Below are 144,179 nucleotides of genomic sequence, written 5' to 3' on the forward strand. Positions count from 1 at the left end.
CTACATGGGTAAATAGCAGAGGAGCAGTTAGCTTCTGCAGGAGTAGAGGTAAAGAATGACTTTTGAACAAATTCAAGCATGGCTGAGGGGAGATCAAATTTAGACATAATAAAGGTTTAGACTCGACATTTGCAGTATGCGTTGATTTCAAAGCAGACATTGTTTGAAGACATCCATTTAAATCCAGTTGCTACTTTTTAAATTAGCAATAATGTGCTGATTTAGGCAATGTCTATTTAGAAAAGAAGAAGAAAAGCAAAGAAAAAAAACAAACCCAGAAAGCAAAATCATTTATCGAGTTTTGGTCAGAGAAAACGTACAACAGAAAGAGAAAATAGCTGAAAAGAAGGAAGTTATTTTTAACCATAATGTCATTTTTGTATCCTTTTCCTGGAAAGTTAAATTATCCCTGCTGGGAAAACATCAGATCTCTCCTTTTCTTCTTTTAAACAAGTTTTATTGATATCTTTCTTCTTCTGCATCCATTGTTTTCTGTATCTGCTGTGTTTGGTGCCACCTGCACACTTGCGATAACCTTGTCCCTGTTGGCGCACACAGCCAATGTGGTCATAGAAATCTGGGCTTTACATGGACGACCACAGAGACCCTTAGTAGACCCTAGACGCCAGGTACACATGACACATTTCAGGTTGCAAAGGCTTAGCAGCCCAGCAACCTGTTGAGCAGCAGAAATGACAGCATGTCAAAATAATCAAACATACAAAAATCTTCTCTTAAAAAAAAAAAGAACATAACTACTTCAAAAAGGCAACCCCCTTTAACACAATATGTAACAGCATGCTCACAGCTAAGAGCTGCCTTTTGGGAATGCTCACCAATAATTTTCTTTTCTTATTTTTTTTATCCAATTTGTACTAATTGTGGTATTTATAAAGCAACACTGAGTGATCACAAGTATGCCTAATGGATTAGACAACCTATAATAATCCAGCCATCTTCTGAATGGCATGAAAAAGCCACAAGGAAACACTTAATGCCTGTCTTTAACAGGTGTTAGGTTTCTGAATGTAAATTCTCCCCTATGTCTTGTTTTTAGACTAAGCAGACATGCTTTTACTGACTTCTCTGATCCTTCCTGCTTAGCTATGTTACATAGCATACATGCATCAGATAGCCACATAGAAAACATGTCAGATGTTATCAGAACATACATAAATATTATCTTACAAGATTACATTAATTTGAACAGCATTACAGATTCATTGGAAATCTTTTTGATTGATTTGCTTAAGAGGAAAGTTTGGATTTTTCTTGAAAAGGGGTTTTGTCAAAATTAAATGAGGAGTTAACTCTGTTTGAATCTTCACTTTGACGGGGTAGACAACCATGTATGCACACACTCATACCTAAGATCTGGAGAATCATAAATAAACCTGCATGTTTGCACTGTAAGAGGAGGCCAGGGTACCCTGAGAGAACTCATACATGAACAGGTAAAGCATACAAACTCAACTTAGAAGGACTCCAGCCATGATTCAAACCCTGGACCTCCTTGATGTGAGACAACAGTCCTACCAATTGCACACCATGCACTGTTAACAGTAAAACTTTAGTTTTTTGACACCTAACACTGTATTCCCTATAAATATGTGCAGCGTGCGACTTAAATAACCATTTAATCCATCTGTGACATCAGTGTACATTCTTTGTCATAGACAAGCCATTAACCAGAAAACTAAATTTCTATTTCATCAAAGTGATTACGGTAAAAGAGTTTTACTGCAGGGAAGATACAGACTACTCATAATCTCTTATAAGAACCCCACCTTGCAGAAACTTTGTCCTGCCAACTGGTGGAGCTGCTCCTGGTCGACCGAGAAGCAACTTCAGAAAACGTGTTTGCCGAAATCCATAATTCTAGTAAGGTTTCCAGTTTTGTTTCCTAGCCAACATTTCTAGAGCTTTGCTATTATGGTAACATCTCTTAATGTATGTTTTTACTTTCCATGTGTGGTTTTATTTAACTTTGATTCTTACAATTTGTCCATTTAATAAACAGATTACAGGATGTAGGGTACTGTCAAGGGGAACGTGATGAAATGATGTCAATCAGAAAAGCAAACTTGGTTTTAAAGGCCTTGTATTGCAAGAGGCTTACAGACTAGTGTCTTATACAGCCTGTGGATCTATAACAGACTCAAAGTATTTTGGTATGTAAAACTATCTCAAGTATTCCAAATAATTCCCAGTTTCTTGTGATTTTTCCACATAATTCCAAATACATCACATATTTTTTATGTAGGTGCCTTCTGCCTTGAGCTAATGCACACCAGAAAAAAAACCCTCTCCACAACCTGTTTACCCTGCAGACTCTTAATCAGTGTCTCTGTATCAACTGCAGCACAAAAACACTTGAACACATTACCCTCCTGAAACTGTTCCGTACAACATGAAGCCTTTTAAGCTTGGATGAGGAGGTGTTGGAACAAACATTAGACTGAAATGAATTTGCAGTTTGCATCATAAATCCATGGCCTGAGGAACAGTCTATTTTCTATTGAAAAATGTATTAAAGAATATAATAAATACATTCCTGCTTGAAAAGGGCGTTGATTTAACAGTATACCATATACAAGGATGTACTCCAAGTTTCAGAAGATTTTGTGCTGTACGTCTCCACTATGAGCTTCTGAAATTGGTTCCACTTCAAATGTCATTAATAATGAATAAACTGTCTCTTTGAGGATACATGGATCAGACATATTTTAAAGTGCCTTTGACATGCTTTTCCCACAAATGCAGAAATTGAAAGAAAACATCCATATATTGAAGGAATTGGGCAGCAATTGACATGATATTATAATTAAAGATATGATAAAAGACCATTGTGACACAAAATAAGCATGTTTCAATGTTAAATTTTGCAAGTCCAAAGTTGCCCGGGAATGACGTCAAAGGGGAAGTCTCCAATTATTCTCTGTGTGAGTGTCAATAATAAACGGTTCAGGCAGAAGCCAAGTTGTGTTAAAAATAGCGTTAATATGGTGAAACGGTGCATTGGTGGTGGTGGCAGCAATATAATGGGAGCAGCCGTTAGTCTGCACTATTTTCCTGAAGCGAAGAGGATCAGAGGTGCCTGGATCAGAGCTGAAAAAGTGACGAGGGACAGATGGGCTGCTCCCACCAAGCACAGCCGGATGTTGTGCTCGTTCTGTTTCCTGGTGCTCTGGTATAATTCATGCATATTGATTACAGCCGTGCTCTGGCACCTGGCAAAAATGGTTGACTTAGGTAGAATTAGATGGCTGTCTGCACACTTGTGCTCTGCCATTTGATGAAAGCTGACTTTCTTCTCCAGATTCTGCTGCATCTCTCTGTGATAGTGACTGAAATATATCTAAAGGAATATCAGATTCTTCTCAGCTGTCTGTGTTGCTGGCCATTGTAGCAGCAGCCAGTTTACATATAAGGGTTCTCCTGTGACGTCATAAAAGAGCTCAACAAAATCGCAAAGGAGTAGTCTGGAAATGCCTTTTTAGTGAAATTTATTATCATATATCTCAACAACTGTTCATTTCAGTGGCATGAATTGACTTTTTAAAATATTTTATCAGTGTTTCCTTTCCATAAATGTCATTGAATTTATCATGAAAATTTGATGTCACAGGCACTTTAGGGTGATGGGCTTATTACATGGCCCTTCTTACAGGGCATTCAGAGCGAGACCTACATGCGATTAGGCTGTTTGTGGTGCTGTCAAGGCCGGCAAATGAAAACCTCAATGTGTCAACAGTTAAATTCCACACAGTTATGTTGTGTTCGGATGAGCAGTTCATCGGGGCAGTTTACGGACAGCTAGCAGCAAATCATTGTCATTAAGAGTCTCAGTGGTCACAGCATTTCATATGCAAAGTTGTTGGGAGGCAATTTGCTCATACAGCTGCACAGATGTAATAATCTACACTGTTATTTGAAAACTGATGCAACAGATGTAAGGCTGCACAAACATGGACTGTTTGTTGTTGTCACAAGGCGTCTTAAAATCAACGTTTTATACATTGCCTTCTAAAGGTATTCCTACCCCATGGATTTTTCTACACAAACTTCCATATATTTGATTGGGATTTTACGCGATAGACCAACACACACCGGTGCAGATTTTTGAAGTGGAAGGAAAATATTAGTATTTATTCAACAAATGAAAAATCTCCTTGTGCTCCAGGTTTGTTCTATTTAGCTCCTTCCATCTTATCATTAACTCAGAGCCATCATGTTTCACAATGGGGATGGTGTGTTGAGGGCAATGTACAGTATTAATTATTTCCTGACATAGCATCTTGCATGTAGGCCAAAAAGTTAAATTTTGGTCTCATATTACTAGAGCACTTTCCTCCACACATTTGTGGCAATGCAAATGGGACTTCTTGTGACTTTCTCTTATAGTAACTTTTTTTCTTGTCACTCTACAATTAATACCAGATTTTGCATGGGCCAGCTCCACTCAGCCCATTTTGCGAGTGTTCCCATTACCAGTTTTTTCCAGCCCTGTACCTGCTTTTTTGGGACCTACTCAGTAGCAGGTACGATCAGGGCTGAGTAGAGACTACATGTGAGCAGACTGGTGTTCACTGATTGGCCATGGGGCCAGGAGAAATGAGAAGGTCATGCTGTTCATTTTGAACCTTTGCCTTTTCGTACCTTTGCAGTTTTGGTCCTTCTGTAACTTACTTTTTGAGGAATGAAAAGGACCCAACTGTCAGGAAATGCTTCATACTGACCTTGTAACAATTTTTACTTGGAGATGGCTTACAGTTATTTTGGTTTGAATCTGTCATATTTCATGAGAGTCAACTGAAAAAAGAAGGAAACAGAACCAAAATAAATGGAAACAGAGTACAATACAAAATGTTCTGAAAATAACTTTCAACAGAATCTAAATATTCTGGAAGATCTGAACATTTTTATGATTATTTCTCTCCATATTTGACAAAACTAGCTACCTACAAAGAAAAATAAAATAAGTAACAGCTTAAGTAGATGGGCACAAAATGGAAAGAAAGAAGTATATATTGATGAAAGGACACACTGCACACTGACCTGGAGACATCATAAAGACTTCAACTGGCTTTGAATATCAAATTTATCATATTAATCTATTTAAAAAAAACATTTCCCTATTGATCTTTAGTTTCTCTTCCCTGTTATTGTTCGCCATACACAAGTTTTTGACTGACACTATTTTTGTTTTGTGTGCATTGAACAACTGACAGAATAATGTAATCAACTAACTAAAATTGAGGATCTAATGTGTACTCTTATAAAGAACAAATGTGTCTCGGTAAATAGAGCCCTGACAGTTTGAAAATAATATATTTTAAAAATTTCTCTTTATTTGGAAAATGTCCTTTGGAAGCCATCTTCCCAACCCCTGTATGTTTGGTGACTCCACTGTGTTACATTTGTGTTATTGTCTCCTCTCTGCACCAGTGAAGAGGTTCATTATAATGTATGTGCTATTCACTGCTTCAGATGGCAAATGACACCACATCCCAAAGAAGGACAGTGTCTGGTGGGCTTTTTCCACCTTTGACAACTGATGTCTCCCAGAGCAACTGTATATGTCTGCCAAAAACATCTCCATCATGTAGAGGGAAAAACAAAAGTCAAACTGCAGCAGTCCCCAGCGTGTTCTTTATTGGGTGGTACTACCACACTACATTCGATAACACTGTTGTGTTTGTGAGCTATTCAAATGGAATGTTTAATAGAAAAATGAAGCAACCACAAGGAGGATCTTGGTACTGATATTGGTACATAAAAAAACAATGGTTTATAGGTTTTAGAAAAAATAAATCAGGAACAGCGGAACAGTCAAAAGGATTCCCACTCTTGAGATCAACTTGAGACCTCCGTTAAATATCACCTGTAGACCATTTTACATTGCCATTAGAAAGTAACACAAAAAGCATATAACAAAATATATGGAGAGGCTAAGTAGTTGTAAACAAAATGTACACTTGAAAATGCCACAGTCACCAAAGAAGTGTCTATTTTTATACTATTCAAGAACATCCTAAAAATATTCAGAGCAGCATTTTGCTGGTCCATGTGGAAATAAAGAGAAGTTTCCCTTCCTTGATACTGCAAAAAAGGACAGAATCAGGTCTCTTCTGGTGCATGGTTCACTGAAGGGCTGACAGTTGTGCTTCTCTTGGTTTGGCTTTATCCTTCCACCCAGAAAACAAATACAAAAGAGAAGAAACCTAAACAAGTGCTGTCCAGTTGGTCTAAAAAGGAAATTATTTTCTTTTGACAATCAGTGAGTACACTCTACCCAGATCAAGATACTGCTATGTGGAGTGATGCTAATAAGATCTGAAGTAAACAATAAACTAACCCGTGTGCTATCCACTGACAGAAGTAAACTTGCTAAACATACCGAACATTGACATAATATGACCTGTTTATGTGTTGTAGGAATAGTTTAACTTCATTAAAACTCATGCTTTTGGCTATTCTAAAAACATTGAAGCTGAATCTCTCCAAAATTACCCTGTGACCTATCTTATATTAGCATTGCTAAGAAGTAGTAATACATCACACCAACAATGTGTGTTTATGCCTATTTAACCTCTAATACTGTATGTAAATATAAGGATGGAATGTGATGGGTCTTTTAAATATTGACTAGTCTACCAATATATTACTCTTTCATGTTTTCTTATTTAAGTTTTTATAATATGCTTTCAAAAGTACATGGTTCTTCCTTTTACACTGTTTATGCAATTATGATTTTAACCACTTGACTTTTGTATATTTTCCTTTCTTACTCTCACAAAATGTATGCTATTAATAAAGTAATCTGAACATCTCTGTCATTTGACTGTGTAATCTGTAGTTTTATTTAAATCAGAAAATGGATCACTATATGGTAACCTGCAATAAAGCAAGGTGAATTTATGCTAACACAGCCAAAGCTAATTTTCTAGCTACCAAGCTAATGCTGCGTTGGTCTTGCCTCTCGAGTTAGGAGCGTTCTAGTTGCAAGTCAGAAAACAAGGGATGTGCCAATTATTGCAGTGCTACTATAAGCAATACAAACTGATGAATACCTTTTTTCTCTTCATTTAATCCATTAAAACTGTAAAACCTTCATTGTATTTATATGCATGCAGCCATGATGGAATGTAAACCTGGGGCTGTTCAGCAAGCTCTGATTTTACCAGTTGGAATTTCAACTTCAGTGGGTGTTCTTGTTATATTTTTGGCACCTCAGAAAAACCCAACATCTGAGCAAAAAGAAAGTTTACCACAAGACAGAAAGTAGGCGATATGTTGCTAGGTAGTTAGAGAACTAGGTAAGCTGTTAACCTCTTAACTGGACGTTTGCAGTGTAAATAGGCTTGGTCCAGTAAAAAGGTGGCCCACATATGAAAAAATAAATTTTTTATCATGGCATTTCTGCTGTTTAATGTCCTGTCCATGAAATGCCACAGAAAGTGCAAGAGTGACAGAAATTTTCCTCCACTATATGGAGCATACAGTAATCCAGCACTGACCCTCCCCCACCCGTTGCTGTGAATTGCTGTTGAGCCAGCTGAAAGAAGAGGCTTCTACACTAATGTTAGTTCACTTCCACAAAGGAAAACAAACTTACCGTAAGTATTAATAGTTCAAGTTGCAAAAAAAACAAAAATAAAACACACAAATACACTTTGGTGAGGTAAAAGCACTCTAAAACCACATTTTGCCAGCTATAAGCTCATGGGTCTGTCACAAGCCTTCCACTAATTTTAAAATCCAATATGACTGCTACACAAATAAGTGATAGCTCTGGTAACAAAAGTTTTATTTGAACCTCTAATGGTTTGCGTCTTTTAAGCAGTCATACACAGTTAATGAGCTTAAACGCAGTAAATGCCAAGAAACACACCGTTTTCAACGGGTATTTACCAATGCAGGCTCAATAGGCTTTGTAAACCCTTTTTTTATACTTGGCCCATTATTGCTAATGTCTAGCAATGACATACTCCTGTTACACAGAAGATTTCGCTGTGGTGAATGGCTAAGTAAGAAAATGTAGTTCTTTTAATGTCTAACCAAATGTAAAAATTACTTAATCTCATGATATTGTATTCAAATGCTCTGTCTGCACTGATGAAGAATCACTTATGTTTTCTTACCAAATACTTGGAGCGATTCCAACTGACAGCAGCCCGACCTACTTTCTGATACATTCTGCAAATAATTAATAAAAATAATAAACTTAGTGAAACTCAGAGCATAAAACTTTCAAGACCAATAAAAATGGGGGAAACAAAATGATGGCAAAGGTAATATGCCCCATCCTGACACAGTAACAGAGTTTGAATTTTACACCTTTCATTCGAATGGACATGTTCTATACAAAACAAAGGAGCATCATAAGCAACATACAGTATGTGCTTCATTTTGTCACATTAAGACTTATGTAAAAAAAAAAATTCAACCACCATCATACAGGCCAAAACAAAATGCTTGCTGTCTACTCTTTTTCATGGCTTTTAGGACATAGTTATAGAGAAAGGGGATGAGAAATTACAATTGAATTGCTGACAAATAAAGAATAACTAGATTTTTATGGCCTCAATTTTTTTCCCATTTAGGATTTCTGAATCTAAATTCCCAACATAAATAAATGCATGTCAGAGGTTGAGATTCTGGAACTTTTTCCACACTATGGTATCTCCAAATTGGGAGAACAAGTTATAAAAAAAAACTGACTGGATTAATAACAAGAATCAACATTCAGAAAAGAGAATTCAGCAATACTTAAAAATCAGCGTCAAAAAAGTGATGTATCTACGGTGACATGGAAATATTTATCGAATAACAGATTTCTTTTTTCAGTTCATCAAACACACAAACTAATCATAACAAATAAAAATAATGTAGATACAAAAAGCAGCACAACAGAGAAAAAAGTTATCCAAGCCGACCTGACCCTTTGTGAAAAACGTAAATGCCTCCTAAACATAACAAGTGGTTGAGCTGATGGCGACAAATGCCATTAGGAGTTTGCGGTAATTACATTACTCTAGAGAAATGTTGACCCACTCTCCTTTGCAGAGTTGGTGTAATACACCCACTTAGGGGGTTTGTGAGCCTGAATTGCCTGCCTAAGGTCACACCATCGCATCCCAAAATCAAGACTTTGACTACACCACCCTAAAACCTTTCAGAGTGGACTTGGTGTTCTTTGTATCATTGTAATGCTGTATAATCCAAATGTGCTTAAGGTCACAAACCAATGGCCGAAAATGTTTCTGCTTGATTTTCTGCTAGAAACCAGAATTCATGGTTCCATCAATTACGCCAAGTCGTTCAGGTCCTGAAGCAGAAAACAACCCCCAGACCATCACACTACCAGCACCATTTTAGAGCATTACCACTTTTGTCTCGTCAGGCCATAGAATATTGAAGTTATGGGACCATCCAGATTGCTTTTTGGGCAAATGTGGCTTTTGTTGGTAAGTGGTTTTGGCCTTAAAACTCTCCCATGGATGCCATTTGTGCCTGGTCTATTTTCTACTGTTGGATCCTAATCACCTTAAACAACTTCTGGGTTGTTTTGTGACTTCCAGGTTGTCAGTGCACTCTTGGAGTCATTTTGGTTGGCCGGCCTGTCCTGGGAAGGTTCTCCACCACTGAATGTTTTCACCAGTTGTGGATAATGAGTCTCACTGTGGTCCGCTGGCATTCCAGAGCCTTACAAATGGCATTGTAACCTTTTGCAGCCTAATAGATATCATTGAATTTGTTTCTCATTTGATCTTGAATTTCTTTAGATCAGCATGTGAAGTGTTGCTTTTTGAGACCGGTAACCCTTCTTCATGCTGTCAAATAGGTTCTGGTATTAACCGAACTTAGGTGTGGCTGGTGAAACAGAACCATAAGAACGTGGTTAATCACATTTCATTCATGATTTAACAAGGTTGGGAGGTAATTATATTTTCACATAGCACTTTGTTGATTTGGATAGTTTTCTTCCCTTAATAAAAGAAATTATTAACAGCCTGCTTTTTGCATTTACTCAGCTTATCTTTGTATTGTGTATGATGATCTTTAAGAAGGAAAAACCCAGAAGAAACAGCACTGCCCATTATATCTAGTCTCACCCGTAAAATGGCTTACAGGAAATATGGACTAATATGTGGACATGGTTACCAAAGCTGATTTTAAAACAACAGTTTTTGCAGTCTGTCCACACTAATGAATCGCGTACAAAATCTAAATATACCGAAAAACTGATCCCCTCACAAAATTACTTCCATTAAGAGGTCATGGTATAACTGCACTCTACGTGTTTTGTTTTTATAAGAGACATTTTTAGCATTAACAATAAACACATTATCTTTAATCCAAATTGTTAAAGCAAGTGTTAGAGTTGTGCTTTCATAAACAGCACAGCTTCTGATTTCATGACCTAGAAGCAGAGTGGAGACAGACCTTCAGGAAAAACAAAGCTTTGCTGCAATCAGCTCAGGCTGACTTCAATTGTCAAATCTGTGGCATAAGAATAATAATAATGATTATGTAAAAAAATGTCATGAATAGCTGATAGAAAACGTTTATATTACTGTCAGACAAAGCATGACTTCCATATGCCATATCTCTGTCTCAAGGCCACTAATGTTTCTAAGTGATGCATTTTAAAAGCCAGTGTTTAACATCAAGAGTTGGAGAAACGTTTCAGTTCACTGAGACCCGATTCCCTCTTAATTTTGGTTTTTATATAAAAAAAAACAATGATCTTAAATATATGTCCAACCAATAGCAGACTGCTCTTCAACAATATGCCTGTTTGTACATTCAGTAACGTAGATTATTAAGGTATTTGCACGATTAATTCATAACAAATTCTCGATTGCTGGTAATGCAGCGAGTCATGTTTGATTGCAAGTATTAAGGCAGAGGTTCCATGCAACATTCATCAGCACATATAGACGACTGAAACTGGTCCATAGTTCTCTGAGCTGAATGTGAACACATCTATAAGTTCACATAAACTGTGTTCGTCTTTTTGCAAAAAACATTCCTCCACGTGCACAGGCTGATCTTGAGGGGTTGTGCATTACATGATGCATGCATTTCAGCGCACTGAGAAGAAGTCTTTACCATTGTAAATAACATAAAAAAGTAGATTTTATGTTTGTTAAGTGTCCCTCAAGCATTGCTGCTACCACCGACGTCTAGAAGTCATACTGAAGTGTGTTTGTCTTCACATGTAACAGAGGGCAGGTTTAAGCAGCCTGTTTCATCTCAAGTCCTTTGGAACTCCTGTATGTTTATATGTTCCCCCAAGCTGGTCATTTGGAGTTTCCTCAGGATGTGTGGTGGCTCTTAAAGAACTTTGGCACTGGTGGTGTGGGAGGCGGTGTGGGACACTGGTTTCTGTGGGTAATGGCTGTAGTAGTAAACTTGGAACAGGATGGCAACGTCCACAAAGACCTGCAGCAGTCCACAAATCCAGAACTGCACGGGAGCCTCTGTGAGCAGGAAGTAGCCCGTTTTGAAGGTGTCGCCGCTGGTCCACATCAGCACCATCTTGATGCTTGAAAGAAAGAAGGAGAGAAGATACTGTCAAATATGGCAGCTATTTCAGTAGAAATCCTTAATCTGACAGGCTTAAAAAATAACTTTTTAATCACTTTATTGTTTCCCTCTTTTGTCAAAAATGTTCTGTTCCGGAACAGTAGAGAACTGAATCGCTGACATGAAGAATGTTCAGAGCAACATGAAAAATCCCTGACTAAAATGAGCAAATTAAGCACAATTTTTCCATAGGGACAAGAATTAAAGTGCCTTTTAAGAAAAATAATAAACTTTACACTGGTTTGCTGAGTCTCTTCTGTTAGCCAAGTTAGCCTTAGCATACACAGCCACTGAGCGGCCACAGGCTCAGTGATTTTTCTCATACCGTCACTGGAAATATATACAACCATGTTTTTATAACCCGAGGAAAACTGCTGCCAAACTTTCCATGTTTTTTCTGGTGGTTTACAAAATTTAGGCAATAATTTGGGCCATAGCGGCACAGCGATGGTAGCAGCCACTGGCTATTATGGGTTCAATGATCAATAAATGTACCAAAAATGTTTGGCATTTGCCTTTTGGTTTGGCCCATGTGGTTTTAAACCCATCAACTCTGATCAAAACTCTAAGCTAAAGTAACCCCGCAGCATGATGCTGCCACCATTCCATTAAACTGAAATAAACTGTCCACCATGAGATTTTCTATCATAACCTTACACTAGGGCTGCACAATTCTGTGAATATTTTTCAGTCTGAAAACCTTACATGGGAATTCACAGGAATTCATTGGAATAAAACTGGAATTTAAAGTACTGAAGGCTTGCCTTTAACAGTAATTGCAAATCCAGCAGTGAAAAATACATATTTTAGCCTAGTGGTTTTAGACATGAACACTATGCTAATCATCAGCCACATGCACCTAGCGCACTGTTTGTTGCAAGGGTATTGAGGCCACGCCCCCTTACCTACATGCATTGTGTTCATCACAGATGGTTTCTGGACTACTGAGGCCACATTTTTGAGCCCCAACCACAAGACTACTGGAGTCAAACATTTGAGCCTGTGGAATACATAAAGTGAAGTAATGCTTGATGATATTATTGGGTAAAATATATATATTTTTTAATTATTTGATGCATGTTATTAATATTTGAGATGCACATATCACATGTATGCCTGCTTATGACAAAACAAAATGTTTATATTTACAGCTTGCATCAGTAACCTGATTTCCAGGTAATTTTCCATATTACCTATTGAAATGTTCTTGTTTGGAAAATTCCAAATAAAAGGAAATAATAAGAATAAAACTAATGGCACACTATTCAGATTTTAATTTGTAAAAAAAAAAAAGAGAAAACCACCCTTCCACTTCACAGTTATACCCTACTGGTCTTTCACATAGTTTATAGCTGAAAGGAGAGAAAATATAAAAGTTTATATGTATACATGGTGAATAATTTCAAATTATATGAAGTAGGTTACTCTGAATTTCTTCCTTTAACTTGAGAACAAAAATCTTTTGTAATGCGGTATTCATTTCTCCATTTTCCATTTTCTTTTTTAATGAAACCTTAGCTCATGATGGGTCAGTTTAATTTCCTGCTTTTCTGGGGTTGCATGATTTTTCCTCCAAGTTCAATTTAGTCACAGAGAATAAATCCTGATCTCAGTAGGAAAGGGGTCAGAGGAATGTTTTTAGTTGAGCCATGAAGGAAATAGCAAATGGAGCAGAGTAAAATGGGAAATTGAAATAATAATTCTGCTACTCAGGACTCTGGTTGGCTATTAGCTTCACATCCTGTTGTACGTTTTTGACCATAAAACTCATAAAGGAGCTTTCAGTATACACTGAGATCTTCATACAGTCATGTAAGTAACCAGGGTGCTCGTTTATAGGTAAAATACAACTTTTTAGTGTTTTAGAAGGACAGAAGCAGTGGTGTGAGTAGACGGGACAAAGTTCATTCAAGGATACTTTATTTTATTAGAGTTGAAAGCACTGTGAACTCAACTAATGAAGTGGAAAGTGAAGTATAACCAAAGAAGAAGAGCACAAAAACATCCCAATGTCAGTGTCCCCACTAATGACTGTATAAACAACCACACTCCACTGTGACAGCAAGTTTTGAAAACGTAAAATGGAAAATGTTACGTTTTCTGTGCTTAGGGTATATAATTATTCATTGTAGATCTCTACCCTATCACAAACCCAGAAAGACCAGTCTGTCTCCGTCAATCTATTGTTGGATCCCAGACATTTCAAAATATCACATAAGAATATAAAATACGCGATTTAAATGTAAGTGGTACACTTATTTGTACCCAAAATATCCGGCCTAGCCCTGTTGGTTCGGTATGCACGTGTACCAAACGAATCCAGCATTGTTTAATAGCTGAGCACTTGCAGACTGTTTATGTGCAGAACTGTGTGTGCAATGCAATGTTCTGTAGCACAACTTTTAAAAGTGACACCAAAATAAAACAGAGAGGACACCCAGCTATGTCAATACTCCACTATTTGGGAATATTAAGGTTTCTATGCAGCTTCAGCAGAGAAAGAAAGGTGGACCGTACCAAAACATTATGTCAGTATACGCATCTGTCAGACTGCAATAAGGTATGTAGCTCACCCTGCACCTAACTCAGTTAGGGACCTGAAACAACATCAAGTCAAATGTAAACACCTCTGGTACTGGAGAAAAATCAGTTGAAGTCCAAATCCAGCTGCCTGCAGCATTCAACCAGTCCAAAGCGCTGCACAGCACATCAGATGTAACAACACACCGGTACTGTCTGACCAGAGGGAATTTTCCTACAGCTGTGCTTCTATGGTGCATTCAAGTACACCTGGTACACACTGGATTGTCTAAAAATCAAAACAACTCCAAATTGATTTAAAACTTTATAACCATGAGACTATTTGCAGTCCTCTTAAAGAAATCCTAAACAATAACATTGTCTGTGTTTTTATTGTTATATAATCCATCCATCCATCCATCCATCCATCCATCCATCCATCCAAAGTCTTAGGCGGCCTTAAACTGGTTCTCTTACAGGACTGCCCTGTATTTAGCACCAAAATTGACCTGCCAACTCTGACCAGCTGAACAAAAGCACCCTCGCAGCTTGATGCTGCCGCTATCATTTTTTGCCGTAGGGATGGTGTGTTTAGGGTGATGTAGAGGGTTAGTTTTAATCTGTCTCCTGCAAATAGGATTTTGGTCATACATTCTTTCAATAATGGCTTTCTTCTGGACAATCATTTCTGGAGGTAGTAAAGGATTAAATCAGGCTCATAAGTTGATGTCCAGCATGTCAGAGTTTAGTGCAGACATTATGTAGCGTCAATACAGTAAACTTTGCATAACATTGATTTATTTGCTATTAAAACCCAGGAAATATCTTAGTTGTTCCCCTATGAGCCACAGAAACTGGGGAAATACTGTAACATTCAGTATTATGAAACAAAACACATTTATATCACAACATGTTTGACCATGATTCTAGGTCTTTTGGAATAAACCTGATGTTTACATAGTTTTCTGTGGTGAACTGTCACTGGATACTTAGGATTGGGATCATTTACTAATCACTTACTGTCCCTCCTCTGGTTATCTTTAAACAAAACAGCTTTGAAGAAACAACTATAAAGAGAAGCTTGGTATTTGAAGAAAGTATATTAGATATTTAATCTAATCTTCACCGTATTCTGTCTGCAGTGAAAAGAAGAACACATTTACTGCATCTTCTATAAAAGGAGAGCTCAATATATTGCAGAACCAACTCACCAAAAGTTCTGCTGAACTCCTTTGTTTTTCACTCTTTGTTCAAAGTAGTTTAAAAGACACCTCAGTTTGAGGCACGGATGCATGCTGACAAAGGGAGGACAGAGCCAGCATTGTCTGCAGTGCACTCATGCAAACAGGACTCCTCAGATGTGTTTCCTAAAGCAACCTGCCTGCGACAATATGAACACACGCTGAGACATTTCAAATCTCTTCACCCAGGCGCATCGCTTTGGTTGGTCAGCACTATTAGAACGATCTTTGCAGGGCACTTCTTTGTATCACCGGGCAGAGTGCTAGTCTGAATTTAATGGCTTAGTTTATCCCCAGTGATCCAGCTTTATATGCCCAGATTCCAAGACATCTGCCTCAGACCCCTTAGTCTCCAGAGAGCCTGGGTAGCCGCGGCAGAGAGAGCTGTAATTAAACCACAAGTTGACGTATACTCTTGGCTAAGACTTGTGTCCAGTCATTACAAAAGTAATTGAGGCCCGCTATAGGACTACCAGCTCAGCACCTCCCTGCGGCGGATTGTGCCGCTTATCTCCTCTTGTCTCCTCCCCTACCTGCTTGTAGCATCTCACACTTTCCTGATGTTACAAATTGCTGCAGGTGATTACTGCGGAGCAAGTGCACAGCATGATTGTTCAATCAATGTCTCCTACTGAGCCGAATCAGACAGAGCCCGACAGGTCCCGTCTCGGTACCAATACCAACTAAAGGTTTAAACAATTACCCGACACTCCAACCCCTGATCTTTTGTGGCTTTCCAACCAGTAAAAACATATCTAAGGAACAATTAGCAACATAAATTTAGATTATTTTGACCAAATCCAAAGAAAACATCAATAAATCCTGCAGGGCATTGAATTCAGGAAATATTAAACCACCTGACTGGACACATCTGAGTGTAAGGATTTTTATTATTATCACCTTCTACAATTTTAGTGCCAATGTTTGAAAACTGTTAATTTTTCGGTTCAAAAGGTTTGGCTGACATATTGAATTCCTTTCAATCTTTATAAGATGCAAGACATTTCTCTATAAAAATATGCAATAGAGAGGTGTGAGGAGCTAGAGACCTGCCCTTCTGGACCCGGGACAGATACGGAGGACATCCAAAGGCCCCAAAGGAGGGTGGGACTACTGCAACTCCTCCAAAAAAACACATGTATAGTCATCATCACTTTTTAAATCAAAAGGCTTCACGGGGAAGACATTTTGGACCATGGTTGTGTTTTTCTTATGTCTTATACTGGGATCTCTTTACAGTCTTCAGCTCGTTCAGAATGCTGCTGCTCGTATTTTAACCAATGCTTTTTTAATAATCTCCACACTGGCTGCCAATATGCAAAATAATTGATTTTAAAATCCTTCTCTTGGCTTTTAAATGACTTAATTGTCTTGTTCCTCCATACCTCTTTAACTTGCTTCAGCCTTTTGTTTCATTAAAGGCCCTTAGATCAGTCTGTTGTTGGTTGTACCAAAACCTAGGCCGTAGCTCAGAGGAGATCGGGCCTTTTCAGTCGTGGGTCCAAAATTATGAGAGAAGTTGTCATGAAATATTTGACAGGGTTTTTTGAGTGCTTTTAAGTCTTTCTTAAAAACACACTTATTTTCAGTGGCTTTTAACACAGTGTGAGTTGGTTTGTTGTTGTTCCTCTTTTTATTTTACTTCAGTCTTTTTAGTACATTTTATCTTGGTTTTATTGTTTTTTGTTATAAATTAATATCTTTACCGTTATTTATGTCCTGGTTTGGCCTGTTTTAGTACTGTACAGCACTTTGGTTAAACAAATAGTTTTTTAAATATGCTTTGTAAATAAAATAGATTTGGATTTTGTTCAAGAAAAACATAAAATCACAATTTTGTCTAAAAACACGACCACGGATAAAGAGTGAATAAATATTGCTGGCTCAAAGCTTCCTTTGTCAGCATGTACTTGTGCTTCAAACTAAAGCATGAGGTCCAATAATCAAGGAGCAGTTCGGAGATGAACAATGTCTTCTCCAGTAGTGGAAAACAAAGGGTGGTAACAGGATCTTTTACGAACTTTCTCTCACAATATGAAAACACCACACGTACTTTACGCTTGACATTCTGTGTCTATGTTTGAGGCTCTTATTTTGAGGTAAAAAAGGGAAGTAGTTCCTAAGATGCCTTGTTAAATTGACAAGCCCTCAGCACTTTTAAATCCTCTATGTGGCATTTCGCCTCTAACGACACTCATGTTAGCATCGGCCTTTTCACAGTTCTATTTCGTATAGGCTTCGCCCTTTAAGGCTATCGCTAGTGGGTTAATCCCTTCGCGCGCAGCGCAGCACTGAAAACTTTAGTCCACGCTGTATAAATTACGGTGAGACCGGACAAACGTCTCCCATTTTTCTTCAGCGAACAGCTTAACAGCACTATAACAAGAAGAACCATGGCTAACGTCGGCACTATCCGCCTTTGCCCGGCTTGCAAAACAGGCTACATCATGTCCTACGACCTGCATGCCATCTGCGAGGGCTGCCTCGGTCCGGATCATGCAAGCCTGGCCTTGACCCCGCAGTCCACCTGCCCTTCCTGCAGGCGTCTGCCTCAGGAGGAGAAGCAGCGGCGTCTAGCCATTTTCTCCCCGCTAGAAGGGGAATACCCCGTAGCAGACCAATGCTCCCTCGATGAGGCATTGGACAGCTTTGGTGTTGGGCGGGAATCGGACGATTCCTCCCCAGAGACAGCGACTGATGTCTCCACTCCCTTCCTCCGGACGGAGGACGCGGAGGCAGATACTAAATCAGTCCAGGCTCAGGGCCTCCCGATGTCGGCGACCACCTCCTTTCCGGCGATGGGCGCACTTGTTAGCGCTCTGCCGGACATCATCGCTAAAGTAGCTGAGGCTAAAGGTGTCCCTGTTCCCGCGCCTCTAGCCCAGCTGCCGACTGATGACCTGGCGGGAAAATTCGCCCCAGCTCATTCGACTCGCCGAGATCCGGTTTGGCCCCGTTTTCCGGCGGCAACGACTTACTTGTCGGGAGCGGCGGCCGAGCCACTACAGCTGAAGGCACCGGTCTCCACCTTCACACCCATCACGAGGGTGGAGGCACTGACGGATCAGGGGTTTTCCCCAGTTCCCGCTCTAGAGCCCAGTCTGTCGGCGGTTTTTGGGGTTAGTCGGCCCGGCGCGTCGGACGACGGCCTGTGTCCCCCTCCTCCAGCGATCAGATCACGGCCAGGCTGACTGATCGCTCTCACCAATGTGCCGCTCAGGTCGCTGCAGCAACCAACAACACCGGCTTCCTGGCCTACGCCACCTCTAAGAAGGCTCGGGAGATGGAGCTGCCTCCGGAGGATGTGGAGGAATTTTGCAACCTAGCAGACACCATACTCAACCTTTGTGGGGCGTCGGTTGTGTGCTCCTCCCACATCGCTGCCTGGCAGATTTTGCTGCAGCGACAGATGTGGCTTCGGCTCTCCTCCTCCATCCCTGAGGATTTTAAGAGGGAGTTACTGGAGAGACCGATCAGTCTGGACGGATTGTTCGGTCCTCATTCCAACCTCTCAAGAGGAACTTGAGCGGGTCAGGAGACATGGCTTCCGGTCGTCCCACACCACCGGCCGCTGGCGGGACCGCCGTGATCAGCGTCAGCAGCAGAGACGCTCCACGGCCGCTGCCGCAGCTCCCCAAGTTCCTCCGCCCACTGCTCCGTCTACTCGGCCGCAGCAGCAGCGCAGAGGTCGGCAGTTGGCGTGCGCCTGGTCCAACCCTCCGCAGGAGCCACGGCGGAGATTTAAAAAATGACTGGTGGGGTGTGTGTGTAAAACTACTGATTGTTTTGAAATAAAACACATACATTTCTCTAAGAGCAATTTTCCGTTTTATTCCAGCTCAGCCAGATTGTACGATCTCGCTGTGTTTCCCTCACACACATTCCCCACTCCTAATGAGATGGCCCCTTTTAAACGGCCATTTAAGGGGCTCCACGATCTCACAGTTTCTAAGCATGACTCCACGAGAGCATCCTATGCTGTTCCGGTAGAGCTCCGCTTGCTGCCTTCTCCCTCCTGTCCTCCCCAACTGTCAGTGGGTGAGATCACAGAGGATGCACAACAGCAGCTCCCCACGAAGCGGCGCATCAGTGATGCCCCCGCTCAACACCGAGCTGCGAGCCTGGGTGAATATTCCCCTGGTGAGGCTGGTTTACAGCCCTTTCGATCCGAGCCCCCCATGGGTTACCTCCGATCAGAATCCGAGTCGGGTAACGGCGGAAGGGGCTTTAGCCTGGCTCGTATTCATGAGCACCACGGCACCACAGATAAATGCGCACCCGCTCTCAGAGCACTACTCAGAGTGGCGACGCGTATGTTCCCTGGACAGGTGGATGGACAGACTGATCAGCAGAGGTTACACGCTGCAGTTCCTGTCTCCACCCCCACCGTTCAGAGGGATTTTGGAGACAGTCCTGTCCTCCCCGGAGCAGAGCTCCATGCTCATGTCAGAACTGCAGGAACTCCTGCTAAAAAAAGCCGTCATTTCCAGGGTTCCTCGCGGAGAGGAAAACACAGGGTTTTATTCTCGGTATTTTCTGGTTCCCAAGAAAACAGGAGGAATGAGACCGATTCTCGATCTGTCCCTGTTCAACAAAGCGATCATGGAGAGACGTTTCCACATGCTGACAGTCAGACAGGTGATGGAAAACGTTCACCAGAACGACTGGTTTACCTCCATAGATCTGAAGGATGCTTATTTTCACATCCCCATCATCCCGAAACACCGCAAATATCTGCGTTTCGCTTATCAGGGGATCTCATATCAATACAACCGCCTGCCGTTCGGTTACTCTCTCGCCCCATGCACGTTCTCCAAATGTGTGGAGACAGCGTTGGAGCCGCTGCGCTCGGCAGGGATGAGAATCCTTTTTTATCTGGACGACCTGCTTTTGCTGGCTCGGTCCAGAGAGGAGGCAGCGGTACAGACAAAGAAGCTGGCCGCACAATCTGACAGTCCTGGGGTTTTCAATAAACTGGGAAAAAAGTTCTGTTTTCCCTTCCCGGATGATCATTTATCTGGGGGTGGAGCTAAACTCAGCCACAATGAGAGCCCGGCTCTCTCAGCCGAGAACAGACGCGCTGTCAGCGCTTCTCCTCCGTGTCAAACCTCACAGCGTAGTGACAGCTCTGTCACTTATGCGGTTACTGGGAATGATGTCAGTGGCTCACGTGGTTGTTCCGCTGGGTCTGCTTCATATGAGACGTCTTCAGAGATGGTTCAGTGTCCTTCAGTGGGACCCGACCTGGCCCACTGGGGAAATCCCCACATCCTGTCAGAGGGAGTTCCCTTCAGCAGACCGGCGTCACACGTCTCAGTGTTCACAGACGCATCCCTGTCGGGATGGGGAGGAACGTGTCAGTCTCAGGCGGTGGGAGCACAGTGGCCAGACCACATGTCTCACCACATAAACGTGCTGGAGCTTCTCACAGTGTGGAAGGTGACACAGCATTTTGCTCCTCTGCTGCGGGATCAGCATGTTCTGATCCACACAGACAACAGAGTGGCAGCGGCCTACATAAATCGCCAGGGAGGTGTGCGCTCGGCTCAGCTGTTAAACATTTCCAGGCGGCTGCTGTGCTGGGCGCGCATGAACCTGCTCTCCATCAGAGCAGTGTACATCCCCGGCGTCCTGAACAGAGGAGCGGACATCATGTCCAGAGGTGGTCCTCGTCCCGGGGACTGGAGTCTCCACCCCGAGCTGATTGTTCAGATCTGGAGCAGATTTGGGAAAGCAGCAGTGGATCTTTTTGCCACACGGGAGAACGCACAATGTCAGCTGTGGTTCTCACTGAGCCCACGGGAGGATCCACCGTTAGGAGTGGACGCCTTTGCTCACAGCCTGCAGCAGCTGGTGTCAGGTCGCCCGTGGCAGCTGCCGTGGAGAGAGGATGCACTCCTCCAGGCGGGAGGGGCGATCAGGAGCGTCCCAGAGTTAGGTCAACGTCACTGGGTCTGGCCGCTGAACGGGAGCGCTTAGAAAGGCTGGGTCTCCCGCACGATGTGGTGCGCACGATTCAGGGTGCACGAGCCCCCTCTACCACAGCGTCATACGCATCAAAGTGGGCAGCTTTTCAGCGCTGGTGCGCAGAGGAAGGCGCGGAGCCTTTTTCATGTCCATTAGGCTGCGTGCTCTCATTCCTCCAGCAGCTGATGAACAGAAATTTAGCTTTCAGCACCATTAAAACTTATGCTGCAGCTATTTCCTCCTGTCATGAGGGGTTTGGTGACAGAACGGTCTTTAACCACCCGCTGATGAAGCGTTTTCTGCGGGGTGTACGTAGACACAGACCCGTGTCACGCCCCCTAGTCCCTCAGTGGGATTTAGCGCTCGTCCTGCACGCACTGGTTAAAGCCCCATTTGAGCCCTTAGATCAGGCTCCACTAAAATTTCTGTCTTTTAAAACAGCCCTGCTGTTAGCTCTGACATCTGCAAAGAGAGTGAGCGATTTATCTGCTCTCTCTGTCGCTCCTTCATGTCTCAGAATACAAGCCGACAGCAGCTCAGCTGTGCTGCGTCCTAACACTGCTTTTACACCTAAAAGCATCACGAGTTCGTTCAGATCGAGACTGATAACTCTGGATGGTTTTTATCTTCCTCCTCATAACTCTGAAGAGGAGGCCGCCTCTCATCTCCTCTGTCCCGTGCGCGCGCTTTCATGTTACGTGGCACGCACGGCTGCACTGCGCCGCTCCCAGCGTCTGTTCGTGCATTACAGAGAAAACTCTGCAGGACGTCCTCTATCTGTCCAGCGTCTCTCACATTGGCTGTGTGAGGCTATTTCACAGGCTTATATTTCCTCTGGATTGGATCCTCCAGAGAATCTCAGAGCTCATTCGATCAGGGGGATTTCATCCTCCACGGCTCTGCATGGAGGAATGACAGTGGAGGACATCTGCACAGCAGCCTCATGGTCATCTCCATGCTCATTTATTCGTTTCTACCTGCGAGATGTGTCAGGTTTCTCCATGACTCATTCTGTTTTCAGGGTTCTGACAGAATGACTGGTATTTCATTGCATTTATTATTGAGTCACCCTTCCTGCATGCAGACGCAGGGTGTCGTAATATTATTATCAGCCACTGTTCGTGACTTATGATGTTATTGTCACTGCGGCTGTATTTCATTAAGCCTCCGTGTGAACAGAGGTTATTCTCTGGTCATTGTGATGCGCAAGACGCTTGGAGTGCGTCATGACGCATTCAGAAGGCTGATTGTTTGGTGTCATTAGGCGAGCAGATGTTCAGTTATGGTCTGGATGGACCCAGTGAGGCATAGACTACATCCTGCTTCGCCTTTAACCCACTAGCGCCCTTAAAGGGCGAAGCCTATACGAAATAGAACGTTGGTTACGTACTGTAACCCCAGATTCTATGAGTATAGGCGCAGCCCTTTAAGCTCTGGGCATCACTGGTCCCTGAATTGCTGAAGAAAAAGCTATTTGGGAGCCATTTGTCCGGTCTCACCGTAATTTATACGGACCGGGGTGGGGCCCACACAGCAGGTGGGCATGGACTAAAGTTTTCAGTGCTGCGCGCGAAGGGATAAACCCACTAGCGATAGCCTTAAAGGGCTGCGCCTATACTCATAGAATCTGGGGTTACAGTACGTAACCAATGTTTTTTTTAAAGAACCTAAACTGGATTATTCTACAGGTGTTTAACAAAACCCTGTTTGTGATTTGTTAGTTAAAGAAAGTATGGAAGTTTAATTCTTCCAGAAAAAGTGTTAAAATCCTGTTAAAGATCTTCCATGTATGATACAATGATAAACTATTTTCTGATGCATAACTTTTCATTTGTAGTCCCGTCTTTTCTTTTGAACAAATAAGTTATTGTTCTCTGCATTGTGGTCAAATAAAAAATTTGACAGTTCGGTTGTTTTCGCGGTTTTTATTTTAAAGTCTGTAGATGGTAAATTATTTATTGTTCGTCCTGTCCTAATGCAAGTGGCGTCTTTTATGTCTGTGCACCACCTGTGTAAAATCTCCCAGTCCATTAAATCGAACGCAGCAATCTCCTTGGCAACCGTTCTGTTTTGGAGGTAAGCGCGCATGCGCTCTCGTGTAGTATATGTGAAATCTCTGGTCATAAGCGGTGTTTTCGAGCTGTACTGTGTTGTAATTCAGCAAAATAACATGAAACACAACTAGTTTCTCTCCCTTTGCTTTTAACTGAGGTATTTAGCAGCGAGCAGACAGACATTAAACGTAACGGTGCTTATTTTAAAGGCTGGCCGTTCACAAAAGCCTTGAGCTCCGAGGAGAGAGACGCAAAGCAAGAGCATTGAGGCTCCAGCATAGCAGAACAGTTCAGAAACAATTTGGAATGAGGGGAAAATAACTGTATTTATAAACAGATTAAGTCGTGTTGTAGACTGCCTATTGGTAGCGGATCTGATCTTCTTTGTGTGCTCGTGAGTTTTTGCAGCCGTAACTGGTTCTGGATGACGGCTTCATAGCAGACAACCGTTCTTCCCTCTTCCTGGTACTGCGTACCGGTGCAGAATCTTTTAGTGGTACGCAGTACTGGACCGTACCGGCTCACTTTCACCCCTGGTTATACCCCTACTTCGAGCATGTCATTTCCAGAAACCTGTTGGGTTTCTGGTTCAGTTTAAAATCAAGCTAAGGTCAGAGAAAAGCTCTGATCCCAGCAGCAGGTGATAATTTAAAAAAAAGGTAAGCCTTTGTGTGAGGAAATTCCCTGCTTTTCAATAAGCCTCTGAACATATCCGGTGGAGGGATAAGAAGTAATCTAGTGTCTCTCCTCACAGTTGGACTGACTGTAACCCCAACCGTCTGCCTGTGCCAATCTTGCCATTTTCTTCAGTCTCACTCATTTCTTTCCAACTCTTTTCCCACTGGCAATCTAGCCCACATTTTTTCCCTGGCATTTCATCATGAGCCTTCTCTCTGCAGCATGTCTCCCTTCCCTTCTATCCATTCAGCCTGCCTCTTCATTCCCGTCCACTTTTTCTTTCCTTCTGCCTACCTACCCGACCTCCCTCATGCTTCTGCCTCTCAGTAAGGAGCTTGTTAGCACCGTGGAAACAGCGCCTACAGCCCCCCTACCCTCCCACTGCTCCTTAGCGCCTGCTCTCTTAGTTTTGGTGGTGTGTACCTGCTGGTAACGATGAGAGAGGCAGAATTGCTGTTTGATTAATTTCTCTGCTGCTTCCTTAGGAGGTAACTTTGGAAAGGTTGGACAAACGGGGTGCGAACATGTCGGACTACTTATTTCTCACCTTCTGCTCTGGATAAGATCTTTCAGCAGAAGCTAATTTATTCACGGGAATAAATGGATATGTGGAGAATCTTTTGTTTTTCTTTTTAAATGAACAGAGAACTTAAGGAGTTATCTACAGTGTACAAATCTTTACACTTGGATGTTTTCACATTTTGTGGATTTTATTGGAATTTCAAAACAACAGACAAAACAATAGTAGTTTTGTCTATCATTTCTCCCTTAAAATTAGTGAGTAATTGGAAAGTAAAAGCAGAAATTCATAGTTTTTTAGCTTATTTAAAAATAAAAATCCAACAAGTGTGGCATGCATTTATCCAATCCCTCTGAGTCAGTACGTAGAAATAACAGTCTGGATGGAGAGAGTCTGTCACATCAATTTTCAAGTCCTGCCACAGAAGCCCAATTGGATTTAGGTCTGGACTTTGACTGGGCCATTCTGAAAAATGAATATGCTTTGATCTGGACCGGCCCACTGTGGCTCTGGCTGTATATTTAGGGTAGTTGTCCTGCTGGAAGGTGAACCTCCGCCACAGTCTCGGTTCATCTTCCCATCAACGTTGGACCAGCTTCCATGTTACTGCTGGAAAAACAACATCCTTACAGCATGATGTTGTCGCCACCAAGTTTCATCGTTGGGAGGATGTGTCCAGGGTGACATGGAGTGTTAGTTTTCAGATATCTTTTTTTTTTTTTATTCAGAGTTTTAAAACCTTTTATCCTCACAAATATCAAACGTCACTGGATTCTTTTTATTCCCCGACTACAATATTTATTTATTTAATATTATTTCTTGAAGTAGTGTGATGTAGTTATACTGTAAGTAATACTGGCCAATACACTGACCCGCTTAAATATTCTTCCAGAACTGCCCTGTATCTAGCACCACAGAATGCTGAAGAAAAGCATTCTCACAGCATGATGCTGCCCCCACTATGTTTCCTGGTCAGGATGGTGTGTTCACATACTGATGTCATTTAAACAGTGTTCTGCATTTGGGCCATATGCGTCTTATTAGCTTCATTTCAACAACAGCTTCTTTCTTTCCACCCTACCATACAGACCAGATTTATGGAGTGCTAATCAAATTGACTTGATTAACTGATCATAAGCCAGTGTCCAACTAAAGGTGCAGCTCAGTAAATAAGAATACTATGAAAGAGTTAATCGATTTTTGGAATTATGAAACCTACATTATATAGAGAGTGTGACTTTAGCAGCAGGAGTTTTGGCAGATAACTGATATGACGCATACATGTGGGTGTTGACTCAATGCCAAGATGGAAAGACATCAGCAATGACCTTACAGAAGCATCAGTGAGAAGGGTTGGGAGATCATTTTCAAGACCAGACGGCGTATTCTCAAATGGACAACATTTAAAACAGCTTCCAATCTTCCCAAGAGATGATGTTCTACAAGATAAGCAACGGTTGAAGCAAAAATCAGGGCAGGCAACCAATGAAGCAATTTTCTATGAAACAAATTTTAAAAATCCTCCACAACTTTGTGAGACACTGATAACTTCAGAAAGAAGCTATTCACAAGCTGCTGAATCATTCGTTATATTTGTTTTTCCACAAACAGATAATTGAGAAATATTTTTTGTTCATCTCATTTTAACAGAATTCCATTTTCTTATTTATTTTTATTTATTTATTATCAGCCCATTGTGTGCACCCCTACATTCATTTTAAAACTGGACTTCTTTACAATAGCGTACAAGGAGCTCTAAACCAACACCAACCTGACTTTAAAGCAAGACTGGCCATATTATCGTTTCTTTTTCTGAATATCTTGTTTGCTCACCAAATTATACTTAGAATATGAATCCAAAGTATACTTATGATTATATTCATATTATTCTTCTGGTGCATAAAATACTATTGTTAATAGAAAGTGTCCTTTTTCTTTACTAGGATTTTGAGTGAAGCCTAAAGTGACATGTTTGGCAGTTTCTGAAGCAGTCTGAGTTGGAAACAGGCTAAAGGAGAAGTAATTTAATGATGAATCCCATCTCATCCCATCATTTAATTTTTATCATTTCCTATGATAAAAAGGTACATTATGGACCCTTAAGCTAGTCCTGCTTAGCTTTAACAAAGGCAACAGTTACAGCACACAAGCTTTTTCTTGTGTATTTTAAACAGGAAAGGGACTATTGTCAGAAGAAAAAAATGAAATACTTGACCCTTACCTTTAATAATTTAGGTGTGCTATGACTTTTTTCTGTTATGAAATATTAAACAACACAACTGTGACCTGGGGTTTGTTACAAAGCAATGTTTTCTTTGTTTAGAGGAGCTGCATGCCACATCCCAAGCTGAGACATTCCCTCACAAATGACTTTGACTTTGTTGCTGCATCCCCATCTGGACTTTCACCCTGAAGGAACAGAAGCAACTTTCACTTTCATCTGTCACATGAAGAAGATGGCAGAGCTGTGACTGATCATAGCAGACGGAAAGATGATGGGTTGGACAGATGATCTGAAGATTCTCCTGCTGTATAAGATTCTCCGAAGCACAACTCCAGAGCTCTGAAGGCATCGCCACAGATCAGGTCAAGACGGTCGGGTGGTGGGGGGCTTATGGATGTGCTACGTCTATTGTAGCACATGGCTGTGTGTGGAGAAGGCAGCCTGCGGGCTAAATAAGGCTCTGGCACCATTATCTAGTAAACTGGGATGCAGCTCAAGACCACAGTCCTTATAAGGCTGCATTTGGCTCAGTGGATGTCCCTTGCTCTGTGTTGTGTTTGTGTGCATGTGTGAGTGCGTATGGGCTAGTGTTTTATTTATGGCGGGTTGGCCACTCTCATTGTGTCAGGACCAGGTAATTATAGCAGCAGCATAAAAACATGATCACATCCCAGCAAACAAGCATGCAGAGACCCATACAAACACCTTCCACCTGACCTAATGTCTCCCATAAAACATCAGCCTTGTCAAATATTTACTGCAACACTGGCTGAGATAGGCTCGTTTGGTTTCATTTCCACTTCTGAGTAGCTTCAGAGACTGATGGCAACTTTTAAATGCTGCTCATCCATCATGAAAAGACCCAGTATTAGGGCACTGCCTTAAGGGAGCTTATTAGGGACTAAAAATTAATTGCCAATTAAGATGTTGCTAATTGTGGTAAGCAAAGAAGCATTTTTGCAAAGAAACCCAGGGGCACCAATATTGCTTTTTACACCATCAATTAATGTACGATCATTAAATCAGTTTTCAAACTCGGTCGGAAAGGATTTCTTTTTTTCTGTTTTCTTTTAATTGAGTAACAAGGGTTAAGGGCACAGTCATAGGGGAAATAGTTAATACAATAAAATACTCCACAAAATGATAAACTGCAAAAAGCTTTGCAAATGTTTTCAATATTATCACTGTGCCAATCCCATGACTGCTTGGAAGAGGGTGTATGTTCAAACTAATTGGGAAAAAAACATTGGGTTAACCCAAATAAGTAGATAACATATCGAGAGTGACGTGCCTCATTTGTCACCACTAAAACACAAGGGAAGTCTTGCACTGAAATGCACAGAGATCACAGGTCTTGTTGTGGGTTCTCTTAGAAGGGGTAGGTTTGAAAACACAAAAGCGCCAAGAAGGATCTCTCTGGACAGAGGATTGTACAGAGCCGGAGGACGGCCAGATGCCACCAGTTTGGGTTGTTTGATGAGCATTACACACCTCTGATGTGTGTTGCTGACGTTTTCATTTCAGCTTCTGTTTATTATAATTGTATCAGAGATTGGGATTCAAACAAATACCTGGGACTTGCCTCAGCATCCTTGTCAAAATACTGGAGACTTTATTTAAAAAAACAAAATCCGCTTCATTACTTCACTCAGACTTGCACTCTAAAGACTCAGGACTTGACTAAAAGGCTCCAGCTCTAAAGACTCAAGACTTTCACTCCATTCTCAGCTCTAAAGACTAAAGAACCCGCCTCAGCTTGCGCTGTAAACCAGACTTGACTCTGACTCGTCTTAAAGAATATTGAGACTTGACTGAAAAATGTCTTAAACTTCAGATTTGACTCAGACACTTCTGAGACATTTTTGTACCGTTTTGTGTATAGAGTCAGCCATGTCTGAGGGACCGTTAAATTTGATCACGTGTGTTTGTTTCTGTAAAACTAAACCTATTTGTGCAAATCTCATGTGGGAAATTGTTTTGTGACCATTAAAGCTTCCTCTTGTGAGTAATTTGAGAAAAATGTTTTTAAAAATGGCCTTTGCTCTTTTCATACCGGTCCACTCGGTATACTTAAGGGGTTAAAAGACTTTGGACTTGTGCGCCAAAGACTAAATACTTGCTTGTGCTCTTAAGACTTAAGGCCTAATTTGGACTTTATGCTCTAAAGTCTCAAGACTCATCTTAGATTTAATTTCTGAAACTCCCATCTCAACTTAGACTTATGCTCTACTGACTTGACTTTAACATATCCATAAAAAGACTTGTAATCACCCTCAAATTGTCAATACTTATTTTGGACTTTAGGTCTGGGACTCAAGTCTCTTGAACAGTCTTTATCTCATAATTAGAAATAAAAGTAAGACAGAAAGATAAATGGCCTCCACTTGTATAGCGCTTTATCAAGACCCCAGAGACCCCAAAGCGCTTTACATTACAATCAGCCATTCATTAATTCATACACACATTCACACACTGACACTGGTAGACTATATTGTAACCACAGCTGGCCGGCGGCAGACTGACAGAAGTAAGGCTGCCATACAATCGTTGCCACCTAGCCCTCTGACCACCATCAGTAGGCAAGTCGGGTGAAGTGTCTTGGTCAAGGACAAGACGACTGTAAACAAATTACTTCAAATAATTTCGAAGTCATTGATGAAATCTCAAACTCCAGAGGAAAAATTCTGGTGTGCCCTAAGATTGTTCTTCAGTATCAAACCATATGAAACCAGAGAACTGAGATTTGACGTTAATAGTTAAAAACCTATTTTCACTTTTTTCTTTAAACATATACTCTGAAAAGTCAATTTATGAGTTAAAGGAAATGTTTTTGAACAAAGAATTGTTGCATTTTCTTGTGTTAAACTGAGTACGAAACAGTACATGATTTAAAATCGTAACCTACAGAAAATCAGTGTTTTAGACAGTCATTGAAGACACAAAACTTGATTTGTACATATAAGAGGAATAACTTCGATCTCTAGATTACATCAAACTTCTCCATCACCATCTGAAACTATGATAAATTATCACTACCGTGCATTCCACCAAATAGCTAACAAGGCATGACTATCTGGTACGATTCTACAAGTGATCTGCTGAAAGTGAGTTTGGGCCAAGAAAGGCCAGAAATGAATAACTTAGAAGTGTGAAAACTACTGTTGAGGTAAAATAATGCTATCACTGATATTCTTGCGGCCTCAACCTCACCCAGTCCGGATGTCGTGAGAAAGAACAGATGAAGAGCAGGAAATTAAGATTAACATAATTCGGAAGAAAATAAGTCCAATGATTTCCAATGCAAAATGAATACATACAGAATAACACAAAGAAAGAAAATTACGTAAGGCCTTACGGAGAGATCGCAGGTTTCAGCAAAGCATGGCTGTCTCTACCCAGATGTCTGACTCATCAAAGTTGCCAGAACATCTTTATACCATCTACTTCAAAGATTACCAACTGTGCCTCCCCCTTATGCAGTCTGGCGCTGTAAATCAGACAAGCTCCCTTGTGGTATCTATACAGGTCCTTCTCAAAATATTAGCATATTGTGATAAAGTTCATTATTTTCCATAATGTCATGATGAAAATTTAACATTCATATATTTTAGATTCATTGCACACTAACTGAAATATTTCAGGTCTTTTATTGTCTTAATACGGATGATTTTGGCATACAGCTCATGAAAACCCAAAATTCCTATCTCACAAAATTAGCATATTTCATCCGACCAATAAAATAAAAGTGTTTTTAATACAAAAAACGTCAACCTTCAAATAATCATGTACAGTTATGCACTCAATACTTGGTCGGGAATCCTTTTGCAGAAATGACTGCTTCAATGCGGCGTGGCATGGAGGCAATCAGCCTGTGGCACTGCTGAGGTCTTATGGAGGCCCAGGATGCTTCGATAGCGGCCTTTAGCTCATCCAGAGTGTTGGGTCTTGAGTCTCTCAACGTTCTCTTCACAATATCCCACAGATTCTCTATGGGGTTCAGGTCAGGAGAGTTGGCAGGCCAATTGAGCACAGTGATACCATGGTCAGTAAACCATTTACCAGTGGTTTTGGCACTGTGAGCAGGTGCCAGGTCGTGCTGAAAAATGAAATCTTCATCTCCATAAAGCTTTTCAGCAGATGGAAGCATGAAGTGCTCCAAAATCTCCTGATAGCTAGCTGCATTGACCCTGCCCTTGATAAAACACAGTGGACCAACACCAGCAGCTGACACGGCACCCCAGACCATCACTGACTGTGGGTACTTGACACTGGACTTCTGGCATTTTGGCATTTCCTTCTCCCCAGTCTTCCTCCAGACTCTGGCACCTTGATTTCCGAATGACATGCAGAATTTGCTTTCATCCGAAAAAAGTACTTTGGACCACTCAGCAACAGTCCAGTTCTGCTTCTCTGTAGCCCAGGTCAGGCGCTTCTGCCGCTGTTTCTGGTTCAAAAGTGGCTTGACCTGGGGAATGTGGCACCTGTAGCCCATTTCCTGCACACGCCTGTGCACGGTGGCTCTGGATGTTTCTACTCCAGACTCAGTCCACTGCTTCCGCAGGTCCCCCAAGGTCTGGAATCGGCCCTTCTCCACAATCTTCCTCAGGGTCCGGTCACCTCTTCTCGTTGTGCAGCGTTTTCTGCCACACCTTTTCCTTCCCACAGACTTCCCACTGAGGTGCCTTGATACAGCACTCTGGGAACAGCCTATTCATTCAGAAATTTCTTTCTGTGTCTTACCCTCTTGCTTGAGGGTGTCAATAGTGGCCTTCTGGACAGCAGTCAGGTCGGCAGTCTTACCCATGATTGGGGTTTTGAGTGATGAACCAGGCTGGGAGTTTTAAAGGCCTCAGGAATCTTTTGCAGGTGTTTAGAGTTAACTCGTTGATTCAGATGATTAGGTTCATAGCTCGTTTAGAGACCCTTTTAATTATATGCTAATTTTGTGAGATAGGAATTTTGGGTTTTCATGAACTGTATGCCAAAATCATCCGTATTAAGACAATAACAGACCTGAAATATTTCAGTTAGTGTGCAATGAATCTAAAATATATGAATGTTAAATTTTCATCATGACATTATGGAAAATAATGAACTTTATCACAATATGCTAATATTTTGAGAAGGACCTGTACCATGCCCAAAAGTCAACATTTATTGCTTTATTGTCCATACAACCAGCATTTACTGCTTGCTGTTGTTGAGAACTTCCTAACCTCTGTTTCACCCTTGTTCCATCCTGACTCCTCCTGTGATCTGTGATTCCTCTCCTTAAGGCTCACTCATGTTAAATCTCAGTTTAATGTTCCCACATGCAAACTAAACCCATATATGAAACTAAATGATTTTAATTCTCAACACTACTAAACAATGAGATTGCACAGGTAGAAATACTGTAGTCTACTTGAGTCATTTGTTGACTTATGGACAAACAGCACCATCCAAACAATGAAAAGAGATCGAGGAAATGACCCTGGGGGTTTACCAGAGACTTGGATGGGACAGAACAGTGCCGTCACCACATGCAAAATGTATGAGGGGCATTATTGCAAACGTCTAAGGACCCATTATGGTAACAGAGAAGTTGATATTGTCAAACAGCATTAGTGAGGAAAACATAGAACCTGTGGCTAAATTAATATCAGATAAATACAGAATGCCTTCAGCGTCGTCCATCAGGGACAAAGTACTACCCCTTACACCTCCCCCTGCTTCTGCATTCATATTTCATGATTAAAGATGCCTCTGCTGCCGCCTGTCAGACAAGGTGTTATGGTGAAGCACCGGAGTGTGTACACACAGATGACATCCAGTATAAGTCATTCTAACTCTTGTCCTCACTGGACCCTGCCACCATGGAGGTGGAAAAGCTTTCTAAAGAAACAAACACCGGAAAGTTGTTGAACACTTGAGATGTTTCTCCTCTGGCAGAGGGTGGGGATTAATGCTGGGCCAATTATTTGGCAGGAAGTAAGTGTAGTGATAACAAACACCTGTCACTCTTCTAAACAAGAGTCCATTTTCCCCGATAAAAGGCTTGATTTAATCTGATTATTTTATTGCTTTCTTAACATTTTTGCTTTGCTTCTGCAAAATTCACATCCACTTTTACTCAAAGATTCATCTAGCTTATTGTTTCTCTGAAACCCACCTCCTGCTTCAAACAAACCTACACTGAATGTAGCTACAACACAAAACAAACCTAATCTTTAACTCCCAACTAAAGGTATAACCTTTAAAAAATGTAATATGAGCACAAAACATCCTCGCTTTGTAGGTTTTTCACATTTTCTCTCACACACACGGACGCCGACTCCTCGAACAGAGCGGTGAGGTTACGTAACCTAGCAACAACCTATCAGACTCTACAGGTTGTGCACACGGGGAGGAGAGGACACAAACAATAAACAGAAGTGGAAATGACAGTGTCCTTTAGTACACCTTGTGTGGCTGCTGTAGCTGCAGCAGCTGATGACTGGAAGGAAAGAACAGCAGGAAACACAGAATAACAAGCAATCAACTTCATGCCTCAAACTGGGTGGGTTTTACAAGATTGTTTGTTGTTTTTGATGTTGTGCAAAAAAGGTTGAATATATTTCTCCATGCAGAACATAATCTCAATACATAAAAAAAAAATCAAGTGCAGATACATCCACAATATTGGATTAACCTACAAATATTGGACATATGAAACAAACTAATCACAGCTTGCCTTTTAATTGTTTCCTAAAGCAGATAAGAAATTTTAAAAGGTAGGTTTCTGATTGAAAAACTTTAGGTCTCTCTAAAACGCAAAGGTACTACCATATATGGATACTGACATTGCAAAGTTAGTAGTTGAGCACGACTGTGTGTTCAGTAAAAATCTGATTTTTACAGAAAGGTTTGGTCTTTTCTAACCTAATTACCTTCTTCTGCATGTTGTGTCCCCTGCCACATTCAGGGCACACTTAGAACAAAATGCTTCTCCTCTTGCCACTCTTCCATAAAGGTCAGGCCAGAGTGCACAACCTATAGTTTTCATGTGAACAGATTCTCCCACCTGAGCTTTGGATCTGTGTAGCTCCTCCAGATTAACCATGGGTCTTTGGACTTCTATTCGAATTAATGTTCTGGCAAGTCTGCTTTGGACTAAAGGTCGCTGGATGTCTGTGGTCTTACTTCCAATGTAATTCAAATGAAAGAATGTGGTTGATAAAAGATGAATTTTATTTTGACAGTGAAAATGTAGCCCCCAAAATTTAAAAATGGTCACCATCTGCACCATCCATCTATGCTGGCAGGCCAACTTTGTACCCTTCTTAAATTGTAGTCAGGAGGGCCACACAAAATCCCTCCAACGGCCACAAGTGGCCACAGTGCCGCACTTTGGACACCGCTGGTTTACGTGGATGCCCGTTTCTTGGCAGAATTGCTCATGACCGTGCTCTGAGATGTTTAAAGCTTTGAATAATGTTTTATAGCCTGTTAAGTGTAAGACTGCTTTGTGTTGGTCTATCACATAGGTTCCGACGGAAAACATTACGCTTTGTGTCCTTAGAGCGACAAAATGTGGAACATTTGAAAGAACACTTTACAAGCCACTCTATCTCTGCAGTTGTAGAAAAGCACTGAGTGTTTTACATCTCAGTGATATGCAAAAAGATTTGCCATCAGAGCTACACATGGCTGTTCTGTCTACAGATATCTGCAGGTTTGTTGACATGCCTTCTGACGCAGCGTGTATAAAAGCCACCTGGAGACGTCATCCACACTGGAGAAGCTGCAGAGTCAGAGAAACTATGGATGACCTGCTGCCAAGATGATCGAATTTCAGAGCGCCTTGCTGGCCGTTGTAGATTCTAGATAAAGAATAAAAATCAGGCCGAGGACAGAGAAGCTATGGACAGGCCCGGCGTGGGATCTGTCGTGGCCCATTAAGTGGACAGGCAGTCCTGTTGGAGCCCAGTTATCCGTCTGATTCTGAAAGCCACCCAGCAGAGAGGCGGGAAAGGGTGAGAAGCGCTGCTCCGAGGCAGGAAAATCGGTGAAAAAAAGCTTTTCATCAGTCCCGTAAGCTTGTAATAAAGTTCAAACATCATCTCTGTGATCAACCTAACTTAATTTTAATGAATTCACTATTTACATTAGATTGGGTTTAATTGTATTACCACAATCAGAGTTCTCTTTGAATCCACTGACGATCCAGTCGTTTTCACTGATCATTTTAAAGAGCTCCACATTCAAAGTTTCAAACCTCTCCAGGAGGTTTTACAGCAGACTGTAGAAACACACCCACATGCTCCCAAAAATAAGAAATAAATCAATGCTACATGAAAGCAGCTAATTACAGCCTGAGACTTGATGCATTAACAAGCCTAAATGAAGCATTAATCTAACAGAATACTGTTAACAGGTTGGATTTTAATGTGGAATTTCTGAAGGCTTATTTACACGTAAGCCTACCAAATAGTCTTCAGGTCTCCGGAGCTCAAATGCACGTGTCAGTGTTAATGATCATTCGAAAGACAGTATAATCATTACCATGGCACTGCTCAGTGGGAGTGACAGCACAAAACCCCAAAGAGCTGCCAGTGTTGAAAGCTGCACTCATACATAAAACATTTCCTCATCAGGAGAAAGAGTTTATCATTAATCATAGAAAGAGCTGATGTTGTTTAGTGTTGCATCTCAGTGACTTGCAAGTCTGAATATTGGAACAAAGGCAAAATGACATTCGGCCTCGTCCACACTGCAGGCAAATGTGGCCCAAATCTGATTTTTTTGGGGTCAAGTGATCTGGCCCATATCTGCCTTTTTAAGCCACATTCATAAGTGGTCCTGAATCCGACTCGTATCTGATCTTTTGGAAAGTGACTTTAATCACAACTTTGTGCTGACCAGCCGGAAACGGTAGCAGTTAGCAAAACAGACGGGGAAAGCACATTAATAAACAGAGATAAAACTTTATTCAAGCCTAATTGAAAGGCTGATAGGAACCGTCTGGATACGGGACGTAGTTTATATTGTAAAATTCGTATACAACCGTTCAAACAGAAGACTTTAAAATGCTATCGAGGTTACCGAGCATGTGATGATCTGCCTCTGCTGCAGTCCGATACACTGGATTGCATCAAGTCTTCTGCCTGTGGAGTTGAGAGGAGAGGCGCTGACATATATGATTAAAAGTTCCCCTCGACATGATAAAGTTCTGAATAAACTCGGTCTCTGTAAAGTTGGTAACACCCCTGCCCCAGCATTGCTGGCTGTGTCTCCGCATCCAAACAGTCTGTTGTGCTAAAATGGCAGTTTCCCACACAGCACCGGCTGACAATAAATGGCTTATGATGTGGACTTAAACCATAACACCTATTTCTCTGTTTACTGTTGTGCTGCGCTTGACGACCCACTTATTGAAGTTAATATTGTCAGTTTGGAGCCGCAACATTTAAGTAATAGGAACAACAACCAAAAAAAAAATAAATTGGATTTGAGCTTTAGGACCTCCAGTGGGAACGCAGTTTCAGCATGACGACCACACAGATGCCTCTTCAGCTGAACTCTGTAAAGAACTTCGGTTCATCGCAGAACCAACCTGACCTGATACGTAAAAGTAATCACCCCCTTGTTAAATAATTTATCCATGTTCAATTTTACAAGCCACACCTAAGTCCGATTATGTACATGAATAATATTAATTAAAAAAAACTTTAAACAGAACCTGTCTGGCAATTTGAAGTAGGCTGGAAGATCTCAATAAGCAACACACCTAACCCTGATCTACAGAAATTCCAGAACAGATTTGAAGCAAAGCAACTGAGATCAGTCTGGAAAGGGTTACAAAGCCATTTATTTGTAAAGCTTTGGAACCTAAGTGAAGACCTGGAACAGTGGATAAACTCCAAGAGGACATCGACATCTCATCTAAGAGATCACTGAAGAACCCAATACAACATCTAAAGCACTGCAGGCTTCACTTGCCTGGGTTTAAGTCAAAGTTCATTACTCAACAATAAGAAGGGACTGAACATTCATAGTTCCAAGGTGAAAACCACTGCCGACTTCTTCTTGATGGTCCTGGACCTTTGGGGAAAATATTCTGTGGTCTGAAGAGACAGAAGTGGAACATTTTGTAGCTGTGCATCTTGTTGAAACTAACAACATCTCGGAAAACTATCATACTGATAGTCAAACACGGTGGTGGTAGTGTGATGGTCTGAGGCTGCTTTGGGTCTTAAGGACCTGGACTGGTTGCCATAATTGATAGAACCATGAATTCTGCTCTGCACCAGGGTGTCCATCCAGCAGTTTGTGATCTTTGGCTCAAGTGCAGTGGGCTATGCAGTGGAACCACAAGTGCAAACTGGCTCAAAGACACAAAATTAAGGTTTTGGAGTGGCCCAGTCAAAGTCCATGCTTACTCACTTCACGACTGAAATTGTTTTTGGCTATTAGTGTCTGATAATAAAATGTGCTCGCTGATCTGAAATATTTAAGAGCGAGAGCCAAACACACAAAACATGTAAGGGAGCAAATACTTTTCCACAGCACTAGGCCCCCATCTTCATATTCTCTCACGGTTAAGATAACGCCATCACAAAGACACTTCAAAGTAAAAGCATTTTTTTTCCGGTCTTTCAAAATTTTAACATTCTCTGTCACTGCTGCGCTGCATTGCTCCCTCTTCATTTTAGAATTTCTAATGTTCCTTACAACATGTGTATCATTTAACATTTTAAATGCAAATTCACTACAAGGAGTGCTTTAAATCTTGCGAATGTCCTTTGGGCTACTCCCTTATGCAGGCGTTGTAACAACAAGTCAGTACAACTTACACACAGACTTGAACCCGAATGAAAACAAGGACATACCCGCTACACCACGAAGGGGATAAATTCTCCGGCACACAACAAGAAAAGGCTTTGCACCCGTTATTTGACAATACATAGTAAAGGGAACGGACAATATAAACATGCGGTTCTCCAAACTAAAAGCCCTTCCGGTTTATTTTATTCCAAAAAGTTACATTATCAGGTACTAGCCCCTTTCAACTATAAATATTTCAGCATAAATGCATATTTAGATTTCTGGCGAGGTAAATGTAATGCCTTATTTTACTAACATTTGGCAGCAGTTCATAACAATTAAACATACGTGTCAAAGCAACGCTACTGATAACCTAGACGGCATTTAAAAAAAATTGAGAAATGTTCTTCTTCCCGGATTAGAGATTTGTGACTAGGTGGTTAGTTTAATGACGTTTGGCTCATGAGAAACTTTCCTCCACCATTAGAATTCGTATCCTACAAGTTTAAAAAAAATAGATATATTTTCCAAAGAAGAGTAAAAGCTGTCCGCATGTTGCCTGACTGAAATCTAATCACCACCTTAGGGACGCTTTAAAAAGAACCGTGGATCAGCAGAACACCTCCAGCAAAAGGCAGAGAAAAAAAAAAAAAAAAAAAGCATCTCTTCGTCCATCTATACTTCCATCTCTCCAAAGATTAGTAAAACACAAGTTATTTACAACACCGAGGAGGATTCAGTCCACACAAAAACCTGCCAAACTCTGGAAAAAGCAAAGGTTTGAATCTCAGTGTTCACTTCTGGTGCTCTGAGTTCCCGTTGTGAGGTTTGGGATTTTGATGAAGTAAATCTTTCAAACGAGTAAGAACTCACCGTCCAACAATCTGACATGCCTCAACCTAAATGCCGAGACAAACATATTCACCATGAATCGTTGTGTTTCCCTTAACTGTGAATGAGCTCTTTTTTTCACCACAGACAGTCATCCCTCACTTCATACATTTTTCCTCCTTTCAGAACATGTTCTTTTTATACTGAAATACTGCCACAGATTCACAGATTCAGCTAATCATAAAAAACGATTACAGAAAAAGGGAAAAACCATTTACTTTGTAGTTTGTTAAATCTAAGAAAGTATTCTAGAAATGTAGCAAGCTATATGGCCTGCGGCTGCTCTCCATGCTTCTCCACATCCAGACACAAAGCTCTTATTTCTTATCCATAGCAACAAAACTGAGTTGTGCGTTGATTCCTTCTGAGTCCCTACCTCATGCCTTCTGTGGACTTGTTCTGATAGTTGCAGTACAGCTGCGGCGTTCCCAGCATTGCCTCGGTGAACACTGCCAGAAAGCCTAGGGTCTCCACGAACAGTGCAGAGTCCAGGAGGAGGTAGGTGATGTAGGCTGCCACCAGCGTGAAGGCCAGCACGCACTGAACGTAGTCCATGAAGCGACTCCATGACCAGAAGTAGGTCCAGTCCAAGTCTAAACAACAGGCACAGAGTCAGAAAATGGAAAGTGAGATCAAAATAATCTGGATTTCCTATAAAAGGTACATTTGGTGCTGATGGCAGTGTTTATGCAGGGTTAAGCAAGGTTAGGTATCAAAATCTTTTGACTAATGTTATCTGTGTTATGACCTTAGAAAAAATATTTAAAGTGATTACTGATGTTATTATTTGATCTGTGAACCGGAGTTATCATCTACATGTAAATTGGCAGTCTTAAAACTAAACAAGGGAGGAAGAGGAACAGTATTATTTAGCCCAGCAAAGAAAAAAATCAGTAGCAGAAGATGGTTTGACAGAGTGAGGTCTCATATGTCCTAATGTGGGCACTGTTCCAGCCATAAGTGAAGAGAGAACTGAGCCAAAAAGCAAAGCTTTTAATTTCCTGGTCTATCCGACCCTTGCCCATGGTTATGAGATGTGCATCATGACCAAAAGAACAAAATTCCAGATACAAGTGGCTGAAATAAGCTTCTTCTCCTTGGAGAGATGTCTAGGTCTCCACCCAGAACCTGTTGCAGAGGAAGAGTAAATGAATGGATGAATGGATTTCTGTTTCTTCATTCCTACTTTGTTTTTCTAGTGATTACAGTGAATATTGTTCTATAAGTAACGGATGTTACCATTACACCTGACTTCACTATTTTCTTGCTTAATGAAAGTCGTGTTTCTAGCCCTGATCTAGTAGTCGTATGTCGTACTCTTTATATGTCCTCATGTTCTAGCTCCCTACATTTCACCCTCTGCTCCACATTCCAATCAGTTACCTTTTTGCCTTTATTTGTCTCACCCATTAGAGATGTTCCATGACTTTAGCTGCCATTTGTTCACTGGTTTCTTTTGGCAATAACACTACAACTCTTTAATTGGCTGTTAACACAAATAGTGAATTACCAAATCACATGGCAGCAACTTATTGCATTAAGGCATTTAGATGTGGTGAAGAAGATCGCTGAATTCAAACTGAGCATCAGAGTGTGGAAGACAGGGGAGTTAGGTGGCTTTGAACATGGGATCGTTTTTGGCGCTTGATGCGCTTGTCTGAGTGTTTTAAAACTGCAGATCTACTCACATTTTAACACAACACTTTCTCAGGTTTACAAAGAAGCAACTACTTTCTTTGGATGAACATGGACGTTGCTTGCTTTCTTCTCAGCTAGTAAATAAGGAGTTTGTTGAAAACTGAGTTTGTTGTACAATGGCTGGACAGGAATTAAAATGATTGCCATCTCCAATCTGGCCACTAGATGTCACACTAGAAGAGACACTATTCCTTTAAAATTAATGCTATTGTGTGTGGAGGGATTTGTTCATTTCATATATACTTTTGCTCTGTGTTGCAAATATATTGACACATGTACCTTGGTTTAAGGAAGTAAAGACCAATGTAAAGTATTGCAGTTGGAGGAGTTAGCTACATTAGAAGGTTTGTGTTACTTGTCAGGCTGGTAGGTTAATAATGAGACACATACACTGTTGGTGTAAAAGCAAGCAATTTAATCAGATGAAAGCTCCTTCCTGTTTCCCATTTTCCTGTTAAGTTGTTACCCAATTTCACACGTGAGCTGAGAATCTTTACACCACTCCCACCATCCTCTTTTTATATTCATTCTCTTTACATGAAAGCAGACATGCTTCACGTCTGAGGATGGAAAAGGCTGTCATTATCTAACTGAGAGGCAATAAGAATAACCCTGAAAATTTAATTACGGCTGTAAGCAAAACAGCACTTCTGCACTGATGTATTTTAAAGGAATTTGTAGAAGCTACAAACATAATACAGAAGAAGGACTTAATAAAGTTAAAATGATGTTTACCTTATCCAGTAAAGGAAACATCTGCAGAAACCACTCTGTGCAGGCTAACTGTATATGTCTTCAGAGAAATCCATTCAATAACATAACACAACAGAACAGCTGCTGTTGTTTGGCGTAACTTATCCACCAAAATAAAACGCCTCAACGGAACAAACCTATAAATCAAAACTTAATAGAATCAAATAAGAAAACCCCCAAAAATGTTTATGACATTTAAGAACATGATTGAATAAAATATTTTTCCTTTAGAGAATTATTGGTGAGTGATTCTGACATTTGGGTGACATTTCTAAATGAATACGCAAGGCCGCCATGCATGTGTGGAAGCTAAAGCGGCTTTCCAAAACAGAGCCAATCCAATTGTTCCTTTATGAAAGACAAGTCAAACAAATCCCATAAATGTAACCAAATAAATCTCAAGAAGCCATCCAAACCAGATCAGAGCCTTCTGTCACGCTTCCACATGCTATTCACAGAGCAAAATCTTACGGGTAAATGAAAAATGCAACATAAGGCAAACACAGAAGAAAAAAGGTCAGTTTTTTAATAGGTACACTGGGGATAGTAACTGTTCTAAACATCCTAATAATCTTCTGTGAGCTGTGTAATATCCACTGCTAACCAATGTTTATCCTGCAGGTACAGATGCTTAATGTGGTCGTGCAGCCATGTTTGCAGCAGAGCCAGAGAATGGCAGTGTAAGCCAGCTTATCATCATGCTGGTGCAGCCTGATAACAGTCCAACACAGTGGGACGCCATCATGGAGTCGTGTTTAGAGCCAATCTGGATGGTAAAGGCTTTATGAAAATCACACTAAGAAACGAGAACATGAGATACACATCATCTACGACCACTGAGTCAAACCATATTGTGGCACACAATTGGCATGCATACCATTAGTTATAGTGGTCACCAAAATATTGAGATGTTTGTGTAGTTTTGCTGTGCTAGCTAGCTAATGATGGATGTGGTTCATCCCTGGGAATATCACTCTGGATCTGAAATATAGTATTTAAGAAATATAGCTTTCTGAAAAAAAAAGTGGTCTCGTGGCACAACTTGCCCCCAGTGTGGGGTAAGTTGGGCCTTTGGAGAGAATGCATTGGGGTAAATTGTGCCATTGATTATTGACGCAAAACATTTATCTTTTTAATCCCAGTAACTGTAAAATCATATAAAACATATAAGACAAATTCAGTACAAAATTACTCATTTAAGGTTTTTTTAAAGTTACATAAAAAGCCAATTTTCTACAAGCCTATTGCACCACAAGAGTCCAAATATACACATTTTCAGAACAAAATGAAATTCATATAGACCAAATTGACTTTACAACTCTTGTTGTTGTGTAGTAGGGGAATAATTGTTGGTCCGCTCTGGCTGTACCACAAAGTTTTTGTTATGTGGGTAGTTTCTTATGCACATCTTCTGTAGGGATAACTCCATAATTTTCTTTGAAAGTCAGGCATGGCTTTCCCTCCACAGACCTATAACTACTTCGCTTAAGAAACTTTGCAATGATGTCGGCACCATCCACCTTCTCAACCAGCCCAACATAGTTGTAGGATTTGGTTTTGCCTGGAAAGTTCACAATGACAAAGTCCCCAGAAGACCTTATTTTTTTTCCATCAATCTTTTTCTTTTCCATGTAAGGTTCTAATGTCATGCTGCATATCTTCATCCGCCTTGCCACCGGACGAATGGAATTCCCCTTCTCCACCTCTTTCACTGCTCCGTCCATGTCCTCCAGTGAAGAGGAAGCCCTGCCTGTCTTCCTCTTGTAACTCTGTGGCATGTTGGTCTAGTCTATAACTGTTCAGACACTACAATCAAAAAACCTTGATCATAGAAATTTAATTTTGAAAGGCAAAAAACAGTTTTTTGAACCTGTGTTTACCTCTCACGCAACGAGGCTCTGAAATGGCTAACTCTTCAAAAATGTGTGGTCACATGACCATTTCTTCTATGGTTACCCAGAAACAGGGGTGGCACAACTTCCCCACTGGCACAAAACACCCCACTCTCCCCTAATACTGGATGCATTTTGTCAGAAAGTCAAAACATTAACTTCCATTCGCTTTGCCAACTTACTAGTTAGTAAGGACAGGCAGATACAAAACTTGCCATGAAAATGGATTTAAATGTGTTTGAATGACAATGCTAGCAATTCAGCTAAGCAACAAAAGAGTGTCAAATCTGTTTTTGTGTCCCCACCATGACAGTTTGTGTTAAGCTAAATTTGTTCTTGTTGCAAGCGAGTAGCCTTTTTTCAACCAGCTGACTTGTGGTATTCAGCACTATGTGGGGGAGAGACATTCATGTGTGCTTCATGCAGCCAGATGAAACTTCTCACTCTGGCACATTGTATGGCATCTCTTTAAAAAGGACTTCAAATCATAGGAAGGGTTTGATGGAAATTTTTTGTAGTTCTGAAACTTTAACTTTGTAAAACCTTTATATACCTTGATACCTTGCCTGGTTATAACTGTGATATTTCGTGGCTAAACAAACTCTGTCTTGCTTTGCATAATTCAATTGCTGTCATTATGGCATGACAGATCTAACCTATTATGATGAACCCAAGATGTAAACGTGAACGTTTTAAACATGACACCCTTTATCTATTTCTGAGACTTTTATTTTGAAGTACAAAAGGAAGTAGTTCTTCAATTACTGTTTTCTATAGTCACCTAATTCGGAAATTATTTGGTTTTGAGGACGCCTCCGCCATTTTTAAATAGTTTATCTGGATTTAGTATTTGGGTATGCTGTAGATACAAACAATGTGGAGTAGCTTTGAGAATACTGCTAACAGCTAAATTAGCATCCCAAACACGAACTGGACATTTTTACACTGAACAGAACATCTTTAAAACACAGCTTGAGATTTATGAAACCTTAATTCTGTTAGTGAAAACACAAAAAGGGAGAATTTCAATCTCTTTTGCCACCAGGGCCACCTTAAAATTAGGCAAGAAGAAACACCACAATATATGGACTTGAACAGGGGTGTCCAAAGTCAGTGTTCAAGGTCCTGCAAGTTTTAGTCTCCTTGCTTCAGCACACCTGATTTCTAGTGATGGCTGATTAACAGGCTTTTGCTGAACTGCAGTCACCACAATCAGGTGTGTTAAGGCAGGGAAACATCTAAAACATGCAGGACGCCAGTCGTCGAGGACCGACTTTGGAGAATATTCTATACCGATTACAAATTCTCTAAAACAGGGTTTAGAATTTGTAAAACCACGATCCATCTCATTAAAGTCAACTCAGTATTGTGTTTCGTGTCATGAGTAGAGTGCATCATTGCACCCCTACCAGATATAACGAGGAGATGTTTCTAATTATGTGGGGATATATATTAACAAAAGGTTTTTAGGAGATCATTTGCTCTACTTTCTAATTATGATATTTGCTCCTCCTTATGTGAGAACTAATTGCAGACCACAGAAGTTTTATCTGCAGAGCTTTTCTTTCTACTCCCCCACATTTAACTAATGAAAGGACATGGAGCTTGGAAAGAGCTACTCTATTATTGTATCCCATGCTGTAACTTTATCTGACAGTTCTGAAAAGCACCACACTCAATAAGGAAAAACAACCCCCAAAAAAAACAAAGCAGCCATTGGAAATCCTTGGGAGATATAAGGCAACCTATCAGTGTTGGGAACTGCGCTCAAGCTAAACTAAAAACCTTTGATTAAAACAGTGGGGGATTAATTCACACTGACCACTAAGTAATGTTTTTCAAAGTGGTTCACCACGCAATAAACCCTCTCTTGCTGTGAACCGGACTGTCCAGAGCAACACTCTTTTTCTTCTTTGGTCCCCATGCTGCTTGGTAGCTATGGCAGCCGTGTGTGGGGAAGAGACTGGAGCATTACAGTGGGTCAGCTTCAGGGTTTTGAAATCCCACACAGCTGTGGGACGTGTAGCAAGTTTGGGTCCGAGTTTGAGATTTCAGTTTCTTGTTTCTGAAAAATTCTCAGACGGCTTTTGGTTGGCTGAAATAATGGCTTCCTATCACTCAAGAGAAAATGTAAGAGGAGACAGAAGATTATTTTGAAACTGTTAGAACAGCTTGAATGAGTACAACTCCTGTGTGTTATATTCCTAAGGTCTGTAGACTTAGGTCTCCATCTGTCCTTAATGACAGAATAACAGCACCTACAGGGTAAGATGACCTATTCTCAGCTGCTAAAGCTGGTGAAACTACAGCCGAAACCATGTGGAGCCCAAAAGAAAAATGAGCCCAGACTAACTACCTAAAAGAAAGTGAAATCTCTTGTAATGTGCTACTGTTATGTCATTAGGTTGATGCTTTTTGTGGTAAATCCTTGTAAATGTATCTTCTTAATTCAACAGAATTCTATTCATGCTTGTAAGGACACCAGCAGAAAAGTTTCAATGGTGGACCTAAAAATCCAGAAAAACAGTAATTCACTAAAGAGGTTTAAAAAAACCAAAATACCAAATCCAGAGTGTCAAACAAAATAATAGTCCACAAAATTAACTACATCTGCTTCTATGACTTCATCTCAGGTGTGTGTTAACACAATGGTGATTGGATAAGGTGCAGGTGGAGGAACCATATATCCTGTCTGGCCTGGAAAACCTTGAGATCCCCCTGAATGAGCAAGACGGTGTCAACAGACAGAGAGGGATGGCTGTGTTCCCTCCTGGATCCAAGACAATAGATGGATGAATAAAATAATATTTCTGTATTAAAATTTTGTTTATTTGCTTGTTGTTTGTTTAATGGTCTAATGTAAAATTGCAATGATCTGAGAAACTGAATTTTGGATTTTTATTCATTATAATTATCAAAATAATCAAGAGAAATACCTGACATATGTTTCTCTGTGTACAAGGAATTTCAATATTGGTTTGACCTTTTGAATTGACTTACTGAAATAAATGTTTATTAAGACACATCTTTAAGAAATCCCTCAAAAAAGGTAACTTCCATCCCCACTAGGCGTGCCAGTCCAATGCTCTCTCACCAAGGCTAAAGTTTAACCTGCAACATAAGAATCTGAAAAGAAGTACAAGGCATTAGAAATGTGGTTCAGAAAGATTGGAGTTGCAGCTAAGTGGGACAGCATTGGCAGACAATAGAGACTGAGGACAAACAGCCACTAAAGTTTCCACAGTGCAGCCTTGCCCCATGGTTTGCTTGCTGACATTAACTCATTTTTTTATACAGCTTGAGACCCTGAAAAAAATCCAATCACTTTTTACCCTAAGGTCCCAACTTTTCTCCACTCAAACAACTGGTAGGTTTGCCTGTGACAATTTTATAACCCCCCCACCCCAAGAGATATTTCATCTCATCTTTTTCTCCTAAATCCTTTTACCTGCAAGGGACTGATCACCGGCGTTGCTGATTCTGACACTGCTGAATTATCAGATCTTTTAATCTCCTTATAAAAGGATTGCAGCAGGCAGTTTTCCATATAAATCCAACCGAACCTAGCTGCTTCTGGACCCTTTCCCCTCGCCCAGTGCTGCAAAAGTACAACACATGTGGCGATTTGTTTGATTAAAACTGAGGCACCGCGGGCTCTGTCTGAACTCTGCAGGATGTGATCTCAGCCACCAAATTAAAGATTAGAAGGACGTCTGTGCAGAAATCACTCACAGTCTTTCTCATCTATTACAAAGCCTTATTTGACCATCTAAGGAGGTGAAATTGAAAATGAGCTATATTATGTTGCTCTCTCCAGGTACAAATATCCAGCTGTTAGATGGAGCTGCACAGTGTGACAGTGACATTGTTGTGAGAACAAACAAGTGAGGTTCGAAGACCAAAACTGGGCTACCATGATGGTGCCTGAACAAGACTGTGGGGAATCAGTGCAGGCTTGTTTAGAAGACGGATGAGTATAGACCTTACTTTTGAACTTTATGCCATCAATTCATGGTCTCTGAAGCTTGGTTTCTCTGCACGACATGAAAGAGAAGATCAATAGGCAGGCGCAAAGCTGCACTCTAAGTACACAATGTCCTGCAGCTCTAATGATGCTCTGCAGAGCGAACTAATCGATGGCCCTTCACAGGGGCTCCAACCAATGGCCAAGCATCACCACCTTTGAAATGAAGGCAGACTAAGCAAGCAGGACCACAGCTGGACCCTCAAGTCAGTGAATTACAATGTGGATGAAAAAAACAGCTGTGTTACACCTCCATCATTTCTGATTTATGAAAACAAAAATAAAATGTAAGGAGTAGAAAACAGCTCTGATGCTAAGCCACCTTGTTTTGAATCAGGTACCAATGAGTACCTTGACTTTTCTAAGTATTTAATCCATTTATTCATTGCTCTCTACCACCATCTAGTGTCCATTCTCAGAATTCTCAGCTTAGGAACTGCTTTACAAGCTCATCTTTTAAAATGCCTCATACTTCTAAAAAGGAAGAAATTACAAAAGATTATTAAATAATTACAAAAGACCAAGGGTTTGGAGGAGAGGTCAATGCAGGCAAAACCTCTGCTATGAACCTCAGGCTTCTGCTCACAATGGTCAATGCTCAATGATTTTCAACAGCAAAAAACTGCTGTGGATTTTTCACTTTAATGTGGATTTTTTTTTTCTAATCCACACAGGTTCAAAATGATACATACAGGCCTAAGCATATACACCCCATTACTGCTTGGTTGAATGTTCCTTATCAAATTACAGAGAAAGATCATTCTTTTTGTAGCCATCAAGAAGCTTCTGGCAGAACTTGGGCAGGATATGGGACCAACCTTTTTGGCAGAATTAAAAGAGCTCATATAAATCGGCAAGTTTCCCAGCTGAGACCACACATTTTCAAAAGGCTCTTGGAAAACCCAACTATTTGCAAGTTTTAACTGTCTAGCTGTTGACTTAAGGTGAAGTGAAACACATCGGATTTGGCCTCCTCCCAAATTTCACCCCTCAACATTTAGTGCAGTGGCTATAGGTTGGAACGCCCCACTTTGACTCCTCCAAAGATACTCCTTATCACAGCGGCCCATCGGCTTAATGTTTGCTTTGTCAGACCATAAATCTTCACTCACGAAGGCATTCGGCTGCGACTTCCTGTCAAGCTTTATGGTGCAGGGACTAATTTCTTTGTCTGCCAAGATCTGTGGTCAAAACCCCGGCCGGGATAATAGCAGGAAGTTGCTGAAAGCGAGTGGTTTCTCTGCAGCTATGTGTGTTGGTGGTGTTATTGCACAGGCCTGCTGTTGATCTCGATGGTCTTGCTGTTTTCTAGACAATTGTACCGTGTTCCACAAGATGTTGAAAGCTTGGGATTTTTATAGGTTTTCTTACTCACCGATTTGGTGACTTCTGAAGGCAGGTGGTGGCACTAGATTTTATTTGGGGGGGGGGGGGACAGATTTACAGATTTTTATTTTCCTTCCACATAAAAATATACCCTGAAAAAGTTCAAGAGGTATGAATACTTTTTAAGTCACTGTAGAGGTTATTGAAAATAGACATGTCTGTGCTTCCCAGGCAAGGACTTGCTGATAACAAAACTGTCCAGTAACAATATGCGCTGGTAGACGCATGAAAAAGGGACATACTTTCATTCAGAGCCTTTCATTTAGTGAATAAAGGACATATTCTAATTTCTTTCAGGACGTGGTAACTTTTCTGAATCCCATCCCAAAGATTCCTCACCCTGAAGCTACATGTAGTCCTAAACTGAAAGCCTGTTTGAAGACATTGCTTAAAGTTGCGCTGGGCTTATAAAATCAGATTTAGACAGATCATGCTTCACATTCACTGAATGGATCTTAATAAAAGAAACATGGAGAATGTCTTTATTTGCCCAGGAATTACAATAAATCATAGTAACAAGTCTGTCTATTGTGAATCAATGTGAAATTCTGGTTCTGTGCTGATTTCTCTCTACGTGTTAGATAAGGAACATCAACAGAACATGCAAAACCCACACAGCTTGTTCAAGTACAGCTCATCCTTCACTGCAACCAGGGCATGCACATTCACATGCAATAAGGCGGCAGCTATAGTGGACTTGAAGTGAACATGTTCCACGGTTCCAAGCCCGAAACAGATGGAACTCCATGCAGGTGAGAGAAGCTCATGCTTCACTGAAACATGGTGGCAGTTGTTAGTCGGGGGCAGGTGAGGGTTAGAAGGATGGTCATCAAGCATGAGAAACACGGATGGAGTGGAGAGAGAGAGAGAGAAGGTGGATGAACTACAACTAATGTTTCACGGTACATACCCAGAAAGAGCCTCTTAGGGATTCTGACCTCCTCGTCCTTACTGTCTGTCGCTACGGACAAAACGGAAAGAAAGGGACAAGAAGAAGAAACAGCTTGTTTTCTGCATCTCTTTCACCATCACTAACAGACGATTCCACAGAGTTTCTGGCAGATAACTACATTCTAGCACTTAGTGAAAGACCTGCTTACAAGTTGGGAGTCCGATTCGGTTACTTTGCCTCATTGATGACTAAAACTCCTGCTGCAAAGGAGCATAAAGCTACAGGAACTTTCCAAATAGCTGAATTAAACCTAAATATATTTGGGTATATTTAGGTAAAATACTTTATAACAAAAAAGTTATAAAGTATTTTGTTTCATTTTGTTTAATTAAGCTGTTTTATTTAGTGAATTTTAATGAATGCGACATCCTTTTATTTATTTTATCTTTGATTTTGTGAGGCCAAACCAATAAGACCAGCTTTTCCTGTTTTTATCCCCATATGACTTAATCACTTTTTAGAGACACAGATGGTGGCGGGGAAAATTAACCACAGAGCAGTTCGTAGAGCAGTTGGAGAATTTGCAAATACCTTTATTTGTGTTTCTTGTTACCTGTAATTAAGCCTTTCTGTTAGCCTTCAAAAGGGAAAAGAAAGACAAAAAGCAAGTAGCAATAGTTGTAGTAATGTTTTAAAGAAAATAAACGTACACATTTTAACCGGGGGGGGGAAGTACACCTTCTTTCAGTTTTAGGTATCGGGACATAATGAAATCATCTGGTCTTTTCCAGGTTCTAAAACTAATCACACGTAACCTTAAATGAATAAAGCCACAAAACACCCTCCATATTTTCATTATTTATAAAGCAAAGATGAGGTCCAAATGGAAAAGCAGTGTGTAAAAAGCCAAGTACACCCTTGCTGCTTTCTTTGGATTTCAGAGAGACAGAAGCCTAACAATGCCTGCAACATTCTGGCTTTAGCGAGGCTGTGTTGAATTGGTCTCCAAGGGTGCAATAGGAGAACCCTGTGTGTCTGTAGACAACTACAACTCTGCAGGTTTTTCTATTTATATAAATAATTCAGTCTAGATCCAAATAATGTTCACTTCTATGCAGATGATGCAATTATTCATACAGTGGCGTCAGCCTTACAAGTAGCAATAGATTCTCGTCAATCTGAATTGAAACATTTTCCGATGGTTTAACATTTGTTTAACCTTTCTGATCAAGTAAAATAAAGTAAAGCACAAGCTGTAGCTAATTAAAGCACAGTAGTAATTTATCATTAGCAGGTGTGACCACCACTGTGAAAGCTAGAGTTTTGGAAGCTTGATGGTCTGGAGCAGGAGGAAAGACCTCAGCAATGACCGTAGAGAAGCAACCGCTGCTGCCAATCAAGGGTAACAAGGCCATTTCCAAAGTCCCTCATTTTCCAGTGGAAAACATTTAAGACAGCCGTCAATCTTCCCAGATGTGGACATCCCACTGGTCAAACTGAGAAATGCCCAGAATAACTACAAAACATTTGCAAAGCTGCATCTGAATGAACAAAAAGAGATTTGGGACACTGTCCTTTGGACTGATGAGACCAAAGTAGAGATCACAGCCTACTAGCATCAACACCTCAAACCAGCTGGAGGTGCAAGAATGGTGGTTTGGACTGTCTTAGAAGACAGAGGACCTGTGCATGTTACATTAGTTGAGCAAAAACGACTATTATTCTACAGTCAGTTGTGCGCTCATTTATCAGATGGTTAAATCGGGGCTGAATTCGAGCCAACAGCAGGACAATGACCACAAACACAGCAGCAAATCTATGGCAGAATGAAATCAATGTGTTCTATTGGCCCAGTCAAAGTGCAGGGCTCAACTTGATTAAAATGTTTTGATGTACTTGATATTTTCAATATACTCAAATAAAAGAATGGCCCAAAATCCCTCCACGGTGAAGATAGATAGCTACTGCCATAGTATGCCGACTCATTGGACCCATGTTGGCGTATTGGAACCTTCACATTCCGACTTGGAGAAATTAACTCACACTGAAGCTGGAAGAATGAACAGAGACCTGGACGTTTCTCAGTGACCCCGTTCTCAAAAACCAATATGGCTGCCACATGCATAAAATACACAGTTAGCTGTGGTAATAAACAGTTTATTTGAACTTCTGTTAGCTTGTAGTGTTGGATTCGAAAAGTGGCCTTTTTGCTCACTTATCACACTATGAGCAAGACTGTTGAAAAGGCCCACATCATGAAATTACGCTGAGCTAAAATACTCTTTTTATCCTGAAAACAACAATCCTGCAATTATGAATCTTATCCAAAAGCAATATTTAGACACCTGTAAAGGCTCCATCAAAGTTTATAACTGATCTGAATTAAGTATTAATAACGCATCACTTTACAGAGGATTATTGAATTGTAGACGTATGTCCGAGATGTTGTAAAAGTATGCTTGCAACGAACATCACGCCTTTTCAACAGTGTTGGTCGGAGTGTGAAACATCTGCAAAAAATGTCTGATTTCTAACACTGCACTGACAACCCAATGAATCAGTCCCTCACACAGAACCCAGAACTATACCATGCACGACAACTACCACATCACTGGTTTCCGTCTTGCAGGTGGAGCATTAAGTTACCCAGAGCGCATCTGACGTAAACAGCCTTAAGATCATCTACTAACTAGCCTAGCTTAGCAGGATGTCCAGTCTGTCTCAGCGGACTTGAACTTTTTTGGGAGTCAGAATCCTTTAAATGAAATATAATAAAAAGTGACTGTTTAAACAAAAAAGTGTAGACGTGGCTCATTAGTTAAAAAACTGAAAAGCAAAAACATCATGATATACCCCTGACTTTTTTTTTTTTTTCTTTTTCTGTTACCTGATTGTTTCAGTGGATGTGTTTTTACCTAGAGTTCTGAAAAAGTCACTTGCAATGAGCCAAGAACATTCCTGTTCCCCAACTGTGACACGTTATCTAAAGGAATGGTCTAAATTGGCTAATTTAATTAACCGTTTCCTCATGACTTCAGAGTTTCCATGATGATCACACAAGTGTGGGGAGGGGGTCTGTATCTGGCCCAGCCACTCCCATACATTTACTTTAAAAGAATGTCACATGAGGGATAGGATGTTAATCAAGAGCACGCCTACCTTCAAACACCGGCCTTATCAGGCAACTCAAGGCGGATTAATGAGTAACTAGGAGATTTTAAGGCTTTTATCTTTATTTACCAGGATGAAGACACGTTAACTGTAGTTCTTCTGTCACCAAATCCAGGTTTCAGGACACACCACTATTCTGGGGCATCTTGTCATCGTTTGATTGCTTGTTATAATATAATAGAAGTGATGGGCCCAACTCTACAGCACCTGGCAAAAGTATTTTGCCAGGTGTACCTTACAACCACGAACTCCACAAAAGGGTACTCTGGCCTTAATGGGAAAGCGGGAAGAAAGCCATGCAAAGTCTCATCTGCAGTTTGCCACAAGCCATGTATGGAACACACCAAACACATGGAAGAATGTGATCAGGTCAGATTAGACCTTTTTTCCCCTACTTCCTATTTGCGATAAGTGCCTTTCACACACTTTTAAGGCAACATAGAGCGTAAGGTCCAGATTGATTAATATTAAATCATTAATATTATGGTTGTTTAAGAACTTTAACACACCTTTAGCATGTTTAGGCTTGGCATCGAGGTCTATTATAAAACGTACATTTGCATTCTGAATGCTCATTTTGGACACCTTTGATGAGCCTTGTCATCAGGTCAGTGAACAATGATCGGCCTCTCTCTCTCTCTCTCTCTCTCTCTCTCACTCACTCACTCACTCAAGCGTCTCTGACCTAAGAAAGAGCGTCTCTTGGTGCTGAGCTCGGTGGCCATCCGGACGTTGGTGCACAGGTTCAGCATGACGAGCATGGTGCCGATCATGATGATGCTCTGCCACAGCAGCGGCATCTCGTAATAGCGGCCAAATCTGAATGAAAAATGGAGAAAGAAATTGTAGCATACAGTGACTCCATTTTTTTTTCTCACATTTTGCCACATTACATCCACAGATTTTAGTGTGTTGTTTTCAGGATATAATGTGATCAACTGGATGTAGACCTAGACTTTGACTGGGTCATTCTAATACACAAGTAGGCTTTAATCTAAACCGTTCCTTTGTAGGCCTGGCGGTATGTTTAGGGTCTTTGTCCTGGTCTTAATCCTTTTGCAGCCTCTTACAGGCTTTGTTCCAAGATTCTCCAGTATTTAGCTCAGTCAATATTCCCATCAACTCTGACCAGATTCCCTGTAAGGTGCAGTGTTAGTGTTTTCAAACACACACACACACAGATTAGTATGTTAGCCAGAAAACTCCATTTTGGTTTCAGTTGAGCACATTCAGCACATTATAGAAGAAACTTCTGACAGTTTCCATTTAACACTGACTTGCCTCTCTAACATGAAAGAGATCTGTGAAATAATTAAGTGACTTCTGAAGGCAATTGGTCACATTGGATTTTAATCAGCACTGTCAGAACAAAGTTGGGCTAAATATAAATGCACACCACACTTTACAGATTTAAATGAGTAAAACATTTAAAAAGTCGATTTGTCACATAAAAATACTCAGAGGTTTTTGGTTGTGACGCTACAGAAGGTTCATCAGGGTCCTATTGAGTTTAACATCCTCCTCCTGATCGGAGTGTGGCTACCACAGATCTGATGCAGGAACATTGGAGGACTCAGGCGTACCTGAACAGTATCCTCAGGATGTTGGCCACCAGCAGGACCAAGCACACGTATGTGGAGAAGCCTTCCGCCTTCTGAGTTTGGCGGATGTCTCTGTACTGCGGGATGTAGGGCACCACCCCGCCGAACATGATGGCACCAGCAGCGACCCACGACACCAGCGTGCCGAACACGGACACAACATGCTCGAACACCTCATCTTCCATGTTCAGCGGTTGTTTTGAAGCGAAGCCAGCTGGTTGGAGGAGCTCCTAGGGGCTGATTGTTGATGATGGTGCTTTTGGGTGCGCGGGGGGAGGGGAGTAACATCCGTGTTTTGATTGGTCTTCACCCAGGATGTACAAACAATGGAGTCTTAATGCCACGACATCGAAACGATAAACCGGAAGGTTGTTTTACAGAACATGGACAAAAATCCGGCCGCGGTCTGTTCGCCGGATGAGACAAATAGCTGATGATTTGATGTCTTGTTGATGCTAGCGAGATATCCGTCTGAGCTGCAGCATTTAAACCATCGAGACAAATCTCAGTGAAATAATCCTAAAATCTGACTGTGATCATGAGAGGAAAAAAACGGTACTAACATAACATGCATTGACTCGCTGTACAGCCCAACAGCTCAGTCGGTTTTTGTCTTCTTTCTCCACTTCCTTAAACGTCACACGTCACAAGCTCGAACAAAGAGGTACAACTCAAACAAGATGGTTCCCCCACCAAACCGAGGGACGCGCGTTTCTGCCACTGTGATCAAACAAGCCAATTTGTATTCATAGTGATGACTTAGCTATCCTATAATTATGCATTACTTATCTGATAAATATAAATCACCTATCTTATAATTACAAGATTCTCATCATCAAACTCACAATATTAACTTGGTTATTTCCTAATTTTAACATTATAACAAGACGCATGTTTGTTTTTATACACTTTTTTTAAATATAATTTTTTCTAACATATTTAGACAAATGCATGTACAATATCTATTCTATCAATACTTTAGATTTTCAAGTAATTTAAAAAAAACAGTAAAAACTGAACAAAAAAACCTTTTGAAATGTTTTGCAAAATGTAGTAAAAATAATACAATTTCTGGTGAGGAATAAATTAAGACACCGCCACATTTGTTGCCACTTAATAACTGGAAATCCACAACATACTGTCCTGATTTGTTGCCCAGCAACTTCTGGCTGTGTTCCCCTTAAAATATTGCAGACAGTGTCTGTTTCCCTTCAATCAGGTCATTTTCCACAGGTTCTGAAAACTGCACTGTTCAAATGTCTTCTGTCAGTCAGTCAGTCAGTCATTTTCTACCGCTTATTCCATAGTGGGTCACAGGGGAGCTGGTGCCTATCTCCAGCAGTCTATGGGCAAGAGGCAGGGTACACCCTGGACAGATCACCAGTCTATCACAGGGCAACACACAAACAACCATGCACACACACTCATACACCTAAGGTCAATTTAGAGTGACCAATTAACCTAACAGGCATGTCTTTGGACTGTGGGAGGAAGCCGGAGTACCCAGTGAGAACCCACGCATGCACAGGGAGAACATGCAAACTCCATGCAGAAAGACCCCAGGCCAGGAATCAAACTCAGGACCTTCCTGCTGCAAGGCAACAGTGCTACCAACTGCACCACCGTGCAGCCCTAAATGTCTTCTGAAGAAACCAAATCCATGATGCTTTCTAGTCAGGGTTTAGACTAGGCCACAGCACTCAAACTGCAGTGGTAAAGGTTTTGAACGGTGATGAGTCGATAACTGGTGTCTTGGTATTAGTCAATCTCAAGGCTGCGTTTGACACAGTTGATCATAACCTTCTGTTTGATAGGCACAAAAAAGGGGTAGGACTGTTTGGTACAGTGCTAAACTTTTTCAGGGTCAGACAGAAATTAATTGTGGGGTTAAGGGTCCATTCTTGGGTTACTTTTACTTAACATCTATATGATCCCCCAGTTCAGATTATAGAGTATTACAACATCTCCTACAGAATGTATGCTGACGATACACAACTTTACATCTCAGTGTCAATGCATGACCCTAGTCCATCCAAACGAGTGGATAGGTCAGAATTTTCTCCAGCTTAATGCAGATAATGCACACATCCTTGTTTTTAAATAGTGAAATAAAATCATCAGGCAGCTGCAGCTCCATCAAATCGCTGCGTCCAGAGTCCTGATTAACACCACAGAATTGGAGGATCTCACACCAGTCAATCACTGCACTTTGATAAAGAACAGATTTTAAAGATGTTCTGTTTGTGGTCTATAAAACCCTTCATGGTCTTGGGCCAGATTACTTTCCTGTGTTGCTTGTCAAGTGGGAATCATGTAGACCTCTAATGTCAACATGCCCAGGTCCAGTTATTCTAGCAAGTTCACCCTAAAAGCAGGCTCTATGATGCTAAAAGGAGTCTCTAAAACCTCTATAATGGCATCCCAAGACCTATCAGCCTGTATAATGAAAAATAGATTGCACCAGTTTAACTTTCATGAGGGTGTGCAAGGGGGAAACCTTTGCTCTCAAAGAAAAACATGAAGGCCAGACTAAAGTTTACCAGAATAAATGTAGACAAAGACCGGGACTTCTGGAGTAATTTTCTTTGCACAGATGAGTCAAAAATGTATTTATTTGGACACCAGAACAGAAATGATTTCTGGAATAAACCAAATACAGGATTCCAGGGGAAAGTATCTCCTACCAACCACGAAGCACAGAACTGGAAGTGTCATGGTGTGGGGATTCTTTGCTGCAGCAAGACCTGGCAAGCTCACCATCTTAGAAACAATCATAAATTCTACCATGTATCCAAGGACACTTGAGGAAAATGTGAGCCCATCTATAAAATGATTAAATATTAAACAGAATTGGACCCTGTAACATGAAAATGACTCAAAACACACCAGCAATTGTAATTATCTTTTTGGATAAATTAAAAAAGACATCTGCTAAGTGGCCAGAGTATGACATGGAAATGCATGTGTAGCTCTGTTCATTCATTTTAAGGGAACATTGAAATTAGTGCTGTTACTTGAACTAACCTTTTATAGTAAGGATAGCCAAATATTCAGGTAGGTCACAGATGGCTGGTTTCATCCCGGGTCACAGCCCTGTAGCAGGAACAGCAAATATTTTATTGAAGAGCGGGGAACACAAAGGTAATTTTCTCGAATTTAAATATTTTATCTTTCTGGGTTATTTTAGTTAACTTTTAATTCCTATCTCATGCCACACATGTCCTTTTGATTCAGACTCAGTGCTGCAGCTCACTTCAGCTCATCTTTCTATTTTAGTTTCTCATTATAAATTCATCCCCTTGAGCTGAAAGACACAAAATCCGGATTATAAAGCTTTATGGGGTGTAATGAAAGGACAGATATATAAACACCTAAGTGTCAGAGAGGAGCGGTTTTTCCAGCTCTACTGAAATAAAAAAGAAATAAAACGCCACCATGACCTGACCTATCTGACTGGATGGATCTGTTCACAAAGAGTTAACAACATGCTCTGCCATGCAGCGCTGCACACACATCACCGGGGATGTCAAAGTCAAACCAGGAAAAGTCAAAACACACGAAACAGGAAATGGGAGAATCTTTAACTTCAAAATAACAACGCAAAGATTATGTGTTTCACTTTTAAACTGCAGAGTTTTAACGTCAAACTAAGCAGGATATCATTTTCGGGTTACATTTTTAAAAAACTCACTACCAGTCAGTACCAATTTTTCTAAGTATCACCAACTTTGCTGACGTTTTACAATAGTAGTAAAACATGGATTTGGCTTTTTCAGCCGTTCAACCTTTCACGTTCTTTACTCCAAATTCTGACCCTATCATCTGAATGTGACAGCTAAATTTGGCAGTCATCAGACAAGGGAATACTTTTTCAGTTTGTTACTGGCCAAATATGGTGAGCCTAAATTGTTGCCCCTATCTGTTTCGGTCGCTCATCGGCTTCAAGCTTCATTGTGTTGTACAGATGACAGCACACATACCTGAGTTGTAACTAGGGCTGCAACCAACGATTATTTTGCTAATCCATTAATGTGTCGACCATGTTTTTTTGATTAATCGATAAATAATTGAATAGCAAAAGGTGCTTAATAGGAGATTTTTTTTTTTTTACAGAATTTGAACCAGGTTAAGCTAAAACACTTGAGGAGTTCTAGATAAAGCATATTTTCCAACAAAGACATTTTTTCATCTTTAATACAAAATATATGTATTTTTTGTACAATTGTGGCCTAATTATGGCTCTGAGTGGGTTGTTCTTTCAGCAAATGGCATGTCTTAGAATCTGTAACGATTATTCGATTACTAAATTAGTTGACGAAATTTCAATAATATATTAATCCGATTAATCCAATGAATTGTTTCAGCCCTAGTTGTAACGAGAGGTTATTGAGCTACTGTTGCCTTCTAACTGAACTATTAAATGAAACTTAATTTGAGTTTCCAGAAGAAAACAAATGCTTTGAATAAGGGAGCAACCTTTATTTTGAATTGGCGAAAGCCAACAGAGGAAGTGCGGGTTTTCATTGCTTCAGCTGTTGTGCCGCAAAGTTAAGGCAGTCACTGCCAACGTTAACAGTGGAGGGACTCATTTCTAGCGTCGCGCTAAACACCAACTTTAACTAAATGATCATTTATTAACTCGTTTGGGACATATTTCAGTTGAATCGAAACTCAAGTGTTTTGCTTGGAGAAAAAAAATGTCCAAATCAGACTGTAAAGCCGCACAAGAAATGACAGAGGCGGTAAGCTTGTTCACCGGGAGCCATAAATCTTGTAAAAAGCGCCCCAACTTAGCAGCCAAACATTTGTTTAACTGTATTTCAAGAACAGGTTTTGTTTCTTCTGTTTCTTCAGATGGAAACTACGATGCAGAGACTTCAGGAGAGGTTCCTGGCCATATCTGAACAGCTGGAATCAAGAAATATCCTTTTCCCCTTTACATTTCCATTAAGATTTTTTTCTAGATTTAACTCGCACCTGAAATCGGTCACTAATTAAGGAAAGCTGATGACCACTAGAGGGCGGTCACGCTTACAAATTATCCAATCTTTTCGACAGCGCGAGCAGGAAATGTTATTTAAAGCATCTATTGTCGCTAAAATTAGCACCTAAAGGAAGGCAATGTGTTTATTCTAACAACGCTTCTCGGTAGTAAATCTTCTAAGGTAGAACCCTGTTTATTTCCTCGTAAATGCGGCAGCATTTAAGAATCTATCTAAGAAATGATCATGCATACATTTTTGTGTTGCATGCATGATGAACTTGCCTAATCTTCTCTGCCAAGCAGATTTTGGTGGAGTCAGTGTGATAGTGAGGAGAAACAGTCGCTGGCGGCAGTCTCAAAGCAGCAAGATATTTAGATGAGATTTTGCATATCTCCCCACAGAGTGGGCTTTATCAGAGCGTACCTCCACAATTTGGCAGTAGAGATGGTGGATTGACCTGCCTGCAACCCCACTGAACATGTGTGGGATCAGCTTGGCCATACTGTTCGTGGCAGAATGACCAACACAACATGCATTTTCTGATTTGTAACCAATGTTGTTTGAAGAATTGGATGCCATCCCACAGCAGTGTTTGACCAGTATGAAGAGATAGAGTGGGGAGAGTACGTATTTGATATACTGCCAATTTTGCAGGTTTTGGCACTTGCAAAGCATGTAGAAGTCTTTCATTTTTAACTTCAACTTCAACTGTGACAGAATCTAAAAACAAAAATCCAGAAAATGACATTGTATGATGTTTAAGTAATTAATTTGCATTTTATTGCATGACATAAGTGTTTGATATATCAGAATAACAAAACTTAATATTTGGTACAGAAATCTTTATTTGCAATTAAAGTTATTAGACGTTTCCTGTAGTTCTTGACAAGGTTTGCAGACACTGCAGCACGGATTTTGGACCACTCCTTTATACAGATCTTCTCCAGATCCTTTAGGTTTCGGAGCTGTTGCTGGGCAATACATATTTTCAGCTCCTCCAAAGATTTCCGATTGGGTTCAAGTCTGAAGACTGGCCAGGAAACTCCAGGACCTTGAGATGCTTTTTACAGAGGCACACCTTAGTTGCCCTGGCTGTGTGCTTCGGGTCGTTGTCATGCTGGAAGCTACGACCCATCTTCAATGCCCTTACTGAGGGAAGGAGGTTGTTGGCTAAGATCTCCCGATACATGGCCCCATCCATCCTACACTCGATATGGTGCAGTCATCCTGTCCCCTTTGCAGAAAAGCATCCTCAAAGAATGATGTTTCCACCTCCATGCTTCATGGTAGGGATTGTGTTCTTGGGGTTGTACTTATCCATCTTCTTCCTCCAAACACAACAAGTGGAGTTTAGACCAAAAAGCTCTATTTTTGTCTCATCAGACCACATGACCTTCTCCCATTCCTCCTCTGGATTGTCCAGTTGGTCATTGGCAAACTTCAGATGGGCCTCGACATGTGCTGGCATGAGCAGGGGGATCTTGTGTGCGCTGCAGGATTTTAATCCATGGCGGTGTAGTGTGTTACTAATGGTCTTCTTTGAGACTGTGGTCCCAACTCTCTTCAGGTCATTGACTAGGTCCTGCTGTGTAGTTCTGGGCTGATCCCTCACCTTCCTCATGTTCATTGATGCCCCACGAGGTGATATCTTGCATGGAGCCCCAGACTGAGGGAGAAATCGTCATGGTCACTCTAGAATTGCGTCGCTCAAGGTGGCAACAAGTTGGAGTAGCTCTGTTACTTTTCATTCTGATTAATTCAAATTCCTCTTGTGGTGGATACAATAGATTGTTTTGGATGATTATTGTCTCCTGTATCGGATGCTGTGCAGCTGGAAGGATTTTTGCTGACCCAGCCAGAGTATTGGGAATGCAGTATTACGTGTTTCACTGAGACATGGCTGCAGGATCATATCCCTGACTCCAGCATCTCTTTGCCAGGCTTTCTGACCATACAAGCAGACAAAGATAAAGAGGAGCGGCAAACGTAAAGGAGGTGGACTAGCAGTACTTGTGAACAACAGATGGTGTCATCCAGGACCTGTTACTGTGAAGTGTCGTCTCTGCAGTCCAGATATTGAACTGTTAGCAGTAAGTTTTTATCCATATTATTTACCCAGAGAGTTCACCAGTGTTATTTTGGCAACGGTTTACGTTCCACCTTTAGCTGTTGCCGACACTGCATGTGATGCCATAAGCTCACTTGTTGCTAAGCTACAGACACAAAACCCTAATGCGTTTGTGGCAATATCTGGTGATATTAACAATGCTTCACTCTCTGCTACACTTTCAACATTTCAACAGTTTGTCTGCTGCTCTACCAGAGAAAACAAAACGTTGGATTTGTTTTATGCAAATATCAAGGACTCATACATCTCCAAAGCAAGACCTCCTCTATGCAAATCAGATCACAATCTTGATTTTCTCTGCTAGAAATATAAGCCCCTTGTTCAGAAGTAACCTGTAATAAAGAGGACTGTGAGAAAACCAAATCAGAAGATGATGATGCTCCCTTTGTCTCCCCTTTCCAGCTGTGCATCTCAAGAAGTTAGGTGAAGAGACTATTGGAGACTGAACTGCAACAAGGTTGCAGGTCCAGATTGTGTCAGCCCTAGAGTCCTAAAGGCCTGTGCAGAACAGCTCTGTGCTGTTCCAGTGTTTTGGAAGACCTCCTGTCTTGTTCTGGTACCAAAGAAAACTCACCCATCAGTCCTCAATGACTATAGACCTGTTGCCCTGATATCCCACATCATGGAGGTCCTAGAGAGACTCCTGTTGGCACCACCTGAGTAAGCAAACAATAAACTATAAGGACCCCCTTAAGTTTGCTTAATGCTGTGGAGTTGGAGTTGAAGATGCCATCATACACCTGCTTCAACAAACCCACTGTCATCTGGACAAAGCCAGCAGCACTGTGAGGATCATGTTGTTTGATTTCTCCAGTGCATTTAACACAATTTAACCTGATTTGCTTTGTCAGAAACTCCAGAAGACTCAGGTGGAGACCTCAACAATCTCCTGGATCAAAGACTACCTGACAAACACAATCACATGGTGTAGAAACAATCACCTCATCTTGAACCTGAATAAAACAAAGGAGATGATTATAGATTTTAAGAAAAACAGGAACAAGTCAAAATCTATTTCCATCATGGGAGAAGAAGTGGCGTTGGTGGAGTGGTATAAATACCTCGGTGTTCACCTGGACAACAGACTGGAGTGGAGATGCAACTGTAAGAGGCAGAGCAGACTGTACTTCTTGAGGAAGCTTAGGTCTTTCAGTGTTTGCAGCAAGATTCAGCAGATCTTCTTTAAGTCTGTTGTGGAAAGTGTGATCTCTTCTGCCATCATCTGCTGGGGAAGCAGCATCAGAGCCAGGGACTTAAAAAAGCTCAACAAGCTGATAAAGAAGGCTGGCTCTGTTCTGGGGACTCCTCTGGAACCTCTGGAGATCATTGTGGAAAGAAGTGTTGTTCATAAAATGAAGAACATTATGGAGAACCCTGAGCATCCTCTTAATGAGACTGTTGTACAACAACAGTGTCTTCAGTCAGAAGCTTCGTCAGATCTGCTGTAAGACAGACTACAGGAGATCCTTCCTGCCCACAACCATAAAGCATCTACAATGGCTATTTGAAGAAACCTTTATAATTTGAGCTGCATCAACATTTCATTTCCCTTTGGGATTAATACAATAATTTTGAATTGAACTGAATCTTGAAGTTCTTCCATTTAAAAAAAATTTTTGCTCCAACACTTGTTGCCTTCTCAATAAGCTGCTTGGCTATTTTCCTGTAGCCCATCCCAGCCTTGTGCAGGTCTACTATTTTATCCATGAAGTCCTTCCACAGCTCTCTTGTCTTGGCCATTGTGAATATGTTGGAGTTTATTTGATCAGTGTGTGGACAGGTGTCTTTGATACAGATAACGAGTTAATACAGATAATGAGTGGAGAACAGGAGGGCTTCTTAAAGAAGAACTAACAGGTCTGTGAGAGCCGGGATTCTTACTAGTTGTTTGGTGATCAAATACTGATGTCATGCAATAAAATGCTAATTAATTACTTAAAGATCACACAATGTAATGTTCTGGATTTTTGTTTCAATTCCATCTTCTCTATCCACTTGCATTCTGACAACTGATCACAGAACCTTCAGGTGATTTAGATCTCAGGAGTTTATGGATGCTTGATTGTTGGAAGATGTTGCTGCTGGAGGACATTTTGATCCCACTCTTTATTCATATCAGTGTTCTTGGGCAATTTGTAAGAATTCCCGCTACCTACATGAGATGCAACCCCATACGTGGTTTTTATCAGGATGCCTCCTTGTTGTCCTACAGGGCTTATTCACACCCACCTGCCGCCAGTGTTGCACGAGCTCTGCACTGGTGCACCTTTAGGAAAACACTTTACTGGTGCTTGCTAAATATTCCTGGCCACATCCTGAAGTCCGGTTTCTGAATTCATACTTTTACGTTGACATTTTTGGTAATCTGGAAACTCCCTTTGCAATAACGTCATTATTATTAATATTAGTCAGAAGAATGTTCATAGTACTTTGCCAAGAAACAAGATGTACACAGGTCAGCTGCAGACTTACATTAAATTGCACGAAAACTTTCCTTCTATTGACATTACTAATGTCAGTGTTCTTGGTGGATTGAACTTAGGTGCAACATTCATACTTCTTGTTTTGTTTGTGGTTGCTCCTACAAACAGATGAAGCTTAACATGTGTCTTTAACAAGGGTGTATGGAGCATGCACCCAAAGTAAAACGGATTATCCTGTGATTGTGGATCAATTTTCATCTGTTTCCTAACATGCGAGGAACTGAGACAAATCTGGCTGCAGAATCCAAACTTAAAGCGATCACCATAAATCCTGTATGCTTTCGTCTCCCACTTTTTTAGCCAAAGGCCAGCAGAGGAAAATCTTTACCCAAAGTTTGGTTGGGCTATGACCAACCACAAGAGAAAAACTAACAGCACGTCTGGGAGCAGATCAAGTACAATTAAAGGTTTCAGAACTCAGAACAACCTTCTATGATGGGTGTAAAATTTATTAGTCTATGTTATCCCAGTTCTTCCATCCCTGACTGCGTTCTCTTGAGAATTCAGTTGTAATATCAACTTTTTAAGGTAATAAAGGTCTTTGTGATGAAATATCAATTTGATCAATACTGAAAAGAATCAATGTGACCTGTTAGCAAAAAAATGAGGCTGCAAAGTTTGTGAAACACATCCATTTTACTACTTCCTGTTTATTGGTATTACGCAGATTTCTTTGACTTGTACACTGGATCAGATGGGGACTCGCATTGATGACCTGGAGAAGAATGTAGTTCAGCTCATGACGCAAGCTGATATGGAAGATCAGTCCAGTTCAAAGTGACTGTTGACAGGCTGTCTTTATCTGTCTTTGGGGCATCACGGTGTTGTGGGAACAGCTTTTTCAAGTAATTGGGTTTAGGTCTGGATTGACTGGCCTATTGTAATAAATGGACATGCTTTAATCTAAACCCTTCAGTTGTAGCACTAGCTGTATGTTTAAGGATGTTCTGCTGGACGTTGAACCTCTGCTCTCAGGTTTTCTTCCAGGTTGCTCTGGATATAACTTCAGCCATCTTCCAATCAATATCAGCTTCCCTATCCTGCCAAAGAAAAGCATCCCTGCAAAATGATGATGCCATGATCATGTGTCACAATGGGGGTGTTTGTTTTTCACTATACAGTGTTTTGGTTGAAAGTTCAAGTTTGGTCTCATCTGACCAGAGCATCTTCAGCGATATATTGTTCCACTGTTTAAGCTTCACCTACATATACAGATGCAGTTAGGAGGTGCATCAGCTTCAATCCCTGTTATACAACCTCTGGTAAATATGTCACACTGGTGCTCTGTAACAGTCCTGCTTTGAATGGACTTTCATTAAAAAGGGTTTTTGTTTTCACTGCTTCCAAATGGTTTTAACATTTTTATTTTGATATATTTCAGGATATGTTAAATGTTCTCTACAATATATATTCTGTATTCTGTTCTTTGTAATAAAGTTTGGCACTTTTTTAGGACTCTAAAAAGTTGATTGAATCTTCTAAAATGTGGATATTTCATTAAATCTCCACTGCAATTCTGTATCTAGTGTTTTAGGTTTTCTGTTGCCAGTGTTTCCACTCACACAACCCATTGCAAAGTTTTCCCCAGTTGGTGAATGTAATTGCCACAAAAATATAAATCCTGCACTGCCTACTTCAATCTCTTTCTGACATTCTGTCATGCCTCATTTTCCGGGTTCCTATGTACTCTGGAAATGCCTGGAATTAGATCTGTGTTTTTCAGGTCTGCATAAGTATGGGAAATGAAAAGAGTATGAAAAAATTGTCTTTCTTTCTTTCGCGCTGGGGGTTGGTGGTGGAGCGTGTGCTGAGTGGACTGAGAGATTGAGGACTTCTAACTTTGCTTTTTATCTTTAATGTGTCTTTTTGGGTATTTGTCTTAGATTGGATTGTGTTGGTGAAGTTGATTTAAGAGTTACTGATTATTTTTCAGTAAGTAGGAACCGGCGTTTTGCTGTGAATGGAGTTTACAAAGCTTACGAGGCAACATGGTTTTAAGATCATACCTAGTTGTCCTAGCACTACAGTGGAGGAGTGCAATTTGGCGGTGGGAGAAGTTGTTGGTTGTAGCAGCATTAAATCTGCTGCCAGGATAAACAGGGCAGTGATTGTTTGTTGATAGTGTGGAGAAGGCAAACAAAGTGATTGAAAAGAGTATTGTTGTAAATGATGTGTTTTTGTCAGTTTCTCCGTTGAGTACACCTGCTAAAAAAGTGACAATTGCAAATATTCCTCCGTTCATCAGTGATGAACTGCTGATGAGAGAACTGTCACGGCACGGGAAAATTATTTCCCCGATCAGAAAGCTGCCTTCAGGTTGCAAGTCACCGCTGTTAAAGCATGTTGTTTCACATAAAAGAAAGGTCCTTCTGATTCTGAATAAAAAGAATGAAGACCTTAATTTAGTGTTCAATGTGCGGGTGGAGGACTTAGATTATGCCATTTATGTGACTTCGGGCACTTTGGTGTGTTTTGGTTGCGGAGAAGTTCATTTAGTTCGAGTATGTCCCAGAAAAAACTTCCTAAGGGGAGATGAGGGAGGCAAACAGATGCCGAAACAAACTGAAGACAAAGATGCAGGGAGACCAGAGACAAATGAAACAGAAGAGACAACGTCTGAGAATCCCGCTCAGACAGAACAAGTAAACGAAAATAGTTTTGAGGGAGAGGACGAAGAGCAAGGTGTGCAGATTCAAAGTCAAACGGTGTTAGTTACGCAGGGAAATCAAGAGGATAACAGTGTGGAAGAGCAGAGTCAGTGTTTACTAAAGTCTCAACAAAGGAAAACGAACACAGACGATGTAGAGGATATGGAAAACAGTCAAATACTGGATGATGATATTGAGTTTTCTGGAAAAAGGAAAAAAAGTGTGTGTTATTAGCTCTCAAACCGAAAATGAAGTCAGAGATGACACAGGAATGGAAAATTCAGGAATGTGTCTGGAATTAGAAAGTAATATGGATGAAGAGGAGGAATGGCAAGATGAATGTTGGACTGAAGATATTTGGCCAGTTCATCCTGTAAATCTTTTACAGAGGAAACGTTATGATGTACAAATTGTTAAACCTTTTTTGAAGGTTACAAAGAATATGAAAAATGTTAAAGTATACAATTTTTTTCCTGAGAAGAAACTTTTTCTTCTGTATGTGAGATCTTAGTTGAATAATAAAAGAAAAGGGGACTATACTGACCAAGAAGTTTACCGGTTAAAAAAACTGATCGGAAAACTTAAACAAGAACTTAATAATGATGAGGAGTCTGAGTTTTGTTAGTTTTTTGTCTTTATTAGTGTAAATCCTTACACCTTTGGGAATGAGCCACTTCAGAGTTTCCACCTTAAATCTGAATGGAGCCAGAGATGTGAGGAAGAGAATCAGTGTGTTTGAATTAATGAATCTAAAACATCTGTATGTGTTGATGATTCAAGAAACACACAGTGATTATTTACAGTGCCTTGCGAAAGTATTCGGCCCCCTTGTACTTTTCAACCTTTTGCCACATTTCAGGCCTCAAACATAAAGATATAAAATTATAATTTTATGTGAAGAATCAACAACAAGTGGGACACAATCTTGAAGCGGAATGAAATTTATTGGATGTGTCAAACTTTTGTAACAAATAAAAAACAGAAAAGTGGGGCGTGCAATATTATTCGGTCCCTTTACTTTCAGTGCAGCAAACTCACTCCAGAGGTTCAGTGAGGATCTCTGAATGATCCAATGTTGTCCCAAATGACTGATGATGATAAATAGAATCCAGTCTCCGTATAAATGCACCTGCTCTGTGATAGTCCCAGGGTTCTGTTCAAAGCGCAGAGAGCATCATGAAGACCAAGGAACACACCAGGCAGGTCTGAGATACTGTTGTGGAGATGTTTAAAGCTGGATTTGGATGCAAAAAGATTTCCCAAGATTTAAACATCCCAAGGAGCACTGTGCAAGCAATCATATTGAAATGGAAGGAGTATCAGACCACTGCAAATCTACCAAGACCCGGCCGTCCCTCTAAACTTTCATCTCGAACAAGGAGAAGACTGATCAGAGATGCAGCCAAGAGGCCCATGATCACTCTGGATGAATTGCAGAGATCTACAGCTGAGGTGGGAGAGTCTGTCCATAGGACAACAATCAGTCGTACACTGCACAAATCTGGCCTTTATGGAAGAGTGGCAAGAAGAAAGCCATTTCTCAAAGATATCCATAAAAAGTCTCGTTTAAAGTTTGGCACAAGCCACCTGGGAGACACACCAAACATATGGAAGAAGGTGCTCTGGTCAGATGAAACCAAAATCGAACACACCGTCCCCACTGTCAAACATGGAGGTGGCAGCATCATGGTTTGGGCCTGCTTTTCGGCAGCAGGGACAGGGAAGATGGTCAGAATTGATGGGAAGATGGATGGAGCCAAAAACAGGACCATTCTGGAAGAAAACCTGTTGGAGTCTGCAAGAGACCTGAGACTGGGACAGAGATTTATCTTCCAACAAGACAATGATCCAAAACATGAAGCCAAATCTACAATGGAATGGTTCACAAATAAACATATCCAGGTGTTGGAATGGCCAAGTCAAAGTCCAGACCTGAATCCAATCGAGAATCTCTGGAAAGAGCTGAAGACTGCTGTTCATGAACGCTCTCCATCCAACCTCACTGAGCTCCAGCTGTTTTGCAAGGAAGAATGGGCAAGAATTTCAGTCTCTCGATGTGCAAAACTGATAGAGACATACCGCAAGTGACTTGCAGCTGTAATTGCAGCAAAGGGTGGCGCTACTAAGTATTAACGCAAGGGGGCCGAATAATATTGCACGCCCCACTTTTCAGTTTTTGATTTGTTAAAAAAGTTTGACACATACAATAAATGTAATTTCACTTTACGATTGTGTCCCATTTGTTAATTCTTCACAAAAAATTAGAATTTTATATCTTTATGTTTGAAGCCTGAAATGTGGCAAGAGGTTGAAAAGTTCAAGGGGGCCGAATACTTTCGCAAGGCACTGTAAAATATACTGGAGGAGAGAATGGGAGGGTGAAGTTATTTTGAGTTATTTAAATCAGACCAGCGGTGGAGTAGCACTTTTCTAAAAACTTTTTACCAGAGTCATGTGAAGTTGAGGAGGTGGTAAAAGGTAGACTAATGGTGCTGAAAGCAAAGTATGAGTGTTTTAATATTGCATTTGTTAATGTATATGCTCCAAATACAGGACGGGTTAGGGTTCTTTTCTTACATAAACTTGAAGATGTTTTATGTAAATGTGATGCTGGAAGTTTTCTTTTTTTGGGTGGAGATTTTAACTGTACAGAAAATGATAAATTAGGTAGGAATCATTTTGAACCTCATCCAGCTTGAAAAACTTGCTTAAAGCATTTAATAGATGCATTTTCATTAGCAGATGTATGGATAGAATTACATAATCAAGAAAGACAATATACATGGGCCTGGAGTATGGATAATTCTTTTTCTGCAGCTAGGTTAGATAGAATATACAGTTTTAGATATAATATTGGTATTTTCCAAGAGTGTAATATTCATCCTGTTAGTTTTTCTGATCATGCTTTGGTTTCTTGTAATGTTTTTATTGCCAATCTTAAACATAAGTCTGCTTATTGGCATTTTAACACGACTTTATTATTAGATGTTAATTTTAAGAAGGCATTTAGTTTTTTCTGGAGAATTCACAGATCTAGAAAAGAGGAGTTTATATCTATAAGGCATGGTGGGATCGTGGTAAAACTGAAATTAAAGAATTCTGTCAATAGTACACTGTCAGTGTTTCATCTGATTTAACCAAATCTATAAGAGATCTGGAGACTGAAATAGTGGAGCTGCAGGTTTCTGCACAATCCACAGGAGATCGAGGTTGTTTAGAAAACCTCAAGTCCAAAAAAGTTGCTTTGGCTGATTTGCTGGGCTCAAGGACACAGGGAGCATTGGTTTGGTGTAGATTCCAGAAGGTTGCTTTGATGGACACCGCTACAAAGTTTTTCTTCTCATTGGAAAAAAAAAAGAAAGAACACAGCAAGTTCTTGCATGGTTTAAAATCGGCTGCCGAGGTTCTTTTGACTGCAGATGGGGACATCAGGCGGAGAGCAGCAGAATTGTATGCTGATCTGTATAGCTCTGAATATGCTGAGGATGAAGAACGTTTTGATCATCTCTGCAGTGGTCTCCCGAGAGTTTTTGTGGAGTTCACCAAGGAGTTGGGAGAGCCTTTAGCTCTGGATGAGGTTCATGTTGCACTGCAAAGTATGGAAGGAGGGAAAGCACCTGGCATTGATGGACTTCCAAGTGAATTTTACAGGGCTTTCTGGTCGGACCTCTGCATCGACATCATGGAGGTTTTTGAGGAGAGCTTTGCTGAAGGACTTCTTCCTCAGAGTTGCTGGACAGCAGTTCTCACATTGCTAATGAAGAAAGGTGATCTTCAGGACATTAAAAAGTGACGTCCAGTCTCTTTGTTGTGTACAGACTACAAACTGTTGTCAAAAGCGCTGGCAAACAGATTGCAAAAGGTGATTGATCAGATTGTCCATCGAACACAAACTTACTGTGTGCCTGGCAGATCTATGCTTGATAATATATCCCTTATTAGAGATATTTTGGAGGTCACTGGCTCATTTGGCTGTAATGCTGGTTTCATTTCTTTGGACCAGAAAAAGGCTTTTGACAGGGTTGAGCACCGTTACCTCCAAACGTTTTGGTGTCTTGGCCCTGAATTTATTGCCAAGATTATGGTTCTGTATGAAAATATTGAGTGTACTGAAAGTTAATGGCTGCTTGTGTAAACCTTTCAAGGTTACAAGAGGTGTTTGACAAGGTTGTTCTTTGTCTGGAATGTTGTATGCTCTTTCAATTGAACCAATGTTAAAGAATATTAGATCACATATTGATGGTTTGACTTTACCAGGGTTTGATAAGTCATTTATTTTATCTGCATATGCTGATGATATCATTGTTATTGTTAAAAGTCAAGAAGAAGTGACTAAGTTGGGGAAAATTGTTGATTTATTTTGTAACATTTTAACTGCACGTGTCAACTGGACTAAGAGTGAGGCTCTAGCCATGGGAGGTTGGCTTACAGGGCTTCCTAAAATCCCTGGTGGTTTAAAATGGAAAAGAGGAGGTTTGAAATATCTCGGGGTGTACTTGGGGGATGAGGACACAGAAAAAAAGAACTGGGAAGGAATGTTTGAGAAAGTGGAAGGAAGGTTTGGAAAGTGGAAATGGTTGTTGCCGCAAATGTCTTAGAGAGGAAGAGTGCTTATTATAAATAATCTAGTTGCTTCTTTATTGTGGCATAAATTAGCATGTTTGGAGCCCCCTTCTGACCTACTCCAAAGGATTCAATCCTGTATGATAAATTTTTTTTTGGCATAATAAACTTTGGGTATCCCAGGCTGTGCTCTTCTTGCCTAAAGAGGAAGGTGGACAGGGATTGGTTCATCTGGAGAGCAGAACTGCAGCTTTTAGATTCACGTTTTTTCAGAAATATCTGCTTGGAAAGGGAGGAGGATGTTTTCTGGAAACCATTAGCAAGTATTGTCTTGAGAAGAGTGGGAGGTCTTGGCTTGGATGTTTCTTTGTTTTTATTAAATTGTAAACTGATATGTCCTTATGAAATGCTAATGTTTTATAAAGGTCTGTTTAGAGCTTGGACTGTTTTTAATTGAAAAAGACTGGAACCAACGACATCTTTGTTTTGGCTTCTAGAAGAACCTTTAATTTTTGGAGCACGGTTGGATATACAGGATGGAGCTGGAGTTGGGTTGATAAGAAGATTGCTTGAAAAAAAAGTTCTAAAATTGAGACAAATTGTGGAGGTGGCTGGACCAAGATTTCAAAACACAGAGGCAACAGCTTCTTTGATTGGGTTAAAATCAGTTGATATCATACGGATTGTCTTAGACTTCTGGGTTGCAAATTTAACATTGGATGAAAAGCAGATGTTAATGGATTACTTTAATGGAAAATACATTCCTGATGCGACAGATCAATTTCCAGAAATAGGATTAAATATTGATTTTACAGAAGTGATGGGTCCTTTATTGAACACTCATAAAGATTTCGATTTTTATATGTTAACTGGAAAACTATTGTAAAAAATGTCTGTTCAGGGGTTGAATAAAAGACAGTTGAGTGGGAGGACTGATAGTGTTTGGAGAGAGAGATTAAGAGTTGAAGAAAATCAGAAGCCTGTATGGAGGGTCTTTTATAAACCACCTCTGAGTAAAATGGTAGGTGATCTACAGTGGAGGATTTTACATGGGGCAGTGAGTGTTAATAGTTTTGTGTCTAAAATTAAAAAGATGCAATGGAACTATGTCCTTTTTGTCAAGAAATGGAAACTATTTTTCATATGTTTCTTGAATGTGAGCGACTTGCTCCTTTGTTTATTTTGTTGAAAGATGTTTTTAAAAAAATGTGGAGTTAATTGGTCTGAAGTGGCTTTTATGTTTGGTGCAGGCTATACAAAAAAAGAAGCTATCAAGTGGAAACTGTTACATTTTTTGATGGGACAAGCACAATTTTCTATTTATATTAGTAGAAGAAATAAGATGAACAATGTTCCAGAGGAAAAAGTTGACACAATGTTGACTTTGATGGTTAAATATAGTTAAAGCCGAGTTTTAATTTTTTTCAATGATGAATAATTTGACTGAGTTTTTCTCTCAGTGGTGTTATAACAATATTGTGTGTTGTTGTTGATGGACAGTTAATGTTTACCTTTGTGTTTATGTGATTGGAAAAACTTTAATGTCATACTGATTATTCTTTGAAAAATAAATGTGCTATTAAATCTAAAAATCTTTCTTTCTTTCTTTTTCCTTTATAATGCCTTTTTTAATTCATTGGGTCCTTTGTCCTTCCTTGTTTCCTTACTCCCTTCTTTGATTCCTCCCTTGCTCCATATTTGAAGCCTGAACACTTGTAAAATATACCATCAATATCATCAAACCACCTTTTCTGCAATCACAGCTACATGTCTTGTGGACATCCAGAAATAAAGCTTTTTACAAATTTACTCTGCAAAACAGCCCAAGCTGATTAGATGGATAGAATGAGTGTAAAGCAATTTTCTACTGTTGGCACAGGTTCCCAATTGGATTTAGGTCTTGACTGGGTCATTTGGTAATATCTATTCTACACTGTTACCTTCAAGCTCTGGCTGCATGTTTGGACTCTAGGTTTTTATCTATGAAGGCCCTAAAGGCCTCTTCCATGAATGTCCCTGCGGTCTCGTGTTGATCTACAGGGTTATTTCTCCACTACTCTGTGTTTTGGATCTTGTTCAGTTTTAATTTGCACTGTTTGCTGTGTTCTCTTTGTGGCCTGTGACAAACAGCAAACAGGACTTCTTATGGCTTACCTTCAACAATGACTTTCTTATTTCCACTTTATAGGACAGATTTGTTCCTTAATAAGGGTCCTCTCAACAGATTCTCTCACATGAGCTGTGGATCTTAGCTGCTCCACCATAGTTACCACCGGCCATTTGGCTGTTTTTATTTTATTTATTATTGCTCTTCTTGCACAGCTTGTCAGTTTAGGTGGACAGCTATGTTTTAAGTCAAAGAATGAAAAGAAGATCATTATGTTTCTACCATAAATGTCATGTCCTATCTGTAGTTTTCCTTCCATCACCTAAACAACTGTGTTTGTGAACTTGTATATTTTAGGTGGAGTTGCTCTGAAAGCTAATTTTAGTCATCTGTATTAATAATGAATGCATCAGCTGCAATACGAACATGTTTTTCTTCATAAAAACACAACACTGGGTTTCACTAAAATGGAAAAAATGCAATAAAACAGAAAACTATTAAGTTAAAAATTGACCAGTAGAAAATGTATAAATATATTCCTGTTGGAGTAAAATGAAATCACTAGTCTAGACAGTGGGAAATATTTAGAAGGGCCCTAAAGCATTTAAAAATAAAATATCCAGAACATGATGAAGTGTGGTCTGTAAGCAACAGCAAGCCTTAACCAAGAGGTTAAAGTCAGCAAAAAGTTTTCAAGAAACTACACTGCTCAAAAAAAATAAAGGGAACACTCAAATTACACATCCAAGATCTGAATGAATGAAATATTCTCATTGAATACTTTGTTCTGTACAAAGTTGAATGTGCTGACAACAAAATCAGACAAAAATCATCAATGGAAATAAAAATGTATTAACCAATGGAGGCCTGGATTTGGAGTCACACACAAAATTAAAGTGGAAAAACACACTAGAGGCTGATCCAACTTTGATGTAATGTCCTTAAAACAAGTGAAAATGAGGCTCAGTATTGTGTGTGACCTCCACGTGTCTGTATGACTTCCCTACAACACCTGGGCATGCTCCTGATGAGATGGTGGATGGTCTCCTGAGGGATCTCCTCCCAGACCTGGACTAAAGCATCCACCAACTCCTGAACAGTCTGTGGTGCAACGTGACGTTGGTGGATGGAGCGAGACATGATGTCCCAGATGTGCTCAATCGGATTCAGGTCTGGGGAACGGGCGGGCCAGTCCACAGCTTCAATGTCTTCATCTTGCAGGAACTGCTGACACACTCCAGCCACATGAGGTCTAGCATTGTCCTGCATTAGGAGGAACCCAGAGCCAACCGCACCAGCATATGGTCTCACAAGGGGTCTGAAGATCTCATCTCGGTACCTAATGGCAGTCAGGCTACCTCTGGCGAGCACATGGAAAGAGATGCCACCCCACACCATTACTGACCCACTGCCAAACTGGTCATGCTGAAGGATGTTGCAGGCAGCAGATCGCTCTCCACGGTGTCTCCAGACTCTGTCGCGTCTGTCACATGTGCTCAGTGTGAACCTGCTTTCATCTGTGAAGAGCACAGGGCACCAGTGGCGAATTTGCCAATCCTGGTGTTTTCTGTCAAATGCCAAGCGTTCTGCATGGTGTTGGGCTGTGAGCACAACCCCCATTTGTGGACGTCGGGCCCTCATACCATCCTTATGGAGTCGGTTTCTAACAGTTTATGCAGACACATGAACATTTGTGCCCTGCTGGAGGTCATTTTACAGGGCTCTGGCAGTGCTCCTCATGTTCCTTCTTGCACAAAGGCGGAGGTAGCGGTCCTGCTGCTGGGTTGTTGCCCTCCTCCACGTCTCCTGGTGTTCTGGCCTGTCTCCTGATAGCGCCTCCAGGCTCTGGACACTACGCTGACAGACACAGCAAACCTTCTTGCCACAGCTCGCATTGAAAGCATAGGTACTGAGAAGTGGTCTGTGGTCCCCACCTGCAGAACCACTCCTTTATTGAGGGTCTTGCTAATCTCCAAAGATTTCCCCCTGTTGTCTATTCCATTTGAACAACAGCATGTGAAATTGATTGTCAATCAGTGTTGTTTCCTAAGTGGACAGTTTGATTTCACAGAAGTTTGATTTACTTGGAGTTATATTGTGTTGTTTAAGTGTTCTCTTAATTTTTTTGAGCAGTGTAATAAAGTTATCAGTGCTTATTAGGTTAGCATAAAATCTCCCTCTCGTGGTCGTATCTTGTTATAACAAGCTTGTCACTGACCATGGTGCTGAAATTTACTTTCCTCAGCTTGTACAGAGGGATCTACAAATGTTAAATAACAAGATATAATTTTCATTTGGAAAACTGTACTTATAAACCTATTTAGTTATAATTATTTGGCTAAAGGGAAAAAACATCTTGAGAATCTTAAACTATTTTTATCTGTTCAATACAGCTTGTAACGTCACAGACAAAACGTTAATGTATTTGGATTTTTTTTGTTATAGATCAGCATAAAGTAGTGCTTACTAATAAACAACAATCCCAGCTGCATATCTGTTGGGTTTTGTCTGCTAGCTTTTCACATCTACAGACAGATTTATTTTACACATTGTTCTGTGTAAAACAGCTCAACCTCAGTGACGTATGATGTAGAGCATCGGTGAATCGCAATTTTAAAGTCTTGACACAATAATTGGATTTAAGTCTGGGCTTAGACTGGATTTAGACTGTTTTAATTACAACAATTTTTAGGATTTTTTCTTGTTGGAAGATAAACCTTCATCCCAGTTTCAAGTCTTTTGCAGTCTCTTATAGGTTCATGTTCAGGAGTGCCCTGCAGGGAGCTCTGTCCTTCTTTTCCCCATCCATGAAGCGGCCACATCTTTGTGGTGGCATGTTCAGGGTGAGATATGTCACGACCACCCTCTCCTTGCCCAGACTGTTAGTTTAGGTAGATGGCCTTTGCAATACTTTGTGTTGGTATTTGTTCTAAAACTGAAATAAAATACAATGAAGTTTGTTTTATGAATACTTCTGTAAGTGACTGTAAAGCCTACCAGTGATCAAACAGTTCAATGTGATGTGGGGAAAAAATAAAATAAATAAATAAAATTGTTCATTGGTGCACTTGCATTGTTTGTCCTCTAGATGGCACAATTGATCGTTTTTTTTCCCTCCTCTTCACCTCTACACTATGACTGGCCTTCTATCACCTGTAAAGAATATTTGAAAGATTCAGAGTAACACAGTGAAAACATAGCAGAGTTAGATCATTTTTGTGGCTGCTGTGTGCGAGCTGAACTCTGTGTGCATGAGTGCACCTTAAATACCACCTGGCCCCACTGTGATGCTCGGCAAAGCCAAAAGAGCATGAACGCTGCTGACTGTGTTGCTATGGTGACCAGGAATGGAGTACCAGTGTACTTGTTTGCATGTATGTGCATTTTCCCACCTGTGTCTGCGCCAGGTTGGAAGAAAGCGGGGACACGGGTGGGAGAGGGGTGATGCTGAGCAGTGAGAGGCACTATTCCAGCATTACGTGATGCTACTTTAGGAGTCAGTGCAGTGACTGTTAATGGATTATTTTAATGGGAAAGAAAAAAGAAATAACAGACCAATGAGAGAGTTCACACACTCTCCTCCTTCCCCTCCCTGTGGAGTGGTGAGTGGGTGTCTGGAGAGCTGTGGCCGGTGGCGAGGTGAGACAGAGAGGTTCAGCTCTGGAGCCCACGTTGGGATGGAAGCTGGATCTTTTAGTGGCTGTCTGCATGCTTAGGACTCTGCACTGGATCGGGGGTGGCAGTGAGGATACTTCAAACTGTGTGTGTGCGCACAATTGTGTGCCCCATTTGCCCCTCCTCTCTATCATGCTGCTTTGACACACTTCACTTTCAAGGTGAAACACAAGCACAATGTCAACACTGTGAAGTGGCTTCCTCTATTCTGTAACTCAGTGGTAGAGACCTATACATGTGTTGGATCAGCCTTTAGAAAGGAGTCATCATTTGAGCTGAATATTTATTTCTGTAACAATACGTCATGAGGTGTGGTGTAGCACTGGTAAACTCTGAGTTCCAAATCCAAAGGGAGAGCAGCATAAGTTTACAGTGAGTCAGGATAATGGTTAGCTAGTTTACATTTTTGGCATTTCAATGTTATTTTTATAGCACATTTAATACAGATACCTCTGTCCAAAGTGCTGTACACAACAAACAAAGTAAATGTATCCAAAAATAATAATAATGAAAAATAATTTGAATACAAAGAAATAGTAAAAAATAATAAAAAGATAATGAAAGAATCTGCTCAGCTTGAGTTAATGGCCAGTGTAAACAGGTGGGTTTTTAACAACGACTTCAAAATGCAAAGAGACTAGGCTGTTCTAATATTCATGGGAAGACTGTTCCAGAGTCTCGCCACAGCCACAGCAAATGCTCGCTCCCCTCTAGTTTTCAGCCCAGCATAACCAAATTTACCTGATTTACTGATCTTATTGATCGAACTGGAACGTGGACCGACAGAAGCTTGGAAAGATAGAGGGGAGCTAACCCATTCAAACATTTAAAAACCATCAACAAAATCTTAAAAGAAGTCATATTAGAATATTAAAACATTTCATATTGGTGTGAGAGAATGATACTTCCCATTCCTAATTTCAAAACCAGTAATTCTGGAATGTAAAAAATACAAACATTAAGAACTAATAGTAAATATTGAAAGCCAACAAAAAAAGGCAGTTCAGACTATAAAATTTTAACATCACATAAAAACAACCTGAGTAAAAACAAAATGCATTTTTTCAAAATAACAATCCTTATTTATTAAGGGGAAACTAATTTCCAAACCAACAAGTATTTAATTCCTTTTTAAATAATTAATTGAATAGCCCTAACTAACTTTAGTTTTTGGAAAGACTAATTTAATTTCAGTAGCTACACACAGGTGTGATTCCTGGCCAACGTGTACAATAAAAAAATCATTTAAAAAGAACCTGTCTGACAACATGGAGTACGATAAAATATCTTTAAAAGCAACATACAATTCCTAATAAATATGAAATGCAGCTTGCAAATAGGATTTTGTTTCATAAAGGAAAATCTGTCCTAAACATGTGAAAAAGTATTTGCTCCCTAAACACAATAAACATAGTGTCACCAAGTGGGGGGTTGGTTTGTATAGGTTACATCTGACATTCTAAAATCTTTTATGATCTGAAACATTCATGGCTAATTTTTGACAACCAACAACATGGGTCAGGGGGTAATACTTCCTAACAATTAAACCTTCAACTCCAAGTATGAGCCTATGATTACACTGTCATGTGGAATCTTTATGGTACTGTCCCTAAATCCAGACAAAATGATCCAAAATTGAGTCAGTCTTATTGGCATGACGTTACTTCGGCTCTGTCAGAGATTTTGTCTACATCTTTCCTTTCCTCGCCTTTCCTCTGGACTTCTATAAGGAGGTGGGTGAGAGAACGATAGCTCAGCGGACGTCAGTGTTAGACAACACGTCTTATTGTCTGAATGCGACTGTGTGTTGTGGGGGGGGGCTCACCAAAAGTAGCATTCTGCTCAAACATCACAGAAGACTCCCATATCTCAGTGTGTCCTCACCTCATTGCTTTTATCACTTTAGTGCTCCTTGTATGTTGTTTCCATCTTTCGTTTTGCTCACATGTATCAGCAGTGATGTATGTGCACACGAGCCTGAATGGAGCAGAAATCCTCTGTCTCCTTCATCTCTGCCAACAGCACTTCTTACGGCAGGACCTGAACTACACAGACGAGCCGAAGAGAGCAAAAAACCCAGAGAGGTCCTGTGAGAGCTGGTGGGTAAAAATAGATGTGAGGCCTTTCTTATACAGCACAACAAGAAGAGGCAGGCGAGGGCACACACACACACAAACACACACGTGCATACAGGAGACACCTGTGTGCTGCCTACGGCTTGAAGCTCTTTGATTCCTGGTGTGCTTTAATCTGCGCTCTGCTCCGGCCCACCTTTGAAGTGAAAATCCATGTCACCTTCGCCTCCCTCTCAATGACTCACTCTGTACACACACACACACACTCACACTAACAAAACAATACTGACCACATGTAATCTTTACTGTAGTAAATTCAGCTCATCTCAGAGCCAAACTCATCCATATTGTCCATTCTGTTTTACTGTGCCAGAGGCAAGCTGGGCCTAAATTTATCTCGACAGTTTAACTGGAGCCTTTGTAACATATATCACCTTCTGTCTGCTCTGAAACATTTATATCTACAGAAATAGAAACAGATGTCCCATTTTAGTCAGCCACAAGACTTGTTTCATATCTGGAAGACTAAAGATGTGACTGTCTGGGAGAAGAAAAGGAGGATTGACCTTTTCAGTGAGTTTTTTTATCTAATGTATTGCGTGGATGATCTCTTATTTAGAATTTGCTCTCTCCACTAATATTTGGGATGACTGCACAAGTAATCAGAGAACTGAAACTTCGAGAAAACTACTTTTTACTGGATTTGTTTTACTTATAGAATCATGGGAAATGGAGAGTAAGGCTACGCCGAACATTATTCGGTGTAGCCCTAACCATGTGTTTTAACTCTTTTGACTAACTGCAAGTAAACAAAAAAGAGAACTTTAGAAAACGTGTGAGACAAATCTTAAATTCTCCAGCATCAGATTCAGCAGCACAGCTCAATCCATCCTACATAAACAGACACAGCCAGCAGTCAGGAGGCCCATGTAATCTCTGGAGGAGCTGCAGAGATCCACAGTTCAGGTCGGAGAAACTGTTGACAGGACAACAACAATGCAGATCACACCTGGCACTCCGCGCTGTCTCGAGTCAGGGTCTCACTTATCCCTCAAGTTCAACCCATTTTCCTTCACTTAAGTGTACATTATATGCAAACATATACAGACATACACACATGCATACACACACAAAATTGATGCATGGATGCAGGTGCAACCAAACGATTAGAAGCACATTTTTTCTGTTCCCTATTTTGTTTTTGTAATTATTATTGTCAGGTACTACTTTTATTTTTTAGATTTTGTTTGTGACCTTTGTTGTCTCCCTGGTTTCAGCTTTGTTCTTTCCCATTTGTCTTGTAATATTTGACCTGGCCTACTCAGTCTGCTGCCTGAACCAGGAATGGCTTGTTGTGCCATTAGTTTAATTAAGTAAATTGTGCAACAAGAGAGAAAATATGTTTGATATTTTTCCATTTGCCTATCAAATCTGCCTCTGACAATACAAGGCAACCAATACCCATCATACCGTTGCTGCCTGGACTCAAGAAAAGCCATGTGTTTTGATGGAAAAAATCACCTTAACACACCAGTCTCATGGTGAAACATGGTGGTGGTAGAATTAGAATTCGGTTTATTTATATAGCCCCAATTCACAACACATGTCATCTCAAGGCACTTCACAAAAGTCAGGTACATACATTCCAATTAATCCTAATCATTGAACAGTGCAGTCAGATTCAGTTATTTATTCAAATTGGATAAAAAGTTTTTCTATCTAAGGAAACCCAGCAGATTGCATCCAGTCAGTGACTTGCAGCATTCACTCCTCCCAGATGAGCATGTAGAGACAGTGGACAGTCACTGGCGTTGACTTTGCAGCAATCCCTCATACTGAGCATGCATGTAGCGACAGTGGAGAGGAAAAACTCCCTTTTAACAGGAAGAAACCTCCAGCAGAACCAGGCTCAGTGTGAGCGGCCATCTGGCACGACCGACTGGGGACTGGGGGTTAGAGAGAACAGAGCAGAGACACAAAGAGAACAAAGAAGCACTGATCCAGGAGTACATTCTATGGGAAGGAAAAGTAAATGTTAGTGGACGTAGCTCCTTTAGTCGTTTCACCTAGAAAGAAAGAACAGATTAACTCTGAGCCAGTTTTCAAGGTTAGAGTCTGAAAAAGAGCACATATAATTAGTTACGGTCAAAGCTCAGTCAATCGCCATGTCTAGGAGAGAGAAAGGGTTAAACACTAAAAGACAGGGCTATGTGGATCATCTGTAGAGGGTGAGCATTAAGTTGTTGCCAGCAGAAGCAGAAGATGTTAAGTGCGTCTTTGTGGGTAAAAACTTGAAGCAAATGGAGTCATTGCTCTGTGAGACTGAAACTGGGTTTTGTCCTGTGGATGGGCTGTGAGACACAGGTGAGCCAACATTTAGGTCAGCGCAGATCACAGGAGGGGTGAAAGACAGTAGGAAGGCAACATTAAACAAAGACTGGAAATTCTTTAATATACTGAATTAAACTGACAGCAAAACGAGTTCTGCAGTAATGAGAAGCCATTTTGAAACTTTTGGAAGAGAAAAACAATCCTTTAATGGAAGTCAGTTGTTTTCATTCCCTGTCTAAAATAATGCAGTGTTTTCCCTCCCTGCTCCTGCTCTCCTCACCTCTCCCTACTCACTGCATGTGCCCTCTCCACCTCTGCCCGTCAGGGGAGACACGAGTGCGTCCTGGGGATCGGCAGACGGCAACAAGCCTAGTCTCCGTCGCTATGGAAACTGGACCAGCTTAATGCTTGCTATGACAGTGAAACGTGTGTGTTCACCTGTGTGACAGGTGTGTGTGCACGTGTTTGGATCTGAAATTGGTGGTGTGAGCGTGAAACTCAGTGACGTGTGTGGCTCAGGTGAGGTGTGTGTTCTTGCCTGTGGTAATGTATGGGTCTATGTGTATACCTCTACCTGAAAATACCTCTTTAGAACACAAATGATTTTTTATGTTTATGTCCACAGGAAACAAAAAAGCAATACATTTTCAAAAGATATTTTTTGCATCAAATAGCATCAAAGTATAAACACAATTTGTGCTCAAAAGAAAAAGGCAAAAACAGCCAATCAGAACATTTTCTCAAAGGTCTATGTATTTTATTGGGATTTATTTTTTTATAGACCAACACAATGTAGTGCATAATTGGGAAGAGGAATGGAAAAGAATAAGAATGGTGCATTTGTACATTTGTATTTGCTCTGATAATAAAATCCAGTGCAACTACAATCACCTAGAGTCCAACCGTGTGTACTTTAATGTCAGTATAAATCTAGCTGTTCCTCGAAGGTCTCAGATGTTTCTTTTACAGTATATTAATGAACACACAGCACAACATCATGAAGACCAAGGAGCACAGCAGACAGGTCAGGGAGAGAATGGACACTGTAATCATGTGGTGGTCTGGTCAGATGAGGCCAAGATTGAATTTTTAGCCTGTGAGAGAAAACTAACACTGCAAAACACCCTAACAACACACTCATCACAGTGACCAGTGGTGAAGGCAGCATCATGACATGAGCACAGACGGCTGATTCAAGTTGACTGGAAGATGGATGGATGAACACAGGGCAAAACTGGAAGAAAATCTGTCAGGAAGAAGACTTGAGACAGGGGTGAAGGGTTATACCTTCCAGTAGGACAATGGTGCTAAACACACAGCCATAGCTACAGTGGCATATTGTAAATCAAAGGATTTTCATGTGTCAGAATGGCCTAGTCAAAGTCCAGGCCTAAATCCAGTTGGGAGTCTGCGACAAAAAATGGAAACTGTTGCCTACATACATTTTTCCACCTATTTTGACTGTCAGGATCTGTATGTTAGGTTTGTGTTTGTTTACCTTCTTGGCTCTGCCAGGTGCTTTTCTGTTCATTTCTGGTTATTTAGATTTCTACTGGTTAGTTTTGTTGCTTTCTGTGTTCCAGTGTTATGTTTAGTGATATTCTGATAGATCTGACTTCCTCTTGTTTATGAAAGTCTAGTCAATGTTTTCTTGTGTTCTGGTCACCTCCCTGCTCTCCATGCTCATCAGGTTAATTAGTCATTCTCCCTCTGTATTGTTTAGGTACCCTGGTCCTCAGCTGTCTCACATTCCTGATTAGCTCCTCTCCCAGTTCATTGGTTCACACTCCTCTTCCCTCAGTATGTAAGTTCTCTGGTTTTCATTGTTCACTACAGGATTCTCTGCATTTGCTGCTGCATCCATCCTTAGGTCCACGCCTCTGTTCTTGCCTGTAACCCTGCCTGCGTTCTCCTTGTAAGTGTTTTTTCATTTAGTATTAAATCATTGTCAACTCACCACGTGGCTCCTGTCCTCCTGCTTGCACTTTGGTCCTGCTTCACCACAAAATATGACACTGACTGAGACAGAACTATTTTGATGTCCAAAGCTGGTGGAGACATACTCTCTTAAAAACCTCCAGCTCTAATTCCACTTCCCAGTTGTGTGCTGCTTTGTATGGTTCTATCACATAGCATAATATAAAACTACACTGAAGTCTGTGGTTGTAAGGCAAAAATTTGAACATTTCAACAGGTAGGAATAATTTTACAAGGCACTATAAATATATAATTAACTGTCAGCACAAGAACCAAAGCTTAGAGTTTCCAAAACCCAGCATTTTGTTACTGCAAAAACCTTTGGTCATAGCTGGACTTCATTGTCATCAATGTACCATGTTATCATCAAGTGCACTGATTGCGTATTGCCGTGGTCTTTTTGAGACTACTCTAGACCTCATAGAGGAAAAATAAAGGTAGGAATTAGAAGTCTTTAAGGCTTTCAAGTGTTACAGCAGACTGAGTTTGTCTCATCTAAAGCATGATTAACTTCTCATCCTGTCAGCTAATTGAAAATGGCTCCTTCCCTCCTGCCTGTCTGAACAAGGTGGTTGAACTCAATCTGAATTATGGGATCCTCCTGAATGAACCTCAGTTGTCCCCTAATCTCTAACATTCTCTAACCACTAGGTGTTACTTTATGATGTATTTAAAAATATTGGTAAAGAAGTTTGTTACTCACTATTTGCGGATGATGGAGCTATATGGAAAATGGGTCCTAATATCAAACTTATTCAAAAGAAAATACAGGATGATTATTAGAATAGAACAATGGGCAAATCAATGGGGATTTAAATTTTCAGTGGAAAAACCAAAAGTGATAGTGTTTACACAGAAATGGAAAAGAGAAACTATAAAAATAAAATTATACAATCAAGTTTTAGAACAAATAAAAAGTTTTTAGGTATATAGTTTGATTAAAAAATTATATGGAAAGTACATATAGAAAAAGATCATAGATAAATGCGAAATTATATTAAACATTATTAAATATATGGCTGGTATTTATACAGGATTAATTAGATCAAATATTGATTATGGAAGAATAATTTATGGATCAGCAGCAAACACACATCTTATAAAATTAAACAATATTCAATTCAATTCAAAAATACTTTATTAATCCCAAAGGGAAATTAAATGTTATAGCTCATATTATGAAGGTTTCTTCAAAGAGCCATTGTAGATGCTGATGGCTGTGGGCAGGAAGGATCTCCTGTAGCGCTCCGTCTTACAGCAGATCTGAAGAAGCCTCTGACTGAAGACACTCTGTTGTTGTAGGACAGTCTCATGAAGAGGATGCTCAGGGTTCTCCATAATGTTCTTCATTTTATGAAGAGTCCTTCTTTCCACAATGATCTCCAGAGGTTCCAGAGGAGTCCCCAGAACAGAGCCAGCCTTCTTTATCAGCTTGTTGAGCTTTTTTAAGTCCCTGGCTCTGATGCTGCTTCCCCAGCAGATGATGGCAGAATAGATCACACTTTCCACAACAGACTTATAGAAGATATGCAGCATCTTGCTGCAAACACCAAAGGACCTAAGCTTCCTCAAGAAGTACAGTCTGCTCTGTCCCTTCTTATAAACGGCTTCACAGTTGCATCTCCACTCCAGTCTGTTGTCCAGGTGAACACCGAGGTATTTATACTCCTCCACCACCTCCACTTCTTCTTCCACTTCACCTGAGTCTTCTGGAGTTTCTGACAAAGCAAATCAGGTTGGATTGAGTTAAATGTTCTGGAGAAATCAAAGAACATGATCCTCACAGTGCTGCTGGCTTTGTCCAGATGACAGTGGGTTTGTTGAAGCAGGTGTATGATGGCATCTTCAACTCCAACTCAACAGCGATAAGCAAACTGAAGGAGGTCCTGATGGTTTACTGTTTGCTTACTCAGGTGGGCCAACAGGAGTCTCTCTAGGACCTTCATGTTGTGGGATGTCAGGGCAACAGGTCTATAGTCATTGAGGACTGATGGGTGAGTTTTCTTTGGTACCGGAACAAGACAGGAGGTCTTCCACAACACCGGAACCTTCTTCTGGGCCAGGTTAAGATTGAAGAGGTGCTGCAGAATCCCACAGAGCTGCTCTGCACAGGCCTTCAGGACTCTAGGGCTGACATGATCTGGACTTGCAGCCTTATTCCGATTCAGTCTCTCCAGTTGCATCTTCACCTGACTTCTTGAGACTCACAGGAGGAGGCAAAGGAAGCATCAGCATCTTCTGATATGGTTGAAGGCAAACATGTAGAAGCAGAAGCGTCTAGGGCTGAGGAGGAAGATAAAAAATGTGAGGTGTTACTGGACAGCTGTGGGTCCTGTGGGTCAAAGGAGGATGGAATGTCTGTTTGGCTGTGAGCAGGAGAGGAGGATGCTGATCTTGTTTCTGAACTGAACCTATTGAAGAATGTGTTCAGTTCATTGGTTCTGTCCAGACCTTCATCGGTCTGATTATCCTTCTGCTTGAAGCCCGTGATCTTCTTCATCCCTGTCCACACATCTCTGATATTGTTTTGCTGGAGCTTGCTCTCCAGCTTCTTCTTGTACACATCCTTGCTGTCTCTTATCTTGACTTTAAGTTTTAGGTTTTTTAGCTTCTCTCATGCTCTAAAGGCAGCCTAACAACCTGTCTCCATCCATAGTTTAAAACCAGATGCCAGATGATAACCTATTGAGAGGTTCTTTATGACAAATGCTATCTTCATTCATTAAACTTTGACATTAAACCTACAAATGCAGCTCAAAAAGTTTGAATATTGTGAAAAACCTCGATATTTTTATATTAGATGGATTCATCACATACACAAAATAGTCCAAGCTTTTACTTCTTGTCATTTTGATGATACTGGCTTACAGATAATGAAAACCTAAAATGTCTCAGAATTTTTTTGTATTACACAGATCAATAAAAAATGACATTTTTAATAGAAATGTCAGACGTCTGAAAGTATGTTCATTTCAATGCACTTACTTGGCCACGGGTCCTTTTGAATAAATTACTGCCTCAGTGTGTCATAGCATGGAGGCAATCAGCCTGTGATTCTGCTGAGGTGTAATAGAAGCCCAGGTTGCTTTGATAGCAGCCTTCAGGTCGTCTCAGGTTTGAAATAAAATACAAGTAGTGGGAAAGGTTCTTGAGAACAGCAAGTATACAACTGATCATTTCACATAACTAGTGACACACAAGCATCTGTAAAGACCTAAAGTGTGTATAATTTGCTACTCAGCCAGCATTGTCAGGATGATTTTCTCTCTGTGTTACTCAATCCCTCTTTGTCACACAGGAAACAGTGGAGGAAATGCAAATATAAGGAAGAGATGGCAAAAAAATACAATGTAATGGAAGGGATGAGTAATAAATACAAACTGCTGTCTTTAAAACCCTTCTGATCTACTGTAACCTATACAGTGCTGTGAACATATATTTACCCTTTTGCAGGTTCTTCTGCCGATACTTTTTGTCACACTTAAATGATCCAAATTGTTAAACAAATTTTAGTATCAGACAACTATAACTTGACTAAATTTTCTTAAATTTATTGATTGCAAATAATTCATTTATCAAGGTAAGAAGCTATCCATACCAATCTAGCCAGATGTGAAAAAGCAGTCACCCCCATTGTTAATTAGTCGGGCTGATAACTGCCACGTCTGTAAAATGAAGAATCATTGCAAACAACATGTCTGACAACATGAAGTAGGCTAAAAGAACTAAAAATGCAACACAAAGTCATTGACATCTATCCAATCTGGACAAAACTAAAAAGCCATCTAAGGATCCAGGACTCTAGGAAACAACAGCAAAAGCCATTATTCACAAATACATAAAAATAGTAAATAATGGTAAACATTTCCATGAGTGGTTGGCCTACAAACATTTCTCCAAGAGGACATCACAAACATGTCTAGGAAGTCACAAAAGACCCCAGAACAACATTTGAAGAACTGCAGGCCTCACCTGCCTCAGTTAATGTAGGTGTTCACAATTCAACAACAGAGCCTCCATGAAAGTTTAAAGGTGAATACTACTTCCAAAGACCTGTTTCAGATTTCCCCAAGATGTTTCGGCAAATATTTTGTTAACTGACAAGATGAAGTGAAACATTTTGGACAGTATGCAAAATGTGACAGCGTTTCAGTACCAACATGGTGGTGTTGATAATGTGATGATCTTGGTTGCTATGATGCTTCAGGACCTGGAAAACATGCCTAGATGGATGGTACCATGAATTCTGCCCTCCAAGAGACAATCCTCAAGCAGAATGTCCGTCTATCAATTCGTGACCTTAAGCTCATGCGCACTTGGGTTATGTAGCAGGTGATGATTCGAAGCACATCAGCAAGTCCACCTCTAATATAAAAAAGGAAGGTGTTAGAGTGGCCTGGTCAAAGTCTAAATTTAAATCTGATTAACAAGCAATGCTAAAAATCCCCCAATGTCACTGAATGAAAATAACTCTCTGAAACAGAATTATTTCCAGTTATTCTGAATGCTTGATGGTAGTTGTTGCTAACAAGAGTGACACAAGCAGTTATTAGGTTTATGGGGTAATTCCTTTTTCACATAGAGCCAGGTTGGTTTGGATAGGTTTATTTCCACCTTAATCAATGATATCATCATTATTTTTTTACAAAGTAATCTGCTAAATTGTACATGTTTTTTCTTAAAAAGCCAAAGTAGTTTTTATAAGTTTTATTATACTGGTAGAACTGTTGATGATACATTTCATTGTTATTGTTGTTTGTTTTTGGTTTTAGAAGCATTAGGGCCAAAACAGGGATGCTGCTGGGCTAGCCTAACCCTGGTGGTGGCTAAAGGACATAGCAATTCAAACTAATAAACACAATTGTTAAAATTACTGCTTTAAAATAAATTACTCACATTTAATGTATTCAAGCAAGATACCACAGTTTTTAAATAGGTTTAGCTCTGGGGTGCCAAAAATTATAACAAAAAATACCTCCCCTTGCATGAAGATATTTATGGAAAATTAAACATAAACTGCATACAGAAAAAATATAATAATAATTAACAATTTAGTGCAATAATCAAAGACAGCTACTGAGTCGAAATTAAATTGGTGCTGCAGGTTGAAGCTTTTTATTAGAAGACAATTTTGGCAGCTTTAAGATGGGCTAGGGTTTTTTTAATCTTGATGTGCAATTACGAAGCTTATGTAATTCAATATTTAATTAAATAACCATTCAGTCTGTCAAGTATTGTCCTGGGGATACCAGCCCAGAATGGTTGTGATTTTATGTCAATAGATGAATGAGCATTACTGAAGCATCTCTATGCCAGGCTTTCTGACCATACTCTAAACATTGATTTAAAAAGGAGCGGCAAATGCCAAAGAGTTGGATTAGCAGTGTTTGCTGTTAAGTTTCATCTCTGCAGCCCAGATTTTGAACAGTTAGTAGTATATTGTCATCCACTGTATTTACCCAGAGAGCTCACCAGTGTTATTTTACCATTGGTTTACATTTCACCATCAGCTATTGCCAACACTGCATGTGATGTCATCAGCTCAGACGTTACTAGGCTACAGACACCCCAATGAATATGTGGCAAAATCTGGTGATTTTAACCATGCTTTGTTTTCTGCTACACTTCCTATGTTTCAACAGTTTGTCAGCTGCTCTACCAGAGGAAAACAAAACATTGGATTTGTTTTCTGCAAATTGCAAAGACTACATTTCTAAAGTAAGACCTCCTCTAGGCTAATCAGATCACAATCTTGTTTTTCTCTGCTTGGAATATAAGCCTCTTATTCAGAAGCAACCTATAATAAAAAGAACTGTGAGAAGATTGTCAAAGGAAACTGAAGAAGCCATGCAAGGTTGTTTTGAGGCATCTGGGACGCACTGTGCAAACCAGATGGAGATGCCATCACTGAGTGTGTGACTGACTATAAAAACGTCCATGTGGATAACACCATCCCCACAAGAACGTTGAGATGTTTCCTCCAATAACAAACACTGGATCACCAGTGACCCGAAGGACCTGCTAAACAAGAAAAAAAGGGTCTTCAGGGAGAGAGGGAATTACTGAGGAGTATACAGAAGCAACTTAAATCAAGATACGAGACCGCAAGGAAGTGTGCAAGAAGAAGATGGCTAGCAAGTTTCAGCAAAACAATATCAGAGATGTATAGTTAGGGATGAAGAAGATCACAGGCTTCAAGCAGAAGGATTAGCAGAAGATAGATGAATGTGTGGACAGAGCCAATTAACTAAACACATTTTTCAATAGGTTCAGTTCAGGAACACACTCAGCACCCTTCTTTCCTGCCCACAGTCAAAAAGACATCACACCTTCCCTTGTCCCAAAGCTTCCCTGTCACACCTCAAATGTTTTATCTTCCACTTCACTCATGGACCCTTCTGCTTCTACATGTTTGTCTTCACCCAAATCACAAGATGCTGATGCTCCCTTCACCTCCCCCTTCCACCTGTGTCTCTCAAGAAGTCAGGTGAAGAGGCAACTGGAGAGACTAACCCAGAATAAGGCTGCAGGTCCAAATTGTGTCAGCCCTAGAGTCCTGAAGTCCTTTGCAGAGCAGCTCTGTGGGATTCTACAGCACCTCTTCAACCTTGGCAAGTTGAGGCCACAGGGAGTAGCAGCAGCTGAGTGAGGGAGAGAGGAAGAAATCCCTTTTTAAGCGCTGCCTGATTTAGGAAAGTGGAGCTACAGTGTCAACAAGGGTTTTCCAAAGTAAGACGATTTAGAATGAATTGGTGACCTTTAGTTTATATTTTCAGAGCTAGTTATTAGTTGTTTTGTTAATTTATTGTTGTGATATGTGAACACAGAATTTGAGGCTGAGGGTTGTTTGTCTACTCAGTTTGGACATATGAAAGTTCCTTTAAAAAAATAAAGCAGTCAGTAACAGGGAAAGTGAATGAGGCAACAACTGCATGAACTGGGAATAATGTGGAGGGAGAGATGATCACCCGGTTAAATGTGTGTTGCTTCAGTTGTATTAGCTTGTAGCTTCAAGTAAAAATAGTTGCGTTTCTTTGCTGAATATAGCAATTTTGGCATTTCATCAGCTGAGGAAACTGGTCAAATAATTAAAGAAATGTTAATATTTATAAGATTATTATTACCCTAGTTTCTCATCTAAAAATAACCTTCTAAAGTAAAGTAGGAAAGTAGATTAATAGCAAGAAAAGAAGAAGAAAGAGAAGAAGAGAAGAGAAAGAAAGTGTTTGATAGAAAAAGGAGAGGAAAGAAGAGAGACATTACTACTGCTGTTTATTAGTTTTGTTACTCTTAGGAAATGCTAACAACTATTACACTTGATTTTTATTGTTTAATTATGAATAAATATTTTAAAATAAATGAAACTGCAACTGTACCTATGTTTTCATTATATCTTGATAACATTTAATTATTTTAATCTCCGAGCTGGAAATGTCCCCAGATTTGATTTAGGAAATCTGGTCCCCTTACTTCATGTCAGAGAGTCAGTCTCATTTGAATTGCACTCACAGAGTTCTTCAGTTCCGAGGAGTCAGATTTGATCAGTATCACATCACTTGCAACCCTATTTAGTGTTGTCTCAACCTTGGCAAACTCAACAAACAAGCCATTTAAATCAGAATTCTGGCCCTCTTCTTGGCTAGCAGGACTAGCAAGCTTAGCTTCTCCAATACCAACAGCTGGTAAATGCGTTTGAACACTTCATTTTTTTCTGATTAGTTGCCATATTTTATCACAATCTTGCTTTAAATGTTGTCTTTATTCTTATTCCTACCTCTGGGAAATATTTCAAGACTGTTGGGAACCCATTTGAGGTGACTACACCAATAAGCTCTTCACCATATGGAAAACCACTAAACATGAAATGTTTAAAGGATTTAAACATCAGATAATGAAAGTAGAATTTTAAATACAGCCAAAACTGAAATGCATGTGGATTCAAAAATGCATTTTGGAAACAGAAAAGGCATATGAAAGACATATTAACCCAGCAACACCTCCAAAACCCCCCCACAACCCCCAAATGCACAATCTGGCTAAATTTTATGCCTTTAGAATGAACAAAGGTCAAAATAAAATGTAAAAAACACATGTTTCTGATTAAAAAAGAGTCTTAAAACACAGGCCTCTTAATGCATTGTAAAATGAATTTCAAGTGTTGGAATAAGACACATTTTTTCCATAACAAATGTGGAAAACGTCAGGTACTGTAAAGACTTTCTGGGTCCCATACATATTTATTGCATTGAACATCAAGTATTTACAAATATAGACAATTCCTGCTTTAAAATGCAATGCTATAGATCTAATCTTTAGTGATACTTGGACAGAAGTGCAAAAAAATGAATGATGAGGAAGGGTAACTATTGGTGAGAATAACTAGAGGACAAGATTAGAAGCATCAGGGTAGAATGAGGAAGAAGGATGGAGGAGAGGGAAAAAGGTAGGCAATGGCAGGTGGAAAGAGATGGGCGGAGTAGCTGTCCTTTGTGGAGTGTGGAAAGGTCAATTAGACATTTTACAGACTGCCGCCGAACACAATTACACACTACACATGCACACAATCTAGGATGCACACTGAGACATAAATGAAGGTTTGAATTTCATAATTCAGCTGCCAACTTGCCCATCAGTTTGCATGAATAAGATTATATCAGCTGCTGCTCAGGGAACAGCTCTACATCACGTCCACATGATTTTATTCACACATTTTGTATATTCCAAAAAACAAAAAAGCATCACCGCAGCCTGTAAAACTGTAATATTCAAATTTTCATGCAGCAACAGGAGGGGAAAACAGGACACCAACCAACGCTGGACTGTGAAGAGATCAATGGCTGGATGTGACCGAGGACAGCAGAGATGAAAGAGAGAATAGAGGGATGAGAGGATGAACACATACTCATTGGGTTGTCTCCCATAGTAACCGTCTGTTGCTGAATATCATAAATATTCATACAAGAAAAGAGAGGAGAGGTCTATACTATATTCATGCTATTTTCAATGAACCATATTTTAATTAAAGGGAGAGAGAGAGATTCATTTTGTTATCAATTACTGGGGTTTCAATAATAGATATCTGAATTAAAAGGAGGGAAAGGCAGACAGACTAAGACTAATTGGACAAGATGGATTGGTTTCTGTAATACTTTGTAAAACAAAATACTTTCTTGCCTCAGTTCATAAGGTTAGACTTGACCTCTGAATATGTAGATGGATTTGTCAATGTCCAGATTGATTCTTAAATGCTTTCTGTTATAGAATAAAATATTGATATTTGTTTAATTTTAAAATACTAAATATAATGGTACAGCAATTATTCATACTGTTGTATTTAACAGTGTTCACATCCCTGTTAAAATTCCAGGATTTTAAGTTTTAAAATTTTGAAAAAATCTTAAATAATTTTAAAACTTTTGCAGCTGTTGATGAGACACATATCCTGTGTAATTCAACTGGTTGCAGAAGGACACACACCCAAAAATCTGATTTAGATTCTGATAAAACTAAAATAATTTAGTTGTTTTGGTAGGACTCTAGGATTGACTTTAGGATTAACAGTAAATGAAATCCATTTAATATTTTCACTATTCACTATTTTCACTATTCAATATTTTATATTGTAGCACTCAGTTCTGTATACAAAAATGTATTATGTACTTATTCACACAATAGATTAAGAGCGATAATGTTTTCATTACAAATATTGTTGACAAAGCAAACAAATTATGTCCATTTTATATAAAGAACTTTTCTTTTCCACATAGCTGTGTGCATGCATGCAAACAAAGAAAATCACATATTGTGATATTATTTATAGATCTTTATGTTTCCACCATTTAATATTTTCTATTAGTGAAAGGTTGAACATACAGGTGGATGGGACTGTTTGCTGTAACTGATTATCAGATTACCAAACTGATTGCAGAGGGATTTGTTGCTTACCCTGGACTGAAGGACACACACACACACACACACACACACTAATGAATACAGCTACTAGCGGAGTGTTGCTGAAGGGTGATGGACGTTAACCTTGTGCCGAAGGTTACACTATTCCCAGCCAGAAGCTTTTACTAATCTTGGACTGGTACCTGCATGTGGTGCATTTTTCCTCAGTGAACATTTTCTTACATTAAGTATCAAAACTGTAAATTTCCTGTCATGTATTAAATGTTCATATTAGCTTCAGTTTCTTTTTTAAATTAAATCTGATATATATGTTTGAAGTTAAAAATAAAAATAGAAGCCCGTCTACTGTAAAGAAATCCTGTTAAAGTAGATATTTATAAACACTTTATTAAAAAAGGAAACATTTTCCTTGAGTTTTGTGATTTAGTCAACCAGATGTTTGGAGGTCCAAAATTATCTTCCTGATATCTTAACTGATTTCTTGTCATCTCATGTCACAAAGGGAAGCAGTGTCTTTGAGGTGTTTCCTTAAAGTACAACCACAGCTAAGAATCCAATTAACTCATGTTGTGAATCAACCTATTAGAAGCTTACAAAACCATAGCATCATCACCAGGGGTCTCGCAAACATAAGAGTTTAAAGAAAGTAATGAAAAAAGTCTCTAAAACTATTGTAGATCTACTTGTTGGCTTGTGGGAGAGATATTTGTTAAACTAGAACAATATTTAATTGATTACAGCTTTATTCTACAAAAGCTAATTTGGGAAAGGCCCATCTACATCTCAATCAGTCAGTGGACAAATGTAGACAGCCTTTCACTGAATGTTGCAAATTTAAACTATACTATAACTATTTTAGCAGCTAAAATGTCAGTTCAGCCATCCTGTCTCTAAAGCTACTGTCTCAGCTACGGTTTGCCTGGCCTTTGATTTTCCTGAGGAACAGAGGAGATGTTAGCCTTAGCTGATCTACCCTTTACAGACAAATCCCATGTACTACACATGTTAAACTCACATGTGACCACAGGTACCCCATGTAAAATTTACATATGGCACACAAGAATTTTCACATGGGAAAATATGTAAGTCACATGAAAAGTATTTTGACTTTAATCTCAGAATTCTGACTTTAATGCAGGTGAGCAACCTGGAAGCATCTGGGTACAACCAGGTTCATTGCCTGAGTTGTGAGTTGTGCAGGGGAACGTTCTTAGGGAACATGTCAGATTTTGTGATTATTTAAGTGGCCGAGGGGTTCCCGAAGATGTTATTTCATTATTGGAAGAGCAGAAGGAGAGTAAAACAACAGAGTTAGTTTAGTGTCCAAAACGGAACTAGCTGTTAGCATGTTTGTTAGCTTAGCCATTCGCTAGCACCAACTAATGTTGTGCGTATAACGATACATAGGCTATGTTAGTGGTACAATGTCAGAAAAATATACAAACTGTTAAAATGGAGTTTTGACGAAAATTCAACTTGGAAGACTCACCTCCACTTCTGGCTCCATCTAATTACTCCACCACGTTCTCCGCTCCAACCAATGAGCTCCTGATCCACATTCCTCTTCAGCCAATCATCCCTCCAGGCTTTGCTTTAAAAGACCTTCATACACAGAATCTCCTGCTCTTCAGCTGAGATTCGACCCTCCTCCACCCCATCTCCACCATCAGGCTTCAAGCTCCTTCTGAATCTCTTACCTCCTCAGGCCTCCACTCCACCACCAGTATCAGGATCCTGGGGGGAAGACTTCTCTAATTCTAACCCTAAGATGTTCATTCAAGCTCTTGTCATTATCAGCATCCATGTCTTCCACCGGGGTCTGAGCGCCAAAAGAAATCAAACATCAGCTAATAAATTCCTTTAATTGCCATCTCTGTGTTTCTCTAATTTGTGAGTCTTTCCAGGTTGAAATGTCAGAATCACAAAATCAATTCCTGCTCTGTGTTTTATGTGTCAACTCAAGACTGAAATTACATTTTATACTCTGAGCTACCCTCATTGTTGTCTATACAGTTATTGCCAAGGTGCGGAAATGGTTGGCTACAGTTCACTAAATCAAACTTGATACGCTGATTAATGTTTCTTATAAAACAGTAAAATTAAAATTGCTGGTTGGGGAGCCCTGGCGCCTCGAACTTTGACCACAGGGTGATGTGATGTTGTTTGCACAACCAATGAAAATGCAGAATGATGTGATGGACGGATGGAAATAGATAGATAGATAGATAGATAGATAGATAGATAGATAGATAGATAGATAGATAGATAGATAGATAGATAGATAGATAGATAGATAGATAGATAGATAGATAGATAGATAGATAGATAGATAGATAGATAGATAGATAGATAGATAGATAGATAGATAGATAGATAGATAGACAGATAGATAGATAGATAGATAGATAGATAGATAGATAGATAGATAGATAGATAGATAGATAGATAGATAGATAGATAGATAGATAGATAGATAGATAGATAGATAGATAGATAGATAGATAGATAGATAGATAGATAGATAGATAGATAGATAGATAGATAATCAACAAGATCACATTGCTGTTCCAAATAATGGTTTACAATGTTTCATTGTGTGTTCTATGTGTAATACCTTTTAACTTAAATAGACTGTATATTTATGAATCTGTGTTATTGTATCTACATGATAATCAATCCAATCTTCCATTTTTAAATAAAGAAGAGGATAGTCCATTTACTGAAAGGCTATGCTTTAGCTCCTTTCACCATTGTATGTCTCCCTAAAACAGTATATAGCTTTTATGCTATTTAAAGTCAGTATTTTCCTACTGGCATAAGGTTAACATTGAACCTAAGGGTTCAATGTTAAGGGTGATCTTAACACTGATTTGCAGGGAAGGCTTTGAAGAAGATAATTTTGTTTTCTGTCTGTTTTTTTGCAGATTGATTGTGATGTCATAGCGCTGATGGACGATGCAACTCTGGCAAAATACATCCCTTCCTATGGAGACCTAATTGCCCTCTTCAGTTTCTGCAAAAGCAAACAACCACTCTCAAAAAGAAAACAAGTCTGCTGAAGAAGCTTCGTGAGAAAATGAAATACCAAAAGGAAAACACCTCGCAAGAAAGAACAAGACCGACAAAGAAGTAAAACGCAACACGAAATATTGAGATAGGATGGATACATCCTGTTTGGTTAAAATAACCAAACAGGTGAGAGCGAAGCAGGGAGGTGACACTAGAAAAATTCAAAGGGCCACTGATGCTGAATTAAAATATATTTTTCAGGAAGGAAATAAACTTTTTTTCATGATGGCATGTCTCCTAAGGGTCCTGAGATAGATTTTGAGTTTAAGGTTTGGGACTTTAAACAGAACCACCTTACTGATGACACCTGCCTGACGAATGGCAATATGTATGAAGCAGCAAGGCTGACAATGTTACACTTCTACATTGCAACAAAGCCAAACGTTCCTGAAGAAGATGACAGCGAGACATCTGAAATCATATTTGTCTTGGAAAGCAGTAGCAGTGAAATTAATCCATTGCAAACGGGGGAAGTCAGGAATTCTTCTGTTGATGCCCACCCTGGTTTAGAACCTTCAGATGATTCAGAAATTACTTTTGGTCCCATTCTTAATGCTGAGGAAGATACAGAAGACACATTAATCTATGAGTTTTCTTATACCCCTCAGTCCAGCTAATCCAGATGATGTAATAACAATCACTGTACATCATACTAACACTTTACATGACATTATTACTGCTTTCTCTGATTCAGATATTATGAGAAAAACACATGTGAAGCGCATACTTCCAGACAACACAGAACAAGCAGGCAGTGGGTCAGGGATACTAAGATATGTTCTCACCTGCTTCTGGAATGAATTCTATGAGTGATGCACCCTTGGTACAACAGTTAAAGTCCCCTTCATTTGCCATGATTTTCCTGCTGAAAAATGGAAGGCAGTTGGATGAATACTTTTGAAAGGTACCCAGACTGTCAGTATTTTCCAAATAAACTTGCAATCCCTTTTCTTGAACAAGTGCTTTTCAGTAGTGTTTACAGCGATCTTAAAGCACATTTTCTAAAGTTTGCCAGCAGCCAAGAATGTGAAGTTTTGAGGGAAGCAGTCAAGAATTTTTCTGCTGTTGACCAAGATGATCTTGTAAAAGTTCTTGACAGTTATGGCTATAGAAAAAGAATAAGTGCTGAGACTCTTCCTACAATCCTTGATGAAATAGCAATGAAATAGCACACAAAGAGCTTGTCCAAAAACCAATGTTCGTCATTGACTGCTGGAGAGAGATCATCTATCCTGTTGTGACTATGAATCAGAAAATATTTTGTAATATTTAATATTAATATTTTATCAAATAATATTTCGGTCTGTTAAGGGTTATCCTGTGAATACCAGCCCAGTAAAGCAGTGGTAATAGGACAAAATCAAAAGGGTGAGCCAAGCTCTGACATTGTTGAACAGCACAACTCTGCACACACATGGAATGAATTCACACAATTTCTTAAAATACAAGAATTTATTAACAAAAATAAGTCAATTCAAAGTCAAACATATTTCAGTCAACAAACTCTTTACTATGCTAAACAATCCAACTAAACTACCAAGCAGAATTAAAGAATAATGAAAATTATTTATTATTTATTATTAATTATTTATTAACTTATTTACTTAAAGAAACCATGACCAAAAGAGTGATGCAGCATTACCAGTCAATGTTTAGTGAAGTTAAGGTAGTCTTGGAACTAACTTAGGCAATAATCGGCATACCTTTAGACTACCCTTCACAATGCAAGATCAGATAAAATATTATTTTATTAAAACAAAATGTTTTAAAGAATGATCTGCTGAATATAACCAACCTTCTGGATGACTAATTCTCAACTGTGTCTCATTAGCTGCCTTTATTTATTAAAATAATATTTAAAGAAATATTTTGGAAAAGAGCCAAATCTTTCTGGAGAAAAGGGGCTTAATGGTGTTTGCTTAGTTTTCAAGTTTACTAAAATAATGTTTTTAGGGAAATATTATTTACTGGATTGAAAACTAACAACCTTTCTGGGTAAATACTCTTTAGCAGGCAAGCACGTGTTCTTAGCTGTTAGCAGTTAAAGCTAACAAAAGAAGCTGATAGCTTAGCACCAGAATCAAACACACACCTTTAAAATACCGTTAATAAAAGGGTTAAAATGCATAAGCGCGGACGGCGCGTTATGATCAATCTTCTGTGTTTAAAATCACCCTTTAAATAAAGTTTGTCTTAACTTTAAAAACACACAAAAACAGAACACAAAACTGAGCACATGCTGGGCAGATAGCCTGCTAGCACCAAGATAGCTGAGTTCAACACAAACAAAACCAAACTTCATAAAATGAAAAACGTTTAGATCATTTCATCCTAAATATCTCTCTGCCCAACCCCTAACCTCGTCTGAACCGTGTTGAGGAGGAGTCGTCCGGACGACAACGACGTTTGAAGAAAGCTCTGTGAACAAAGGGTTAACCTCCGTAGCTGTGTGTGTGTGTGTGTATGTGTACTTAACTTTGTGCATATGATTGATGATCGTATGACACCCTTGGATCCAGTTGAAGAGTTATGTCTGTTTGCCAGCAAAGAGACATTTAGCGCGCTGTCTCTCCTGCCAGCCTCGCAGCCGAGTCCAGATGGAAGAGATCGGACCATTGGAAAGGTGGGGGTTTTATATTTTATACGGCCAGTGGCATCATGGGAAGTCCACTGTTACACCCCCCCCCCCCCCCCCCCCCCCCTCTCCAAATGTGCTGGAAGTAGGTTAAATGCAATTTAGTTTTAAAATTCCAGAAAAGTCTATACCGCACTCTGATGTTTTAATCCATGGCTGTGGGTCCCAACAATCCACGTATTTCCCTCAGTCCAGAGGCACTGATCAAGTTGTTCTCAGACCTGCAATCAACATCAAAAAAAGTCTGCCAACTGCTAAAACTTGCTGAGGATTTGTCTCCAAAGCAGATGTGGGATGTGGAAAATCATCTAAAAAAATTCATCAGAGAGCGGGATGACATTAAACTTCAGAAATTCATGCGATTCTGCACTGGATCTGTTCTTATAGTAACACACAGTAATGTTTTGGAATTTCAAGATATGACGGCATTCACAAGAAGACCAGTGGGTCACACATGTGGAGGTATTCTGCAAATAGCTGACAGCTATGAAAATTTGCCAGACTTCCGTTCTGAATTTTAATGCCGTTCTAGAAAGCAATGTCTGGATAATGGACATTGTTTAGACAGCTACTGTAATCCACTACATTTGAACGGTTCATGCAGATTAGAGTAGAGCTGCAAAGAGACATTAAGAATATGTATTTTGAACTTATGCCAATTACCCCTGTTTAAAAAAATCTGAGTAATTGTCTATTTATGTCAGAAGACCAGTTTTGACTGAAATTATTCCACTTTCTTTAATCATTCCTGGTTTCACATGATACAGTGAAGTGGTCAAAAAATAAATGAGTACACTGTTTCTTACTATATCCAGAGCCATCTTCACTAGATCTGAGTTCTCCAGCTGCATGAAAGAAACCTAAAGCAGCAACAAGAAAAATGATTACAAGAGATCTAGAGAAAATATAATGAAGCTTCTTTTTTAAGCTTTCTTTAGTGCCTCATGTTTTGTGGCAGCTTAGCTAAATCAAATACTCTTGTAAGTAAGGAGTCAGACTTATTAATCCAGATATTTTGTTATTGGGGTATTAGCAAGAAAATGTTTCTTGTAAAATTTTGCTAATAAAAGTTGCACTACCACTTGGCCTGATTTTGTGTGAGTTCCATGTGTTCACGACGTCATCAAGTTCATCTTGCATAAAAACAGCACCGTGTAAATGTATAAAACAGATAATGGAACAATCACTTTTACCCAAGTTGGGGCTTATTAAGTAATTATTCCACAAAGAAAGTGACCTCTAATACCAAGTAGCAACAACAAAATAGCACTTTCAGCAAACAGCACATGCACACATAGAGGTGCACACAGGTCCCTAATTTCATATGTAGCATTAACTTACTGATAAAACTTCTTTCTGAAACCAGACCCAGGGGAGCACTGGGGAACAGACTAATTTAAAACATTTGGCAATAAAAACAAATTTGCTCCATGCACATGTGCTGAGAAAGGTGCAGTATGTCCAATGACAAAATAAATTCCATCAAATTATTAAAATGGAAATAAACTCATATTTAATTCACAAAATACCTTTTAATATTTCTAAAAACACTACCAAAACATTTACATGTTCTACTTTTGAAACAGACATTACAGAGCATGTGTACACCCTTTTTTTACACCATTTTACCTGAAGGTCTTGCTTCCGCCTCTCTGCCTGCTCAGACGCTCCCTGCTTTTACTCCTAACTTTTTATCTCTTAGCCAAAATTATGGAAATATTGGACTAAAACTACTTCTTACCAGCAACTCCCAAGGATTATTATTATTATTATTTTTTATTTTTCTAAAGGATTTTGATGTTTTTATAATCAAACTCGAAAGCAGGACAAGTCGACGCCAGCTAATCAGCACAAAATGCCTCCCTTCACCACAGACGACTTCGACAAACTAACTTTTACAGAAATTGGCTGTTTTGGAGATGAAAATCCATCGACTAGAAGTGAATGTGGAGGTGAATATGGGGTACAACGATGATTCAACTCTGCCTGTGATCGCAAACAGTGACAGCCAGCTCAACAACTCAGCCGGCAATCAGAACACTGAGAATAAACCTACCGGCAGACCCGCCTGCCATGTTTTAGGCGCATGCCCAAAAAATCAAGGTGGACGACTCACTGGAAGATCTCAGCAATTAAATAAATTTGAATGGCCAGAATTACAGAGAAATTCCCCTGTTTCCCCTGGGAAAAGGAGACTTCGACAGCGAGGTGCTGTCACAACAACTGATAGGGGTGAGACAGCTGGAAATAATGGAATTCCCCTCCAAAACAGATTTGCTCCACTACAGAATGAAAACCAGGAAAATTATCCATCTTCTGAGAACAATAAAAGGTCTGAGAACAACCTTCATTCTAAACAGTCTTCTCCTAAGCTGCCAGAGCAGAGAAAAAGCACCCCACCGGACCAAGAACCCTAATAGTGGGCAACACAGCTGTGGATGGGATTAAAAACATCTGCAACAAGAAAAACACAGAAGTTATGATTGGTACCAGTAACGTGGTGTCCGATATCTCAGAGAATATTCTTGCAATCACAGAGAAGCACCCGTCTCTAGAAAACCTTATTATACACTGTGGAGCCACGGATGACGTGGCTAAGAAAAAATCAGAAGGATTGAAGGAGGATTTTGTTGTCCGATGAGCTAACCCCTCCCTCCTACTTCCCCATGTCTAAAGGGATTGCTCAATCCAGCTCTCCATCCAACGGGTCCGTACTTCCCTATACCGTTGCAAAACCATCACTTCATTCTTTTATTCATGCTTTACAAATGATTAATGTTATATTTCTTTCATATATAGCTGATTGAGAATGTCAAACCTTAATGTTTTTTCCTCTAATTCTCAGTTCTTAACCACATTTCAATCATACATCTTTTAACTTGTTAATCAAAGACTACTAATTTTACTCAATACATGTGAAAGAATATAAAATCATCATACATCATTTCTTTGGATATACTTGTTTATATTTTTGCAAAAGATAAGACAGATAATATGTGGCAGATAATATGTGGCTCCACAGAGGCCTCTCCAGTCTCTCAGCTCCAGAATTTGAGAACATGCTTGTTTCACTCCTCACTGCTTCAACTGTGTGTTTTAATAATTATTGCATGGATTACACATAAGGATATAAGGATATTTATTGTAACTTTTATGGAGTTAACTGTGAGCAGTTACTAAATGTTGCATGGATTACATGGAAAGATCTCACCTTATTTTGACAAGGATTTCACTCGTCTTCTGAATATTGTTGGAGGTCTCAATATCAAGGTGTTTCTCAGTGGACCATTTGCACCAATTTTCTGTGGAGATTAGATTTTTTCGAGACTCCTGATGATTAATAAGTGGTTGAAAAAATCATGTGCTACAACACCTGTGAACTTCATCGCCAACTTTAATATTTTTTGGAAAAAAGACAACTCTTCAAGCAAGATGGTTTCTGTTTGAACAAGCCGGGAGCCAGATGTCTCACATCTAATCTCTTCTATTCAGTAAATAATCCACCAGCAGCTTCGACCTTCAGCAGAGAACATGGAGTATCAACAACAGTGATAACGCTGCCTCCAACAGCTCCAGCAGAAAAAACCGGCCAGTTGGCTGAGAAAGAGAGGTCATTACAAAAAGTCTCCCCGTCAAAATCCACAGGAGAGGTGGACCCCCCCGTTATAAACCCCTCCCCCAAAACCCAGAACCAAACCGACACCCCCGGTAAACCCCCCTCACCCGAGACCCTGACCCGGACCGCACAGAACTCCCATCTCCCCACTGAGCCCACTTTTTGCTTTACTGAATTCTGATAACATGAAAGGAGCTCTTAAAATCAGGACCCAAATGGCTCTGACATCTTCTCCATTCAACACCCCCCCATGGCCGAGGCCCTGCTACTAAACCAACATCTTCCAAATGCTGCAGAGCCCCACCGCCTCCTAATCTATCTCCTCCTAATCAGGACCTTCAAATCACTTCTCTGTGATACAGTCTGGGCCCCAGTGGTAACGCTATCAGAAATGAGCATGTCCAGGAGAAACTTGGTCCCCTAATAGGAGATAGTTGTAAAATCTCTGTGCTTATACATGTTGGGAGTATGATTATTGATTGAATAATCTTGATCAATAATTATAATTACAAATCATAATCTGACAAAATCAATTTCTTAACCATAAATCCTCATTTACGAATCGAGACCAGAGATGTTTCTGGTGTTGTAATTGTGGCTCAACGCCTCTGACAATTACAACCGTTAAACACTCCGTAATAATTAATAACTATTGCCGGAGATGTCACTGTTTAATCGACCGTTTCTGCCAAAACGTGTGGAACTTGAACCTTATTTTGACTGACACATCACTTTTTCACACAATGAAACACCAAATGCTCTCTCTCTATCTATGTGAATATTTATTAATTTTCACCTACTCAACATGCAAAATTCTACACACACAGGGGTAACACATCTAAAAAAGCAAAATCAACAAACGGTAGTGGGTATGTATTGAGTCAACCAACAGTTTATGGCACTACAGATGAAGGGAGAGGATATGAAAGGGGGGTGTGGTGATGACTGGTGGGGGCTTGGAGTGCAGCTTAGAGTGTCTTTTATGATCTTCTCATCATAAAACTTCCCCCTAACTCCTGAACACAAAGGATTGATAACTTTTGGCGGCAAGCTAGCACAGTGAGATTGAAGACAAAGGTAAAATGGAGAATTTTACCATGAGGTTGTTTTAACAGTCCAGTCTTGCAACGCACCCGTGTTCAGATAGTAAACACAGACAGCTCTGGGGAACACGGCGGATCCCGATATTACATAACACATCAAAGTTTCAACAAGCAAGGTTACATGCACATATTATTCAGAACACATGAGATCCTAACCAGCGATTCTGATCGCTTCTACAACCTCTGACCCTGCCCAGGCCTTCTAATAAATAAATAAAAGATATAAAATGGGTTTTACTTGTGTCGTCTTTTTCCGAATGAGGGAATTCGAGCGAGGAAAAGTGGGATTAAGTTAATGTGCGTCCACAATTAACTTCAGGGGAGCGGTCAGTGTTTGTCCTTTGGTCTTCTTGACAAAAAGGAAAAATATGATCTGACCATCAAAGTCGACTTGAAAATGAAAGACGGTAGCGGTTCGTCTCTCCGAAGCTCCGTGTCTCCAGTTACGTGTTAACTCACGTCTTCGATCGGCAAAGTGAAATCTCTGGCCTTCTTAGTCCACAGACTTCAGTTATGAATGGTTTGTTGTCCAACGAGAGAGAATGAATGAAACTCTTCACAGAGCTCTTCTCTTAAAGTGATGCGCTTCAATCACCAGATCGTTTTCCAGCAGAAGGCAAGTTTTCAAACATGGGCGCCTCCTATATAGCACCCTGTGACGTCAGACTGGGGACGTCCAGTCATATCAGTCGCAATGCTCGATGGGATATGTTGGAGCGGGCTGTCCTGGGTACAAAATGGCCGATGCCATTGGAGGGGCACAGTGACGTCCAACAACGTGCAGATAATCCAATATTCAGCAAACAAGTGGTCCAACATACATGACAGAAAGAACAAAGCTAAAAGGATAAGAGACAGTAATAAACAATCAACAAAAACCATAAAATGTCAGGTACAACTACACACAGAGTTAATATCAACAACTAAGTCATATAAACTGGCTTTATTGAACATTAGATCTCTGTCAGGAAAATAATTTTTAATCAATGACTTCATTTCTGACCACGATCTTGATGTTATGTTTTTAACAGAAACATGGTTACATGAATTTAATGAAGCTCCCATTCTGATAGAGTCGACGCCTCCAAACTACAGTTTTTTTTTGTGAGAGCAGACAGCAAAGAAAAGGTGGATGGTGGCCACTTTGTTTAAAGATTTATTAGAGTGTAAAAAACGTATTTCTGGGCAAATTTGACTCTTTTGAATATTTGGCTCTCCGGGTAAAGAGCCCGGTCCGAACCATGTTCTTGAATATTTACAGGCCTCCTAAGTTCAAAACAAACTTTTTCAGTGATTTTGATTAGCTTTTATCTGTGATAAATGTTGATTATGACTGTTTAATTATTGTGGGAGACTTCAACATTCCAAGGACAATCCTGAAGACAGAAGTGCAATAGATCTATGTGACACTCTTAGAAATTTTGGTTTGACTCAACTTGTTAAACAGCAAACGCACAAACAGGGATATATTTTGGACTTGATCATCACTAAGGGTCTAAACATTTCCAAGGTGTCTATAACTGATGTTACCCTATCTGACCACTTTTCTGTTATTTTTGAAAGCATCATCTGCAGTGACTCAGTTTGCCAAAGAGACATGATAAGAATATGCATCTTTAAGGATGGTGCTGCTGAAACCTTTAACCAGATTTACTCTTCTACCTCCACTTTGCCCTGTAACACTGTAGATGAGCAGAGATGAGAAAACATTCATTCTAAAATCTCGGACATCATTGATTCAATTGCTCCAATTAAAGTGAAAGTTGTTCCTGGGAAGAAAATGTCTCTATGGAGAAGTGCTCCACCAGTCACAAGTGAAAAAAAGGAGTGTCGAAAAGCTGAACGCAAGTGGCGAAAGACTGGACTCCAAGTTCACTATATTATCTATAAAGAGAGACTATACAGATATAGCCTACAACTGAAAAATGCAAGAGAATCTTTCTTTTCTGAGATCATCAGCAAAAACATTAACGATGCTCGTGCATTATTTGCCACGGTCGACAGGTTAGCAGACCCTCCTGTAACTGTAGCATCTGAACTCCACTCTACCAGGCCCTGCAATGAATTTGCTAAATTCTTTACTGAAAAAACCCAAAAGATCAGAGGGGCAGTCAGCACATCCACATCAACTCCAGTACCAATGTTGTCTCCAACTAGAACTGATTTTGACAAAATTTCACCAAATAAACTGCAAAATCTTAGAAGAAATCGTACAGCAACTAAGCTCTTCTTCCTGCTCTCTCGATGTTTTACCCACAGCTTTCCTTAAGAAAGCTTTGCCCATAATAACATCTGATATAACGCAAATAATAAACGCGTCCCTTGTGTCAGGTGTTTTCCCCCAGGCCCTGAAAACAACAATTATAAAACCTCTATTGAAAAAGAGCAACTTGGACAAGCTGTTACTACAGAATTACAGGCCTATATCAAACCTCCCCTTCATCAGTAAGATTATTGAAAAAGCTGTGTTTCAACAGTTAAACAACTTCCTAACAATGACCAGCCGCTTTGATGTCTTCCAGTCAGGCTTCCGTACTCACCACAGTACAGAGACTGCTCTTGTCAAGGTGTTCAATGACATCCGTATAAATGCAGACTGTGGAAGAACCACAGTGCTGGTATTATTGGACCTTAGTGCAGCATTCGATACTGTTGATCACTCCATTTTATTAGAGCACCTGGAAAACTGGGTCGGCCTTTCTGGTACAGCACTCAATTGGTTTAAATCCTACTTGAAGGACAGGGACTTTTTTGTGTCAGTAGGTAACTTTGCATCAGAGAGCACAAAAATCACATGTGGTGTTCCCCAAGGGTCCATCTTAGGGCCCCTTCTATTCAATATCTACATGCTCCCCCTAACTCAGATTTTAATAAACAACAACGTAAGTTATCATAACTATGCAGATGACACACAGCTATACGTTACAATGTCACCAGGTGACTATGAACCCATTCAAGCGCTGGGTAAATCCTTAGAAGAAATCAATGCATGGATGTGCCAAAATCTTCTTCAGCTGAATCAAAACAAAACTGAAGTAATAATCTTTGGACAAAAGGAAGAGCGTTTCAAAGTTAGCAAATAGTTTCAGTTAATACAGCTAGAAACCACCAGTCAGGCTCAAAACCTGGGTGTAGTGATGGATTCAGACCTGAACCTTCAGAGGCACATAAAGATCGTAACAAGGTCAGCCTTTTATCTCCTAAAGAACATCTCCAGGATTAAAGGACTAATGTCTCAGCAGGACCTTGAAAAACTAATTCTTGCGTTCATCTTTAGTAGAATCGATTACTGCAACGGTATCTTCACAGGTCTGCCTAAAAAGTCGATCAGACAGCTGCAGTTGATCCAGAACGCTGCTTCCCGCATCCTCAATAGAACTAAGAAAGTGGAGCACATCACCCCGGTTCTAAAGTCCTTACACTGGCTCCCTGTAGCTCAGAGAATAGACTTTAAAATACTTCTGTCTATAAATCACTGAATGGCTTAGCAGCAAAATACATTACAGACCTGTTGTCAGTGTATCAACCAGCCAGACCTCTCAGGTCTTCTGGCTCAAATCTACTCTGCACACCCAGAACCAGAACCAAACATGGAGAAGCAGCTTTTAGTTCTTATGCTCCACTAATCTGGAATAAACTGTCAGAAAACTGTAAAAGCGCCGAAACCCTAAGTTTCTTTAAATCAAGATTAAAAACTGTTTAGAGTGGCCTTTGACTGTGTTATCTAAACATTATTAGTAAAGTTTTCAGGCCAATTTTCTTTTAATTTTTTATCCATCATTCTATTCTCTTTATTTTATTTAATTTTTTTTTAATTACCTCTGTTGTTTGATTTTCTGTATCATTGTAATGTTTTTCCTTAAGTATAGCGCCTTGAGTGCCTTGTTGCTGAAAAGCGCTATATAAAGAAACTTGACTTGACTTGACTAAGATTAAGAAAGCTGAATGGGACAAGATTTTGTCCATAAAGTCTCATGTGAAGTGACCATCATCTTGAAAGGTTTGAAATAAGCTCATCCAAAACTATGCACTCTGCAGAGGGTAGCCCACCATCCTTCTATACGTTGGTTGGCTGTACTTCTTCCATAAATGAAACATTTATCCCCAGCAAAACTGTCTGTGTGGTTTCTCCGCAGAAACATCTGCATTTGTTCAACACATCTATTTTCTGTGCCTCTGTCAGCACGTATCCTCTCTGGACATCCATTGATGCATGAAACTGTTTTCTGAAAATAACTTGCAATCAATTTAGGGTCATTGTTTGTGGTATAAGCCTCCATCCATAAAACATAGCGGCTAAAACCGTCTATGCAGCCACTGATAGCAATCCCATAGGGTTTTAGTTTATCGTAGCCATCCATGTGCCAAAGTGCATTTGGTTCTCTGCAGTTGTACTGACGTCTTCTCAATCGTCGAGCTCATCTCAGTTCCAGACCTTGTGCGTTAACGAATTTAATTATGCGTCTTACAGTATCTTGTGACACCACAATTCCACGTTGAACTGCATGAAGATGTAGCCAATGATAACCTTGGATCTGACCACTGGTCTTGTTGGACAAAGACTATCACTTCTTCCAGATCTGACTGATTCTTCCTTCTCAACAGCCCAAGTCTTTTACAAATTCTCTTTAGAGTTCTAACATTAATTAGAACTACAACAAAAGTTAAATCATTACGGTTTTCCTATTTGCAACTAGAACATGCTCTACTTGCGTGTGATCTCATTCACATCTTCACACTCCAAAATTTGAGACAAAATGGAACTCCATCTTGAAGTGTATTTTCAGATATGAACTATGTCAGGTAATCAGAGACCTGTTTATGTTAATTTGTAAATGTTAATTTGTTTTGAATGTTTCCTTTTTGCTTCTTTATATATACACTACCGGTCAAATGTTTTAGAACACCTTTCTCATTTAACGGTTTTCATTGTTTCTGAACAGTTACTGTACATTATATGTAGCATTCTTTAATAATGTGTTTTATTTTAGATTCCTTAAAGTAGTCGCCGTTTGCTCTGATGACTGAAATATCAACCTTTGGCCATCTCTTCGTGAACTTCTAATAGGTTCTTTCAAGACTCTTTGGAAAGCTATTTCAGGTGACCACCTCATGAAGCTCATGGAGAGAATGCCAAGAGAGCAAAGCAGTAATCAAAGCAAAGTTTGGCTATTTTGAAGAATCTAAAGTATAAAATTTTTAGAGTTATTTCACACTGTTGTTTACTAACTAACTCCCATGTGTGTGCATTCAGTTTTGTTGCCTTTGATGAGAATATACACTGTAAATAGTCATGAAAATAAAAAGACCCATTAGGTGAGAAAGTGTATGTAAAACTTTTCATCAGTAGTTTGAAACCAATCAGACCCAATATGAAAAATTAATGGTCCTTCTTGTTAAATCATGAGCTTACAGTCATGACTGAAAGTGTTGGCACCCTTGGAATATTTCCACAAAATAAAGCATTAATCCTAGAAGATGATTGCAATTGCACGTTTTGTTAGAACACCAAAGAGAGAGAAAAAAAGAAAAAAAGCCACATTTGACATAATGTCACGCAAAACAGGACCATGCTCTACTCTCTCTCTCTCTCTCTCTCTCTCTCTCTTCTTGGTCCCACTGGCGCGCGGTCGACAGTACAGCGAGCGCACGCAGCCAGTTCCCTGATTGACAACCCTTTCTGTCCAATCACATAAAATAAACCCTCCTTCTAGCAGGACACCGGCTAATCAGCGCGCGGGGGAGGCGGTGTTTATGCAAATGTGTTGGCAAGGGAGACCGAGCGGTTCATTCATCTTCTTCCACAGAAAGAAGTGAGGTGAACTCGGGAGCTTGCTTTACATGAGAGACGAACTGTTTTGGAGGAAAATACTGCTGTGACATCAAGCTGGGAAGCACTTTCCTCCCTCGTGAGAAGGAGCTGAATTTTCCTCCATATATAACAGGGTAAGTGAAGGTCATTTTCCTCCCCCCCATTCTTAAGGTCTGCTTTCATTATACTGTTAATGTGAAGCCAAGGCATGCGTGACAATCTGTCAAATTAGCTTTTAATGCGTAGCTAACAAAATAAGTGATAGAAGAGCAATACTTTTACAAAAGAGGAATCAAGCTGCACTCAGTATGTAGCACTACAAATGAGTCAGTTGGTGTCTGAGCTGTACTTGTTGAACAGGTGAACTCTGTTTTCCTGGAGGGCACTTTGAACTGACGTTTTGGTTAGAACATCTGCTTACATTATCAAACTGGTATACTGGAGACCTGGTGACTCATTAATTTTTTCTTTTAAGAAGAAGCATTTATTTTTGCACAGACACATTGTGCTAATTGCAAGATGGAACGTCCTTCATGTTGTGGAAAGAATAAAATAACAAACAGGTGAACAAGAGCACATCTGAATCTAATCTGGCCATGCAGAAGATAAACGTGATATGAGCATGTAAATGGAGACAAGCACGAAAAGCTGGCTATCTTAATATAATAGCTGCAGCAGGAGTCAGGGTAAACATCTAGGAGTGGAGTTCTGTGATTGTAAATCCTGCTGATTTTGCCTTTAAATTATTTTTTGCAGTCATGTCACGTTACAGCCAAACGCTTTAATGTGTTTTATTGGGAGTTTATATGATAGGGCAGCACAAAGCAGAACATGAAAGGAAAATGGTGCGGGGTTTTGAAGACTTTGCAGGAAAATAAGACTTATTGTTCATCTGAATTCCAATGAGTTATGCATTTTAGCTAAACAGAGTCGGTCCATCCTCGACAGATGTACAGTATAATAAAAAGGTGATGTTATCTGATAGGTGGTCTTTACCAATGGCTTAAGGGTCTGAGAGCAGTCCTATTCACATTTACTACTTATATGGTCTCCTCTAGCTTTTTGCATTTCACTTAACTTAAGGCATACAGTCTAGCACAGTTGGTAGCACTGTTACCTTGCAGCAAGAAGGTCCTGGGCTCAAATTCCAGCCTGGGCTTTTTCTGCATGGAGTCCAGAGTGTACCCTGCCTCATGCCCAATGATTGCTGGGGGTAGGCACCAGCCCCCCTGCTAGGACAAGCGGGTACAGACAAGGGGTGGATTTTGTGGAAGTAGGTCTGTCCTAACTTTTGTCTGATCCTATATGTATCACAGTGCTGCAGCTGCTTGATGGTTGTTATTCTCTGCCTTTAATCAAGCCTTGCTCAAGTGCTGCTTTACAGTCCTACATTTAGGATTCTACGAACAGGGGTGGCAGCATAATCATGACCACTTTTTTGCCCAGTGCTGACCATGGTGGCCCAGATTGTGATATCACTTACAATACATTTAAATAAATGTAAATAAAGCTGTATTTACATTTATACCAACATTTTTAAAGTTGTTTTCCTTTTATATGAAGACATAGGTCAATTTCCTTTAGGTACTGGCTACAAGGCTGGACAAACGAGTAGCACTCTGGGGTAACCAAGTCTCCACAACAAGCATTGCATGCTATATATATGCCAACTGGTTCTTTTTTTTTTACGTGTCCTTTCACGGCATTTCAGGCTTAACACATAGAGAAGCTGGTTAATTTGTGCCAGGGCAGATTTGCTCTACAGATAGAATATTTCAAGACTGGATCCATCATCAAAGTAGGCAGCCCACGTTGATGTAATAGTACGTGTGTAATACTTTGTTTGCATGACCATCAACCATTTGGATTGTTTGGGTGTCAGTGCATGGGTCTTTGTATCTCTGTGTGGGCACTAGCCCACAGCACACCCGGGACTCAGAAAGACCAAGGTAGGGAGGGCATAATGGCATCCCACCTGGTGAGCTAGGCCCTGGGAGGTTATGATGGAGGGATTCCCAACAGAGCCCAGCCTAGCCCCTGCGGCCCAGGACCGGCCTAACACGTTGCTGGGAGCCAACCACTTGGGATCATGGCCCGAGCACCAGGGTGCCAGGGCAGGGGGGTTACTTCATGGTGCTCACCCTATGCCTGCAAGCTCCATGGTACCGCATACCAAGACCCTACTGATGTGTGATGTTGCATATGTTAATAAGGAAGTGATAGGTGCCAAGGTGCCAGCACGACTGTCCCTGGAAGCCAGCTCCCCAACTGTTCCCCTCTTGTCTCACCCGTGCCCCACCAATTCACTGCCAACTGAGACTAAGGACCCCAGAGAGATCCCCAAAGATGCCGGGGTACTCACCACAGATTAGCTGGGCAGGAGCAGTCTGGGAGAAGCGAAGCCACCAAAGCGTAGTAAGCCCACCACCAGCAGGACACCAAGCACCACACAAGCCCCAGCAGGTGTACTCACCCTCCAAACCCCCACTGTCCACATGGACATAACCTAAATCCCCATGCCCACTATCAAATTTGTCAGAGGATGTATAATGGGACTCTGGATCACCTAGAGTGATTGTATTAAGAGGAAGAGTCAAAGATCACTTATTATATGTTGTATATAATCAGGATGAATAAACATATGGATATGGCTATTTGTGTAATCTACTTCCCCACTAAATGGAATGCTCAAACAAGAAGTATATTAATCACTTAATCACTCCAGTATTTGGAGATGTATTCATAGCTTCATTGTTATTTCCAACAGTGAGGTGAAAGAAGCAGCAGCTGACCGAGCAGCAGGTCAGTGAACGTTACTGTATCTACATCCTGTGCACTGGAAAGCTGGAAAGACTTATTGATCCACATAGAGTACAATAATATCACTGTAGAGCAACATGTTAATGGCTACTGTATTTCCAGTGTTCATGTGTATGTGCGTGAAGGAGTGTTTTTCAAATGTTTCACATTCACACATAAAGGATGCCGTGGTGCTTTAAAGCAAATACACGCGCACACACCCACACACACTCGCCCACAGGCAGGGTTTTGTTTCTGTTTTCTTCTTCCCATGTATCATTTACATTTTGGTTATAAGCCATGTGGCCAGGTGTACTGTTTATCTGTCTCATGCATCGCTGGCTCAGTGTGTATGCACATTGGACGCTGCATGTCTTTGTGTTTGAAGCAGCGTGGCACACACACACACACACACAGCTCTTGACTGATTGATTCATCCATTCTCGTCACATGCTTTAATACCCAGGAAGAGAGATGATTGAATATAGAGATGTGTGTGCGTGTGTGTTTGTGTGTGTCTGTGTGTGTTCCTGTCTTGGCATCACAGTGAGAACCATTTTCCCGATTTCACCATCAAATTGAGGGCCGTTTGTACCAAAGTGAGGACATTTTGCTGGTCCTCACGACCTATTTTGCTAACGGTTAGGTTTAAGACTAAGGTATGAATTGACTTTAGGGTAAGGTTAGGGTTAGGCATGCATTGGTAATGGTTAGGTTTAGGGATATTGTCAGGGCTAGGGCATAGAAAGGGTTGAAAATGACTGAAAATCAATGGAAGTCAATGGGAGTCAACACATGGTCCTCACTACATATAGCAAAACAAGAGTGTGTGTGTGGGTGTGTGTGTGTGTGTAAACTGGCTGATTGTGGTTGAGCACCAATAAAAGAATCCAGAGTGAGGGAGTTTCGTTGGATCAGCGGTGGGTAACTAATGAACACTTACAGCTGTCAATACACAGTGACTGAATGTCCTTCAGCTCAGCGGAAGATTCCCACCAATCAGAATCTGTGATAGAGGGCAGGTTTCAGGTTGTCATTAAATCAGCTTCTGCTCAAAGATATGTAGAAATATTTGTTGCTGAGTGGTGCGGCTTTTTTTTTTAAAACATGGATTTCCTCCCCCTGACAGCTTCTCACACTTCTTAAAGATGTTATTTAGGTAAACCTTGACACCAAGTATCCTCTTTGGTGTTAATGTGAGCATAAAAACGATCTGTCTGTCAGCCCATAGCTCAAAGCCTTGCACTCTTTTTGTTCAATACATCATTTAACCAGTTTCCAAAGCCTAAGATGAAAGCAGGTCTTTAGCAGCTATTATGTACACTCTAAAATCTGTTAACAACAACCTAATTTGGGTTATTTTTCTAACCCAGTCCTGCATCAAGACTGATTCCGATGTGGGTTGATTTAACTCAACAGGGTTAGGTTATTGTTTTAGTCCAGCATCCCTTGGGGGTCCGAGGTGGTTAAAGTGACTAATGTCAACACAGAATGCCAGAGGACCTCCCACAATGCTTTGTCAATACTTATTGATAAATGATTACATTTGATAGCAACATTTCTGCTCTGTTATGTTGCATAAAACATTTCCAGCCTATTTTCACTTTAAAAGAAATAATTTGTTCAAAGCATTAAATGTTGAACATGGTTAAAAACTTGTTCTCTAGTGTGAATCAGTCAGTAACACAAAATAAGATAATTTTAGAGCATAATTTAAACATTTTACTATTATTATTTTATCATGTGGAAGAGGTTCTGTGAACTCTGATCAGGTTCTGAGTAGAAATCTGTGAGGATTATTGAGTTTCCTTGTAGTCACTCCTTTACCCTAACTAATTAGGTCACAATTTGTAGTATTATATCAGTATTGTTTATGTTTTCTTTACAAAATAAAGGAACGTCTCAAGTCTCTGTGCTCGGATCATCATCCTTTATGATTGAACATCAGAATCAGAATCAGCTTTATTGCCAAGTTTGTACATACAACAAACAAGGAATTTGACTCCGGTACACTTTGCTCTCTGGGTTTTTTATTTTTCATTTTTTTGTTTTGCGTTATAAGATATATTCTACATGTATCTTTATGTCCTTAAATACATATATAAAATATACTCATATACAAGGTGGAATTGCGACTTCAGTATGAGGTTGTTTGGCTCTCTATTAAATGTTCATCAGAGAAACAGCCTGGGGGAAGAAACTGTCTCTGTGGCAGCTGGTTTTAGTAAACAGTGCTCTGTAACGACGGCCTGAAGGTAAAACTCTGAACAGTTTATGTGCAGGGTGTGTAGGGTCTGCAGAGATTTTTGCAGCTCTTTTTCTGACCCTAGACCTGATTAAGTCCTGGATGGAGGGAAGGTCAGCCCTGATTATTCTCTCTGCAGACCTGATTATTCATTGCAGTCTGGACCTGTCCTGTTTTATGGATGAGCCAAACCACACTGAGATGGATGAAGACAGGACAGACCGAATGATGGCAGTGTAGAAGATGACCAGCAGCTCCTGTGGAAGGTTGAACTTCTTGAGTTGCCTCAGGAAGTACAGTCTCTGCTGGGCCTTCTTCCGAACAGTGTCTACGTGTGAAGACCATATCAGGTCCTCAGAGATGGTGGTTCCTAGGAACCTGAAGTGGTCCACAGCTGACACGGTGTTGTTGAGGATGGTGAGGGGGATGTATGGGGATGGTGTTCTCCGAAAGTCCACCACCATTTCCACAGTCTTGAGTGGGTTGAGTTCCAGGTAGTTCTGACAACACCAGTGTACCAGCCGATCCACCTCCTGTCTGTATGCAGACTCATCACTGACCTGGATCAGACCAATGACAGTGGTGTCATCTGCAAACTTCAGGAGTTTCACGGACGAGTCCGAGGAGGTGCAGTCATTTGAGTACAGGGAAAAGAGGAGTAGGGATAGAACACACCCCTGGGGGGCACCAGTACTTATTGATCTTCTGCGGGAGAAGATGCTCCCCAGTCTCACCTGCTGCTGTCTGTCCGTCAGGAAGCTGTTGATCCACTGACAAGTGGAGGCTGGGACGTTGAGCTGGGTGAGCTTCTGGTGGAGGATGTCTGGTATGATGGTGTTGAAGGCCGAGCTGAAGTCTACAAACAGGATCCTGGCGTACGTCCCTGGATGGTCGAGATGTTGCAGGATGAAGTGTAGACCTAAGTTAACAGCATCATCTGCTGACTTGTTTCCTCAGTAAGCAAACTGCAGGGGGTCCAGCAGGGGGCCTGTGATGACTTTCAGGTGCTTCAACATCAGCTGCTCAAAGAATTTCATGACCACAGACGTCAGGGCTACAGGCCTGTAGTCATTTAATCCTAGGATGGTGGGTTTCTTGGGCACTGGGATGATGGTGGATCATTTGAAGCAGGAGGGGACCTTACACGTCTCCAGTGACTTGTTGAAGATCCGGGTGAAGATCGGAGCGAGTTGATTTGCACAGGCTTTCAGGCATGATGGGGAGACATTATCAGGTCCTCCAGCTGTTCTTAAGCTGTTCTTAAGCTTCTCGCTGTAACTTCTCTTGGCTGCTTTGATCTCCTTTGTTAGTCTGTTCCTGGCCTGCTTGTACCGCACCCAATCTCCACTGCTGTGAGCTTCTTCCTTATCCCTGCGCAGTTTCCTGAGATGTGGAGTAAACCGTGGGTTGTTGTTCCCAAAGGTGCAGAAGGTCTTGGTCTGCACACACATGTCCTCACAGAAACTGATGTATAATGTCACCACATCAGTTAGTTGGTTTAAGTCAGTGGCTGAAGTTTCAAAAACAGTCCAGTCTGTGCATTCAAAGCAGAGGTCTGTTTTGATTCCTCAGTCCACTTCTTAACAGTGTGATCCGTGGGTTTGGAAGCTCTTAATCTCTGCCTGTAGGTTGGGATGAGGTGGATAAGAGAATGGTCCGAAAGTCCCAGAGCAGCCCTGGTAACAGCATGATATGAGTCCTTTAAAGTTGTGTAACAATGGTCCAGTGTGTTTTGGTCTCTGGTGGGACACTTAATATGCTGTCTGTATTTGGGGAGTTCTTTGGAGAGGTGTGCACTGTTAAAATCTCCCAGTATTATGATGAAAGAGTCTGTGTATTTTTTCTGCACGTCTGTAATCAGCTCAGCGAGATGTTTTTCAGTGGCTGAAGTGCAACCATGCGGTGGGAAATATGAGACAATTATTATAAACGAGGAAAGCTCTCTCGGTGAATAAAACGGTTTAGAGTTTATGAAAAATGACTCCAGATCAGGACTACATGTTTTCCCCAGCACATTTATGTCTCTACAATTGAAAATTGCCAATAATTGTTAAAAAGCCCAGGGGTTCCCAGGCCAGCCGAGAGACATAGTCCCTCCAGCGTGTCCTGGGCTGTCCCCTGGGCCTCCTTCCGGTAGGACGTGCCTGGAACACCTCCAGAGGAAGGTGTCCAGGAGGGGCTGGACTCACTTCTACTCTGGAGTGGCCCACAGGGAGACGCGGCGGGCTGGGGTGGGTTTGCTTGTTGCCTCCCAGCTCAGCCGTCTCGTGTTGGGGTATACCCCAGTGGATGAGAGGGTTTAGGTTGTGGACAGGTCTCTGATTGGCGTTTCGGCCTATGGGCCGGGCGGTAGTGCAGAGTACCCGGCCTTCTTGTTGTCCCTGTCGGGGGTGCTGGATAGTGCCCCTCCCGGGTACTCCATTATTCTGCTGGGGGACATCAACGCCCACGTGGGAAACGACAGTGACACCTGGAGAGGCGTGATCGGGAGGAATGGCCTCCCCGATCTGAATCCGAGTGCTGTTTCATTATTAGACTGTGCTAGTCACGGATTGTCCATAATGAACACCATGTTCAAGCATAAGGGTGTCCATCAGTGCACTTGGCACCAGGACACCCTAGGCAGGAGGTCGATGATCGACTTTGTTGTCGTATCGTCAGACCTTCGGCCGCATGTTTTAGATGCTCGGGTGAAGAAGAGAAGGGCTGAGCTGTCCACTGATCCCTCCCTGGTGGTGATTTGGATCCGTTGGAAGAGGAGAAAGCCAGACAGACTTGGCAGGCCCAAGCGCATAGTGAGGGTCTGCTGGGAACATCTGGCAGAGCACTCGGCCAGGGATGTATTCAACTCCTACCTCTGGGAGAGCTTTGACCAGATTCCAGGGGATGTTGGAGACATAGAGTCTGAGTGGACCATGTTCTCTGCATTTATTGTCGATGCTGCTGCCCGTAGCTGTGTCCGTAAGGTCTGCGGTGCCTGTCGTGGCGGCAATCCCGGTGGTGGACACTGGCAGTAAGGGACGCTGCCAAGGTGAAGAAGGAGTCCTAATGGCTGTGGTTGGCTTGTGGGACTCCTGAGGCAGCTGACGGGTACCGTGAGGCTCAGCGTGCCGCGGCCCGGGCTGTGGCAGAGGCAAAAACCCGGGCCTGGCAGGAGTTCGGTGAGGCCATGAAGAAGGACTACTGGATGGCCTCAAGGCGATTCTGGCAAACCGTCCGGCACACACACACATGCTCAAGATAAACATATGCACCCCTCACACCACCTTCACCGTTCCCGGCATGATGTTGTTTTGTCAACTTTTTGCTTCTTTGTGCTGAGGGTTTTTGCAATCTCAAACTGTATCTTGCTAAGGATAAAGTATGAAATATGATTTTTTTCCCTCTACTTACCTAATGTGGCCTCTTTTCTCATCTAGCAAGGGCAGCGCCTGTGAGTGGGCAGCAAAGCCTCGGTGACCCGTCCCCCCTTGTCTTGTGTCATGATGTATGTTTGGATGGGTTGTTCTGCAATTCTAATTTCCCCTCGGGGATCAATAAAGTATCTTTGAATTGAATTTGAATTGAATTGAACCTCAGGAGGGGGAAGCAGTGCTTCGCCAACACTGTTTACAGTGGGGGTGGGAGGCTGCTGACCTTGACTGGGGACATTATAGGGCAGTGGAAGGAGTACTTCAAGGATCTCCTCAATCCTGCCATCACGCATTCCCTGGTGGAAACAGAGGCTGGGGACTCGGGGTTAAACTCTTTCATCACCCAGGCTGAAGTCACCGAGGTCCTTAAAAAGCTCCGCGGTGGCAGGGCTTCGGGGTGGATGAGATCCGCCCTGAGTACCTCAAGTCTCTGGATGTTGTAGGGCTGTCATAGTTGACACGCCTCTTCAACATTGCGTGGCGGTCGTGGACAGTGCCTCTGGACTATTATTGAAGTATTCCTATTATATTACGAGCTCTATTGTCATAGCAATAGAGCTAAACAATCCGAACATATCAGTTTGAACACAGTGAGGTATTAAATATTAAATCATCTTTATTAAATCATCTTTGTTGGTCATTGCACATGTACATTACAACAACATTTGTCCTCTTTGTGCATTCTGGGGCTAAGGGTCTTGCTCAGGGACCCAGAGTGGCAATCTGTGGGATACAATCCTGGTCCCCCTATATGCTGGCCTACTGTAAATTATGCAATAATGATAGGACAAAATATAAATTTGGTCAGATTATATTATTCAGTGGGCAACATTACAGTGGATGTTCAAAACTGACACCATTGGAAACTGGGTCGTTAACTCTGATGGTCCGTCTAACAATTGCTGAGTAACAAAGGTTTGCAGGCTTTAGACTGCAAAGTCGCAGCCCTCCCTTTTTCAGCACACTAGCTTCTACACATCAAATAAACCACAAAAACATGTTGTGCATAGGCAGATGTGTTCTTTACAAGGTTTTTCTCTGGTGCTGGGACATCTGAGCTCTCCAACAAAGGCTTATAGTCATATTAAAAAGAAAGTACATCACTGAAAAAAATTGTTGAACCACCTATAGAGGCAATAACTTGAAATAGTTGCTTTCTGTTTATCAGTCTGTCACATTATCATGAAGGGATCGTGGACCACAGTTTTTTTGGTGCATTTCTTCATTTCATTGAGGTTTGTGGATTCTGTTATACAGTAGATTTGCTTGAGTGTTTGTCCCGGCGTTTTAACCCAGTTTCATTCGAGTCCACCTGTCAGATAGATAACCTGGAATACTTCGTTACACCGAGGGTTTATTGTAGAGTCTATGACTGAAACATGCCCAGGTCCTGTGGCTGCAAAACAAGCCCAAATCATCACCCATCCACTACTATGCTTGGGAGTTGGTGTAAGTTGGTGTTTGCTTTTTGCCAAACATGGTGCTGTGCATTATGACCTAACTTCGGTACTCTTGTCTCTTCTTTCCAAATGACATTTTTTCAGACATCCTCTGGTTCTTTCAGATGCAACTTTACAAATCTGCTGCCATGTTTTTTCTGGAGAGACGAGGTTTTTCCTATCAGCCATTCTAAGGTAGCCAAACTTGTTCAGTCTTCTCCTTACTGTCCTGTCATGATATATGACATTTAACATGCTAACTGCGGCTGTATGAGATAGAGCTCTTGGGTTTTTTGTAATTTCTGAGCATTGTTCTGTCTGACCTTGAATAATCTTTCTTACTGTAGAATGATGGACTATGAAGATGATGACCTAATAAGCCATCAAAGATTGATGAGCAGCAGCAATTGTCGATCTAAGGTTTCCACCTTAAATATTTTAGAAAACAGCAAAGATACTGGTTTTCCCATGTTGGTACTGAGAGTTAGGGCTTATTCTTGAGTAAAGATAATCTAGGAAACAATGCTGTATGAATGTTCCAGTAACCTTAAATATGTTTTAGGAATAGATAATGGCAGATGGCTCTGTAGGTGTGTTAGGGCACAGACAAATTGGGAATCTGCTACAGTAATAGTAATGCATAACCTAACCTAATAATCCTGACACATAAAGGTACACCACCGTTTTGTGCTCCTGGCTTCTCCCCTGGCTCAACATGATGCTTCACCTTAAATGAGTGTTTGAGCTGCGCTGGGTGAGCAGTGTTTCTATTGTGATGTATCCGTCCTGAATGAGTCTTCTGGGAGGTGAATGTAGATTAAGAAATAAAAAAAAAAAACTAACAAGAGCCATACTAACACCTCATCCCTTATTCCCTACTGATTTCCACTCATTCCAGTGGACCATATGTGCAGTCCATCTACACTAAATCACAATCGGCAACAAACAGGAAAATCTTTCTATTCCAGGATGACTTTGTGGACTAAAATTAGGCAGTGACTTTTATCTGGTTGGTATTGTAGCTTTTAAAGAAAATACAACTAAACACGTGTGATGCAGTGACATGATAATAGCTCACTGTCCTTCTGTGTTATTCTTCAAATGATCTTTTTTTACATTTTGGCTCTGAAAGGTGGTTAATTTCTTAGATGATGATTTAAAAAAGTGCAGCATGTCTTCAAATGATAAGGCAGTATTATTTTGTCTCAATGCAAAACAAAAAAAGTTGGTAAAGAAGAAAAAACAAGCGATGAGTAGTTAATTCAATAACAACTATTAAGGGTTTAATGAAATCTTGGGCCTCAAGCTGTTGGACTATAGAAATGCCATATCAATTTTTGTCAAAGGCACTACAATATTTAGTTCCTGTCAGCATGTGACTTCATCTAGTGAAGTGTAATCTATTATTAGCCAAGTTCTTTAAGCTTTACACCCTGGAAGCATTTTTCTGACTGTTTTTAAAATAGGTAAATAACCTGTTCTTACACTAGCCTGTTGTGTTGACAGTCGATTAATAAATTGTTCTTGTAAAATTGGCTGACAGCACTGTTACAAAAGCCTTGAAGTTTTCATCACGAGGAACTCATTAGTGTGGCACTTAGGGTGCTCAGTAGAAAAGTAAACTTTGACAGAGTAACAGATAAAATACAAACCTTTTGTAAGGGGCTAACAATGGGCTATTTATGGTAGCCAGTGGCTAGTCTAACAAGGTTAACCCTCTGGCAACCCCTGGACCAGTTGGGAACCCCCACCCCCCTTTCTCTAGGAGTGCACTGAAAGGTTAAGGTTTATATTTATATCCTGTTCGTGTCTACCTATCAACTTCAAACTAAAGGGCTATTACACAGGGTTTCTAAGTGGTGTGGAAATCATTAGAATTGACTTTAACTGATAAAGCCTGAACCGGATAATTTTAGACTGAACAGAGATTCTTTAAAACAATTTTTTTTATTTTTGACGTATCTATTCTAGTTAGAGAAACTCAAAAATGAAGCATTTTTCATTGTTTGTGCGTCTCCTTCTCATGAACCTTGATATTAATTTTATAAATTTTTTTTGTGAGCTGGATAATCTCGCCCCTAGCAATTACGGTTGCCAAAAAACTTCTATAGTCACATAATAATCCACACAAAAACTTTCGATCTATTTAGATATTCATTTAAGTTAACGTCAATGCCAGTGCCATCCACTCCAGCTGTTACACAACTTGGCACAGCTTGACTTCGGACGTGCACTCTGCTGCTTTCTCACAGTCAGCTGAACACATGAACACTGGTTTTTATTACCCCCAAACTGCCCTACTGATATCAAACTATCATGATACTGTGTTATTGTTCTAATCCACATCATACTATATAATGAGACCATTGATTCCCATCTTACAAAATCAAGAGCCAAGACCTCTGTTCTCTCCTTTTTTTCCTCTCAGTCTTAGCTCCATCACACACCAATGCTGGAGTCTTCCCTCGCATTTCAGGCGCTTCTCAAAAACGAAGGAGTTTTTGAAAACCTATAACCTAGAGGATCAAATATTATAGAAATATTCATTACCATTAACAAAAAACACTAAAATTTGTCAAAACAATTTAGCGAATTTTGCTAGTTTTAATTTACTTGGCATTGCACGGCAGTGTGTCACAAGATTTAACCAAAACAACGAGGCAAACAAACAACATTCTGTTGATAAGTGGAAGTAAATAAAATGTGTGACATGTCTTTTGCTTTAAGCAGCTACTTACTGGAGGTCAGTTATTTGAGCTTTATGGATACAGCTCCTCTGATCCCCAGATGACATTGATGTGTCTGTCTTTGGTGTTAACTGTTGGTGCAGTGGACCAACAATGGTGAGGAGCACCTTAAAATGCATTGTTTTGCCCATGAATGGCTTATTTCACTTTTTGTGTTTTTATTTTTATATTCTTTAAAAAATAGGTCCACTAATAATTTATTGGTGAGGGGGTTAAATCTAAATTTTTCCTTAGATTGGGGGGGTTCTCTATCCCCCACGTAACTATGTATAAGACTAAAGAAAAAGTTGCTGCCACTTTCCTTCTTTCATCCTGATAAGTCCTGTCAGTCCTATTGTTTCAATAAGCTAAACTTTTTTTGAGCTCTCTTGTTCTTCAAACTGGAAACAAAACCATACTGACCATCTTATCAGTTGTTTCACTTTCTGAAATGAGTGATTGAAAATATTGAACTTTTTCATGATATTGAACTTTTTTTTTAGATGTACTGAAACCAAACCTTGCAGGACCTGTTTACAAGTCCAATGACCTTTTTCTCTCAGGATTTCCAGATGCTTGATTTCTGCAGCAAGCTGCGGATTTCCAGTGCCAAAGGAAGAAAAACAGCCACAGAGCCTCACTCTGCCACCATCTTGCAGGGTGTTCTTTTTACTTCTGATCCATAAGTCCAAAAAAATCATATTTTTGATTAATCACGCCTCAGATAAGAATCTCAAAATTTCTGTGGCTTATTTATGTAATTGAAAGCAAACTGGAGATGACATTTCTTGTGGTTTTGGGGAGTAATTGTGTAGATCAGACATGAAGGCCTTCAATGTTTGATGTTTCTTACTCTGGAAACTGAAACTTCATGAACTTCTGCTACCAGGTCTTCCTGCGGATATTTTGCAGTCAGTTGAGCATTTTTGACCTTCTGCCCAGAAAACTTAGTGGCAGCATTTATTAACTCATTGTTTCTGCCATGCAGAAGCCCACTTCAGATGCAAACATTCAGGGCCTTTCCTATTCTATAGTTTTTGCAAGGCAATGATCTCTTTTGTAAACGTGTTGGACAGCTCTTTTGACTTAGCCAGATTTCTAACATTCACTCAAACATTGCCATCATCAGTCCAAGTATTTGAGGGGTTTTACCTTAAGCACACCTGTAGAATTTAGTGTTGAAGTTAGTACATTAATTGTAACATTTGTTTCATTAAACTATTTCAAAGGTTCTGTTCAATTTCCTTATTGTAAACACCTGACTATTTTGGAATTATCAGTGGGGGATGAAAGACTGTAGGTGGAACTATATTGAAATTGAATTTACTAATGAGATTAGTGATGCATTATTTCAAACTCAGAATCTTCATTCTTTTTTAATCATGACCCCCAACTTTTGGTTGTGGCTTTTGAAAATATATATCTAAAAAGTAAAAAGCAAAAGTATGCTTATTGTGGCAAATATGTTTTTTTCGGTCTTCAGTTATGTGTAAGAATAAGCTTTTCTCATGTGTAAAAGACTTGTTATGGAGGAGAATGTGTATAACCATCTGCTCAGCAGTCAGCCAGCTGAGCGAGCTGCATAAGGTGGAAGCACAGGTGTGCTTGGAGATAGGAGGCAGCAGAGTGGTTAGCTGGGCATGGCTAATATATGGACCACTGTTTTCTGCTACTGTTCATCCCTTTAATTACATGATGAATTACACACAGCTGCAAGTAATGATATGCAAATCAGCAAGTAAGAGACTACTGTATTTTTGTTTTCTACATAATACTGAATCAATCTGGACCTACAAGTGGGCTGGCAGCTAAAATTCATCCCTCCAACCAACAGTATCAGTATCAAATCAAATATTTTTCAGGATCAAAATATTTTGGACAACAAAAAAAGAAAAAGCTATTTATACCTTTTTCATGTGTCCAGATAATATAGACAAATCAAGGTGTTGGTATCAACAAAGGTGCAGTTGGTAGCACTGTTTACTTGCAGCAAGAAGATCCTGGGTTAAATTTTGCATGGAGTTTGCATGTTCTTCTTGTGCATGCGTAGGTTCTCTCTTGGTACTCCTGTTTCCTCCCACAGTCCGGTGAATTGGTTTCTCTAAATTGCCCTTAGGTGTGAGCGTGCATGGTTGTCTGTCCTGTGTGTCTGTGTTGCCCTGTGATGGACTGGCGACCTGTCCAGGTAGTACCATGCATCTCAGCCAATGACCACTGGAGTAAATCACCATCTCCCCTGCGACCCTGCATGGAAAAGTGGGTATAGACAATGGATGGATGGCTGGTATCAGCAATATGCTCAAAAATGTTAGGAAGGTGTTTTTTTACATTAATTTGCAATATTCCTTTTTTTTTTACCTTAAATTTTTCTGGAATCAAAAAGTTAACAGATGCAATATTTGTCATACTACGTAGGTTGTGTGCAGGTTCGTGTGCATTGTGCTTTTTTCTCTCCCCTACAGGGTTTGCAGGTGCAGCTCCTCGAGTGTAGCTCCACAGGTGCTGCTTATTGAGTCTAATCAGAAGCTGTCCATAAGGAAATCCTGATGGTGTACCATTGTCACTCTGTTTTCCTTCAATAAACTTGTTAAAATGCTACTCTGCCTCCGTAGTTGTTGCTCTTTTACAGACTTGGTTATCTACCTTTATGACAGAATGATCTGACCAACAAACCGACTCTGGTGCACAACTGCGGAGCGCGGTTTCTCACCAAGGGATATTACTCGGACAGCATGATTACCTTCCCCAGTCTTTGGGCCAGCAACAAACTGAAATTAAACAATCCTTTAACTATATGGGATATCAGTTCCAAGATCTCATCCTAGAAGTGGACCACTCAGACTCAGGGGTTGGAGCTGTACTTTCCTAATGATCTCCATCAGATGGCAAGCTCTATCCATGTACGTTTTTTTTTCTTCTCCATACTACTCTCATCCGCAGAACAAAACCATTAAATTAAAGATCAGGAGCTCCTTGTCATCAGGATGGCCTTGGGGGGAATGAAGACACTGGTTGGAGGGCACAGCAAAACCCATCATCATCTGGACTGTAAGGATTATGATTATTGATTAATTAATATTTATCAAGAATTATAATTTAAAATTATAATTTGAGAAACATTTTTTATTAACCAAAAATCATTACTTATGAATATAAATCAAAGATGTCCTCTGGTGTTGTGATTATGGGCTCAAAGCTCTTTAATAATTACAAATTATTAACCAAAACCACCAACTGTCACTGTTTATTCAACCACTTCACCGAAGGATGGAGGATCTTCGACCTTGTTTTGACAGATAAATCACTCTTGCACGAAATAAACACAAACTCTTCTCTTAATCATATATGAAGATTTATTGAAGCCAAATAATCCTGATATACCATTATTCTGGTCCAAAAACCTTCACCTAACTAACAAGCACTATTCTACACAAAGGGAATAAAAATGACTACCTAACAATAATAATAAAATAAAAATATATATGCATTTAGTGTATGAAGATCAAACCAGCAGTTTTATGGACAAAATGTGTAATTTGGGTTAAATGGAAAGAGAAGTCCTTCTGGTGTGTTGATGTCCCAATTCTAGCGGTCAGCTGATAAAACGGTGAGCTGGGTGCTCTTAGCCACTATTTGCTGATCGCAGAAAATCTCGGACAAGGGGCCATGAAACTCTGAGGCCGGAACTCAGTGGAAAATCTCCAGAAATAAAACTGGAACAAAGAGTGGTCAGACCATGAGGTACAGACCGCAGTTGCTTTGAATGAAAACTTTTAAAAGTCCAACTTCTAACTCCTGGCTTATTTAAGATCAGCTGGACAAAAACATTAACACGCACAATTCAGCAGCGCTTGCGCAGCAAATCAAAACACCACTCAGCATAAAACACTTCAATCAGTATTGCATGCAACAAATTAATACCTTAGATTAACTACTGGTGATTCTAAATCACCTTCACTATGCCTCATCCTGCCCAGACCTCTAAATCTATCCGGTTTAATATAAAAAGAACAAAATTACTTTGACGTTGATATCTTCTCTCCACCGGTTGAGGAGGGATCAGGTCTGACAAAAAATGAGGGGAGGGGGGACCACGCGTCCGTGATCAAATTAAGAAAAAAAATGAACGGTAACTTCTCATCCGTCCAGGAAGGGAAAAGATGAAGAACCGTTTAGTCAACTGAATAACAAGGAGAAAACTCATCTCCTTGGAAATAGAACCTCTGTAGGTTTTCACCTGCGCCGGGTGTCGGCGCTGTCTTCGATTGGTGAATAAATCTGCTGATCTTTGTGTATCAGACAGATTTCCAGCTTTCAAGCTGTTCCGGGAATGGCCTTGTGGAGCAAAAGTTTGCCTGCGAGCTTTTGTCTCTCCAGATATGCGCCTCCGTTGTGGTGAACTTTGTTGCCGGGCTTTCCGGCAAGAATAAAACTGTAATTTTGTCAGTTATCGATTGCTTTTCTAAAGCTTGTCAACTTACTGCTCTCTCCTAACTCTCTGCTGCTGCTGAAACTTCCAGGCTCCTCATAAACCTTTTTTTTAGACTCCATGGCATACCTGAGGTAATCTCTGTCTGAGATAATCTCAGACAGATGACCACAATTCATCTCTTAGGTCTGAAAGGATTTTTGTTCTGCTCTAGGGGCCAAGTCTCAAGTTTCTTCCGGTTTCCACCCCCAGACTAATGGTTAATGTTAATCTTAATCGGGAGCTTGAAAACATCCTCCAATGTCTCTGTACAAATGACCCAACTTCATGGAGCAGTCACCTGATGTGGGTGGAATATGCACACAACTCAAGAAAAAAGAAATTATGAAATCACTACAAATAAGACAAATACTAAATAAACAAACAAGAATAAATAGTTTTTACAAACAAACTGGAAAGAATAGGGAAAGCATATAGTTTAGTAACAGGACCATAACTTTACATTAACTGCAGGAAAGTTAATTAAAACCAGATTTAGGGATCAAAATCAAAGTCTTGGTTTTTACATACTTGAGTTTCTTACTCTGCATCATTTCACACACTTATGCACTGTAGATTTTATTATGCAATGGAGATGAGAAGTGTTTTTTTTATAACAAATGATAAAGTTTAGTGTAAAGAGATAAATAGCAGTATCCTAATCTGAAAAGGCCTCAACCTTCAGTTAATATTGATCTAATACTTCACCTACAGGGGTTGGACAATGAAACTGAAACACCTGGTTTTAGACCACAATAATTTATTAGTATGCTGTAGAGCCTCCTTTTGCGGCCAATACAGCATGAATTCGTCTTGGGAATGACATATACAAGTCCTGCACAGTGGTTAGAGGGATTTTAAGCCATTCTTCTTGCAGGATAGTGGCCAGGTCACTACGTGATACTGGTGGAGGAAAACGTTTCCTGACTCGCTCCTCCAAAACACCCCAAAGTGGCTCAATAATATTTAGATCTGGTGACTGTGCAGGCCATGGGAGATGTTCAACTTCACTTTCATGTTCATCAAACAAATCTTTCACCAGTCTTGCTGTGTGTATTTGTGCATTGTCATCCTGATACACGACACCGCATTCAGGATACAATGAACCATTGGATGCACATGTTCCTCAAGAATGGTTCAGTAGTCCTTGGCAGTGACGCGCCCATCTAGCACAAGTATTGGGCCAAGGGAATGCCATGATATGGCAGCCCAAACCATCACTGATCCACCCCCATGCTTCATTCTGGGCATGCAACAGTCTGGGTGGTACGCTTCTTTGGGGCTTCTCCACACCGTAACTCTCCCGGATGTGGGGAAAACAGTAAAGGTGGACTCATCAGAGAACAATACATGTTTCACATTGTCCAATGCCCAAGATTTGCGCTCCTTGCACCATTGAAACCGACGTTTGGCATTGGCGTGAGTGACCACAGGTTTGGCTATAGCAGCCCGGCCGTGTATATTGACCCTGTGGAGCTCCCGACGGACAGTTCTGGTGGAAACAGGAGAGTTGAGGTGCACATTTAATTCTGCCGTGATTTGGGCAGCCGTGGTTGTATGTTTTTGGATACTATCCGGGTTAGCACCCGAACATCCCTTTCAGACAGCTTCCTCTTGCGTCCACAGTTAATCCTGTTGGATGTGTTTCGTCCTTCTTGGTGGTATGCTGACATTACCCTGGATACCGTGGCTCTTGATACATCACAAAGACTTGCTGTCTTGGTCACAGATGCGCCAGCAAGACGTGGACCAACAATTTGTCCTCTTTTGAACTCTGGTATGTCACCAATACTGTTGTGTACATTTAAATATTTTGAGCAAAACTGTGCTCTTACCCTGCTAATTGAACCTTCACACTCTGCTCTTACTAGTGCAATGTGCAATCAATGAAGACTGACTACCAGGCTGGTCCAATTTAGCCATGAAACCTCCCACACTAAAATGACAGGTGTTTCAGTTTCATTGTCAAACCCCTGTATTTTAAAGGCTATTCTCTGAGCTACAGGGAGCCAGTGTAGGGACTTTAGAACAGGGTGATGTGCTCCACTTTCTTAGTTCTAGTGAGGACGCGGGCAGCAGCGTTCTGGATCAACTGCAGCTGTCTGATCGACTTTTTAGGCAGACCTGTGAAGACACAGTTGCAGTAATCAATTTTATTAAAGATGAACGCATGAATTAGTTTTTCAAGGTCCTGCTGAGACATTAGTCCTTTAATCCTGGAGATGTTCTTTAGGTGATAGAAGGCTGGCCTTGTTACTGTCTTTATGTGTCTCTTAAGGTTTAGGTCTGAGTCCATCACTACACCCAGGTTTCGAGCCTGACTGGTGGTTTCTAGTTGTATTAACTGAAGCTGTGTGCTAACTTGTAAACACTCTTCCTTTTGTCTAAAGATTATTACTTCAGTTTTGTTTTGCTACAGCTGAAGAAAATTTTGGCACCTCCATACATTGATTTCTTCTAAGCATTTACCCAGCGCTTGAATGGGTTCATAGTCACCTGGTGACATCGTAACGTATAGCTGTGTGTCGTCTGCATAGTTATGATAACTTACGTTGTTGTTTATTATAATCTGAGTTAGGGGGAGCATGTAGATATTGAATAGGAGGGGCCCTAAGATGGACCCTTAGGGAACGCCAAATGTGATTTTTGTGGTCTCTGACGTAAAGTTACCTACGGACACAAAAAAGTCCCTGTCCTTCAAGTAGGATTTAAACCAATTGAGTACTGTACCAGAAAGGTCTAGTTAATCTGCTCATAAAATAATGTTTTCAGCGATGTAGTAAGGGTATAATTACTCATTCATCAAATTTGTGTGACTGACTTATTTGTTTTCTGTAAGCATGGAGAAGCTGGTCTATATAAACACTAAAACTCTGTTCATTATGCTAGCAAGTAGTTAAATAATGCTTAAAATTAGTTTTATTGCACTTTTTCTTTAGGGAATTCATGTTTTGAAATTGATTATAGCAGTAAGACTTAAGTGTACTTGTGTTGACTTAGGGCAAGGCAAGTTTATTAGTATATCCCATTTATTTCAGCAACAATGTTATTGTGCATTACATGATGTACATGATGTGCACTGCAGTGACAAAAAACATTGACAGTACATTGCAGTAGCATCATAAAGGAAAGTAGAGAAAAGTTGGACTATAGGGTGAAATAAATGATGTTTCAGTTAATAGTTCAGTTGATAAAACGAAGGCAACTCTAAACAAATGGGTTTTAACCTTGATGAAAATGAACTCAGGATTTCAGCTTCTTTACAGTCTTCTGGGTGTTTATTTCCAGATAAGTGGAGCAAAAGAACTGAATGCTGCTTCTCCATGTTTGTTTCTGATTCTGGGGATGCAGAGTAGACTTGAACCATAAGACCTGAGTGGTCTGGATGGTTCATACAACAGTAATAAATCTTTATTGTATTTTGGTGCTAAGTCATTCAGTGATTTCTAAACTAACATTAGTATTTTAAATCTATTCTCTGAGATACAGAGACCCAGTGTAAGGACTTAAAAACTAGGGTGATGTGCTTCACTTTCATAGTTTTAGTGAGGAGACGGGCAGTAGCATTCTGGATCAGCTGTAGCTGTCTGATCAACTTTTTGGGCAGATGTGTGAAGACACTGTTGCAGTAATCAATTCCACTAAAGATAAATGCATGGGTGAGCTTTTCGAGATTAGGAAACATGTTTTAGAACAGAGCAAAATGCAGTTCTTGCAACAAAAATGGTTTCCTTCAAAATATGTCAATACATCGGTTATGCAGTTTGTTTTCAGATCCACTCTATGGTTTGAGAACTAATAAACATACTTATTGATACATTCTAAATATTTTGACATATGCTTCAAGTTGCAAACGGATTTTAGTTTTCAGTGTATGGATCATGTTTACTCCTCTTAAATCTGTCCTAAACAAAAGAATAGTACTCTTGACAAGAAGCAGTTGAACAATTGTAAACTTGCTTTTCAGTTAGTGATCAGTATTTTTCTTTGAATTTAAACTCATACAACAGCCATAAACCAGTCAGCCACTTGTTTTTGGCCATCAGCCTTTGTCTCTGCCTGATGGAGGTTTGGCAGCAGGCCTGGTGCTTCTGTCAAGACAACCAAATGTTCATGATGCATAGTTTCTGTCAGTCTGCTGAGCTTCCCCAGTAATCATTTAGTTTGTTGTTAATTCACATATCAATAAGCAGGCCCTTGTTTCTGCATCAGGTTCTCATTTACACTTTTCATCTTTTACCCTCTGTTTCACACCACCTGCCATCCCCCAAAACACACACACACACACACACACACACACACACACACACACACACACACACACACACACACACACACACACACACACACACACACACACACACACACACACACACACACACACACACACACACACTACTTCATAGTGTGGTATACAGCATAGCTGGTATTGGACTAGTTATCGACTGTCCCAATATCAGGCCTGTCATAGTTTTTCCACTCTGAAGAGACGACACAAACTCAGCCTGGGACAGTCACAGTCTCTGTATGGGATGCCGAGCTTTCCATTTTTGCACTCTTTCCAACTCAATTACAGCTTTTGCCACCTAATCATTTTCCCTTGCAGAGACAGCAACACGTTTCTCCCTCTGGGACATGTTCAGCCAAAGCCACCATGCATGAGCCCCATCATAATGATAGTGTGCTCAACCCTTTGTTCTTCCTTCTGGAAATCAGTAAGTCGACCTAGAGGAACAATGTTTGGACTGTGTAGGATTAGAGTTTAAAGTTTATTTAAAGCATTTCAACCATTTTATTATTCTCAAGACAGAAGCTGACTAGCTCTGATTTTACAGTGCATACAATCCTTAACTGACAGTAATTACTGCAGAACTACTGCATGCTGGCAAACGATATCTTGGGAAGACTTTTGTGAAACATTAAATTGGAGAGTTCTAATCTCAAATGCTCCTTATAATGTGCAGTTAAGCCCAAAATTGTTCATTAATTTAGATTTTTTTTATTTGAAAAAATACAGGCATTTCACAAAACCTAATAAAGTTTTGTAAAAAGAGCCTCAGTTGGTCATCTGTGACCAAGACAACAAGTGTTTGTGATGTATCAAGAGCCACGGTATCCAGGGTAATGTCAGCATACCACCAAGAAGGACGAACCACATCCAACAGGATTAACTGTAGACGCAAGAGGAAGCTGTCTAAAAGGGATGTTCGGGTGCTAACCCGGATAGTATCCAAAAAACAAAACCACGGCTGCCCAAATCACGGCAGAATTAAATGTGCACCTCAACTCTCCTGTTTCCACCAGAACTGTCCGTCGGGAGCTCCACAGGGTCAATATACACGGCCGGGCTGCTATAGCCAAACCTTTGGTCACTCATGCCAATGCCAAACGTCGGTTTCAATGGTGCAAGGAGCGCAAATCTTGGGCATTGGACAATGTGAAACATGTATTGTTCTCTGATGAGTCCACCTTTACTGTTTTCCCCACATCCGGGAGAGTTACGGTGTGGAGAAGCCCCAAAGAAGCATACCACCCAGACTGTTGCATGCCCAGAGTGAAGCATGGGTGTGGATCAGTGATGGTTTGGGCTGCCATATCATGGCATTCCCTTGGCCCAATACTTGTGCTAGATGGGCGCATCACTGCCAAGGACTACCGAACCATTCTTGAGGACCAGGTGCATCCAATGGTTCAAACATTGTATCCTGAAGGCGGTTCACCAATACACACAGCACGACTGGTGAAAGATTGGTTTGATGAACATGAAAGTGAAGTTGAACATCTCCCATGGCCTGCACAGTCACCAGATCTAAATATTATTGAGCCACTTTGGGGTGTTTTGGAGGAGCGGGTCAGGAAACGTTTTCCTCCACCAGTATCACGTAATGACCTGGCCACTGTCCTGCAAGAAGAATGGCTTAAAATCCCTCTGACCACTGTGCAGGACTTGTATATATCATTCCCAAGATGAATTCATGCTGTATTGGCCGCAAAAGGAGGCCCTACTAATAAATTATTGTGGTCTAAAACCAGGTGTTTCAGTTTCATTGTCCAACCCCTGTATCTCCACATCAATAAATACAGTGCCCTCTGTGATCAGGCCCCGTACACAAAGGGCTCGGCAGTGCTTGAGCAGTAGGGCTACCAGGTAGGAAGATAGTGCACACACCTCCAAATTGCACTTAGGCTGACTGCTGGGAGGCACAGCCACTTTGTACCTCATAGCTGAAATAAATTAAAGAAAATACAATTTATGTGACCAGCTCACTCTGATCAGTGAAAAATGTTCGCTGGAGCCCTTTACCTGTCTTTACCAGACATTTAGTCTGGTGGTCAGAATACAAAATATAAATACAGGAGGAAGGTGCTTTGTTGGAAAATTGTATAATGTTATTTGTGTTTATATGGATATTATTTCGTGTAAAATTAGCTGTGAACTATACTGAATAGATCTTGAGAAGTCGTCTTGCTCAGGGCTTTATTCTTTACCAAAAATACACACACAGTGCAACAGATACCTGGCTAAATGCATGCGTTTGGCTCAAGCTTAGACTGTACGCCCGGTAGCTAAGTAGAACCAAGCTCACACCATAAACAAACTGCTCTAGGGGTTGTTGCTGACCCATCTAAAACAGTGGGGGAGCTACCTACTGCTGCTTTTCTGGACTATAGCTCAGTATTCAGCACCATCATAGGGTCTCCATAGGGTTGTGTGTTGAGCCTCTTGCTCTATCATTTCACCACTGATTATTAGCAATGAATGTGAGGAGAGGGTGGCTGACTTCTGCCTCCTTGGAGTCCACATCGAGGAGGACCTGGCCTGGAGGATGAACACCTCTGAGCTGCTGAAAAAGGCCCAGCAGAGACTGCATTTCCTGAGGGTTCTTAAGTAAAATAACATCACACAGAGACTGCTGGTGTCCTTTCATTGGGCTCTATGGAGAGCCCGATAAAAGGACTGTGTGTGTTACATCAGCTGTAAAGTGGCTCAGACAAAAACGGTCCACAGGGTTATTAACGCGGCCAAGAAGATCGTTGGCTGCCCTCTCCCCACACTTGAAGAACTATATAGTTCCCAGTGTCTCCGAAATGTCCAGAACATCATAAGGGACACTTCTTACTCAGGTCATGCTGTTTGAACTGTTACCATCAGGCAGATGGTACAGATCAATTAGAGCATGGACAAGCAGATTCAACAACAGTTTCTATCCAGCAGCAATAGTTCCTATATATATATATTCCTAAAGGGTTACTAAGTGGAAACAATGTCAAAGTGCAACAACTTTACTGACATAACGTGGCCACCATTGCACACTTTTCCATCCATTAGGCCCCCTTTAGACTGGACTAAGACTGAACCACAACATTAAAGCTCAGCTAGATGATCTCTGCAGGGTATTTAAGAGGTCTTCTGGGTTGCATCAAGAGCACTGTGCGTTCTCCATTATATGTGATGAGGAATGAGAGATCCTACCCTCTTTTATGCTGCATTAAACATCTCTGGTCTGTGGTTACATAAATTAGCATTTAGATGTTAAGGATAAACTAAACATCTACAGCTTTAACAGTACTCAAAAATTTACTATAACTAATTTAAGTGCACATAAAGTCAACATATACATAACTAAGCAATTCTCATTATGACATAAACTGCTAATTACAGGCATTGCTTCGAAGAAACTCAAACTGGAATACAGAAGTTAATGAAATATATGGAAGCAAATCGTTACCATATTTCAAATGAAAAAGCATTTTCAGAAATGCTTTTTCATTTTAAGAATGTGGCTGCATTGTTTGACTCATAAATGAAATTAGTAATCAATAATCCTATTTGCATTTTAATTTTCTTCTTCAAGACTGCTCATTCTTTCACTTAATTAAAACGAAAAAGAAAAAGACATTTGAGATTTATTTTTCAAGATGTACCCCAGCAAATAGATACCAAAATTCAATTTGAAATGTAAAATTTGAAAATGAAAAAGCATTTTAAGAATGTGGCTGCATTATTTGACCCATAAATAAAATTAGTAATCAATCATCCTATTTGCATTTGCAATTTCTTCTTCACGACTGCACATTTTATGCCATAATCAAAAAGAAAACAAAGCAGACATTGCTTTTTCGTTTTCGTGGTCTGCCCGCAAAGTACTGCCCAGAACTCAAAAATGAAAAAGCATTCCGAGCGGCGGGCGCAGCAGAGTGACGTTGGCAGCCACTGTTCCTCAGCTCCCTGCTGACCGAGCTAACAATCTTGTTCGGTAGGGGGCGCTGTGCACGTCTGCATTGCATTACATTGCAAACGTGCCGAGAAATTGATTGAATTGCAGCAGGGCCGAGCTCAATTTGTGGCAGTGGCAGGCAGAACTGGCAGTTCCGCCACAGCCTGTCACTGGAACCGCCACAGCCTGCCGTAGGGTGGCAGGGGATTCCGCGAGAATGCCAGAAGGTGCCAGACTGGCCGTAAAAGCTTGCCAATGCGGTTGCCGCTGTTTTTGTGGAATCTGATGCTGATTATCGGCAAACGGGATGTCATTGTTGTTATAGCCTGTTACCTTTAAATAATGATTTCATTATTTAATAAACAGCTTTAGTCCCATAACATAAGGTGATTGTATTTACTTGACATGGAAAATAAATAGCACTATGTGTTTGTGTGACGTGTTGAAAGGATGACGAAGATTTATTGCACAAACAGCCGGTTTATTATAGAGCTATTCTGAATTGTCACTCACAGACAATTATAAATAAATGCTTAAAAACACGATGGATGTCCCAGGCCATAAGGCTGTCACGAGGATGCCACAGCCTGCCACCGGAGCTGCTGAAAATGCTTTTTCATTTGAAATATGGTAACGATTTGCTTCCATAGAAATACAGCTGCCCTCCCTACTGACTAAATACAAACGTGATACCTAATTAATACACGGGCAAAAAACTTCCCCAAGAAGCAATTAGATGATAGCAATGCTCAGAGAATTTAACGCAGGACAGGACACACTGCCTCACAGTCTCATCATGCCCACAGTTAGCTAGTAATGCTCCAAGTAGAATTTATTGTAATGCTCTCTGCAACAAGGCTGCAATATCCATGGTGTTGGACTGCAGCTCCAGCTCCAGCCAAATAGACACAACAAGCCAAATTAAACTAACAATCAACTATTTCCACATCAATAATTACCTTACCGTCTGTGATCAGGTCCCTTACACAAAGGGCTCGGCAATGTTTGAGCAGTAGGGCTACCAGCTAGGAAGACGGTGCACACATCTCCAAAATGCACTTAGGCTCACTGCGGGGAGGAAGAGTCTCTTTGTAACTCATAGCTCATATAAATAATTAAAAGAAAATACAATTTGTGGCTTCAGAGCCTTGGTGTGACCAGCTCACATTGATCAGTGAAAAATGTTCAATGGAGCCCTATACCTGCATTCTGTTATGATATTATGATCTGATAAAACTCCTCATGTACTGTTCTTCCACCATTCTTGAACTGGTTCGATTTGCGTGCTTTTCAACTTAGGTGTACAGGTCCTTCTCAACAAATTAGCATATTGTGATAAAGTTCATTATTTTCCATAATGTAATGATGAAAATTTAACATTCATATATTTTAGATTCATTCCACACTAACTGAAATATTTCAGGTCTTTTATTGTCTTAATACGGATGATTTTGGCATACAGCTCATGAAAACCCAAAATTCCTATCTCACAAAATTAGCATATTATTAAAAGGGTCTCTAAACGAGCTATGAATCTAATTATCTGAATCAACGAGTTAACTCTAAACACCTGCAAAAGATTCCTGAGGCCTTTAAAACTCCCAGCCTGGTTCATCACTCAAAACCCCAATCATGGGTAAGACTGCCGACCTGACTGCTGTCCAGAAGGCCACTATTGACACCCTCAAGCCAGAGGGTAAGACACAGAAAGAAATTTCTGAACAAATAGGCTGTTCCCAGAGTGCTGTATCAAGGCACCTCAGTGGGAAGTCTGTGGGAAGGAAAAAGTGTGGCAGAAAACGCTGCACAACGATAAGAGGTGACTGGACCCTGAGGAAGATTGTGGAGAAGGGCCGATTCCAGACCTTGGGGGACCTGCGGAAGCAGTGGACTGAGTCTGGAGTAGAAACATCCAGAGCCACCGTGCACAGGCGTGTGCAGGAAATGGGCTACAGGTGCCGCATTCCCCAGACCTGGGCTACAGAGAAGCAGCACTGGACTGTTGCTCAGTGGTCCAAAGTACTTTTTTCGAATGAAAGCAAATTCTGCATGTCATTCGGAAATCAAGGTGCCAGAGTCTGGAGGAAGACTGGGAAGAAGGAAATGCCAAAATGCCTGAAGTCAAGTGTCAAGTACCCACAGTCAGTGATGGTCTGGGGTGACGTGTCAGCTGCTGGTGTTGGTCCACTGTGTTTTATCAAGGGCAGGGTCAATGCAGCTAGCTATCAGGAGATTTTGGAGCACTTCATGCTTCCATCTGCTGAAAAGCTTTATGGAGATGAAGATTTCATTTTTCAGCACGACCTGGCACCTGCTCACAGTGCCAAAACCACTGGTAAATGGTTTACTGACCATGGTATCACTGTGCTCAATTGGCCTGCCAACTCTCCTGACCTGAACCCCATAGAGAATCTGTGGGATATTGTGAAGAGAACGTTGAGAGACTCAAGACCCAACACTCTGGATGAGCTAAAGGCCGCTATTGAAGCATCCTGGGCCTCCATAAGACCTCAGCAGTGCCACAGGCTGATTGCCTCCATGCCACGCCGCATTGAAGCAGTCATTTCTGCAAAAGGATTCCCGACCAAGTATTGAGTGCATAACTGTACATGATTATTTGAAGGTTGACGTTTTTTGTATTAAAAACGCTTTTCTTTTATTGGTCGGATGAAATATGCTAATTTTGTGAGATAGGAATTTTGGGTTTTCATGAGCTGTATGCCAAAATAATCCGTATTAAGACAATAAAAGACCTGAAATATTTCAGTTAGTGTGCAATGAATCTAAAATATATGAATGTTAAATTTTCATCATTACATTATAGAAAGTAATGAACTTTATCACAATATGCTAATTTTTTGAGAAGGACCTGTATTTTGTTTAGCACCAAACTTGCATTTTCACCAAGTGTGGGAATGACCATGAGTCATCAACAGTGGATGTTACACAGAGTGGCAGCAAGATAGCAGAGCTTGCTGACCAGCTAGCAATATTCCTTTCAATGAAAAGAGAGAACGTCCATGAACTACAGTTAATACTAAAAAGGAGACAGCAACTCAGTGCAGGTATGTGCAGGTATGTACAATGTTTTCATCTGCATATGTTCGGCTTCCACCAGTGTAATGGTAATGAGTAGTTATATAATGCGTGTTTACTGTGTTTATGCAAATGTATGAATAATGTTTATATGGTACCTTCGTGTTCACTGCTGTACTTGTTGCTTCATTTGTTTGTGGCTTTGACTAGTAATGTTTGTAATCAAAAAATGATTAAACAGTCTTGAAAGTCAAGTGGACAATAGAGTGGCCTGGTGATACAATGTGAAAGGGGCCTTAGTTTGGTGAAAAATGAAGGAACACTAAATATCCCTGAGTTTTTAAAGCAGAACCACTGCTCCTCCACCTTGAGAGGAGTCAGTTGAGGTGGCTCGGACATCTGTATCAGATGCCTCCTGGATGCCTCCCAAGGGAGCTGTTCCAGGCATGTCCCACCGGGAGGACGCCCAGGGGTCGGCCAAGTATATGCTGGAGGGACTATGTCTCTTAGCTGGCCTGGGAACACCTTGGGCTCCCCCCGGAGGAGCAGGAGGAGGTGTCTGGGGAGAGGGACGTCTGTGCATCTCTACAAAGTCTGCAGCCCCAGTGACCCGGTTCCAGATAAAGCAGAAGATGACAAGTAAGAGTATGACAAGCACCTATCTTATTTAAAGGAGACATTGACATTTGTAATGTGTTTTTTTACATGGAAACATGAGTTTGCAGCCTGTTAAAACCCTTGTTCATCGTCAGTGAAAACAGCACAATCTGGAAATAGACAGAAGGTATGGCCTGTTTCATCAAGGACTGAATATTTCTGATCACTGTCTCTCTGTCAAGAAAGAAAGACTGATGTAAACAGGCACATCAGCACACATTACATCAGAGCACTGTGACACTGATCAAAGGGTTTACTTCTAAAACTGCCACAGCACACACTCAGTCTTCTTCCAGACCATCCCTGTGAGTAAAAATGTATTGCTTTCACACCAAACGCTATGTAACGTGCTAGTTTCTGGAGCAGATCTCGCCAGTGTTAACCCTTGCACTCAAGGGAACCCTGGTCCGGACCAAACAACCGGACCGAGATCCACTTTTTGAGGTGGTTCTGACAAAGTTAGGTTTTATGAATTCAACTTTCTTTTAACTTCAGCCTTCATTATTTTCATATTTTCAAATGTTTTTAAAAGGTACATTATAATCTTTCTTCTTCTTCTTCGTATTATTATTATTATCAGTATTATTAACATTCTTAGTCTTCCAAACTGTCCATGATAATAGCCAGTAGGATGCACAAAATTAATTTAAATGGAGCAATATGCACCACGTTTACACCTGTTATCATCTGCTCAAGCAATTTTAGTAGATCATCCACTAAAAGCACTTGCAATATTTGTTTTGCACACGCAGTTTATCACGTCTTATTTGGGATCTGAATAAGTAAATAATAGGGGGAGTGGGGGCCTAGAGGTTAGAGGCATTTGCGTCCCGGAGAGGCCACAAGTACCCTAGTTCGAATCCCACAGCCTGCCACTGTGGGTCCCTAAGCAGGACCCTTAGACCCTGAATGCTCCCGGGCCCGCAGAATGGAAGCCCACTGCTCCCTAGGGGATGGTTTAAATGCAGAGGATAATTTCTCCATTGTGAGATCAATAGAGTCAAAATTATTAGTATTGTTATTTATTTATTATTATTTAAAATGGGCCCTAAGTGCGCAATGCTATGTTATGTAGCGCAACTTTGAAAAGTGACACGAAAACAAAATGTTGAGGACACCCAGCTACCTCTGAACTTGGACAGCAATAAGGTACATAGCTCACTCTGCAGTTAACTAAATTACTCCCTAAAACAACGTTAAGGTCACTGGTACTGGAGAGAATTCAGCTAAAAATGTAGCAAACCATGACTTTTAAATCCAACATATGCATATAAACATGTTTTTTTATGTGCCATTTCACTCCTAGTTCCGACACATACAGGTCCTTCTCAAAATATTAGCTTATTGTGATAAAGTTCATTATTTTCCATAATGTCATGATGAAAATTTAACATTCATATATTTTAGATTCATTGCACACTAACTGAAATATTTCAGGTCTTTTATTGTCTTAATACGGATGATTTTGGCATACAGCTCATGAAAACCCAAAATTCCTATCTCACAAAATTAGCATATCATTAAAAGGGTCTCTAAACGAGCTATGAACCTAATCATCTGAATCAACGAGTTAACTCTAAACACCTGCAAAAGATTTCTGAGGCCTTTAAAACTCCCAGCCTGGTTCATCGCTCAAAACCCCAATCATGGGTAAGACTGCCGACCTGACTGCTGTCCAGAAGGCCACTATTGACACCCTCAAGCCAGAGAGTAAGACACAGAAAAAAATTTCTGAATGAATAGGCTGTTCCCAGAGTGCTGTATCAAGGCACCTCAGTGGGAAGTCTGTGGGAAGGAAAAAGTGTGGCAGAAAACGCTGCACAACGAGAAGAGGTGACCGGACCCTGAGGAAGATTGTGGAGAAGGGCCGATTCCAGACCTTGGGGGACCTGCGGAAGCAGTGGACTGAGTCTGGAGTAGAAACATCCAGAGCCACCGTGCACAGGCGTGTGCAGGAAATGGGCTACAGGTGCCGCATTCCCCAGGTCAAGCCACTTTTGAACCAGAAACAGTGGCAGAAGCGCCTGACCTGGGCTACAGAGAAGCAGCACTGGACTGTTGCTCAGTGGTCCAAAGTACTTTTTTCGGATGAAAGCAAATTCTGCATGTCATTCGGAAATCAAGGTGCCAGAGTCTGGAGGAAGACTGGGGAGAAGGAAATGCCAAAATGCCAGAAGTCCAGTGTCAAGTACCCACAGTCAGTGATGGTCTGGGTGACGTGTCAGCTGCTGGTGTTGGTCCACTGTGTTTTATCAAGGGCAGGGTCAATGCAGCTAGCTATCAGGAGATTTTGGAGCACTTCATGCTTCCATCTGCTGAAAAGCTTTATGGAGATGAAGATTTCATTTTTCAGCACGACCTGGCACCTGCTCACAGTGCCAAAACCACTGGTAAATGGTTTACTGACCATGGTATCACTGTGCTCAATTGGCCTGCCAACTCTCCTGACCTGAACCCCATAGAGAATCTGTGGGATATTGTGAAGAGAACGTTGAGAGACTCAAGACCCAACACTCTGGATGAGCTAAAGGCCGCTATCGAAGCATCCTGGGCCTCCATAAGACCTCAGCAGTGCCACAGGCTGATTGCCTCCATGCCACGCCGCATTGAAGCAGTCATTTGTGCAAAAGGATTCCCGACCAAGTATTGAGTGCATAACTGTACATGATTATTTGAAGGTTGACGTTTTTTGTATTAAAAACACTTTTCTTTTATTGGTCGGATGAAATATGCTAATTATGTGAGATAGGAATTTTGGGTTTTCATGAGCTGTATGCCAAAATCATCCGTATTAAGACAATAAAAGACCTGAAATATTTCAGTTAGTGTGCAATGAATCTAAAATATCAGTCAGTCAGTCAGTCATTTTCTACCGCTTATTCCATAGTGGGTCGCGGGGGAGCTGGTGCCTATCTCCAGCAGTCTATGGGCGAATCTAAAATATATGAATGTTAAATTTTCATCATGACATTATGGAAAATAATGAACTTTATCACAATATGCTAATATTTTGAGAAGGACCTGTAGGTCACACGGAACAGACAGATTGGGAGCTGTAGCACTGATTACAGTTTCTTTTTCACATTTTGTGCCTTTTGAAAGAATGTTGGCGAAACAAAAAACGGGCATTTTGTGCACAAGAAAATTTGCAGTTATTTTCATACATGTTTTTGGGGAAAATCTTCCTGAGGTTGTGGCCGACATGAAATCAGTAACCAGTCAACACTTATCAGGAGTCGAGTTACATTTGGGACTAATACTGGTAATTTCAAAAACTTTTAAATGCACAAATAGATGTACTTGAATAATTGTAGTGCAGCTGTAAAGTTACACAGGTTTTTGGTTTCCAATTCTCCCCTCCTGTTTAAGTAATTCACAGTCCGCTCCTCAGACATCTTTTAGCATCCCACCCCGTCAGCTTGGTTTCTGTCAAGCTGGCTTGACAAACACATACGCAATGACACGCATGGAGCCTCCCACGCATTTACAGCTCAGCTTTCCACTCTGGGTTTTACTATCAGTCTGACAGCTGGAATGAACATGCACTAAGGTCCCCTCACAGTCAGTAAGATACTCGTCAAACTCTACTGAATGTCCAAGCTTATCTGCTTTCAACTTTAGGTGTTTGTCCCTGGTTCAATCTTCATCTGTATCACTTCTTCAGGCAGCCTCAGCCTTGCCCGTCTGTCTTCTTTTTTAGCGATGCAAAGCAGGCTCGAGTAATGATCCTGCGTGTATTGTTTTTCCTTAACGCAAAACCTCTTTATCTTCTTACACTTCATCCTACCTTTATCGTTTCCTCAATTTGACTGCTAACATGTCTCTTTGTCCAATAGTTAAAGCTAGCGTTGTAACTTGTGTGTGTGTGTGTGTGTGTGTTTTGACATGAATGGCATGTCAAAGACGTCATTATGGAACAGCAGCAACAGCATGCTGTCAGCTCAGTCAATGGCTTTGTTGAGCAGTGTTCCCATATGTCTACATTTGACCTTTGTGATAAAGCGTTGCATGTAATGTAGCTCCATTGTTTTATGCTATTTGAAAGTGCATATTATGTTAAAATCATTGTGAATAACAGGACACACTTAGCTTTTTTGTGTGTCGAAAACCCTGAAGACAGAATGCAGCAGAAGGAAATGCAGCTGATGTATAACTGAAGGAAACGTTCTAATTGACAAGTTCGAAATACTGGTTAAATTACCAGTTCAGAGTCAGTATTCATGTGTTGTTCAATCTTTATGGGGCTTATTTTGTCTCAGCATGCACTGTTTGGCATGCAATCCATGTGCTCACCTTCACCTTTTTGTTTGCACTCTGATAAGCCGTAGCTCCTCCAGGGCAGCCAAAACGAAGAAGTCTGTTTCTCTATGTTGTCAAAGCTTCACCTCAACTTCCTCAGATGAGATTGGACTCTGATTGTTATCTCCGTATAAACTCTGACACCAGAGTCATGCCTCACTAAGATGAGCTGTGAGAGATCCCTGAATTTAAATGTGCAATGATTTTAGTGGATTCAAACGTTGCTTGTTCTGCTAATGTGTGCAATCCTTCAGATTGCCTTTTCAGTGTGTTTGCATGTCTGATATAATAGGTTTTACTTCCTTAGAAAACTATTTCCTTTTTTTCTCCACTAACAAAGAGAATAAATCTTGTCCTAATAGTATGCAGGCTTAATGGGATATACAAACAATAAGGAATTCCTAATGGGAAATGGAAGGCGAATGATACGGGGATTTCATTTTCTCTACAGATAAAAATCTGAAAGATGTGCTGTGTATTTGCATTCAGCCTACTCTACCCTGATACCCATAAATAAAACCAACTACTACCGATTGCCTTCAGAAATCAACCAATTAGTAAATAGAGTCCAAGGCCTATACGTTGAGTATAGGCCTTGGAGGTTTGTTAGAGAGCATCAGTGAACAAACAGCATCAATCAGTCTGCATGTGTGTACATATGTGTGTGTGTGGTGGAAAACTTCTCATAACGCTGAAAACACCATGGTGAAACATCGTGGAACATAGCGGCAGCATCATGCTGTGGGAATGTTTTTCTTCTGCAGATTGATGGAGCTAAATATAGAGCAATAGTCGATGAGGGTGTAAAAGACTGGGATGGAGGTTCGCTTTGTAGCAAGACACCAATCCTAAACTATTCAGAGTTCCAGTCTGGATAGTTTAGGATTGGTTACAGAATGGTTTACCTCAAAATATTTGTATGTGTTAGAATGGCTCAATCTCAATGAGAATCTCTGCCAAGACTTGAAAACCAATGTTTACAGGCACTCTTCGTCCGATTTGATTGAATTTGAGTTATTTTGCAAAGAATGGATAGAAAATTTGGTCTCTAGATGAACAAAGACTTGAGATTGGGGTGGAGGACTTGCTTAGTTGTAGTTTCTCAATGACTTCACCACCGTACAACCTCTTTACCTTCTGAGACATTTTTATATAAATCCATGTATCACTTTCCTTCCATTTCACAATAATGCATTAATTTGTTCTCAACCCCCCTATGATTCATAGAAGTGTGCAGTAGAAACACAAAATTTAAAAAGGGTCTAGATGATTATGATAAATACTTGTATGTATGAATGAGTTCTTCAGATGGTGCATCCAAAACTAACCTAAGGCACAAGTCGGTGTGTTTATGAGTCTAACTTAGGAGTCTTGGACCCGAGTGAATTTATTTTATTAGAGGTTTCTTGAAATAAATAAAGTATCTGTATGTGGGGCACCACTTGTTTCTTTTCTTAAACAGCTTTATCCTGTTATTACTCCTACGTACATCAATATTTCTTTTATCAATATCTTTAATTACTCAGTTTCTAAACTAATTTTTACTCCCTGAGTGTCTTCAGTTTGTTACAGGAATGCAACACTTAAAGATAATGGCACAGTTTACAGTGATTTGGGGCTTCGCTGCCTCTATCCCTATTACTCACTTCCCATTTAGTGCGACAGGATGATATTTCAGCCAGCAAATTGCCCTCACACTAGCAGGACTTGTGGCTGCACGGCTCTGCACCATCGGCTGTGTTTTGTATCAAAGTGCGAAAGCTGCTCTGTGTCAGGGATGACGTCATGAAGGTGCTGCAGTGGCCATCAGCATGTGAAGTATGCGTGGTGATGGTGGCTAATGGGCCATTTTATGGGCTGAGCTGAA

At 40.5% G+C, this 144,179-nt stretch overlaps 3 protein-coding genes across 7 annotated transcripts in view; 2 read left to right on the forward strand and 1 right to left on the reverse strand.

The window, feature by feature from the left end:
* Positions 1–5,630: 5,630 nt before the first annotated feature.
* Positions 5,631–54,769, reverse strand: LOC124879014 (solute carrier family 66 member 2). 3 transcript variants are annotated; one of them, XR_007040931.1, is made up of 6 exons: positions 53,875–54,769; positions 52,977–53,110; positions 49,139–49,189; positions 38,852–39,068; positions 8,145–11,554; positions 5,631–6,188 (listed from the first exon to the last, which is right to left on the reverse strand). XR_007040931.1 is itself a non-coding variant. In XM_047383269.1 (5 exons), exons 1-5 carry the CDS (start codon positions 54,075–54,077, stop codon positions 11,344–11,346), a joined length of 816 nt encoding a protein of 271 aa, XP_047239225.1. In that variant the 5' UTR covers positions 54,078–54,769; the 3' UTR covers positions 5,631–11,343. The 3 variants fall into 3 exon arrangements, 2 of the variants coding, with proteins under 2 accessions (XP_047239225.1, XP_047239226.1); XM_047383269.1 differs by having other exon boundaries at positions 5,631–11,554; XM_047383270.1 differs by lacking the exon at positions 49,139–49,189 and having other exon boundaries at positions 5,631–11,554; positions 53,875–54,763.
* Positions 54,770–58,393: 3,624 nt separating this feature from the next.
* On the forward strand, positions 58,394–65,009 carry LOC124879550 (heat shock factor-binding protein 1). The gene is made up of 3 exons (XM_047384179.1): positions 58,394–58,634; positions 58,747–58,813; positions 64,175–65,009. Exons 1-3 carry the CDS (start codon positions 58,590–58,592, stop codon positions 64,267–64,269), a joined length of 207 nt encoding a protein of 68 aa, XP_047240135.1. The 5' UTR covers positions 58,394–58,589; the 3' UTR covers positions 64,270–65,009.
* A 43,964-nt stretch (positions 65,010–108,973) lies between these two features.
* The window catches only part of LOC124879573 (visinin-like protein 1), a 46,949-nt gene continuing 11,743 nt past the window's right edge, over positions 108,974–144,179 (forward strand). Inside the window, exons 1-3 of one of the 3 annotated variants that reach the window (XM_047384234.1) lie at positions 108,974–109,145; positions 111,779–111,813; positions 124,574–124,681. The gene's annotated coding sequence lies outside the window, so the exon portion shown is untranslated. The remainder of the gene's footprint in view (positions 109,146–111,778; positions 111,814–124,573; positions 124,682–144,179) is intronic. The other 2 variants (XM_047384232.1, XM_047384233.1) reach the window with 2 other exon arrangements.

This window comes from Girardinichthys multiradiatus, chromosome 13, assembly GCF_021462225.1.
Source record: "Girardinichthys multiradiatus isolate DD_20200921_A chromosome 13, DD_fGirMul_XY1, whole genome shotgun sequence".
Taxonomy (NCBI): Eukaryota; Metazoa; Chordata; class Actinopteri; order Cyprinodontiformes; family Goodeidae; genus Girardinichthys; species Girardinichthys multiradiatus.

Excerpts from the sequence above, each read along its gene's own strand:
- LOC124879550 (XM_047384179.1), top strand. The coding sequence starts at position 58,590 with ATGTCCAAATCAGACTGTAAAGCCGCACAAGAAATGACAGAGGCG. Across the intron at positions 58,635-58,746 it reads CACAAGAAATGACAGAGGCG|ATGGAAACTACGATGCAGAG; the intron begins GTAAGCTTGTTC and ends CTGTTTCTTCAG. Across the intron at positions 58,814-64,174 it reads TGAACAGCTGGAATCAAGAA|TGGATCAGATGGGGACTCGC; the intron begins ATATCCTTTTCC and ends TGACTTGTACAC.
- LOC124879014 (XM_047383269.1), bottom strand. The coding sequence starts at position 54,077 with ATGGAAGATGAGGTGTTCGAGCATGTTGTGTCCGTGTTCGGCACGCTG. Across the intron at positions 39,069-49,138 it reads CCCTAAGAGGCTCTTTCTGG|ACTTGGACTGGACCTACTTC; the intron begins GTATGTACCGTG and ends CCTGTTGTTTAG. Across the intron at positions 11,555-38,851 it reads AAGTCCACAGAAGGCATGAG|CATCAAGATGGTGCTGATGT; the intron begins GTAGGGACTCAG and ends CTTTCTTTCAAG.